Source organism: Pinus tabuliformis, chromosome 6 (genome assembly GCF_031772625.1).
Source record: "Pinus tabuliformis cultivar Carrire ecotype Pingquan chromosome 6, CPIR1, whole genome shotgun sequence".
NCBI lineage: Eukaryota > Viridiplantae > Streptophyta > Pinopsida > Pinales > Pinaceae > Pinus > Pinus tabuliformis.
In genome coordinates, this window is record NC_142292.1 from 1,839,303,783 (window position 1) to 1,839,447,961 (window position 144,179).

General features: G+C 40.0%; 1 protein-coding gene across 1 annotated transcript; it reads left to right on the forward strand.

Annotated features, from left to right (window-relative positions):
- The first annotated feature begins 10,588 nt into the window (after positions 1–10,588).
- LOC149266361 (small ribosomal subunit biogenesis GTPase RsgA 1, mitochondrial-like) lies at positions 10,589–99,557 on the forward strand. The gene is made up of 5 exons (XM_089430442.1): positions 10,589–12,155; positions 20,550–20,765; positions 96,819–97,016; positions 97,268–97,461; positions 99,300–99,557. The coding sequence occupies exons 1-5, from the start codon at positions 10,971–10,973 to the stop codon at positions 99,475–99,477; spliced, it is 1,971 nt and encodes a 656-aa protein (XP_089286568.1). The 5' UTR covers positions 10,589–10,970; the 3' UTR covers positions 99,478–99,557.
- The last annotated feature ends 44,622 nt before the right edge of the window (positions 99,558–144,179 follow it).

The window sequence follows — 144,179 nt, forward strand, 5'->3', positions numbered from 1 at the left end:
AGATTTGGAGAAATCACTAAATTAGGGGCCTTGATTTTGGGAAAGAGTAGGGCTATTCATCACACCCTAGTTCTTAGAGTTTGATGCCACAACTATGGTAGTCTCAACAATGCTAGTGTGGGTGAGACTACCAAACCTCCCCCTTCCTTTCTAGCACCACAAGCTCCTAGAGGGAATCAAAAACACCTTGGGAAAATTAAAAAAGATGGACCTCGAAAGAACGGAGCAAGGTATTTTCACCTTTCCCAGAATATGTGTTGAAATAAACCTTAGGAAAGGTATCCTAGATCACATTTAGTTGAAACACATAAATTTTCAGTGGACCCAATTGTCAGATTATGAAAATATGACATTAAGATGTTGTATATGTTACTAAACTGGATACCTGTAGAACACATGCTCACAAGCAAAAAAAATACCGAAAAGGAAAAGGACCAGACCGAAAAAAACCAAAAGGATGATAGCCTTCAAATCCCTACCTCTCAAAAGAGGAAGAAGAAGAAACTATGAAGATCCCTACAAACCAAGTAGAAGGGGGTGCTTTAGACCAGAAAGATAATGTGACCCACATGGAAAAGGGTATTGAATTAGAAGAGATCCAAGAACCAAAACAAAAAAAAAGGAGGCATGTAATGAAAACGAGACAAGAGGTACAAAGAGAGCTCAGACGCAAACAAAGAAACACCACGACAGACATGAGGAAATGAATTGGCAATGGTCCTACCAAATTTAGGGGGTTGGCGGAAGGTCAAGAAAAAGAAAGGCAAAAAAGAGAAGTTAAGTGATTATTATCACACTTAACTTCGAAAATGTTGTGTAATTTTTTACAGTTTTTCTTCCTTCTTATTTCTTATAAGTCAAAAGGCTTATCTTACTGAATTCTTTTAGTATATACATAATGCAATTTTGTTCCTTTTTACAAGTTAATAAAATTATGATTTTTTCCTTGAAAAAAAAGAGAGTTAAGGTCCATGGCGTATCCAATGTGATAGTTTGAAACTAGGATAAGGCGAAGGTGCCTTACCTCAAAAGGGAAGAAGACTAATATTGATTAACAAATGAGCTTAATCAATCAATCAAACTTTTGAGGAAAAGATATATGCTAAAAAATAATGGCAATAAATAAAATAAAACAGAAAAATCATATGTTCCCTCTAAGGCATGAAAATAGGGATAACCCTAATCCTATCACCTTGTGACTCCCTATTCTTGAAGTTTCCACACAAGAAACAATTAACTTTTTATCGATATTTAATTAAGCAATCCCAAAAATCTAATCTCTTATGTTTTGTTGTGGCATACAAGTTGGGAAGACCAAGGATCTGATCAACAAGATCCATGAGCACCCACACCACTTTATTGAATAATTCTACCTTGTGGTCAACTATGTAAAACAATAATTGAGGTAAGATTAGGATGTACACATCCATACCTTCCTCACACAAAGTATAAATCAAAGTTTTGCCAAGACAAATATAATGCAAGGCCATGCTCAATACAAAATTGATCACTTTATCTTCCTATAGACATAAGATATCCAACTCTAAAACTAATATTGAACTCTAAAAACCATAATCTTCTTGTTCAATTTTGTAAGATGCCTCACATTACATGATGTAACCTTCATTGCAAAACTTCTACAAAAATCCATCTCCTCACCATGCTTATCATTTAAAGCTTGATAAGGGTTTTATGTCATGCCATCTTTCTTCTCAATCACATGCACTACTGACCCACCAAGGGTGCAACTTTCGTTTAATCTTCTCGACACATCTTCAATCTCATCAATAGTTGTGCATCAAAATTTAGAGGAGAACACTAAGCCTTTGGATACTCACTCTAACAAAAAGAATAACCTTTAAATGACCTAGTAGTGTCCTTCTTACAAATGTATAGATTGAGCCAACCCATAAATGCTCATGCTATTAGGTAGAGCATTTGAAGCCACTTTTCTTTTATTACTCCTTCCGAATTTAAAGCATCTTGAGCATGATTAATAAGGGTAGGAGCCAAAGAGTATTGAATGAATTGAATTGTTCAATGAGGAGCAATCCTTATCCTACGATTAGGGCTCTAACATAAAACATAGGTTTTTAAAAGGTTGATATACTTAACAATTTGATGATGATTTTTTAGGTTGATTTGGATAAACAATGGTCTTGGGACTAGATCATAACAATCCTGGGATGGGTTAACTTTAATGTAAGCACACTTTCAAGGGTGAAAGCTAAAAAAGCACAAGGGTTGATGGAAAACGAACTGCCTAAGGGGAGTGAAAATGCTCTTGATGAACTCCTAGTAATGTTTGGGAGCCCTAATAATTCAACCTACACAAGATAATCAAGCTAGTAGCTTCATCAATTGAGAAGCTTTTATGCCACTTGGATAAGCCCGAAAAGGGTATTATGACAAATCCATGATGCAAGACCAACTTAGAAGCATGATGATCTTCCTTTGAAGGAAAACTAAAAGAAACATTTTATCATGCTCCTATATGTCATACAAGTCCAATGACAGAGCTTCCAAACTTCTTCAATCTAGTGCCTAATCATAAAGCTAAGAGGATCTCTACTTACAAATTAAACTAAGAAGGGTTGACACTTAAGGCTATCACAAAAAGCAACATATTGATTAACACAAATACCATTAGAAATTTCATTTGGAGGAATCTCAATACCTCATGGTAGACTTTCAAAACAAACTTGTGAGAGGCATTTGCTAACACCAAAATTTCACTAATAAAACCTTCAACAATAGTTCTCTATAGTGCATGCAAAACAATATAAAGTGGTTGGGTGGTCATTTGTCCCCATTAAGTCTTATGATAGTTAGGCTAGGCTTTGTTGGTCAAATCACAATAATAAAAGTCGTTAGATTTGGTTGCAATTGTTGGCATTATGAGATAAGTGTTGTCCTTGATGGCAAACCTCACTGATGACAAATCATAGTACAGAAGGTCAGCAGCAAGGAATTGATGATCAGACTATAAGAAGAAGAGAAAGTTCATACACGCAGGTTCGTTAAGCCCAAGTCGCGTGTACATGCAGGTTGGCTTCAGCAAAAGCGCGTGTATGTGGAAAAGTACCTTTGGTCCATGGCGGTTATTCCTTGGAAGTTGTGCCTATGGTTTTGGACCTTGGCGTCTCGGCGGACGTGTTGATCCCTAGTTTTGAAGTTGATGGTATTGGATTTCTATGGTTTTGGCTCTTGGTATTGAACAAGGCCTAAGGCTATATAAAGGGAAGGAAATCATTAGGCAAGTGCATCTGAAATGTCTTGAATATCTGATGAAGCATTAGATCCAGTATGCAGGGTTATGGGTTGATGATGCATTGCTTGATCTAAGCTAAGGAGAGATCTCACCGGTTGATGGAGAACTAGATCTAAGGAGAGATCGGGATCAAATGGTTTGAAATGATCTATCTTTATGATGCTTATTCTAGATCTACATACTGACGCATGTATTATTCTATAAGTTTTATGAGTATGACTGATGTCTGGTACAGCTGCAAGTTATGAGAAATTATTTTTAGATCTGTACGCAGGTTGTCTTTGGTAAAAGCGCGTATACACGCCGGTTTGATTCATCGAAGTAGCGTATACATTGTAAAGCTTGATATTTGAAGTTGCAGATGGATCTGATGGTTATTACAGAGTTCTGTGTCTGCTCTGTGTTCTGGTGACTGTTGTTAACAGGGTTTCAGTGATTCAGGGTTTGATGATTGTTTTGAGCTTCAATGATAGTTGTGGGTCCAGTATGAAAATTGGATGAAAAGTGGCCTTTCAGATTATGCATTGTGCTTCAGTGTATCCAGTCTGAAAATTTATGAAATGTGGTACCTGGAGGTGAGAAGATTGTAGGCAAGCACCTACGTACTAGTATCTAAGCTAGTACAAAAGCTAAAGGAGATCTTTGGAGCATTGTAGCAGGTAGCAGCCTGCGTACTAGTAAATGGATCGGCTAGTACAAGAGCAAAGGGGGTTGTAGCTCCCGTACTGGTATAAGACTGCACCAGTACAAATATTGTAAAAAGGATTTTCTTATTAAGAAGAAGATTGAGATGACTTGCAGCAGGTGGTTTTCACCCACATTGGGTTTCCACCTTATATCTTTGTGTTCATGTGTGTGGCTCTTGTGTGATGTTCTGTTCTGTTATTCTGCACCTGTTTACTGTTAATATGCTTAATAATGATCTGATGCATTTACTGAAGATTAAGCTAACTGAATTATAAGATCTTTGGATATACGCGAGTTTCATTAGACACAGTAGCGTGTACACGCGGGTTCACTTAATTGAAGTAGCGTATATGTTTCTGAGTATGAAATTGAAAAGTTTGATTGATCTGATAATACTGATTCACCCCCCCCCCCCCTCTCAGTATTATTTCCAACAATTGGTATCAGAGCAGGTCCTTTGATAGAAGCTTGATCGCTTGAAGGAGATCCGTGGAACAATGGGAAAGAAGCTTAAGAAGAAAGCTCATAAGAAGAAGAAGACATCTCAGAAGGACTATGACAGTGGGAGAATCGATTGGGGATTAGGTATAAGAAGCTCTTCAGATTCAGAATCAGATTCAGAATCATTATCAGGTATGAATGTGTTATCCTCTGATGTTCCAGCCATATTTCCTTGTGAGACAGATGGAAGTGATAGTGAAACTACTGAACTTGCTCTTATGGGTGAACAAGAAGGAAATGAGATAGAAGCAGAATTTAGAAGACTAAGAAGCAAAATTAGAACTCAAGAAGATCTTCTGAACATAAAGGATAATACTGCTAAGGATCAACGAGAGTTATTCAAGGAGAAATATCAAAAGTTGCAGGTTGAAGCAACTTCTCTAAGAAATGAAGTCAATGACAAAAACACAACCATCAAGAAACTCAAAGATAGATCCAGCTACTATGAAAATCTTGAAGCTACAATCCTCTCACTAAAAGGAGATCTTGAAGAATCAAAGAAGCAGAATACAGATCTACTCCAAGCTACTGCAAAACAAGAAAACGAAGTCACCAGCTTAAAATCTCAACTAGAATGTGCCTTCCGAGTTCGTCAAATGCAGCAGGATCTGAATGAAGAACAAGAAAAGGAGATTCTCAAACTAAGGCATCAGTTGGAAGAAGGAAGGAAAGATGGAGAAGACATGAAGAAACAATGTGTAGAAAAGGAGGAACAACTTCAAGTTGAGGTAAATATCTTGAAAGGTAAATTAGAAGAAAAGGATAAACTTTTGAGATTTCAAGATAGTACTAAAGCCTTGGATGATATTCTTAATAGTCAAAGGTCTCCTGCTATCAAGACTGGTCTTGGTTTTCATGAATCTGTTGAAGGTGAATCTAGCTCACAAGGTGAGGCAAGGAACTCTAAAGAGAAAACTAAAATGATCAACAAGGAGATGAAAGGTCAACCCCATCAACAATCAAAGAAAAGGACTCCTCAAAGAAAATCTTTTACTCCTCCTATGAATAATATTGAATGTTATGTATGTCATAATCTTGGACATGTTGCAGCTAGATGTAGAAGAAGAAGAGTTCAAGACTATTATGCGGACAGGTCATCTCAATCAAGGTACTTTAATGGATATTGCTTTGCTTGCAATATGTATGGTCACAAAGCTGTTGATTGCTACAGGAGGAATATGAAATATGTAAGATGTTATGCATGTAACACGCTTGGACATATAGCAAAGGAATGCAGGAACAAAGGATGGACATCACACCAAAAGGAGAAAACCTCATCACACTTGAAGATATGGAGAAAGAAGGAAGTACAGTCAGCACAATGTACTGAGACACAGCACAGCACAGACATATCAGACTCAGGGGGAGCTGAAGGTGTAAAACTTCAGTGTTCTGAATCTCATACGCAAGTTCCTTAAATGGAAGTCGCGTGTATACGCGAGTTAGCCACTGCAAAGCCGCGTATATGTCAGTCTGAGGAAAAGCAGTCACGGGGACAGGATCAGAAAAAGGATCTGATATGATTCAGTCTATTATTTGCTCTATTGGTTACAGTCTGCTGAGGATGTGTGGAAATGTTTTGTTACTTGTATGATGTCTAGAAGTGCTTTTGATCCTAACTTGAGGATGATGATGTTTTGATGCTTATTGCTGATATATACATGATCAGATCTAACAGATGGCACTGGTTGAGGGGGAGCATATGCCTTTAGTAATTCATTGTTGGCATTATGGCTTATAATTCTTGGTGATGATTCTTATATGGCTAAATGATATATCTTGCTATGATGTGGTTGTGAGTTGTCTATGATAAAATCTCATATGATTCTTGAGGTTACATAGTTGATGATCAGATCAGATTTATGGTTGATTCTTTGATGATGCATATATGGTGCTTACATGGTGATCTTCATAAGGACAAGGAGAAGTACAAAGCTTGAATATACATCTTCACTTGATGATGGGTCACTCATATACTGCTGTTGTCATATGCATAAAAATCATACAGTTATGATGCAGGCACTCTTGTGGATAAGGATTGTTGCTGTTGATGATATCAAGAAGTTTTGTCAAATGAGCTTGAGCTCAAGATACGTAATGCTGATACATGGTTGACTACTCAAAGTTGCTTTATTGGACACATGGTGATGAGTTCTTATCTATATGATGATAGGTTTATACTTACATATGTTAATTGATGCAGATGTTCCCAAGTAATGATACTTGGATCATGTAGAGCTTGATGAAATGGCTATGGTGGTTTCACACATGATACAATGTGAATGACTCTGAATTCTGTTCAAAGGGATGAATTGATGCAGACATACCTTGTTATAGGTTGATGACCTATTCTCTACAGGACATTTACAGGTTGCTGATATGGAAATTTGTGTACGCGTGTTGTTTAAAGGATATCCGCGTGCATACGCCGTTTTACAAGGGGATAGTCGCGTATATGGTGTACGCGTGTTGCGTAAGGGATATCTGCGTATATACGCTTGTTTATGTGTATACAGACGCGTATATGGAGATCTGAAGGAAATCAGCAGGGACAGATGTTGGTTGCAGAAAGTCTGATATAGGTCTGACAGAGATCATCTGGCACAGGTTCAGGGGGAGCAGATAATCTTCCAATGATGCATTGTTGGCATTATCTTAAAGCTTTTGGTTCTAGTTCACATTTGGTGTTGATTTCAGGAGGAACAAAGGCGAAAGGAGAACAGAAGGATCTCTTGGTTGCTGATCTGAATGGTGATTATCAGATGCTGCTAGTGACTTTCATAAGTCTTGGTCTAGTTATTTCGTCTCTATGTCATATATCTCTTTTATGGTGTCAAGGTCATGTAACGGCCTATTTTGGTTTCCCCACTATGCCTGGGATGATTGATGCAATATGATTGGTTGTCATATGTAAACTTTTGATGTATCCCCACTTGGTTGGGTGGATGAGTCAATTTTTGTATATCCTCACTTAGTTGAGAGATGGATGTATGTATGAGTATTTGGTGATAGGAAGGTCTTTTATGATGTATAGAGTCATGTTCTTCTTGAAGAACATCTTTTGCAGATCTTGCCTACAGTCAGGAAGAGCATGTACAACACACTTCAGCGGTACAGAGATTCAGCATGTACTCAGGGGGAGCATGGACAGATTGGTACACCTTGGCATATACAAAAGGGGAGACTATTCAGAGATTTCAGCAGGTACTCAGGGGGAGTATGGACAGTGGAATGATTCAGCAAAGGAAGAGAATATCTTGGTCCACCCTTTGCCCTTGATGTCAAAGGGGGAGAGTGATTTGGTGTTGTTGCCATCAAGTCCAAAGGGGGAGATTGTTGGCATTATGATGCATGTGTTGTACTTGATGGCAACCCTCTCATAGAAGAATATCTCACTTATGTATAACTGGGTGAATCTTCAGAAGAGATATCAGATGTGACTGGTGGAGGACAACTCAAAGGAATCAGATGATGAATCTTCGGAAGAGATATCAGATGTGACTGATGGAGGACAGCTCAAAGGAATCAGATGATAGTTCTAAGTGTGACAAGTTAGCTTTGCCACACTTGGTGAATCTTCAGAAGAGATATCAGATGTGACTGGTGGAGGACATCTCAAAGGAATCAGATGATGAATCTTCAGAAGAGATATCAGATGTGACTGATGGAGGACAGCTCAAAGGAATCAGATGATAGTTCTAAGTGTGACAAGTTAGCTTTGCCATCAAGTCCAAAGGGGGAGATTGTTGGCATTATGAAATAAGTGTTGTCCTTGATGGCAAACCTCACTGATGACAAATCATAGTACAGAAGGTCAGCAGCAAGGAATTGATGATCAGACTATAAGAAGAAGAGAAAGTTCATACACGCAGGTTCGTTAAGCCCAAGTCGCGTGTACACGCAGGTTGGCTTCAGCAAAAGCGCGTGTATGTGGAAAAGTACCTTTGGTCCATGGCGGTTATTCCTTGGAAGTTGTGCCTATGGTTTTGGACCTTGGCGTCTCGGCGGACGTGTTGATCCCTAGTTTTGAAGTTGATGGTATTGGATTTCTATGGTTTTGGCTCTTGGTATTGAACAAGGCCTAAGGCTATATAAAGGGAAGGAAATCATTAGGCAAGTGCATCTGAAATGTCTTGAATATCTGATGAAGCATTAGATCCAGTATGCAGGGTTATGGGTTGATGATGCATTGCTTGATCTAAGCTAAGGAGAGATCTCACCGGTTGATGGAGAACTAGATCTAAGGAGAGATCGGGATCAAATGGTTTGAAATGATCTATCTTTATGATGCTTATTCTAGATCTACATACTGACGCATGTATTATTCTATAAGTTTTATGAGTATGACTGATGTCTGGTACAGCTGCAAGTTATGAGAAATTATTTTTAGATCTGTACGCGGGTTGTCTTTGGTAAAAGCGCGTATACACGCCGGTTTGATTCATCGAAGTAGCGTATACATTGTAAAGCTTGATATTTGAAGTTGCAGATGGATCTGATGGTTATTACAGAGTTCTGTGTCTGCTCTGTGTTCTGGTGACTGTTGTTAACAGGGTTTCAGTGATTCAGGGTTTGATGATTGTTTTGAGCTTCAATGATAGTTGTGGGTCCAGTATGAAAATTGGATGAAAAGTGGCCTTTCAGATTATGCATTGTGCTTCAGTGTATCCAGTCTGAAAATTTATGAAATGTGGTACCTGGAGGTGAGAAGATTGTAGGCAAGCACCTACGTACTAGTATCTAAGCTAGTACAAAAGCTAAAGGAGATCTTTGGAGCATTGTAGCAGGTAGCAGCCTGCGTACTAGTAAATGGATCGGCTAGTACAAGAGCAAAGGGGGTTGTAGCTCCCGTACTGGTATAAGACTGCACCAGTACAAATATTGTAAAAAGGATTTTCTTATTAAGAAGAAGATTGAGATGACTTGCAGCAGGTGGTTTTCACCCACATTGGGTTTCCACCTTATATCTTTGTGTTCATGTGTGTGGCTCTTGTGTGATGTTCTGTTCTGTTATTCTGCACCTGTTTACTGTTAATATGCTTAATAATGATCTGATGCATTTACTGAAGATTAAGCTAACTGAATTATAAGATCTTTGGATATACGCGAGTTTCATTAGACACAGTAGCGTGTACACGCGGGTTCACTTAATTGAAGTAGCGTATATGTTTCTAAGTATGAAATTGAAAAGTTTGATTGATCTGATAATACTGATTCACCCCCCCCCCCCTCTCAGTATTATTTCCAACAGCAATGTTGATTAGGTGACTAGTAAAAGAGGCTAAGACACTTAAAAATTCTAAGGTTGCATGTGCAACCTCTTTCTCAACTAACTCTAGCAAAAACAGGTCTACATCTTAATTTTTACTTGCATATTTTGCGCCATTTGATACCAAAAATCTTGCTTATTTGTTGAATATGACATTAGGATGATATTAACATCTAATTAAAGTAAGTTAGTTGTGGAAGGGAGTTTTTTACTATTGGCCTTTGATTCTCAAGAGATGATGCTTCCCTAATCTAGAAGCTCAAGAGTGAATTATGAGACAAAATCTTCATTTATTTAATTATGATTTATATGTTTTTATTGATCAACTAATACAAAAGGGGATTTGAATCGACAATTTTTTTTTTGCAAGGAGTGCCTTAACAATATCCTCATTTACCATCAATTCAAAACTTCGTGGGCCATTTATATGTTTTTTTTTAATAGTGGGAAAACCTATTATAACTCAGGTATTGAGGACAACCTTCACTGACTACTATCTCGAATGCAAACAGACTCACCACCGTTATTTAAGGAAAACTACACCACTTGAAATTACTCGCTAGTGATCCGTAAGAGGCAGATTTTCACTCATGCCAGATACCTCTGAGCCTTGAGCTATTAACATGTTTCCTTATATCCAAAAAAAATAAGCTTTTAACCAAATATAAACAACTTTAAGACATTTATGAAACAAAATAAATTTCAAATGAAATTCATAATTATCATTTTATTGTTAAATCACAAAAACCAAAACACCATAAGCAAAACGGATAACACCAACGGAATTTAGTGGAAAACTCCAACCTCAACAACGTTATTCACGTGGCTTTGGTTATCGATGTGTTTTGTAATTAGTTTCTAATCAACAACAGCAAAGCTTTACCGGATGGATATTACATAAAGAATACAAATGCGAGTTCGATAATGTTCAAACAAATAAACAAATTGTATTTCTGGCGGCCTCTGATATATCAGCACGTCCAGTTGGGTTCAACCATCATGCAAACATTCTTTCAAACGACTCAAAGGAATTTGGGAGTGACACAGTTGATAGGTTCAGGGAAGTCTCCAACAGGTTTATGTGGAGGAGCCTAATGAAAGAAAAAGATGGCATGGCATGGCATGCACTTACACCCAGGCTGGAGATGAGCTTTATCTTCCAAAGCCCAAAAGGTATTATCTAAATTGCTGCAGTCCTGCAACAGTTCTTGATGTCTATGTGAAAATTTATTTCTCTGCATTATGCGGGTTGATATTTCACTATTTGCCATCCGCTCTAAAATGAGCGTTAATCAATCCTACAATGGTGTTCTTCACCGCCCAACTCCATTCTTCCAGAAATCTTCGCAACCCAATTTCAACAGAACATTTAGTCCAGAATTAGGACTACACCCATTTAGTAAACTGTTACCTTCCATGTTTGATCAGAGGCACACTGTATGTTTGTCCAGAATTTTGGCTACCAGACATGGGTCAAGCCCTAGGAGAGTTCAACCTGATAAAAATTGGTTCAAAGCCAAGGATTCTGTCAAGAAAACTGGCTTTTCATCCAATGAAATGTCAACTGTATCTGATCAAATTGTTGATGAAGAGGATGTGCTATTAACAGAGAAGCAGGCGATTGGGTTGGTTGTAGCTGCCCAGGCTAATTTTATGAGAGTCATCGTGGAGAAGGCAGGAGATGAGGAAGCTAAACAGGAGACTGATGGTAATGAAAGTCATTCAGGAGAGTTTGGATTACTAAAGGATGATTACCTGCATGGAACTCACAATCTTGGGAACTTTGAGGGAGTGGAGGCAGGGGTCGAGGTGGGTTCGGCTGAAAATTCTGAAGTGAGTAGTAGTAGCAATGGGCAAACTGTGAATGTCAGTAACGGATACAGTCGAATGCCGTTGGCAGTGTCGTCTGTAGGAGTAGAGAGGCCATCTGCGGCTTTAGGGGAGAATGGGAATTTATCTTCAGGTGCAAGCAGAGAAGGTGGGGCTACAATGGCTGCTGGCCCAGACTGTCGTAGAAGAGATGATGTCGGCAATGATATGACATCTTCTAGTCTTGTTCATCAGAATATGCAGGATGTCACATGTGAAAATTCTGAAGAGTCTTTGGACAGGAAAGCTGGAACAGAGCTTCTATGCGTGGTGAGAGCTGTGCTTAAGAAAATTAAGAGGAGAGTTCTAGTTGGGGACAACGTCTTGGTTGGTGGAGTTGATTGGGTAGACAAGAGAGGCATGATAGAAGATGTATTTGAGCGGAATTCAGAGCTTACGGATCCTCCAGTTGCTAATGTTGATCATTTGGTTGTGCTTTTCTCCATGGAGCAGCCCAAGTTAGAGCCCTCTAGTTTGACCAGATTCTTGGTGGAGGCTGAGTCTACAGAGATTCCCTTTACATTGGTTTTGAACAAGTTGGATCTTGTACAAGAAGAGGTGCGTCTGCATTTATACTTGCCATTTGAATTTGCTTGTTTTCTTGTTCATCTTTAAACTTCCTTTGGCACTCGCCTCATCTCCGGGACATATTGTAATAAAATTGAGAATGACATTAATTGGTCACATTGACGTGGGAAAATGTCTTTGAGGGTTTGAAACCAGGTATGAGTAATGAAAGTGTTTTGATTAAACCCCTTGATGACTTTAGCATTGTTGCAGGTTGTTCAATGGTTTGCTGATGCATTAAATATTTGAAAAAATTAAACAATAATTGTATCTGATGAATAGTATATCATTGTAGTCAAGAATTTAGGAAAGTTTGACTAATTCTGAAAATTTAAGTTCGCAAATCTTTATATTTATGGAGTCTTCTTTTCAACTTTTTCTTTTGACCTGAAACACAATACCATATTACGTGGTCATAGTTTATAGATTCCAATATTAAAAGGTGTTAAATGACAAAATTAATAATGGGGTGGATAAAGCGTTTTGCCTCAATAGAAGTATCTATGATGCTATTCAATTCATCTTGAACAAAATGGTTGCAAGAATCCCTGGTTATAGGGATTTTAGGATGTGATCACATTAAATCGGGTTAGATAAAATATGAAGGTGAAGTTGCCATATAAGGTGTGTTCTCACCTAAATGCATTTAAACATGCAACTAACATGAGATAAGTCAAAAGGTGCACATGATATTTGGAATACCCACATGCACAATAACCTAGGGAGTAAAATAACATAGTAAAATACTACGAACCTAAGTAAACCTAAGATAAAGATGTAAATACACCAAAATTCCTCCTATTATGCAACATATGGAAGTGTAAGAGAGAGGCCAAACCTTTGATATGGTTCTTGAAAAGGAGGCCATGTTAAGTAAAAAATCTAGCGGGCCTAGTGCAAAGCCTCACTAGGCTACCTTGGACATATGGCATAATGGAGATTAACTACCATTATCACCTCAATGGCCTTTTTCTTGCTATTTACTGGTGGATGTTATCCTCACAAGGGAGGCTTCCCTAACAAGGATATGAGGGTATTTACCTAGGGCAAATGAATCTCTAAGGGACTTGTGAATAATATCACCCAACAACATTTTCAATAAGGGCTCAAGGGCATTAATGTTTCATGGTTATGGAGGAAGGTATTGACAAGATGATTTGAAATGGATCAGTGTATTTACCTCCCCATTTTGGGATGCTTTTGGTCCCCAAAAGCTTCTACTAAATGAGTTGAGGAAATTTTTCTCCACCTTCTCTCTGGTGTACCATTTAACCTTGTTTAGAATCTATCCTTTCAACTCAATCTTCCAAAGGTCATGCTTCCCTTGTCTTGTAGTTTTGGACCTTTTTCTGCAAAACTGTATCCTTTGTCAACTCTACTTGAGAATTTGGTGTTAAATCCTCTATAGAAGGTAGGTCCTGTTCCTATTTTTTGATCTAGCATGGAAGAATCATAGAGTTTCAAATTCTCCACATTCACCACTAAGTAAATGTGCATGTATGGGGGTAGACAAAGTCTATAGGCATTATCTACCACCTTCTCTAGTATCTCAAAGGGATCATATCGTATAGCTCTTGTTATGAACTTTGCACCTTTTAGATTAGAAACCAATAATTATAGTCCTCTTAAAGGGGGAAACCTCTTTTTACAATGAATACAATGTTCAAGACAATATTTGATGATTTTAATACTAGGTCTCTTTGGTGTATATATAGGAGACGAAGGGTACAATTATAATAAAATGGGACCATGAGGGATTATGTCCAACATAACAATATAACAATAGAAATGTGATCACTCAATATGCACCATCCTCCGGTGCCATAACTTGCACGTCTCTACTGCTGGTGGTACTAGTGTGAGTGCTACCGATGTGCTACTCACCAATGCTCATGTCAACTGAAAACTGAACCTCAATAGTTTCCCAGAGCAGACTCCAATCACTTTGGCCGAAGTGATGGAAGCTCCCCTGGGATGCGTCAACGCCTGCCCTCTTGAGAAAGTAACGTCAAACCCCTTCTCCTCCATAGTAGACACTGAAATCAAGTTCTTCTTCATCCTCGGAACATACAAAACATCCATGACCTTCAAAGGAGGCAAAGACTCCCTCTCAAAGGTCACAGTTCCCACACCAACAACTCTCACAGTGCGGTCATCTCCTAGTACAATCTCAATATCAAGTGCCCTCTCTGCAAGCTCTGAAAAGAACTCTCGTGCACCTGTCATATGGCGGGAAGCCCCGCTGTCTATGTACCACACATCGGATGATGTACTCCTACTAGATGTAGAAGTAATAAATGCAAATTCTTTGTCAAACTATGAAGCAAACTGTTCCACCTTTGTTGAAGCTACAGTACCCTTCTTCCCCTTGTTCTTCCTCTTAGGACACGTAGCAGCGTAGTGTCCCATTTTCTGACATGCTCAACATTTGACTTTGGACATATCCATATATTTCTTCTTCTTCTTCTCCTTTCCCTTAGCCCCATCTGATGAGACCCCTTTCTTGGCCTTCCCTTTGTTCTTCCCCTTGGTTGTCAAGGGTACATCCTCCTCATATGCTATCTTCACCCCACAACTGCCAGTCTTCTGTATCTCATGCTGCACACAATCATCCCAGAATTTGTCCCAATTGGGAAGATTCTCCCTAGAGGTAACAACATCTCCAAAGACCTCCCAAGACTTAGAAAGTCCTGCTACAACTATCCTGACTAACTCTGTTGGTGCAACTGCCTCACCGATAGTAGTCAAGTCATCACGTGCTTGTTTGACCCTGCCAAGATAATGAACTACACTTTCAGCCTTTGTCATCCTGATGTTCTTCAATTGTTCTTTGAGTACCATCTTCCTGCTCTTATTGGTACTCTGATAGAGAGTGGCTAGAGCTGTCCACATCTGATATGCATATGTGTTTCCTATCACCCGAGGAACCACATGATCCTTCAAACTGTCCATCAAAATCCTTTTTGCTTTTGCTTTATTTTTTTGTGAATTCAACGAGTTCATCTGCAGCAGTAGGAGGTACAACCACTTGCCTCACTATGTCCTAAATTGCTCCCTCCTCAAACGCTGTCTGAATTCTGTCCTTCCAAACGACATAGTTGGATATCCCATCCAGTCTGTTCTCTATCCTTAAGAACATGGCCATGACTGCTATCCAAAATTTACAAAACCAAGAAAATGGAGAAATGAACTTTCCAACACACCTTGCTGTTCCAAAAGTTCAGTCTATGTGAAATTTCACCTTGCTGTCCCAAAAGTTCAGTTTGTGTGAAATTCACCTTGCTGTCCCAAAATATCAGTTTGCTGTCCAAAAATCCAATTTGTTGTCCAAACCACTGTTTGCTGTCCCAAACTATTGTCTGCTGTTCAAACTACAATATTAAGCTGGTAGCTCTAATACCATGTTGAAATTTGATGACTAAAAAGTTTCCTGCAATCCCAACCTGGTTTTAATTTCACTTTATCACTTCCATTCAGTTAAATGCCCTTTCCCATAAACATACATTCAACATTTAGAATTATGGAAATGAAATTTTTAGATTAAAACACATGGGACTGTCAACACATGCTGAAAATAAATATGGACATAAACAGACCAGCAACACACATAAAAATACAAACAGATTTTTGGTCAACTTAGATCTGGGCAAAACCCCTTCAATCTCCTCCTGGGAAAACCTGTTAGAGGGCTCTTCAAATTTATTTATCTTTCAAATTCAGGGAAAATACATTTGCAGACAAAAAAAAACAACGAAATACAACTTATCTCTTCAGCCCAAAACTCCTTGAAAACTGTGCCCATTTTGCCTCGATTTCCATGCCCACTTGAAGCTGAAAATATTTTATCGTACGGATACAGACTGTACTGTACAAATTCCATACGGACTGTACAAATACAGACTGTATTGTACGGATTCTGTATGGACTGTACGGATTTCCATACCGCTGTACGGACTGTACACATTTTTCAATTTTTTTTTACAAAAACTTCTCTCGAACAGCTTGCAGCTCACAACATTAAATGTTGTTCTTACTGTACCTTCTGCTGTATTCTATGCCTTGATTTCCATGCCCATCTTTGCCCATAAATCACTCCAACTTGTTGCAACAAATTTATCCTTCAAAACTTTTCTCCAGCTCTCAGCCTCCTTTCTCGAATCTTCTCATGAAGAATGAATGCAGTCTCTCTTTTCTTTTCCCCCTTTTGTTTTCCTAAATGACTTTTGGGCAACCCTAAGATCTAATGGCTCAGATTCATTTAGATCAAGGGATGAGAATAAATGTGCATTTCCCTAGGTAGAGACTAACCCATGGGAAACCACTTGTCCAAGGTACATTAAAAATCAACATTCTCTCTCTCTCTCACATGTGCGGCTAGGAGGACTGCTTTTCTGGGCTAAAATAGAACCAAAATTTCAGACTGTTGACCACTGTTGATTTGACTGCGTTTTGGAAGCCAAATTTTGCTCTCTTGAGGCCACATTGATTGGCACAAAAATCGAGGTGTTTGGGGCTATTTGGCCTCCGTTGATCGTAGGGCTGTTTGACCATAGGGTTGACAATTGTTTGACTGAGTTTGACCAGAATTGTTGGGCTGTTTTGGGTTGACTTTGGCATTTGCTGGAGGTCGAATTGGATTGCCTTTGACCGAATTTCAAAGGAGTTGTTTTGTTGCTGATTTGACCAACACTGACTTTCTGGTTAGGGTTGAAGTTTGATTGCAATTGACTACAGAATTTGATAAGGCTGATTTGACTTTGCATTGGGATAGTCTATTGACTTTTGTACTCTCTCTCTCTGCTAAACTATTGAATAATAATAAGAAGATTTGATCAAAGGGTTTTCCCCGCATTGGGGTTTTTCACTAGCATTTGCTACATCTGGTGTTCACTTGTCTTGGCTTGTCTTCTGCATTTGTTTTTATGTTCTATTTGCATTTACTGTCAATGTGATTAATAGTTGATGTGATTGCTACTGGAAATAATTGGAAATTGTTATTGGGTTGCTAAGGAACATTGAAGTAAATTGTGCTAAGCATAGAACATACCATTGTTATCTAAAATTAACAAAGATACATGCGCTAATAGATAATCCAACCATTGGCTATGGAACAATAATACTCAATAATAAATCAATTAAGTAGTAAAAATTATTCAACACATACCATGAATCATCAAGAGAGAGACACCCCGAATTGAAACCCCAAAAGTTTTTATTAAAAAAACCTCTAGTAGAGCTTAGCTCAGTGCATCGAATGATATTTTGATGAGTGCATCATACCATGAGGAGCTCAATAGCTTCCTTACAAAGAAAAAATGAGGGGATCGAACCCCTCCAAGTGGAAAATAACGGCTAGTTCTTTGATCCATGGCTTGATCCTCGTCAAAACAATTTGATCCCTTGATCTTCTTGAAAAAATTCGATCCATTTAGTTGATGGAGAAAAAATCTTTGATCCCAGTCAAAATTTGAATTTTATTCCTTGATTTTGAGGAAAAATTCGAGTTCCACCTTAAACCCCTTTTTTCTTAGTTTAAAAAATAATATTTTGAACTTTTACCCTCAAAAAATCTTCTTTGACTTAACCACCATGGTCCAAAGGGTTAATTTTTCATAAAAATTTTGATTTTTCCCTTGATGACCCCAGAAAATTAATTCTTTTTTGACCCATGAATTTTTGATAATTTTCCACTTGGAGAGAACTTAATATCTCTCAAATTAAATTTTCGACTCAATTTAATTAATTTTTTGGATATTTTTTTTTTTTTGCCAGAAAAATTAATTAAAAGACTCTAGAGGGGAATAAATATTTTTCCAACCCTCTAAGTGGGTATAAAAAAATAATTTATCCATGGTCTCTGATTATGAGTAACCATGCACTAAATTATTCCTAGACACTTACATCAAAACATTAGATTAAACACTTGTAGAAGGGGAATTTACAAATTACACAACCCCTTGGATTTAACCAAATTCTACGACACATGACACATGATCCAGTATGAAAAATACATTGAATCGATAACACTAGGACTCACCTAAGATCTTGTCAATGAGCTCCATCCTAGCTTTGGGGTATATTTGGGAGAAAAACTTTGCCAATTATTCGTGTTTACAAACACACATAATCAACACACATAATTTGGGGAGGTTAAAAAACTCCCTAGGATGAAACCTTTTTAGAAGAATCATAGGCTTACCTAAGTGTTGTTACATGGCTTAATAGTCATATTATAATCAGTTACAGTAATTTTGTAGAATTTGGTATTACAATGATAAAATTGACTTGAATTTTTTTGATCCATTGCTTTATACTCTACTTCTCAGTCTATTGACATGTACATGGTCAACAAGACTAATGTGGACCCAAATGGGGAAAGTGTGAAAAGGGCTTGTAATGGGTGGAGGGGAGTGAGATATATGGTATCAGGAAGTGGGACCATGTAGCAAAAATTAGGGTTTCCCATGTAGTGCCACTCCTAAAGTTAGTTGCCAATAGAGGAGATCCCATAGGACTAGGATACAAAATTAACCCCCAAGTTGAGGTAAGAGAACAAGAGTATAGCCAAAGGCCATGCTTTCCACCGAATCCCCTCACTAATCCTTACCCAAATGTGCCCAAGAAAAGCAAGCATAAACACCCAATTACACAATGAAAAATCATACCTTTGGGGTTGGAAGGCCCACCTTCTAACATACGATCATAACAGATGAGCGCGGGCACACAATGACTGGCTCAGGTGGCGGAGAATAGAAACACATCAAGCTATCATGTGGCTGCTGCCTGCCAGCTGAAGGCAAATTTAGAAGAAAATTTTCTCCTATAGGGGTTGCTCATTGGTGGTGGGTAGCACACCCCATAATCCATACCAAATGCACAAAGACAAACAAGCATAAGCACCTGATTGCAAAATGATTAAAGTACCTTTTGAGTGGAAGCCCACCTTTGTCCATGTGCTCATGCTGGATGGGTGAGAAGCATATGGCTGTTGCAAGTGGTGGAGATATGATGGCATATCATCAACGAGTGGTGGCTGTTAGGGGCTGCTGGTTATGTGGCCGACTGGCTGGCTGTCAAGAATAGGAGAAATGTTTTCTCCTATGGGGTTACCCATTTGGGTGGGTAACACACTTAATATGAAGCAATAAACAAATGTGCCTCATATGAGTTGGACACCAAAATCATCAAATGAATGAGATAAGGATGGTGTGGGAAGCATCTCTGTGAACTATCTGTGAAGATCTGGGGGCATCAATTGTGGAACTGCTCTCTGTGATCAAGATCACAGGAGAAAAGAATCTCCTCTAGTGGCTCCTAGATGTGAGGGAGTAACACATATCATGGTAAACACGTGATATGGTGGAGGGAATAATAAATGCTAAATATTATTAATAATGCTACAACAATTATACCACAAGTTAGCCTGAGGTAGGCTACCCATGTACAGAATACATTTACCACTCACCTATACCATTTCATGTTACATAATGGCGCTGTAATGTGATTATGGTGGTCGAACTACTTTATTACTCTTTAACATTAGTTCTTACACTTTAATGAAATGTTATTACTAACATGGTCACATTGTTATATAATATTAACATTAATATTGGATTTGGATGTTTGCTTCTCTGATATAAATAAGTGTCCAATAGAGAGAAATCATTGTGCACTGAAACATGTGCAATTATAAACCATTGTATTTGTAGAATCAACTTTCCTTACAAGTACTTGTAGTCGAGAGTTCTCTGTCTTCTAACTCTTTGACTTCTAAAACCGTTTTTGTATAAGAGATACAAATAATTCCTTTTTCAGAAATTCCTAAGTGATAAAGTATGTAGTATTGGATACCATATAGTTCATCAGCTTCAAAGACTGATTTTTTAACAAATAATGTCTTGTAACAAAAATTCTAAACCAAATTTTGTTTTCTTAACCTTTTTCTATCTTGAACTTTTTGCAATAAATCATCTCTTATTTGTCGTTTGGTACAAACACAAGTCTATCTAAAAATAATAAAATATAAAGCCATCTCAGGAACTAGTACTCACACAGTTGCCTCTCTTAATTTTCTATGGTTCTAAGCTGATGTGTAACTAAAGGTATGATGTGAGAAGCTAAGTAATAGTCACTGCATAGCCTGCAATTAAGATGTGGCCTTGTCATTATCGGGAATCCAAACAAATTATTACGTATTTGTAGCTTATTCTATAAGACTGTTTATATTTGTCATTTCTCTAAAGCTTCAATTTTATGATATTATTGTCTTATTAATATGTTATACAAGTATGCTCATCTAAAATTATTTAACTCTTTTCTCATGTATTCTAACATAGCCATTTGTTGTTGATATATGACATTTACTATTGATATTTGCATTAATAGGTTTTGCATAAATGGAGAGACAGAGTAAGGACTTGGGGTTATGAGACTCTCTTTTGCAGTGCCGATACAAACGCTGGATTGACAGCTATTGCTGAAGTTTTAGAGAACTGCACATCTGTAGTGGTCGGTCCTAGTGGAGTAGGGAAGTCTAGTTTGATCAATGCATTGCGTCGTGGTCTAGATATTCCTAGTGACATGGACATTTTCACAGGACAGGTAACTTTGTTATTATCTTTGTTATTTATCATGTATTGGGCCACTTAGTTTCCGATTTTGCCATTTTGTTCCTTTGGAATATCCATTGTTATGTGCCGGAAGGGTACCATATGACTACTCCCTTTTTCCTAAGGAAAAAACCTCATGGGATCCCCACCTCTTATCTGGAATATCCATATTAAAGGAAGCTCAACAGCTAGCCACAATAACAGCTGGTAACTCAGCGAGACTCAGCTGGACGTGAATCTCAGCAGGACTAGAATTGGTGACCTCATGGTGACCTCTGCCTTGAGACAGTTGTTAGAAACAATTGGGCTAATCCACTGGGCTAACAAGATAACTGCTTATGCTATCTCAAGATATTTTTTTCTTGGTTTTTGATAAAATCTGAATTCTTGTCAAATTTTCTTGGGTGAGTACTTAAAAGTCTCTGATATTTGTTCTGTCATCGACCCAATGCAGTGATGAACACCAATTTTCTTATTGATCTCTAGTTTAATGACTTAGAACTTTTTACTTTGTTTAGTTTTGAATTCAAAAATAATCATTTGGTATTTACATGCATCTATGCTCCAGATATGAGCAAGGTTATGTCTATATGGTATCATTGTTATGTGTTGTAAAATGTTTTTTTTCACTATATAAGCAAGGTTATATGCATCATCTTCGTGTTATGCTGTAAAATATCTGGCTATGGTTTCTTTTCAATTTTTGTTTAGTCCATCTCATAATTCTTGTAGAACATGTAGCATAATCTCTTTATATAATAAAAAATAAGTGCTTCACAAAAAGAAACCCATTGATGAATCACAATAGTTCCTTTCTTTAGTTATACCATGTATCGAGTCCCTTCTTTTAGCGTATTGTGAAAATTCTCATAGTATCTGTTAAAATTGGCAACTAGGGCCAAATTCCACCTTAGGACAGCTCATATGATGGAGATGATTATTGCATTGGATTCCTCTTTTCGAGAGGTCCAATTTGTTGATTTTGGGTAGCATAGGATGTGCACTAGCCCCAAAATTTTGTGGAGGAGCTAGAACACATGAGATCTCCAAGACCCAGAAATCGTTTGGTGAAATTCCACCTGGATTATGTTTTATTAAAATAATTAATATTTTAATGGGGTTCCTAAGTCTAAACTTAGGAAAATAAAAATATTAATGGGTATTAATGAAAATATGGGTGAGAAGATTCTAAGTGATGAAGATCAAGTCTAATTTAATCTTAGTAGTTGATTAGGGACTTAATCTTGGTCTTTATTCATCAACAGGAAAAGTATAAGAGGAGGCTTGAGGGTCAGTTGGAGACACACTTGAGAGATCAATCAGTTCGATTTTTCTGGAGCAGGGTTTGCTGAGAAAATCGAACAAGTGATCTGTTGTAATGAGAGGCGCAGTCGTAGAGAGTGGGATCGGAAGGGAGTTCCGAGCCAATGAGTACTAGGCAGAGAGGCAGCAATAGCATCAGAGAGGCAGTGCAGAGGCCTACGCAGCCCAGGAAGGGGCTCACGCAGAGCTGATGCAGGCCAAGAGGGTTCTTGTAGTGGCAGTGCGAGATAACTGAGGGAAGTTCGAGATTTTGCTGGGAGTTCGATGTTCTGAGCCGGGAGGGCTGAAGTCGAAGCTTTTGAGGGCAAAATCGATCTAGCAAAGAAGTGACGCAGTCTCCCAGAGGCAAGACGCTGGCCCACACAGAGCAGATTGTGTTGGGATTTTCGCAGTGCTTGCCAGAGTCAGCCATTCAGTGGATCAGTTGAGACTTGGAGAACGAGGTAAACCCTCGTATGTATTTCTTGCTGTCGTAATATCTCTGAAAGGTTAGCCGGTGTGAGAGGCAACCTGTTGTACTCAGATTCTGCTTGCTTAATAATACAAACCCTCTATATGCTGCACCGGTTTTCCCGAATTGGGTTTTTCCGAGGACGATTGTCCAAAAATAACGGTGTCCCTTGTGTATTTGTCTCGTTATATTTCAGTTCATGATCTGTATGTATGTGTAGTCTGCAATAGTGTTTTCATCGCTGTTTAAGTAATTAAATAAACTTGTTGAATGTAAAAACAAGTAGGAGATGATAAACCAGTGATTGCAGTAGGATTTTTGATGTGTAGATTCAGAAATTATCACACAATTTTGATATAAAGATCATCTCATTCTAACAAGCAGAAATCGAATTTTGGATTTATTCTCTCTCATGCACAAATTGTCAAGGTTGGCTTCAGTCAAATGTAGGTTCATGAAGCCCAATAGATGTGTCTTCTCACCCTCAAAGAAGTGTATAAATAGGAGTGAACTCTCTCTTCATTTGGACATCACTCATCTCATCACATATCTCTCTCTCTCCTCTTTTGATTGGTTCGTACAACTTGGAGGTAGCTTCTCTGTACTTTGCACGTGTGGCAGGAGGACGAATTTTTGGGATTGTTCGCTGGCCAAATTTCAGGAAAACAGACCAGTGTTGACCAGGGCCTATTGGACCTTCGTTGACTTTGATCTTGAGGGCAAAATGTCAATTTTTGGAGGCTGCATTCATTGGCACAAAAATCAAGGTGATTGTGACAATTTGACCAGGGTTGACTTCAACATTGACTTCATATTTGATTGCAGAAATTACAACAGTGTTTTCTCTTTCCTTTGACTGGGTTGACCGAACTATTTTGGGTCGACTTTGACCCTCTTGAAAGGCCAAATTGCACTGCTATTGACCGAGCTGCTTGGAGGACATTTTGGTGCTGCTTTGACCAGTGTTGGTTTTCTGGTTAGGGCTGCAGTTGACTATTGATTTGATGGTACTGTTTTGGGCAAGTTAATTTGATATTTGTACTCCCTCTCTCTGCTGAACTATTGAAGAATAATAAGAAGATTTGATCAAAGGGTTTCCCCACATTGGGGTTTTTCCCTGGCATCTGCCATATCTTGTGTCCTCTTGTCTTGGCTTGTCTTTTGCACATGTTTTTATGTTCTATCTGCATTTAATATCAATGTGTTTAAGTTAATGTGATTGCCACTGGATATAATTGGAAATTGTCATTGGGCTGATAAAGAACATTGAAGTAAATTGTGCTAAAGCATAGAACATACCATTGTTACCTAAAATTAACATGGTATCAGAGCTCAGGCGAAGACAAAGCCTGACCAAGACTGAGGAAAAGCAATCACTAAGGGAAGCTGTTAGACAAGGACTTGAAACTAGTCCCAATGACGACTACATCTTACTTCAAATCCGAAGACAAGATTAAGGAAAAATTCAACTATCATGCATGGAAGATGTCTCTAGATTTGACATTAGAAGAAAATGATGCCATGGACTATGTCAAAGGAAGAGTAGTGGAACCTCCTTCAAATGCATCCGCAGCTGCACAAACAAAGTACAAGAAAGGTGAGGTTAAAGCTCAGAAAATTATTGTTGATTCTATTCGGTTGCCTATATTTCTGATTTGGAAACATTTAAGGAGATGTATGACAAACTAGTTGGGATGTTCAAAGTAAATAATGCAAATCAAGTTCTCTTGCTCAAGGACAAGTTGAAAGACATCAAGAAGGATAGAGGAGAATCCATCCAATCCTACTTCATGAGGATTACCGAGATCAAGAATGATCTCCTTTCTATTGGAGAAGTCATTGGTGACAAGGAGCTCACACTTATTGCATTTGGAGGCCTTACAAGAGAATGGGATGTGTTCAACACCACCATCCTCAACAATGATAGGATTCCAGGATTTGATGAATTATTGGCTAGATGCACTCAAGAAGAAATAAGGATGATGGAAAGAGACAAGCCGTCACATGGAAACAATCCTACCGCCTTCTCTGCTTATACTAAGAGGAATAACAATGCTAGTCCAAGAAATCAAGGTCAAGGGTTCAAACCAGGATTCAAAGAAGGAAGAAAAGGAAAATGCTTCAATTGTAACAAGTTTGGCCACTTTGCTAGAGAATGTCCTCACAAGAAGGATACTCCAAGAGATGACGACAACCATAACAACAACTTCAAGGGAAATGACAATCAAAGGAACAACAGGTTCAACAACAAAGGAAAGAGAAATGCTCCTACTGCTTGAAATGGAAATGGTTGTCCTCCCAAGAAGTTGAGAAACTCCAGGTATGAAGAAGTTAATGTTGTAAAGCAAAAATAATTTTATCTTATTTCTTCCTCACCATTGTCTCTCCTTCGGATACATTGGATCACTAGTTGATTGATAGTGGTGCCTCAAGGCACTTCACTGGGTACAAAGAGGCTCTCTCTAACTTGATTGAAAAGAAGACAAATATGGAGATTATACTTGGGGATAATGCTTTAGATTTCTGGTAGCATCGAATGTGCTCTAAGTCTCAAATTTTGCAGGGAGGCTTAGACACGCGCATTCTCCAATACCCAGAAATCGTTTTGGGAAATTTCACCCGGAGACAATTTTATAAAAATAAATAATTATTTTTAATGGGACCCTAAGTCTAAACTTAGGAAATTAAAATAATTAATGGGTATTAATCTAAACTATGGGCAAATCTTCTAGAAGAAGGCAGAGATAAAGTCAATCTGATCCTAGCCATTGATTAGGATCTAATCTGGGCCGTTGATTGATCAACGAGAGGATTATAAGAGAAGGCTTGATGGGCACTTGGAGAACACACCAGAGGCAGATACTTAGTTACCCGAGTAAGATCGATTTTCTCACTGGTCGAAGTTTGGCAAGAGAAAATCGAATCAGAGGGAGAGTTGCAGGTGAGAAAAGAAGAGAGGGCGTCAACATCTTTTGAGAGTGCAAAGCAAGAAGACACAGAGCAAGGAGAGACAACGCAGAAGCAGGTTGACATAGAAAGAGGTAACATAGAGGTTGGGACTGCATGGGTAGTTTGACGTTGGGCCAGCGTGGGAAAAATTGACGTAGAGGGACGCAGAAGGACTTAGAGGGATGAGGAGTACTTCACTTGGATCAGAGATTTGTCAGGAAGCGTCTATAAATTTTCTCACTTCTGTTTTGCTGGTTGTAACTTGTACATTAGATTTTGCTAAAGAATAATAAAGAAACCGTCATCTGCTGCACCGGTTTTCCCACATTAGGTTTTTCCGGGGACTTTGTCCAAAAATAACGGTGTCATTGTGATTGTATTTGTGCCAGTATTTTTCATTGCATTTACTTTCTGCAATATTTTAATTGTGAAGGCTACGATAGAATATATTTCGATATTTGCCGTAAGAACACTGTGAATACGTTATTTCTAAGATAATAAGTAGAAGAAATAATATTAATCACTGCAGTTGGATTTTTATTTAGAAATTTTCACAAATGCCACTTATCCTGTGAAAGGAATTGGGATTGTTACTCTCCACTTAAATCAGGGTCAAACTCTTCATTTACAAGAAGTGCTATATGTACCTGATCTCAAAAAGAACTTGGTCTCTATTTATGCGATGGAAGATAAAGGTTTCAAGTTAACATTCATTGATGGGAAGGTTCGTGTTTGGCAAAGGAACCCAAGAGATGCATTCACTCCTGCATTTAGGGTTGAAGGTCTCTATCAGGTTGGAGGAAGTCTGTTGGGAGCAATGACTTGTGATACTTCTCTTCAATCCGAGTTATGGCACCGAAGATTTGCTCACTTTCATTTCCAAGCCTTACTTGATGTAAGGAAGTTGGTCACAGGTATGCCTGAATTCAACTTAGATCATGAAGGTGTTTGTCAAGGTTGTGAAAATTGAAAACATATAAGGGGACCATTCCCCTCAAGTGGAACTCAAACCACCGATATTCTTCAATTGGTCCATTCTGATCTATCAGGTGTGTTGCCCGTTGTTGAAATTTCTAAATGTTTCCCATTAGAAATACCTACTCATGTTGCATGAAGCGGGGACAAAGCGGGGATGTTTTTTGGAAGCAGGGACGTGGAAGTGTCATTTTCCAAAAATATAGGAAGCGAAGCGTCTGCTATATATATATATATATTTTTAATATTTTTTTGCATTTATACTCAAAACAAACATCCCAAATATCAAATTAGTTGTAGAAGACATGAAAACATGCATATTTTTTGCATAAATCAAGATAGATATAACATCCATTGTACATTAATGATTAATTATTCGAGCATCAACCATTTAGATGCATCAACCATCTAGAATTTAGATTCTTCTCCTCTTGTCTAACTTTTGCCTCTACCTCGATTGTCTAGGGATATTAGTCAACATTGCCCAATTTTGATCAAACTACCTAATTCAAGACTTAAAATATGGTAGAAAAAGCTTAACATGCTTGATCAATGATTTTGACTTGATTGAAAGGTAATTTTTTGCTAAGGGCGTGCCGCGTGACAAAGGAGTTCAACAATTAACACCACCAACACTAGGGTACATATAGGGCTTGGTGCTCTTGATTAAATGCTAATCACATACCTTCATACTTGATATAATCTAATGAAATGCCACAATCCCATTGATCCTGAATTCTTGAAAACTGTTAAGTCTGCTGAATTTTGAATAGGATATGAAATTCTATTTTCTCCATATGAAGTCCAATGAGGCTGGAACCACTCTCAAACATCCTGAGTCATTTCATGGTAATGTTAAAATTTAAGTAAAAGGATGAAAATGAAAAATAAAGGAGAATGCCACTTTTACTTTAAGAATTTAACATTATCATGAGGGAGCATCTGCTATATTTATATATATATATATATATTTATATTTTTTTTGCCTTCATTTATCACCCTAACCCAAGGTGGACCCATCCCCAATAAGCAAACTCACCTAAAATTAAAAAAAAAAATTGAAAAAAAAAAACGATTTTCTAAACAGCGCGGCGCTTTTCCGGAATCGTACAGGAAGCGTACGCTTCGCCCTTCGAAGCGCCATGCTTCCTACTGTCGAAGCGCCGTACGAAGCGCGCTTCCGAATTTTGGAAGCGCGCTTCCAGGGACGCTTCCTGGATGCATCCGCACGAGACGCACTTCGGGCCTTGGAACCGGGGGGACGCTTCCTGCAACATTGTACCTACTGCATTATCTGGTTTATTTAACCTACTTGTTTATTCCTTAACAAGTTATTTATTCATATAAATACTGAAAATAAACACAAATGTAGCCTTAACTCATATACAGATCAACAACTGAAATACTAAACAAACACACAAGGGACACCATTATTTTTGGACAATCGTCCCCGAAAAAACCCAATGCGGGAAAACTATTGCAGCAGTTTTGAGGGTTTTATTATTATGCAAATTTCTTGAGTTCATCTAGGGTGCCAAACTGGCTCACCCAACAGAGATTTTCACACGATAGTAATACCTCTCATTGGAGACAGATATTCAGCTTCTCGGCACTAGTCTGCCCCACGAAAATCCTTCTTGCGCTTCTCCAAGGCTCTGCGTCAGCCCTGCTAGCCTCTGCGTAGCTCTAGAACCCTTTGTGTCAGCCTTCTACCTCTCTGCGCCAGCTCTCTGGCCCTCTGCGTCACCCACGCAGGCCCCTTAGCCTCTGCGCAGTCTCTAGCTGCATCTGCATGGCTCTGGCTGCCTCTGCGTAGAGGTAGCCTCTCTGTCACTGCGCTGACCCTCAGGCACTATCTCTGCCTCTCTGCTATGTACTCACTGCCCCTTGCTGCAACTCAGATCACTTGTTTGAATTTTCTCAGCAAACCCCGCTCAAGAAAATTGAACTGATTGATCAATCTTGGTGTATCTCTAACTGACCCTCAAGCCTCCTCTTATACTTTTCCCGTTGAGTCTTCAACGACCGAGATTATGTCTCTAATCAATGGCTAAGATTAGATTTGGCTTGATCCTTGTCATTTAGAACATTCTCACCCAATTTTATATTAATACCCATTAATATTTTAATTTTCTTAAGTTAGACTTAGGAACCCCATTAAAAATATTAATTATTTTAATATCTCTCTAACCGGGTATAATTTCCCCAAACCATTTCTGGGTCTTGGAGATCTCATGTGCTTTAGCCTCTCCACCAATATTCATGGCTAGAGCACAACCGATGCTCCCACAAATCAACACTCCCTCTTAGTGAGAAATGTGCTCTAGTAATGCTCCACCACTGAACATCACACTGATCCTTCCGCATTGGTACCTATGTTGATGCTTGGCTTGTTGTCCAACATCCATTGCGCTACTGCCCATGACCCTGCCACTGCCACTGCTACATCTATACTGCAGTTCCCTCTCAACATGCTGCCCATAACACTGCCACTGCTAACTGCAACTCAGTTACCAAGAAGTAAGTAATTGATCTACCCAAACCTTGACATTCTTGTCAAGGTGGAAGCCTCCTGATGCTGAAGCTACCTCTGCTGCTATCTGGTGCTCTCTCTGCTGCCTCTGCGCTGTTGCAACCACCTCTGTGCCTCTCGCACTGCTACAACCTCCATTGTGCCTCTCGCACTGCTGCAACCACCTCTGTGCCTCTCGCATTGCTGCAACCCCCACTGCGCTGCTACAGACCTCTGCACTCTAGCACTGCCTTGTCGCTTCATCGCATCTTGCTTCTACCCGACATCCGTCATCCTACTACTGTCATTCGGGGCTCCTGTAGCCAGATATGATCCAAGAGTTTGGGCACCTCAAGGATCCTGCCCCTACATCCTCTATAGTCTTCCTGACCACAGCTCGATGTCACCCCACCTCTTCTCTAAAGGTGCATGAGCATTCATGGCACAGTCATCATTAGTCTCGACTTCTTTCTACGCCTTAGCCAGAGTTTCCTTGGAGTTAGGAGCCTCTCCCTTATTCTTCTTCCTGGGACATTGGGTTGCAAATTGACCCAACTCCCCACAATGGAAGCACTTCACCTTGGAGATGTCCTTCTTCTTCCTCTTCACCTACTGTCCTGCAGATGCCAGAGCTGCATCCTCCTCCTCCTCTTTCTTGATTCGACCCCCTTTGCTGCTACTCCCTGCCTTGGTCAATCGTCTGATCTCTTCTTGGTGAAGAGTTGCCCACATCTCTTCCCATCCTGGAAGATTAGCTCTGCCCAAAATGCTTTGGACAAATGTCTCCCACTCCTCAGAGACTGCATTCAGGGCAGTCCTCACCATGAACTCCTGATCCGGCGTGGCCCCTATGGAAGTAAGTTGGTCCCGAATCTCCTGCAATCTGAGGAGGTATAGATCTATTTGCTCCCCCTTCTACATCTGATACGATCGCAACTGATTCTCTAATAGCATCTTCCGCTGCACGAAAGTGCCCTGATACAATGTCGTCAAAGTATCCCACATCTCCTTTGCCGTGTTCTTCTCGGCAATATGTGGTACAACATGATCCTTGACCCCATCAAGGATTATGCACTTTGCCTTCGCCATTGCATCCTCATACTTCTCATTATCAACTGGGTCGACTGGGATAGCCATGGTTCTCAAGGCGAAGCCCTTGATGCGATGTCTATCCAACACTGACAGGATCCTGGCCTTCCAGATGACAAAGTTGGAAGCCCCATCCAACCTGTCTTGATCCCTTAGTCTGTTCACTGCCATCTCCACTCCTTCTAGACTCCCTCTGAGATTCGACTTCCCTCCTGGAAATCTCCCTCTAAGTCCTGATTTCCCTGTTGGAAATCTTCCTGCCAACTTTCAATCCGCTCCTCTTAGATCCTCTTTGCAACTGCAACTCGGATCTAGATTTCTTGGCTAGAAATCCGTCAAGGCAACGACTCCCTCTACCTTGGTTCTGTCCCGTTAGGTACTGTTCTGCTTCGACAACAACAACACCCCACCAGCTTCCTAATCCACAATCTGCCCACAGCTCCCTATGCCCCAACAACTGAAGAAACTGAGCCTTCCAGCTCTGCGCAATCCCGACAAAGGCTGAATCACTCCTCTGGCCAACTGCGTCAAGCCTACCTGACTGAGTAGGATGATGTGGCTCTTTGTGAGCCTCTTTTGCCTCTCTCTGCCTCTGCGCTAGCCCTCTCTTTGGCTCGAAATGATGATGCATGCCCTCTGCATCACTCCTTCTCTGCTGTTTTCTGCTTAGGAGCAACTCTGTCTCTCAGTACAGCTGCCACTGCTACAAATACTTCTGATTATGTTGGTGCCTTCAATCCTCCTGTGATCTACAACACTTTGATACCATGTTGAAATTTCTAGATGTTACACATTAGAAATCCTTACTGCATTATCTGGTTTATTTCACCTACTTGTTTATTCCTTAACAAGTTATTTATTAATGTAAATACTGAAAATAAACACAAATGCAACGTTAACTCATATACAGATCAACAACTGAAATACTAGACAAACACACAAGGGACACCGTTATTTTTGGACAATCGTCCCTGGAAAAACCCAATGCGGGAAAACCGATGTAGCAGTTCTGAGGGTTTTATTATTATGCAAATTTCTTGAGTACAACTAGGGTGCCAAACTGGCTCACCCAACAAAGATTTTTACACGACAGTAATACCTCTTCTCGGAGATAGATATTCAACTTCTCAACACTAGTCCGCCCCACGAAAATCCTTCTTGTGCTTCTCCAAGGCTCTGCATTAGCCCTGCTAGCCTTTGCGTAGCTCTAGAACCCTCTACGTTAGCCTTCTGCCTCTCTACGTCAGCTCTCGGCCCTCTGCGTCACCCATGCAGGCCCCTTAGCGTCTGCGCAGTCTCTAGCTGCCTCTGCGTGGCTCCTGCTGCCTCTGCGTAGCCCTGGTTGCCTTTGCGTAGCCTCTCTGTCACTGCGCTGACCCTTAGGCACTATCTCTGCCTCTCTGCTATGTACTCACTGCCCCTCGCTGCAACTCAGATCACTTGTTCGAATTTTCTCGACAAACCCCACTCCAAAAAATCGAACTCACTGATCAATCTTGGTGTATCTCCAACTGACCCTCAAGCCTCCTCTTATACTTTTCTTGTTGAGTCTTCAACGACCGAGATTAAATCTCTAATCAGACTAAGATTAGATTTGACTTGATCCATGTCATTTAGAACATTCTCACCCAGTTTTATATTAATACCCATTAATATTTTAATTTTCTTAAGTTTAGACTTAGGAATCCCATTAAAAATATTAATTATTTTAATATCTCTCTAATCGAGTGGAATTTCCCCAAACCATTTCTGGGTCTTGGAGATCTCATGTGCTTTAGTCTATCCACCAATTTTCATGGCTAGAGCACATGGGATGCTACCACAAATCAACACCTGTGACATCTTTAGGTGGATATTTGTACTATGCTATTTTTGTGGATGACTTGTCTCGCAAAACATGGATATATTTCTTAAAGAAGAAGGATGAAGTGTTCAAATGGTTTTTCTCTTTCAAAGCCTTGGTCAAGAATCAAACAGGGAAGAAGATCAAAATATTGAGGAGCGATAATTGGACTAAATATGAGTCAAATGCATTCAAAGACTATTGTAGAGAAGTTGGCATTAAGAGGGAGACCACTATTGCATATACTCTTGAACAAAATGGTGTTGTCAAAAGGAGGAATCAAACTATCATAGAAGCCACCCGTGCCATGTTTCATGACCAAGGCCTACCGAAGTTGTTATGGGGAGAAGTTGCCAACACTGCTGTGTATGTTCAAAATAGATGCCCACATCAAGCTTTGGACTTCAAGACACTCGAAGAAGTTTTCACTGGTAAGAAATCTGATGTTTCTCATTTTAGAATATTTGGTTGTCCCGTATATTTTCATGTGCCGAAAGAGAAAAGAAACAAACTAGATGCATTTGGGAAGAAATGAACGTTTGTGGGCTATAGTGAAACTTCAAAGGTATATAGAATCTATGTACCTGGTCAAAGGGAAGTTGAATTAAGTCATGTTGTCACTTTTGATGAAGATTCTACTCTTAGAAAAGTCCAAGGTCTTCCTATCCCTAGGAAGGACAATGATGATGTTGATGAAGAAAAGTAGGATGAACCTCCGTCTGTTGAACCGATGCCCGATGTGGAAGGTTTGATGGATCCCATTGATCCACCTCCTAGTGAACCCACTACTTGAAGAAAAAGACCTTTGTGGCTCAAAGATACTCTTGAAGATGCTGAGAAACATATTGCACCGAGGGGGACATTTTGTGAAAGCAAGAAGCCGAATAGGTACCAAGGGTACTTAGTTGCCATGAGTACCATTGTACAATTCGAACCTTGCACATTCGAAGAAGCCGTGAATCACCAAGTTTGGAAGGCTGTGATGAACGAGGAGTATGAGTCGATCATGAAGAATGATGTCTGGGATGTGGTTCCTAGACCCAAGGACAAGTCAATGGTTACTTCAAAATGGCTCTACAAGATCAAACATGGAGCTGATGGGTGCTGAAAAGTTCAAGGCCAGATTCGTTGCTCGAGGATTCTCTCAAAAGGAAGGAGTAGACTATGATGAGATATTTGCACCAGTTGCTTGATATACCACCATCCGTTCGATCATAGCCCTTGTTGTTTCGCAAGGATGGATCCTACACCAAATGGATGTCAAAATTGCCTTCTTGCATGGCTCACTTAAAGAGGAAGTCTATGTGGAACAACTTGAGGGGTTCGAAGTCCAAGATCGTGAGACACATGTATGTAGGTAAAGAAAGCCCTCTATGAGTTGAAGCAAGCCCTTAGGGATTGGTATGAGAGGTTGATAGCTATCTTATGACGCTAGGATTTACAAGGAGCGATGCTAACTCGAACCTATACTTCAAGGTTGAAAAGGACAAGCCCTCATTCTAGTCCTTTATGTGGATGATCTCTTTTTGACAGGTGACGACCCTCTCATTCATCAATGCAAGAGGGAGTTGGCTTTCGAATTTGAGATGAAGGACCTAGGATTGATGCATTACTTCCTAAGATTGGAGGTCTGGCCAAAGCCAGGTGAGATTTTCCTTTCTCAAGGAAAATACATTGTGAAGCTACTTGAGAGATCTGGGATGGTGGATTGCAAGGACATGACCGTTCATGAAGGGTCACTTGCCTAGGTATATAAGTGAGCCCTCATTTGTAACCAAATCTCATATCTCATATCTCTTGTTACTCAACATTCTTATATATTGGCTCATTATTGCCGAGACAACGGTGTTAGGATATTCCGACACATAGGAAATAGTTAAGTTCAACTTGGTCTAGTATAGAGTTAGGTAAAGTGTGTTTCTTTACCGTTGTACATTTTGTAACTTACAATCCGACGGTCACGATATGTAGTGATCCGACGGTTCACTCTCTCCTCGGTATTACCGACACTTGATCCGTGGCTTGACATCCGATTGGTCCATGAGTTCTATTTAAAGCGCATGGAGGGTCATTGTTCGGGTAATCCGTGCATGAGAGAAGCTTATGTAAATTTTCATTCTTTGATTAATAAATTGCCTGTAGTAGCCACGTTGGCGCAGGCCGTGGACTGTTTCCCTCTTTGAGGGTTTTAACCACGTCAAAAATACTGGTGTATTGATTTGTGATCTGGTTGTGAGCGGTGTCCTTTTGGTGTTCTTTCTGAGGAACTTACCCTGTAAATTCCTACATGGTATCAGAGCTATTTGAGGGCCGCGTCCGTTGGTGATCCAAATCCGAAGCCGGTAGCACTGCATGCGGCTGCCGTTTCCTAGATCTGTTGTTTCTGACTGCTTTCGGGCCGAGATGACTGCTCTGTTGTGTTCGGAGCATCTGTTCCAGTGAGGAACCCCTTTCGTTTCACGCGAAAAGGTTTCCGGTAGCCCTATCTGCGTCATTTTTAAGATCTGGAGGTATACAGTCTTTATTTGCAGTTTGCTGTTATTTTCTCTCTGCTTATTTCGGTTTCGGTTTATTTTTTTTTTAACCGGATCTATACCTTTCATTTCTGCGTATGCTCTTTGCCCTGCGACTCTGTGCGATCTGGGCAAATCAGAAACAGAAAGGAAGGATTTTTCTCATGCGTATGCTCTTTTCCCTGCACCTTAGTGTGATCTCGGAAAATCAAAAACATTGAGAAAAATATTTAGTTTTTCGGCTAAAGCTAACTTTGAGCCGCAAGGTTCATTTTTTTAAAATATCTAGTTTTTTGGCTAAAGCTAACTTCGAGCCATAAGGTTCGTTTTCTTTGCATGTCCGTGTTGGGTTTTGTGTTTTGTGTTTCGTAGGGAAAAAAAGAGATTTCTCAAGGCAAGCACGCAAACCAAGGCCCCCCCCCTCTCTCTCTCTCTCAAATTTTTTGTATAGATCAATTGGTTCAAAGCTATTTTAAGAGAGTAGAGGTCTTGGGTTCAAGTCTCCATTTTGTGGGGGCGGATTATTTTATTCCCGCACATTCGCGCACTTTTCCGGCAACTTCAACAATTTTTTTTCAAAAAGCCATAACTTCTTCATCCGGAAGCCTTTTTCAGAGCCGTTTTTTTTTAAACCGCCTAATTTTTCGAGATCTATCCATTGGAACACTTACTTTCAGCATCTTCAGCTTCAGTTTTTTAAAAAATGTAAAGTCCATGCCAAGTCATTCTTGACAGCACTAACTACTTCCAATGGATATCCTACATCGAAGATTTACTTAGAAGTAAAGGTCTCTACAGAATAGCCACAGACCAAGAGAAGAAACCAAAAGATGAAGACAAGGCTGCAAAATGGGAAAATAGACAAGATCAAGCACGTGGTTTGATAGGGATGTCTATTTCTCCTGATCTTAGATTCCATATTGCAGAACTTGAGACTCCTCATGAAGCATTGGAACAACTCACTAAAGTTTTTGGGATTAAAAATGAAATTAGAGCCCATCAACTTGAAAATGAGTTGCTTACATTGGATCCTAATAATTTTTCTTGCATTGAAGATTTCTTGTCCAAATTCAAGACCCTTAGATATCTCTTGGAAGGTGTTAAGGTTAAGAAAGAAGATAGTAACCTTATTTATTCCATCCTTACTAAGTTGGGACCAGCCTAATCTGTATTTGTTTCCACCTTCCATTCTACAAGGGAAGCTTTCATTTGTCAGGGAAAATACTACAAGGCCCCTTCCTTTGACTCTTTTTGTGATTCTTTAATAAGAGAACAAGAAAAACTCTTACACCTTGGTCTTCTTAATCTTGGAAACTCTTCCAAGAAAGCGTTAGCCGCCCAGCAGCAACCAAATTCAAAGAATCCTAAGAAGTCATTTCCTAAAAAGAATGGTCCTAAACCAAACAAGGGTCCTAAGCAAACTCAGCCTCAAAATGAAAGATCATTTCAGCAAAATGATAGGACCAATAAAAACAAATGGAAGAAGACTGATAGACATTGTAACTTTTGTAATCGAGATGGCCACTTAGAATCTAAATGCTTTAAGAAGATGGAAGCCTTGGAAGCCGCAATGAAGAAACATAACATCCATGTGGAGCATTCTTCAACTTCAACTTCATCTTCAGGAATGACACTTTCTGCATGTCGTTGTCAATCATCTCAGTCTGGTTATGCATTAAATGTATCTTCTTCTTCTCATTCTCATGAGTGGCTCATTGATTCTGGAGCCTCTTATCACATGGCCAAAAACCAAGCCATGTTTTCTTCTTTAAATGATTGTAACACCAAAAATATATATGTTGGTGATGATAGATCTCTTAATGTTGTAGGCACTGGAACTGTTCATCTAGACAATGGTCAGTTTAATGATGTATTATGTGTTCCAACCTTATCCTGCAACCTTCTATCTGTATATCAGATAACTCATTCAGGTGAAGGTAAAATTGTTGAATTTTCACCTCATGATGTTGTAATCAAGGATCTGAGAGATCCTAAACAGATTCTAGCTACTGGTATTGCTGATGATTCCACAAGGTTGTATAAGTTTCACAACTTTGGGTCATCAAATCTTCCCTCAGTATTTGTTGCTCATAATGATGAAGTGAGCAAACTTTGGCATGAGCGATTTGGTCACTTAAACTATCGCTCCCTTCAGCATCTATGTAAAGAAAATATGGTGACAGGTCTTCCTATGGTATCTTGCAGAGATGGTGTTTGTTCCGGATGTGTACTCGGAAAACATCATCGGGACAGTTTTGAAAAACGTGCCTCTTGGCACGCCTCAGCTCCTTTACAGCTTGTGCACAGTGATTTATGTGGTCCCCTTCCTGTCGCTTCATTCTCTGGCTGCAAGTATTTCTTAACTTTTATTGATGATTTCTCCAGACGCACTTGGGTATACTTCTTAAAACTCAAGAGCTAAGTATTTAACACATTTTTGGCCTTCAAAGCCTTTGTTGAAAAACAATCTGGACATCAAATTCTTAAGCTAAGAACTGATAATGGTGGAGAATATGTTAAAAACACATTCATCAACTTTTGCACCGAAAATGGAATTCAAATGCAACATACTGTTCCATACACTCCACAACAAAATGGTGTAGCTGAAAGGAAAAATCGCACCTTAAAGGAAATGGCTAATTGTATGCTGCAATCTAAAGGACTCAGTCTTAGTTTTTGGGCCGAAGCAATTAATTGTGCAAATTATATAATCAATCGCACTCCTACTAAGGTTCTAAAGAATATCACTCCAGAAGAAGCTTGGAGTTCCATTAAACCAGATGTAAGTCACTTTCGTGTTTTTGGAAGTGAAGCATGGGCCCATATTGCAGATGAAAAACATAAAGCTTTAGAACCTAAGAGTGAGAAATGTACTTTTGTTGGATATTCTGAAGATGTAAAAGGTTATAGACTTATTCCATTTAAGTCCAAAAATGTTATCATTAGAAGAGATGTAAAATTTGATGAAAATAAATCGGCCTGCGAGCCTAGTCCGGCGGATGTGCCACCTCTTCCTATCTCTTCTACTTTTGAAAACATTTCTTCTTCAGATGATGAAAGTGAGGATGACAATCCTCCCCCACCTTCTCAGGATCCTCAACTTCCAAGATGGGTCCGTGCTACTCGGGATGCAGCAGGTGATCTTGCCGGTGATCCTACAGATCAACGACGTACACGTTCTCAGTTTGAAAGAGCCTCTTCTTTACTGGCTCAAGCTCCAGTAAATCATGATCCTGACACTTTTGCAGAAGCTTCAGGCCATCCACATTGGGAAGCAGCTATGAATGAAGAATATCATTCATTGTTGGCAAATGATACATGGGATCTTGTTCCTCTACCAAAGGGACGCAAACTTGTTAGATGTAAATGGGTTTACAGAACCAAGTATGGACCAGATGGGAAAGTTGATAAACATAAAGCTCGTCTTGTTGCTAAGGGCTTTTCACAGGTTGAAGGCATTGACTACACTGAAACCTTCTCCCCTGTTGCCAAAATGAACTCTATCCGCCTTGCTCTTTCCCTTGCTGCCTCTTTAAAATGGGAAGTCCATCAGTTGGATGTTAAATCTGCCTTCTTGCATGGGGACTTGCATGAAGAAATCTATATGGAACAACCCATTGGCTTCATCCAAACAGACTCCAGCCTTGTATGTCGACTCAAGAAATCTCTTTATGGTCTCAAGCAAGCTCCTCGGGCTTGGTATGCCAAAATGGATAGCTTTCTTTTAGAATTTGGCTTTTCTAGGTGTCATTCTGACAATACTGTCTACACCAAGAAAGTGGGCAACTCCCTTATCATCCTTGTTCTTTATGTTGATGATCTTATTCTTACTGGTAGTGATCCCAACCTTATAAACCATGTGAAGTCCAGCCTTAAAAAGAAATTTGAAATGATAGACTTAGGACACTTACACTATTTTCTCGGTCTTCAAGTCTTGCAATCCAAGGAGGGTATTTCCCTTTCCCAGTCCAAGTATGCTTGTGATATTCTTCGTCATTTTCACATGGAAGACTGTAAGCCAGCCCCTTCTCCCTTTTAGTCTGGAGTCAAACTTTCAGTCTCTTGTACTTCTCCTGAAGTTGATGCTACCTTATACCGTCAACTTGTAGGAAAACTCTTGTATTTAACCCATACTCGTCCTGACCTTTCCTTTGCTGTTGGCCTTGTTGCTCGTTTTATGCAAAACCCCCGTGAAAGTCATTGGAAAGCAGCTAAAAGAATACTTCGTTATGTTCGAGGTACAGTACAGTTTGGGATTCATTACAGTGCCAAAGCAGCTCCTCTATTAGTTGGTTTCACTAATTCTGATTGGGCTGGTGACCCTGATGATCGGAAGTCTACTGCCGGTTATGTCTTCACTCTTGGTTCAGGACTTATTACATGGGCTTGTAAGAAACAGGCTGCCATTTCTCTTTCGTCAGCAGAAGCAGAGTATCGTGGTGCCGTGGAAGCTAGTAAGGAAGCCTTGTGGCTTCGTCAGATCCTATCAGAGTTTGGCTTTGAGCAGCAGCATCCAACCACACTTTGGTGTGATAATCAAAGTGCCATTCAGCTATGCAAAGATCCAGTCCAGCATCAGCGCAGCAAACACATTGAACTACACATGCACTTCATCAGAAAGCTCATTCATGACCATGTTCTTGAAGTGCAATATTGTTCAACAGATGATCAGGTTGCAGACATCTTCACAAAGGCTCTCATAGAGGCGAAGTTCACTAAACTTCGATATATGCTTGGAGTTCAGGAAGTTGTCACTAAGGGGGGATAGGCTCTAGTGCCTCCTTCCTTCTCCTATTGTGTCATATTTGTAAATCCTTCAATCCTATCCCAAGTTGTTCTTAAGGGGGGATGTTAGGATATTCCGACACATAGGAAATAGTTAAGTTCAACTTGGTCTAGTATAGAGTTAGGTATAGAGTTAGGTAAAGTGTGTTTCTTTACCGTTGTACATTTTGTAACTTACAATCCGACGGTCACGATATGTAGTGATCCGACGGTTCACTCTCTCCTCGGTATTACCGACACTTGATCCGTGGCTTGACACCCGATTGGTCCATGAGTTCTATTTAAAGCGCATGGAGGGTCATTGTTCGGGTAATCCGTGCATGAGAGAAGCTTATGTAAATTTTCATTCTTTGATTAATAAATTGCCTGTAGTAGCCACGTTGGCGCAGGCCGTGGACTGTTTCCCTCTTTGAGGGTTTTAACCACGTCAAAAATACTGGTGTATTGATCTGTGATCTGGTTGTGAGCGGTGTCCTTTTGGTGTTCTTTCTGAGGAACTTACCCTGTAAATTCCTACAAACGGCCTACTTCTTCACATTCACCGCGCGATGCATGCAGTTATTGACAGACAAAGAAATCATGGTATGCATTTCCGGGTACTGGCTAAAGCATTGCGTATGTCCGATGGAGATCATATTCACGCCGGTACTGTTTATATCTAAGAGATATGAGATATGAAATGTGGTCACAAATGAGGGCCCGCTTATATACCTAGGTAGGTGACCCATCATGAACGATCATGTCCTTTAAGAGATGCCTCTTTAGTAACTAATTATTATTTATATTATTTTTATATATTATATTCATAACATTGCCTTCCTCTTCAGGACAAACTTTGTCCTCAAAACTTATTGCTGACAAGGCGTGTCACTTGTTTCCTTGTCTTGTAATCTATTCATATCTTTCAGAGTTCTTTGAGCTATCATCTTTGATGATACAAGATGATAGGATCCTCTGAGCGTTAAACAAAATTGTTAAACTGAGAAGGGATCTAGACCATCCTAAATCAATCTTCTGTGGGACTTTGCAATTATTTGATCGTTGGGATAAATTATTATTGTAAGATTGAATTATGCAGACATTAGTATTCTTTGGAACATAAGTATGTTGTTCTGAGTGATACAAACACACAAACTGATTGAGATGTCTGCTCTTGTGATTTGGATGTCGATAAGGAGTTCTTGTGATTTGGATGTCGATAAGGAGTTCTTGTGATTTGATTTTCCCCTATCATACTTGTGGCAATTTCTTGATTTTTTCTAGGTACTGATGTTGTTGAGTTGGCTACAGAATCATCACGTGGAGTTTTCATCGTCTGAATTGTGATGTCTGAATATGTTTTTACGTCAACTAGCTTGTCATTTTCTTGAGTTGTGTTATTGACTGGAAAGATAATCGTTCCTTTTTTACAACTTGGACTATTACGTTTGAAGACTTCAATATTTCTTTTGTGATAGTTCTTCTAATTCTTTTTCCAATGATTTCTTATCATCTTTAAGTTTCTTAATTTGAGTAAGCAAATTTTGATTATGATTTTTTAAACTTGAAAGTTCTTTAGCTTCTGATTCAACTTCATTTTGATGCTCAAGCTTCTCATTTTTTAAATCTCTGATTTGTTCTAATAATTTTGATTAAGGTTTTTTAAGTGCAAATTTTCTTTTTCCTTCTTCGATAGATTCTAGTTGAATTTCTTCTCAAGACATTCCTTTTCTTCTAATTTTTTCTTTGTAGCTTTGGACTTTTTGACCTTCACAAGTAATTTTTTACTATGGTCTCTTAAATGAGAAATTTCTTCGTTTTTATTGGAGATGACTTCTTCAAGGTCTCTCTGCTTCTTTGATTTTGTTTTTTGATTCTTTTGAAGCAACAATTTCGAAATATCATTAAAGTCTTTTGATGAAGGCATTATTGATTCTAACTTCATTGTCATGTCTTAGAATATGATCATCTTCTTCTTATAAGGAAACATTATTTTTTTTTCTCTATGTTTAACATGAACATACCCAATTCATTAAACCAAGGTAGACCAAAGAATTATGCCAATCTCTTTGTTAAACATATTTACGATCCTAAATTGAGATATACATTTATAATGACTAGTTGTCACTTGTAAAACATTAATTTCAAATTTTTCTTGCCAAAAATATTTTCTCTTTCATCTGTATTTGGCTCTAGAATTGATAGTTGATTTGCCAAATTAGTATTGATTTAATTTTCCTTGTCGTTTGCATAAATAACAATATTAATCTGTTTTCGTTGGATACTCCTTTTTAATGTAAATAATCTACAATCTGCGATTGAAAAACTATTACGAAAAATTTCCTTCATTTTTGGATTATAATCCATTTTTTTCTTTAGTGATTGACTTTATTTTTCGTTCGTTAACACTTGTAATTTTTTTACTTAAACTTGGTATGTTTTGACTCGTAATTTGGAGTTGCGCTCTCTTTTTTTTAATTATTTTATTTTAATATTTTGATTTTTTAAATAATTTTTTAATTTTTAATTTAATTTTTATACTATATAATAGTTTATATATCTCTTATTTTTACCCCTTTTTTAAAATATGCCACTTATCTATGGATACCTTTTCCATTAACCTTGTTAACTCTTAATAATCCTTTGCAAAAATTAAAGTGAAAATATATGTTTTGTGAATATGGACGCGATTGTACGGAAAAGTACAACCTGATAGTTCACTATAGGTAAATAAGTTGTACGATTCAATGGGACCTTAAAATAATTAATTATTTTAAATGGGACCTTAAGTCTAAAGTTAGGAAATTAAAATAATTAATGGGTATTAATCTAAACTGTGGGTGTAACTTCTAGAAGAAGACGAAGATCGAGTCCAAATGATCTGAGCCATTGATTAGAATCTAATTTGGGCTGTTGGTTCTCAACTGGAAGATTATAAGGACATTGAGGGGCATTTGGAAGATACACCAAAGGCAGATACTCAGTTGCCCGAGTAAGATTGATTTTCTCACTGGTTGAAGTTTGGCAAGAGAAAATCGAATCAGAGAGAGTTGCAGGTGAGAAGGAAAGAGTGGGCATCATCATCAGTCTGAAGGTCAGGAGCAGAAGACGCAGAGCAGAGAGAGGATAACGCAAAAGCTGTGACGCAGAGGAAGGACAGTGCAAAGACAATGTGACGCTGGGATTGCACAGTTCTCACACAGGGGCTGACGTAGTGAGACGCAGAGGGGGCAGCAGGTCCTTTCCTGGATCACAAACTTGTCAAGAAGTGTCTGTAAAATTTCTCACAGAGAATCCTCTTCTATTCTATTGGTTGTATCTTGTACATGAGATTTTTGCTGAAGAATCATAAAGAAACCCTCTCTGCTGCACCGGTTTTCCCACATTGGGTTTTTTCCGGGGATAATTGTCCAAAAATAACTATATTATCGTGGTTATAATTGTGCTAGTATTTTTCTTTGCATTCCTTTTCGCAGTGTTTTAATTGTGATGACTGCAGTAGAACTTATTTCAATATTTGTTGTAGAAACAATGTGAATAACAGTAGTTGGATTTCTATTTAGAAATTTTCACACGGCATCAGAGCGAGGTTAAGCAGGAGTGCACACTGAAAGAGCCAACGTTAAAGAGGAGGAGGGAGTTCGAAATTACTGCATGGCTAGAAAATCGAACCCCTAGAAGAATTGCGCAGTCCAGCCTAGGAGGGCAAAATTCTCATGAGAAAATATCTCTCTGAGAGAGTCGACAAAGAGGAAGATTTCCAAATTGAAGTTTGCCAGTGACAAAGGTAGTAGCGCAAAAACTTCAGCGTAGAGAAGTCTTCAGGAGAAGACGCAGTTTTTCTTGCAGTATTTGTTGGGACAGGGTAGCGTCAGAGATTGTTAGAAAAATAGCACAAAGATGGAAACTCAAGATGTCTCCAAATTATCTTCCAGATTAGAAGAAGAATTTGCATGCTTAGCAAGTTCAACGTCAACAAATGTTTGGTACATTGATAGCGGGGCTTTAGCCCATAGGAAGCAGAAGTCAGTGGCTCTGAGCACCGCCAAAGCAGAATATACTACTGCTAGCATGGCCTCTTGTGAGGCAGTCTGGTTGCGAAAGCTCTTCAGTGAGTTGTTTGGATTTACATTGGATACCATTGTGATTCTCTGTAACGACTAGAGGTGGGATTCGATTATTGAGGAATCCCGTATTTGTAGATTGCGCTAGCAGATAGACATTATTTGGGATATGGTAAGTCGATGAGCAAGGAGGCTCCATCGCATTAAGATGATGTACAGGTTGATATACCTTGTCAAAGCCCTGAGGAAAGATCTAATCTGTGATTTTCCCAAATGACTTGGAGTCGTCAAGAAACCCTTGTACAAGGGTCCTGCATGTTGCATACATTGAGCTCTGGGAGCTCTGAGGGCTTGCGGTTCTTACTGGAGCAACATACGACCACAGGGTGACTCACCCTCCCTTGGTGGTGCGCATTGAAACAAGATGATTCGCTCTCTTGTGGGACAAGATGATTCGCTATCTTGTGGAACAGGATGATTCGCTCTCCTGTGTAGCAGGATGATTAGTTCTCCTATGAGGCCTGGATTGATGTGTTCTCCATGGCAATTGTAGCAGGATTGATGTGTTCTCTTGTGAGGCCTGGATTGATGTGTTCTCCATGGCGATTGTAGCAGGATTCATGTGTTCTCCTGTGAGGCCTGGATTGATGTGTTCTCCATGGCGGCCTGGATTGATGTGTTCTCCATGGCGATTGTAGCAGGATTGATGTGTTTCCCTGTGAGGACAGGATTGGTTAGTTCTCCTGTCGAGGCATCTTACCCATGCAGTCTGGGACTCATGGGAAGTACCTCTCATCTGATCAATGAGCAGGGAAATGAAGTTAAGGACCATAGTAGTACCGATGGACGCATCGTTGTATCTACCATACTCCCTACGCTAGGATGACCTCCATTGATCTGGGATCAATGATACTGGTTTGGGACCAGTGGTACATACTCTGAGACTGACTTCGTGTCAGTGCAATACTGGTCTGGGACTAGTGAGAGTGATACATACTATGACGTTGACTTCGGGTCGGTTGAGACTGGTCTGGGACGAGTGGTACACTCTTTGAGACTGCGATATTGGTTTGGGACCAGTGGTAGGAATGGTACTTACTATGAAGCTGACTTTGGGTGGGTTGAGACTGGTCTGGGACCAGTGGTACGCACTCTGAGACTGACTTTGAGTTAGTGGAGGATGATACTGGTCTGGAACCAGTGGAGTTGTACTCACTATGACATTGACTTAGGGTTGGTTGAGACTGGTTTGGGACCAGTGGTACATACTCTGAGACTGACTTTGAGTCAGTATGATACATCCTCGATCATTTCTTCTTCTTCATAATTCGGACAAAAGCAGAGTAGAACAGAACAAAGCAGAGCAACGCATAACAGAGCAGAGCCGTACATATCAGTATAGGGCTGAACAAGACAAAGCAGAACAGGCAAAATAGAGCAGAGCAGGACAAGGGTCAGGCTGTACAGGGCAGTGCATTTGACGGATGAATAGTAATGACCGATAGACAGATTGCAAATGAAGTTCTCCCTAGTTGAGAGGGAGTGTTAAAATTGGCAACTAGGGCAAAAATTCATGTGGGTCATCTTATTCATGGCTGATAATATTTTTATTAGATTCCTCTCGTCGAGAGGTGTAGGATTGATATAAAGATCATTCGATTCTGATAAGTATTCATGGAGATATGAATTTATTTTGATTATGGAATTATTATCAAGCAGACCTACAACTCATGTAGGCTCAGAAGCCCAACAGTCGCATCTAGTCAAACACCAACATTGTGTATAAATACAGGAGGACTTTTCTTCATTTGGACTCACTCATCTCATCACATCTCTCTCTCTCTATTGCGTAGAAAAGAGTCTCTTCTCTACTGCGTAGAAAAGGGTCTCTCCCTCAAACATGTGAAGTCGGACGCTGCTGACACTGAAGCTGCAACTGCAGAAGTAAATATTGACCTACGTGGACTGGAAGATCTCCTCATCTGAACTGCGTTGTAGGTTCATCCGAACCTCCTCTGAAATCTGCAACTTTTGGTGGTGGAATCAAGTCAATCCGACGGACGGTTTGCAAGATATTGACTGCCCTAGTTTGAAGCCGGAAGCTGCTGAAACTGAAGCTGCAACTGCAGAAGTAAAGTTTGACCTGCGTGGACTAGAAGATCTCCTCATCTAAACTGCGCTGTAGGTTCATCTGAACCTCCTCTGGAAGCCACAACTTTTGGTGGTGGAATCAAGCCGATCCGACGGTCGGTTTGTGAGATATCGTCTGCCCTAGTTTGATGATGAAGCCGCTAATGCTGATGCTGCTGATCTAGGGTTTGCTACTGCTGATATGAATCAAATTTATTGTACGATTTCTCTTTGCTAAATTATTGAAGATAAAAGAAGATTTGATCAAAGGGTTTCCCCACACATTATGGGGTTTGTCCCTGGTTAGCCGCCACATCTTGTGTCTCTTGTCTTGGCTTGTTTTCTGTTTAATCGTTTAATATTCTATCTGCACTTTACTTTACGTACATGTGATTGCTAATCTGTGGAATATAATAAGGAAAAGAAGTAAATTGTTATAAGCATAGAACATACTATAACTTAACAATCAAGCTCTCTGAGAATCCAGTATTTCATGATTGGTCGAAGCACATTGATATCAGGTGTCACTTTGTCAGAGACTGTGTATAATAAGGAGCAGTACAGTTGAGGTACAGTCCTACAAGAGAACAGGTGGCAGACATCCTCACCAAGGCTCTAGGAAGAACAAAGTTTGTTTATTTCAGGGAGAAGAGGGGTATGGTAAAGAATCCATTTCAGTAGCAGAAATGGATAAGTGTCGGAAGTTGTAGTGCAACAGTTAGCAGTGGCAGTGCTATGGGCAGCATGATGCAACATTTTGAGAGGGACCTGCAGTATAGATGCAGCAGTGGCAGTGTCATGGGCAGCAACAGTGCAGGGGATGTGAGGCAACAGGCCAAGCATCAACACAGGTACCGATGCGGAAGATCAATGTGATGTTTCTATAGTGAAGCATTACTAGAGCACATTCCTCTCTAAGAGGGAGTGTTGATTTTTGGTAGCATTAGATGTGCTCTAGCCTTGAAATTTGGAGGAGAGGCTAAGGCACATGAGATCTCCAAGACCTAGAAATCATTTTGAGAAATTCCACTTGGATGAGGAGTTATTAAAATAATTAATATTTTTAATGGGTTCTTAAGTCTAACCTTAGGAAAATAAAAATATTAATGGGTATTAATAAAGATAAGGGTGAGAATCTTCTAAGAGACGAGGATCAAGTCTGTTTTAATCTTAGCCATTGATTAGAGACTTAATCTCGGCCGTTGATTCATCAACAACAAAACTATAAGAGAAGACTTGAGGATCATTTGGAGACACATCAGCAGATACTCAGTTTCTCTAGGAAAATCGATTCTCAAGTAAAGGAGATCGACTTCAGAGGGAGGAAGAGGAGGGAATTAGCAACAAGAAGTGACTGAGGAGGAGATGACGCAAAGACAGTGGGAGACAGCACAAAGAGAGACGCAGTCCAGAGGAGAGACGTGGCCCCCAAACAGGCTGACGCAGAGCCACGCAGAGTGACGCAGAGGTGACGCAAGAGTGGGGGCAGTGTCTCCAAAGTGTCAGAAAGTCTCAAAGGGAAAGTCTCAGGTGTTTTCTTTCAGTTTCTCTGTAAAATAATTCCTTGTAAAAACAATTGTTGCTAAATATTAATAAAGCCCTCATTTGTTGCACCGGTTTTCCCGCATTGGGTTTTTCTGGGGACAATTGTCCAAAAACAACTATGTTGATGTGATTGGTTCTTGTGCATGTATTTTTCTCTGGGTAATTATGTGATAACTGCAATAGAATTTATTTTAATATTTGCTGAAGGGATTTCGCAAATAACTTATTGTGAATAATAAGTAGGTGAAATAAATCAGTTGCTGCAGTAGAATTTCAGTTTAGAAATTTTCACAGACATCTGGGTAATTGATAGTGGTGCATCAAGGCACATGACTGGCCACTCCAACTGATTGAAGACCTTATCAAAAGGAAAATCCGCTTACTCTGTTGAACTTGGAGACAACAAAAGCTATCCTGTGAAGGGCATGGATCAACTTCCATAAAACGCGAAGATGGAAGCAAGATCCACCTCAACAACATTCTATTTGTTCCAGGTTTGTACAAAAATTTACTCTCTATTTCAAGTTTAGAAGACAAAGGAGATAGAGTAGCCTTCATTGACGGAAAAGTAGTTGTTTGGGGAAAAGACTCGAGCATAGATCAAGCTAAAGTTATTGGTATCTGAGAAAGAAGGCTTTACAGATTAATATCGTTAGTAAACCAAGCCCTAGTTCACATTAAGATTAGTCCATGTGAACTTTGGCATCAAAGGTTTGGTCATCTACATTTCAAAATACTTCCAACTTTAAGTTCCATAGTAGATGGAATCCCGAATCAAAAGGGAGATCATGAAGGTGTCTGCAAGGGATGTGCATTGGGCAAGAATACCAAGAGACCATTTGGAAGTAGTGCTTCGTGGTTGAAAGAAATCTTGAATCTCATTCACTCTAACGTGTGTGGCCTTATGACTCCAAAATCACTTGGGGGCCATCTATACTATGTCACATTCATAGATGGTCATTCAAGAAAGACTTGGGTTTACTTAATGAAAACCAAGGATGAATTATTTACAAAATTTCAAGAATTCAAGGCTGAAGTGGAGAACCTTACAGAAAGAAGAATCAAGGTACTAAGATCTGATAATGGAGGAGAATATACATCCAAAGAGATTATAGCATTCTGTAAGGAGTCTGGGATCAAGAGGGAGCTGATAGTCCCATACAATCCTAAACAAAATGGAGTCGCAGAAAGAAAGAATAGATTTATTGAAGAAAGTCTAAAAGCAATGTTACACTATCAAGATCTACTTAAGTTTCTGTGGGGAGAGGCAACAAACACAGTGGTCTAGACTCTACATTCATAATCGATGTCCTCACAAATATCTAGATAACAAGACTCCGGAAGAAGTGTTCACTGGAAAGAAGTCATCTGTAGATCATCTCCGGATCTTTGGGTGTCCTGTGTATATTCATATACCAAAGGACAAAAGAAAGGAACTGGATCCTTCCAGAATGAAGGGTATATTTGTTGGGTATAGTGTTGATTTCTGGTATCATCGGATGTGCTCTTAGCCTCAAAATTTGCAGGGAGGCTAGGACACATGTATTCTACAATACCCATAAATCGTTTTGGGGAATTCCACACAGAGACAATTTTATTAAAATAATTAATTATTTTTAATGGGTGCCTAAGTCTAAACTTAGGAAATTAAAATAATTAAAGGGTATTAAATTTTAATCTAACTGTGGGTGAAGCTTCTAGAAGAAGACGAGGGTCAAGCCAAAATGATCCGAGCCATTGATTAGGATCTAATCTGGGTTGTTGGTTCTCAACAAAAGGATTATAAGAGGAGGCTTGATGGGCATTTGGAAGACACATCGAGTGGAGATCAGAAGATTGAATTTCAGAAGCACAACAGTTGTCGGAAGAGGAATTCAAATTGATCTTTTGTAGTGAGGGGTAGGGATAGTATCCATAGGGAAGTTTTTCCTGGGCCGAAGAGTACAAGGCAAAGAGGGAAGAAGTTCCGAAGAACGACGTCTAGAGAGGCTGACGCTGGGCCACACAGAGTTGTGTTGTGGCAGTGCAGAACCTGAGAGGGAGATCGAATTCCTGTTGAGGAAATCGAGTTTTAGAAGCCGGGAGCTGGGGTGTGAGATCGGGAGGCTGAGAGTTGAAGTTTCGAACCAGCAGAGGATCAGAAGGAGGGGCAGCACAGTCCCAACAGAAGTGACGTAGAGACTGCGTGGGGTTGACGCAGTTTTGCACAGAGGCCGATGCAGAAGGGATGTAGAGGTGTGAAAATTCTATCACTGCAACAACTGATTTATTTTACCTACTTAATTCCCAATAAGTTATTTATGAAAATCCTTTGGTAAATGTTAAAATAAATTCTACTGTAGTTATCACACCATAATACAGAAACAAACACATGCACATGAATCAACACATCGACACAACTATTTTGGACAACAGTCCTCGGATAAACCCAATGTGGGAAAACTGGTGCAGCATGGGAGGATTTTATTATTCAACAATTCTTTAGTACAACTGGGTGCCAAACTGGCTTACCCAACAGAGACAAAATTCTCCAGCACTTCTTGCAGTCTCAGCGCCAGGCTAGCTCACCTCTGCGTAGCTCCCAGACCCTCTGTGTCAGCGCTTGCCTCTCTGCATCAACACTGGGCCTCTCTGTGTCACCCACGCATGCCCTCCAGTGACTGCGCAGTCTGCCGCCTCTACGTCTGCCTGAGAAGCTCTGCGTCTGCCTCTCCAACCTTTGCACTAATCTTTTGGTGCTGTTCCCGACTCTCTGTTCTGTACTTGCTGCCTCCTGCTGTGCTCCAGACCACTGGTTCGAATTTCTTAGCTAACCCTGCTCCAGAAATCAAACTGACTGGTCTCCCTCAGTATGTTCTCCAACTGACCCTCAAGCCTCTTCTTATACTTTTCCTGTTGGTCCTTCAACGACCGAGATTAAATCTCTAATCAACGACTAAGATTAGATTTGGCTTGATCCATGACTTTTGGAACCTTCTAACCCAATTTTATATTAATACCTATTAATATTTTAATTTTCCTAAGTTTAGACTTAGGAACCCCATTAAAAATATTAATTATTTTAATATCTCTCCAACCAGGTGGAATCTGCCCAAAGCATTTCTAGGTCTTGGATATCTCATGTGCTTTAGCCTCTCCACCAATTTTCATGGCTAGAGCACATTTGATGCTACCCCAAATCAACACTCCCTCTTAGCGAGCACTGTGCTCTAATAATACTCCACACTGAGCATTACTCTAATCATATGGCATCGATACCTGTGCTGAAGCTAAGCCTCCGTGCCCAACATCCTCTGCACTGCTGCATCCTGTACTGCTGCCCATGGGTTTGCGTCTGCCATTGTTGCATCTGTATGGCAGCTCCCTCTGCATCCGTGCTGCTGGTCTATCCTCCCAACACTGCATCAGCAATGCAACTCCTTCTGCATCCATGCTGATGTTGGTCCTTCTTCCCAACACTACATCTGCACTGCATTCTCTTCTCATCGTGCTATTGCACTGCAACATCACCCCAATTTCTGCTATTGAAATGGATTCTTTATCATCCCCATCTTTTCCCTGAAGTAATCGAACTTTGTTCTTCCAAGGGCCTTGGTGAGCATATCTGCCACCTGTTCTCCTGTAAGAGTGTAGCTCAATTGTACAATTCCTCGTTGGACACAGTGTCTTACAAAGTGACACCGGATATCAATATGCTTTGACCGATCATGAAACACTGGATTCTTAGAGAGCTTGATGCAACTCTGATTACTACACATGATCCTGGTCACCTCCATCTTTCTTCTAAATAGGTTCACAAGCAATTTTCTAAGCCATATGGCCTCACACGAAGTTGTGCTCGCAGCCATATATTCTGCCTTAGCTGAGCTCAGAGCCACGGATTTCTGTTTCCTACTGCACCAGGAGGTCATTCCTGATCCAATGTTGAAACAATACCCAGAGGTACTTTTCCGATCCACTAAACTTCCTGCCCAATCTGCATCAGTAAATCCACTCAATCTGATATCCTTACTCTTGGTGTACAAGAGTCCATAATCGACTGTTCCCTGTAAATACTTGAGAACATGTTTGGCTGCTGCCCAGTGCGCCCTCTTCGGCTCCACCATGAATTGACTGAGGGTGTTGACAGCGTAGCAAATGTTTGGCTTGGTATTGACCAAATACATCAGGGACCCTATGAGCTGCCTGTATAAGGTGGGATCAACATCCTTGTCTTATGATGCATCAATCTTCTTCCAGTTGGTGATCATTGGAGTAGCCATGGGTCTACAGTCCTCCATCTTGAATCTCTTCAGGATTTCTGTAGCATAACTCCCTTGCCCTAGGAAGATCTCTCGCTTTTGTTGCCAAACTTCCAACCGTAGGAAATAATGCATTCGTCCCAAAACCTTCATGTCGAATTTCGTGGCTAGATTCTTCTTGCAGTCCCCGATGAGCCTAGATGATCCTGTTAGGAAGAGATCATCCACATATAATACTAAGATTAGAGGCTCATTCTCTACAACCTGATAGTAGATATTTGGATCTGCGTTACTCTTGACAAAGCCCATTTTCTGCAAGTAGCCATCAATTCGACCATACCATGCTCTAGGTGCTTGTTTCAACCCATAGAAGGCTTTCTTCAGTCTGCATACATGAGACTTCTTCTCATGTGTCTCAAAGCCCTTTGGTTGTTCAATGTATACCTCTTCTTCTATCACTCTGTTTAGAAATGCCATTTTGACATCCATTTGATGAATCTCCCACCCCATTTGTGCTGCAAGAGATATCGCGGTTCTAATAGATGTATACTTGGCTACCTGGGCGAAGGTCTCTTGTAGTCAATTCCTTTCTTCTGAGCATACCCCTTAGCCACAAACCTGGATTTGTATTTCTCAACACTGCCGTCTGCAGCGTATTTGATTTTTAAATCCATCTCGAACCTACCACTGATCTGTCTCGAGGCGTTGGCACTGCATCCCAGACATCGTTCACCATTATGGAGTTGTATTCCTCTACCATCACATCCAACCAAACCTAATGTTGAGCTGCCTCCTGAAAACTGGCAGGCTCCCCATCCTGAGTTGCTAATGACTGATATCTATCTGGCTGTTTTCGCTCCCTCTTATTGTTCCTTGGCGCACCGATGAAGTCTTCTACATTTCGCAGAATCTAACGAAGTTCCCTGCTCGTTCTTCCTCTTCCAGCAGGTGCTTCTGTTAGCTCCTCCTCATCCTGTGATTCTTCCTCACTTGAGGAAGAATTCTTTTCTTCCGTTGGTTGAAGAGGTTTGACCAATGGTTCCTAGTTTCACTGCTCCTCAGAAGGCATTTCTTGAGATTTTCTGAAAGCACTGTCCTCCATGAACTTCACATCTCGTCAAACTACTACCTTCCTACTCCCTGGAAGATATATTATGTATGCCTTAGCATTCTCGCTATATCCCGCTGGATATCCTTTCTCTGTAGTTTGATCCAGCGTCTTCCTCTTTTTCTCGGGTATGCAGCAATATGCCAAGCTCCCAAATATCTTGAAATGACTGACTTCAGGTGTCTTCCCTGTGAAGACTTTCTCTGTAGTAATTTTGCCCAATGCCCGATGAGGAGTTCTATTCTGAACAGAGACTGCTGTGTTGCATGCTTCTGCCCACATGAATTTTGGCATGTCCTGATCATACATCATGGCCCTAGCTGCTTCTACAATAGTCCTGTTCTTTCTTTCTGCTACTCCATTCTGCTCCAGATTGTAAGGGGTTGTCCACTGTTATGCTCTTAACCTGCAAAAAGATACCCAAATACAGAATATGCGAAGAAAGATACCCAGAACATAGAATAGTGATAGACAACAACAAATATTTTATTATTCAGAAAGCAATGTTCACTGGCCTCTTCGAGGGGCCAACCTCCAATAGAGCAGAGCTCGATTCAAAAATAAGACACGATGCTCCTCGTAGGGAGTCTCTATCCTTTATATATTACTCATACATGCAATACCATGGGTCAGTACAATGGGTTTTATTAATACCATCTATCTAATACCATGGCCCATTTGCAACTAACTGTGGTCCCGTCATTAATTGCGGGTTAACCACTTACAATTATTAATATGGGCTTTATTGACTCTTTACTATGACTCGATCCCACTACATAAATAAGGGGGTTAGCGTGGGACCCTAACATGCCCTCCCCCTTAAGAATAGCCTTGTCCTCAAGGCTGAAGTTGCGGAAACTGCTGAAGAATAGTGGCTGGTTCCCAAGTTGCATCTTCTGGAGAGGTGTCTTTCCACTTGACAAGAACTTCCCTAATCATGTGGCCACGCAGGTGCCTTTCTCGTGTGTCTAAGACCTGTTCAAGTTGGAGCCAGATTGACCCTTCCTCGTCCAATTCAGGTAGACTGGTTTGAGTTCTGCAATTGTTCCCAATCACTTTCTTGAGGCATGAGACATGGAAAACTGGATGGATTTTTTGCAGTAGGCGGCAAAGCCAGCTTGTAGGCTACTTCTCCAATGCACTGAAGTACTTGATATGGTCCGTAGAATTTTGGAGATAGTTTCTGACAACCCTTGTCTTTGAGTGATATTTGCTTATATGGTTGCAACCTCAAAAAGACCTGATCCCGTTCTTGAAATTGACGCTCTGAGCGATGATGCTCTACCTGTTGCTTCATGCGGTTTTGAGCTTGATGAAGATTCTCTCTAAGATGGGCGAGCATGGTTGCGCGGTTTTGTAGGTATTGATCCACTGCTTGTACCTTTGAGCACCCCTTGATATAAGAAGTAGGGGAAGGAGGGAGTTGACCATATACTGCTTCATAGGGAGTCATTTTGGTGGTGGCATGATAGTTGGTGTTATACCACCATTCAGCCAGAGGTAACCACTATACCCAAAGATGTTGCTTTTCGGAAGTGAAACACCTAAGGTAGGTTTCCAGACATTTGTTGACGGCTTCAGTTTGACCATCTGTTTGTGGATGATAAGCAGTACTGAGTTTTAGTTGGGTGCCTTGTAGCCTGAAGAGTTCCTGCCAAAAATTACTGGTGAAGATCGGGTCGCGATTGGACACAATAGAAGTGGGCATGCCATGCAATTTGAAGATCTGATCCATGAAAGATTGAGCAACCAAAGTCGGTGTAAACGGGTGGGGTAGGGCGCAGAAATGAGCATACTTCGAAAGTCTGTCCACAACCACCATGATGACTGATTTGTTTCCTGACTTTGGAAGACCTGTAATGAAATCCATAGAAACCTCCGTCCATATTGCTGCCGGGATGGGCAACGGTTGTAATGTGCCTGGTGCTTTGACGGTCTCCCCTTTGTGGCGTTGACAGACATTGCATTCTGCTACAAAAGTAAGGATGTCCTTTTTCATCCCTGTCCAAAAAAATGATCTTCTGGTGCGAGCATACGTCTTCTGAAAGCCTGAATGTCCTGCAATGGGGGATGAGTGCAATTCGGCCAAAATGCGACTTTTGAGGGTGGATGTTGGTGATATTATGACTCTGTCCTTGTAGCGAAGAATCTCATCCTGCCACGAGTAGCCCTTGGTGGAATTTGGATTCGCCTGCAATTGAGAAATGAGTTGGGAGAGCCTGGGATGTGAAAACCATTCCCTGCAAGCCTCTTCAATCCATTCTGGAATGGGAAGGGAAATTGCTAGCAGGGTACTTCCCTCCTCAAATTGGCGAGATAATGCATCCGCTACACTATTTTCTTGCTTGTAAATGATCTCATAATCATATCCCAGCATTTTGGCGAGCCATTTATTTTGTTGTGGGGAGGATAGGCGTTGCTCCAAAAAATATTTAAGACTGTGATGGTCTGTGCGGATTTGGAAACGTCACCCCAATAAGTAAGGTCGCCAGGTCTCTACTGCATGTAAAATGGCCATCATTTCCTTCTCATAGGTAGATTGGCCCAGATTCTTCCCACTTAGTTGTTGGCTTGTGAAGGCCAAAGGTCGCCCTTCCTGCATTAAGACCGCCCCAATACCCGTACCCGAAGCATCACATTCAATGACAAAAGATTTGGTGAAGTCAGGTAGTGCTAAGACTGGAGTGGAACACATGGCATTTTTGAGAGCTGTAAATGCTTGTTGTGCGTCCTCATTCCAGAAGAATGAATTTTTCTTCAGGAGTTGAGTGAGGGGCTTCGCTATGCGACCATAATTGTGGACAAATTTGCGATAATAGCCTGTGAGACCCAAAAATCCTCTCAGGCTCTTCAAGGACTTAGCTTGAGGCCAATCTTGCATTGCTTGGATCTTTTTGGGGTCCACCTTGACACCTTCACACCCCACAATGTGGCCCAAATACTCAACTTCTTCCATGCCAAATGAACACTTGGACATCTTAACAAATAATTTATGCTTGCGGAGCAGTTGCAAGAGTAGATCTACATGCTGAAGATGTGCGGCCCAAGTGCAACTATAGATGAGGATGTCATCAAAGAAGACAAGGACAAATTTCCTGAGATATGGTTTGAGAAGGTGGTTCATAAGGCTCTGAAAAGTAGACGGGGCATTACAAAGACCGAATGGCATGACCAGGAACTCATAATGGCCTTCATGAGTTCGGAAAGCAGTCTTTGGAATGTCGACTTCCTTCATGCGAATTTGGTGGTAGCCTGAGCGAAGATCCAGCTTAGTGAAGAATTGAGCCCCATTGAGTTCATCCAGCAAATCATCAACCACTGGGATGGAAAATTTATCTTTGATTGTCAACTTATTGAGGGCCTTGAAGTCTGGACACATCCGCCACTCCCCATCTTTCTTGAGCACCATGACCACCGGTGATGAATAAGGACTAATGCTGGGACGAATGACACCTGCTTCCAAAAGTTCCTTGATTATTTTTTCTATTTCATTCTTTTGGGTGAACGGATATCGGTATGGGCGCACATTTGGGGGTTGGGCCCCTGGAACCAAGGTGATGCTATGATCATGTTCCCCTCTCGAGGGTGGAAGCTCATGAGGCTTGTCAAAGACCAGCAGATGGTTATTCAAAATTTGTTGCATCTCAAGATGAATCAACAGAGACTGGGTTTCGACTGCCTGGATGGCATTAAATTGAGCTATAACTCCATGATGTCCCTTTTTAAGCAATTTTTCCATCCTATGCGAGCTGATGATAGAGGGAACTCCCACCTGGAGTCCACGGAGGGTATGTGTGGAGTTGTTCTGCTTAAAACTCATATATAACTCCTGGAAATCCATTGTGATTGGCCCAAGAGTGCGAAGCCATTCAGCACCGAGGACAATGTTGCACCCTCCCATGTGTATGGCAAACATGTGGGTCTTCAACTAATAATCCCCCATTTGAAGTTTGACATTTTCACAGCGGCCTTCACATTTCATTGTGCCCCCATCCGCAATTTGGACTTGGAAGTTAGAAACTGCTCGTACAAAACAATGCACTGCTTCCGCGACTTTTTGATGGATGAAATTATGTGTACTTCCACTATCAATCAAGACTACTACTGGGTGATGTTTAATAAAACCTCTGATTCCTCCAGTGGTGGATCTTCCTCCGATGAGCTGTAATTAGTGGCATCAATTTGAAAAAATTTGGGCTCCTTGCATTTATGACCTGGGGAGTATTTTTCATCACAATAGTAACATAATCCTTGCTTTCTTCTTTCGGCCATTTCTGCAGGTGACACCTTTTGAACCTTAAGTGTTTGAGTTGTGCTGTGAGCCTGTGGGGGGCAACCCTTAGCGGTGAAATTTGGGCGACTGTATTGGGCTGCTAACGCATGTTCCACGTTACGAGCTACCTTGCAAGCCTCCGTCCATGTGGGAGGGTGGTGCAGTAGGACGTGGGCTTTTATGGCTTCTTTAAGACCGTTGATAAAACATTCCATGTAGAACACATCTGAGAGACCCCTAGTGCGGAAGGCTAAGGCTTCAAAGGCTGTAACATATTCATCCACTGTGCCAGTCTGTCGGAGCTTAGTAAGACGACCCAAAAAAGAAGATTCCTGGTCAAAGCGTTCTGTAAGAGCTTTTTTGAAGGTGGTCCAAGTCACAAAAGTTCCATTGCAACGTTGATGCCATTCCCACCATTGCCACCTTTCATTGTCCAAGTACATGCTCCCCACCATAAGCTGAGTCTCATTATCTAAGATGTTATTCAGATTGAAATACTGCTCCATTTGTGCTATCCATGCTGCCGGGTGAGAACCATCAAATTTATGCATATCCAACTTGGGAGGTCGCGGGCGGGATTGTTGGTGGGGGCCCCAGAGGTGAAGAGAGTGGCTAGACTCACCCTCACTATGTCCATTGCCAATATACGCCTCCTCGTGGGCTTCCTCCTTGCCCTTCGGGATTATGCTAGTTAGTCTGTCAAGCTGAATTTGGAGGGATTGCAAGGATTGTTCAAGTTTGTCCATTCTCTCATTGGCCATAGCTTGAGCTCTAGTTTCTACCATGCACCGACCTGATGTTCTTGAAATTTGGGACCGCCCAAATTTTTTTTTTCACTAAGAATTGAATGGTACCACCGTGCTCAGCTCGTCATCCTGATTCTGATGGGCTAGATCACCAATAAGCGCCCCGGGAGATCTCAGACCTTTATTTATTTATTTATTTATTTTATTCTGAAAACTCCTAACGGAGTTTTACTCCTTCCTTAGGAATATTGCAGTAGTCGAATCCTCAAAATGTCAATGCTGCCAAAAGTCCTGTGAAAATTATGCCCCGGTATAGGAACCCCACACAACTACTCAGATCCGATGGATCTGAGAGATCTGAATGGCGGATCGGATAGCTCTGAGCGGCGGAACAGATTGCTGCTGCGGATCTGATGGATCTAATAGATCGGAATGGCTGGTCTGTTAACTCGGAACTGCGGGACTGATGTCTGCTGCTGCTGCACCCTTTTGCGCGAGCGGATCTGGCAGAGATGATGTGTGAGCCCAAGATAGAAAAGGGAACTATGGTCTCGAGGAGTGTCAGGTGCTACAGATCGCAATATACATAAGGGTCTGGTAGTAGTACTCGGCCCAATGTTTCAGGGCTCTAACTAAGGAGGATCAACCATACCCTTAGCCGTACAACCCGACTACCCTATCGTACGGGCGAGTAATCTCTCCGAGTGCTGTTCTCGGTGTACTGTAGCAGCAAGATGGCCGACGGTTTATCTATGGCGAGGTTGCAGAGGAGCTAAGGGGCTTCTGATATACCCAGAAGGTACTTGGAAGACAGTCCGTACGCGGTTCTGTCTAATGCGCTACTACTCGAAGGGGTACCCACAGGGGTTACAAGGGAGTCCAACAAGCGTGACCACCTCTTGTATTTCCTGCGTGCATGCCTCCCCAAATCCGCAGGTTTATGCGCTCAACGACAGATCCCGTGGTTTAAAGACGCCGGAACACGTCTCTAGCCAAAAAAAAAAATTTTTTTTGCTAAGAAATTGAGATCTCACCGGCCCTGGAAAGTGCTCTGATACCACTTGTTATGCTCTTAACCTGCAAAAAGATACCCAAATACAGAATATGCGAAGAAAGATACCCAGAACATAGAATAGTGAGAGACAACAACAAATATTTTATTATTCAGAAAGCAATGTTCACTGGCCTCTTCGAGGGGCAACCTCCAATAGAGCAGAGCTCGATTCAAAAATAAGACACGATGCTCCTCGTAGGGAGTCTCTATCCTTTATATATGACTCATACATGCAATACCATGGGTCAATACCATGGGTTTTATTAATACCATCTATCTAATACCATGGCCCATTTGCAACTAACTGTGGTCCCGTCATTAATTGCGGGTTAACCACTTACAATTATTAATATGGGCTTTATTGACTCTTTACTATGACTCGATCCCACTACATAAATAAGGGGGTTAGGGTGGGACCCTAACATCCACTCTCTTCTAATGCGTTCCTTAGTGCAAAAATCAGTGAAGTCCTTATCGACATACTCTCCACCATTATCTAAGCGCAAAACTTTTATTTTCTTCCCAGTTAGATTCTCCACCAGAGCCTTGAACTCTTCGAGTCGACAAAAAATCTCATCCTTGGTTTTCAGAAAATAAATCCAAGTATTCCTTGAGTGGTCATCAATGAAGGTGAGGAAGTACTCGGCACCACTAAGAGCTTTAGTGGACATGGGTTTGCAGATATCTGAGTGTATCAATCTTAGTACACTCTTGGCCCTGTTTTTACTTCTAGGAAACGCTGCTTTGGCATACTTTCCTAGAGCACATCCTCTGCATACATCATTTCGTTCCATACTAAGATCCGGAACTCCTGTTACAGTGCTCTTGAGAATTATCAGAGCCCCATGGTGCAAATGTCCCATTCTTCTGTGCCATAGTTCTGTCAAATCCTTGTCCCGATGATTGCCTATTAGTGCCATTGATGATTCTAGTTGTAGTCTGTATAGCCTGTTATTTTTGATCCTGATTTGCACCTTCTTTTACGAGCTCGGGTGTTTAATGTATACTTTCTCCTTGATGAAGAAAATGTCATAGCCTTTGCCTTGAAGTTGCGACACGGAAAGTAAGTTCATCCCCAATCCTGGTATATGCAGCACATTGGTAGCATAGAACCGCTCTCTCGTTTCTGTTTGAAAAACCATGGTACCCCTCCTTATTGGAGTACACTTTGCCTTGTTCCCCATGGTGATCTGAAAGTTCATCTTCTCCTTCTGATAATCTGAGAAACATTCCCGAATTCCCGTCATATGCCAAGAGGCTCCACTATCTATATACCATAACTCTGATGATGCAGAGTTAGTCACACAAGCCACTTCTTCTTCCAGCCTGGAAGCCAACATAGAGAAATCGAAATCACTTTCTCTTATGCAATTTTTTGAAAATCTGTGTGAGTCTCCTGAAGTAGATGCCTCTGCATCATGGTCTCGACCCATAATTGATTTTCCCTTCCTATCTCTGATTACTTCCTCTGATACCATGTGAAAATTCTATCACTGCAACAACTGATTTATTTTACCTACTTATTTCCCAATAAGTTATTATGAAAATCCTTCAGTAAACATTAAAATAAACTCTGTTGCAGTTATCACACCATAATACAGAAACAAACACATGCACAAGATCAACACATTGACATAGATATTTTGGACAACAGTCCCCGGAAAAACCCAATGTGGGAAAGCCAGTACAACAAGGGAGGATTTTATTATTCAGCAATTCTTTAGTACAATTGGGTGCCAAACTAGCTTACCCAACAGAGAGAAAATTCTCCATCACTTCTTCTAGTCTTACGTCAGGCTAGCTGACCTCTATGTAGCTCCCAGACCCTCTGCGTCAACTCCTGCCTCTCTGCGTCAACACTGGGCCTCTCTGCGTCACCCACGCAGGCCCTCCAGTGATTGCGCAGTCTGCTGCCTCTGCGTTTGCCTCTCCAACCTTTGCACTGATCTTCTGGTGCTGTTCCCGACTCTGTTCCGTAATTGCTACCTCCTGTTGCGCTCCAGACCACTGGTTCGAATTTCTTAGCTAACCCCGCTCCAGAAATCGAACTGACTGGTCTCCCTTAGTATATTCTCCAACTGACCCTCAACCCTCTTCCTATACTGTTACTGTTGGTCCTTCAACGACTGAGATTAAATCTCTAATCAACGACTAAGATTATATTTGGCTTGATCCATGACTTTTGGAACCTTCTAACATAGTTTTATGTTAATACCTATTGATATTTTAATTTTCTTAAGTTTAGACTTAGGAACCCCATTAAAAATATTAATTATTTTAATATCTTTCCAACCGGGTGGAATCTGCCCAAACCATTTCTGGGTCTTGGAGATCTCATATGCTTTAACCTCTCTACCAATTTTCATTGCTAGAGCAAATCCGATGCTACCCCAAATCAACATGAGGCTCAATTCCAACGAGATGAGAGCTAGTTCCTCTAGTGACAAGGTGAGATCATATCACTATTTATTTTGCCTAGTTTCTCTTTGTATCGGATAGCGAGTTGAGCATCCAATGAATTGTACTCAGAATTACTATTGCTTAATAATAAAATCCTCAACTATTGCACCGATTTTCCCGCATTGGATTTTTCCTGGGACATTGGTTCAAAGACAACGATGTCACTTGTGTGTGTTATTTCTTTCTTGCTCAGATTCTTGTTTCTGCATATTATTTAAAGTTGTGAAGGCCGTAGTTGTATTTTCTTGGACATTTACAGTAGAACACAACAAATAACTTGCATGGATTAACAAGTAGGAGAAGTAATATTAGTTTGCTACAGTAGTGATTCGGGGATTCTTGAATTTTCAAATATAGTAACTCATCAAAAGCTCGTAGAATCTACATGAAAGATGGCCATCACGTTGAAGTTAGTTGTGATGTCATATTTGATGAGAGTATAGCATTCAAGAAGTCAAAAGAACTTTCTATAGATTTTGATGATGAAGAACTTTCGATATTTGAGGAGGAAGTTGACAAGGAAGGAGTAGAATTACACCATGAAGAAGAAGGGCCTAGTGAACCTGTTCAACCCGTGGTCTTTCGAGAAACAAGGAAAAGACTTAATTGGTTGAAATCCACACTACTTGATGCAAAAGGTCATGGGGCAGCACAAGGTTTATTTAGAGAAAGTAAGAGATCCAAGAAATATTCTGGGTATGTTGCATACATGACAAAATTAATAGAAGCAGAACCATCCACATTTGAAGAGGCTGTATAACATTAAGAATGGAAGGATGCCATGAATAAAGAGTATCAATTTATAATGAAGGATGGAGTCTGAGAGATCGTACCTAGGCCCGAAGACAAATCTGTGGTTACTTCCAAGTGGATCTATAAGATCAAGCATGCAACTGATGGAAGTATAGATAAGTATAAAGGTATATTTGTGGCTAGAGTCTCTCAACTTGAAGGCATCGACTATGAAGAGACATTTGCTTCAACAACAAGATATACAACGATTCAATCTTTAGTCTCTCTGGCAACATCGATGGGATGGAACATCCACCAAATGGATGTCAAGGCTGTGTTTCTGAATGACACTATAGATGAAGAACTCTATATAGAACAACCCTTGGGATTTGAAGTCAAAGATAGGAAGGCATATGTTTGCAGTTTGAAGAAAGCATTATATGGCCTCAAGTAAGCACCAAGGGCATGGTATGCTAGAATGGATGCATACCTACAGAGAATAGGCTTCACAAAAAGTTCTACTGACTCAAACCTTTATATTAAGGTTGTAAATAATGAACCTGTAATTATTCTTCTGTATGTAGATGATCTTCTCTTGACAGGTGTAGAAGGTCGAATTGAAGAATGTAAGAAGCTGGCAGCATAATTTGACATGAAGGATCTTAGGCTGATGCATTACTATTTGGGACTAGAAGTCTAGCAAGGATTGAATGAAGTCTATTTGGGTCAAGGAAAGTATGTGATCGAGATGCTAAAGAAGTTTGACTTGATGGACTGTAAACCTATGATCACTCCGATGATCACAAACTTGAAGAGACCGAGTTCTTAGTCAAGTCCTGTGGATCCTTCTAGGTATAGGAACCTTGTTGGCTCATTGATGTACTGGGTGAATACTCAACCAGCCATATGTTCTGCAGTAAATGTACTCAGTCAATTCCAAGCAGAGCAGAAGCATGATCATTGGATAGCAACAAAGCATATTCTGAGATATCTGCAAGGAACCATCAACTACTGTCTGAAATATGATAGAAGGAATGATGTCCAATTGATTGGATATACAGATTCCGACTGGGGAGGCAGTGAACAGGATGTAGAAGCACTACGGGAGGATGTTTCAGTTTAGGATCCTCCATGGTCTCATGGATGAGCAGAAAGCAAGACACCGTTGCTTTGAGTAGTGCTGAGGCTAAATATGTTGCAGCATGTGAAGTAGAGAAGCCGTACGGTTAAGGAAGTTGCTATCTGACTTGTTTGAAGGACCGATGAACCCTACAATGATACTTTGTGATAACACCAATTGTATTTGTTTGTCTGAGGATCCAATGTTTCATGGAAAGACAAAGCACATCAACAACAAGTATCACTATATTCGAGAGCTAGTACAAAATTGTGTGTTGCAACTATGGTATATTTCCACCGATGATCAAGTAGCTGACATATTAACAAAATCACTTCCGAACAAGAAGCTTGTATACTTAAGGGACAAGCTTGGTTTGGTTGATTTTTCCTCCCTAATTGAGAGGGAGAGATAGACATTACATTCTTGTCTTCACATGGGATGAAAGAATGGAGAATTGGGTAACCATTTGGCATTCGATAGTCTTTGAGAATGTGGTGGGGCATTCAAGATAAGAGTAGTCGTGGACCAATATTCTTTGAGGATTAGCTACCCAAGATAAAAATAGTCCAATGGAAGGTCATACTCTGTGAACACCCAGGTGGAGTATGTACCTTGGGAGACAATGATGATGGTTTCTATACATTGTTGGTCTCGCCAGCATTGTGCTTTGATCTTGTGGAGAGATAGAGTTGTTAGTCAAGGCTTTGCTATGTGACAATTCTTGTTAATATGATGCTAGATAGATGGGTTACCAATTCGACTCTTCTTATGAGATCTCTTCAGATTGAGAATGACCATGTACCTCTTATGAATACCTCCCTAGTTAAGAGGGAGTGTTGAAAAATGTGTAACTAGGTTCGGTCTTCGTAAGTATGAAATGTATTCTTGTAAATATAAAATGAAAAGAAGTTATTATTATTATTGGAGCTTGGATTTCATGCACCCATTGAGTGCTTCTAGGGTTTGTCCTAGGTATAAGAGTCATTGTCATATATTGAAGACTGTATGGGCACATTGTAAATTGTAAAGAAACATTTATTTTGTATTTAAAGTGTCAAAATACCTCCAAGCTCAAGTCGGCCTAAAGCACTGTCAAGTCGACCTACATGAAGAGCCACATCCACCCTTGAAGAAGCCTATATATAGAGAGGAACTCGTCCTCCATTTGGATCACTCACTCATCTCTTGATATGCAAAGAAGCAGAAGAAGAAGAAGTCGAAGAAGGAAGTGCAAAGAAGAGGAAGTCGAAGAAGTCGAAGTGTTTCTGGGCCTTATCTATCTCTCTTGGGAAGATCAAAGTTAGGGTTTTTGCGCTGGGATCTTCTGTGGTTCGATCTTGGAAGCAAAAGAGAAGGGAAGGCAAGTGAAGGTCTCTTAGGGCATCTTATTAGCCCTAAGACTCAAGACAAGGCAAGCGAAGTCAAGAGGAAGGCTATTAGAGGGAGATCGAAGTCTCCAAGAGAAGCAACAACAGTTGCAGCAGTTGTTGGGGAGCAGAATTTCAGATCTACTGGGAGGTCGAAGATATTGCAGCAGGAGGTCGTGGTAGACTTGATCTTGGAGGGTATTTGTCTGAGTCTCTAGGTCATGGTATTTGTAAATGTACTATCTCTCTCTCTCTCTCTCTGTTGAACTATTGAAGAACATATAAGAAGAATTGATCAAGGGTTTCCCCACATTGGGGTTTGTCCCTGGCTGGTGCCACATCTCGTGTCCTCTTGTCTTGGCTTGTCTTCTAATGTTTATGTTTATGTTCTATCTGCACTTTACTATCATGCTGATGTGATTGCTAATCTGGAATTGATATTGAGATAAAAAGGAAAAATTGAAGTAAATTGCTCTCAACATAGAACATACCTAAAATTAACATGGTATCAGAGCTGAGGTGAAGACAAAGCCCAGGCAAGAGTGAAAGAGCAATCACCGAAGACAGTTGGAAAGGACAAAAGGCTCAATGGGTTCTTCATCCCTCTTCAAATTCACCAAAGAAGGTTATTAGAGTGCTGCAGCGGAAGCATCTGATGGCCTACCTAAAGATCACTTCAATGGGAAATGGCCGACTCTTCAAGAAAGTAAGGATCTGCAGGTATGAAGAATCAAATGTTGTTTCTAATAAGATAAAGGAGTATTATCTTATATTGGCCCTCTCCACTACTTCTCCTCCAAACTCTTTGAGAATCTGGCTTATTGATAATAGTGCTTCAAGGCACTTCATTGGATAGAAGGAAGCTCTCTCTAATTTGATAGAGAAGGAAACAATCGTGGAGATTATACTTGGAGTCAATGCCACCTATCCCGGAAAGGGTGTAGGAAATCTTACCCCTCAATTGAATGAGGGTAACACGATTCATTTACAAGAAGTTCTTTATGTACCTGATCTCAAGAAGACCAGGGGTCCATTTCGGCAATGGAAGACAAAGGTGGCATTCATCAATGGAAAGGTACGTGTGTGGATAAGGAATTTTTAAAGATGCTTTTGAGTTCAGGGTTGGCAATTTGTATCAAGTTGCAGGAAGTCCATTGGGGACCATGTCAGTTGACACATCTCTTCTATAGCACCAGAGGTCTGCTCATTATGGGGCCCTACCCGATGTGAGACTGATGGTGACAGGGATGCCTGAATTTAAGACGAGCATGGAGGTACATGTCCGATATGTACCAAAGGAAAACTTACAAGGGAACCATTCCCCTCATGTAGCAAGTCCACAGATTTGGAACAACCCGAGGGGTATGAGATTCATGATCGGGAATCTCATGTATACAGGTTGAAGAAAGCTCTCTATGTTTTAGAGCAAACACCCCGGGCTTGATATGAGAGGATTGATAGGTAGCTGATGAAGCTGAGATTCACCAGGAGTGAAGCAGATCCAAACCATTGCTTGAAGGTTGTGGATGATATACCTCTCATACTGGCACCTTATGAGGATGACCTCTTTCTAACAGGTGCAGATCCTTTCATTTGCAAAAGTAAGAGGGAGTTGGATTCCAGATTTGGAATAGTGAACTGCAAGCCCGTGACTACCTCGTTGAAGTGTAACTTTAAGAAGTTATGTGGTACAATGGTAGTGATGCCGGACTTGATTTTGGAAATGCCTCTGAGTTTCATAAACTCATACTAGCATTGATGTTCTTGGTCAACTCTCGACTAGATATATGTTTTGTAGTTAGCATGCTGAGCTCATAAATGGATGAGCCTCATTGGATTGGTGCCACGAATCTTTTAAGATATCGCCAGGGCACAATATCTCATAGATTGAGATGCACTGCCGAAAAAGTGAAGTTGGATGATTATTCTGATGCTGACTGGGCAGGGAATGTGGAGGATCGCAAGAGCACTTCTGGGTGATGGTTCTCTTTGGGTTCTGCTTCGATATCCTGGATGAGTAGAAAGCAGAAGACGTTTGTTTTGAACACTGTTGAGGTTGAGGCCGAATACATAGCTGCGAGTATGGTCTCGTGTGAAGCTGTCTAGTTGTGGAAGCTCTTCAGTGAGCTGTTTGTACATGTGCTGGATACCATCATGATCTTCTGTGACAACTAGAGGGGGATTCAATTGTTGAGGAATCCTGTGTTCTATGATCTCTCCAAGCATATAGACATTAGGTACCACTTTATCTGGGATATGGTACATCGAGGAGCAAGAAGGCTCCATCGCATTAGCACTGATGTGCAGGTCGCCGATATTGTGTCGAAGCCCCTAGGAAAGGTCAAATTCTTGACTTTCCAAGAACGACTAGGAGTCATTGAGAGACTCTCTCCTAAGGGTCCTGTATGATATGGACATTGAGCTCTGGGAGCTCCGGGGGGCTTGGGGGTACATCTTGGAGTGATGAGCAACCATAGGGTGAGTGGTTCAACCTTCACCTACTGGTCTGCTATGTAGGCAGGATGAGTTGTTCAACCTTCCCCTACTGGTCTGCTATGTAGGCAGGATGAGTGGTTCATCCTTCTCCTGCCGAAGCACAGTCATAGGGTGAGTGGTTCAACCTTCCCCTAGTGATTTGTTGTGTACAGGGTGAGTCGTTCAGCCTTCCCCTGGGATACCCCTGGCGACATGTAGGTAGGATGAGTGGTTCATCCTTCTCCTGTTGAGACATCCTACCCATGCAGTCTGGGACTCATGGGAAATACCTCTCATCTGGCCAATGAGTAGGGAAATGAGGATAGGGACCATAGTAGTACCGATGGACGCATCGTGTAACTACTGTACTCCCTATGCTAGGATGATATTGATCTGGGATCAATGAAACTGACTTCGGGTCAGTAAGAGTGATTTGAGACACTCTTTATTTGGAATTGACTTCGGGTTAGTAAGAGTGGTTTGACACTCTCACTTTATTGGAACTGATTTCAAATCAGTAAGAGTGGTTTGGTACCCTCTCTTTATTGGAATTGATTTCGGATCAGTAACAATGGTTTAACACACTCTTTATTGGAACTGATTTTAGATCAGTAAGAGTGGTATGAGACACTCTCCTTTTGAGAATGACTTTGGGTCAGTAGAGAATGGTATGATACATTCTCGATCACTTCTTCTTCTTCATAGTTCAGCAGAGCAGTGCAGTGCAGGGCACTGATGGCAGAGATAGTACGGACTGGTAGATGAATTAGCAGATGGAGTTCTCCCTAGTTGAGAGGGAGTGTTAAAATTGGCAACTAGGGCCAAACTCCATGTGGGTCTTCTTATTTATGGCAGTTGATATTTTTCTTGGATTCCTCTCGTCGAGAGGTGTAGGATTGATCTAAAGATCATCCGATTCCGACATGTATTCATGGAGATATGAATTTATTTGTGTTATGGGACAATTCGTCAAGGTCAGCCAGCAACCAAATTGCCCCCACTTGTGCTCAACGTTTTAGTATAAATAGAGGTGGCCTCCTAGTCATTTAGACACTCATCTCTTGTGATCTTCTTCTCCACTTGTTTGGGTTTTGGTGGAAGGAGAAGACCCTAAGAGAATACGTTGGCCTAATGATGCCCTAATGCTGCCATGGAAAGCCCTAATTACAATCAGGGAGAAGCCCTAGACGAGGAAGAGAAAAGGTCTTCTAGGAGTGCCTACGCTGCCCTATATTACAGTCAATGAAGCCAACCCTATGGACGTTGTCTTAGAGAAGGTACAACCATGCCCTAGCCACAGAGAAAAGAAGGATCTGGCCGCAGTCTTAGAAGGGAGCTCAAGCCCTAAACGCAATTTATGTTCCATTGATTGGTTTGCATATCTACTAGTTTGTGGAATATAGAAGTTCGCAGGTGGCTTCATAACTCTGTATCGAATGCTCTCGCATCTCTGTTATAGGACTATCTCACATATGGTATGACCACAATCCCTTTTCGCATATGGTATGATCGAGTTCATTATAATCTCTGGCTCGCATAAGGTATATCTGTGTATGTCATAATCTCTGGCCCGCATATGGAATAATCGGTGACTCGCTGAAAAGCACAGTCACGCTAGCATCAAATTTCCGTAGAACGTATGTAATTACAACACACTGTAATACATGGTATGGCGGACATGATTTTGGTATGGCAGGGATTGTTTCTTTGACATGGCAGACAATGTCATGGTATGGCAAACAACATGTATATACATGATATGGCAGACAGTGCTTTGACATGGCAGACAGTGAACAACATGTATATACATGGTATGGCTGACAGGATTTTGGTATGGCAGACAATATATATATTATATGACATGGCAAACATAGTATCCATGACAGGGTAGTCTCCCCAGTGACATGATATAGTAGACGTGGCAGACAACTTGATGTATCACGATCCACAATATGTATTCTTTGTTTCTCTTGATCGATACACTTTGTTTCTCTATAATATGGTTGGCATCAAGATGCTTTGGTTTTCTTTAGGATATGACATCAACTCACATTGCTCCTCTGTATGGGAAGCATCATTGTATGGAGAGACCTAGTTGCAGTTCACTGCTGGGCTAGGCCACAGGCCATAGCCAACAGTGGAGACCTTTTTAGGAGTTGTGTTCATAAGCAGTCCTATAGTGCAACATGGTGATAAGTGCAACATGGTGATGAGTACAACATGGTGATGGGTGCAACATGATGATGGATGCAACATGGTTGGATGCAGCATCGTATTGGATGCAACATGGTGATCACGTTGGTGAATTAGTTGAAGTAGCGTGCCTTCACCTGAGATCAGATCTGTAGTCCCAGTGATCAGAACTATTGTGTCATCTTCATAGTGAAGATCTCAGATGTCTGATCTTCTATCTTGTCAAGTCAAAGTGCTGACTTCTGATATATATGTACTATCTCTCTCTCTCTGCTGGACTATCGAAGAATATAAGAAGAATTGATCAAGGGTTTCCCCACATTAGGGTTTGTCCATGGCTGGTACCACATCTTGTGTCCTCTTGTCTTGGCTTGTCTTCTGATGTTTATGGTTATGTTCTATCTTCACTTTACTATCATGCTGATGTGATTGCTAATCTGGAATTGATATTGAGTTAAAAATGAAAAATTGTAGTAAATTGCTATCAGCATAGAACATACTTAAAATTAACAAACCCTCAGGGTTAGGGTTTCACAAGAATGTTTAAATGATAAGAAAGTATAACAAGGGTAGATTCAATCTAATGATTAATCACCCCAACAAGAATCTCTATGATTCAAGACCCTAGACATAAATATGTTAGTAATGTAACGTAAATTTTAGAAGAAGAGTGATCGTACCTTTTGTATCAAGAAAACATTGCAACAAATATTATGGTATATGACATACCTTGAGTTGTTCTTGAACAAACCTTGTAGGACATCAATTCGAAGAGATTCCTTTGCAACAGAACTTCTTTCATGATTCAAGTCTTTCCTTTGAAGTCTGCTCCATAACCTTTGTGTATTTTGCAAGCTTTCCTAACCAAGGAAAAATACAAAGAAAAGGTTATGAGTATATAATAAAAACAAATCTCGATGTGAGGAGGAAACTAAACATGAAAGATGAAACAAAGAACAATATGCTTATCTTTTGGTGGAGTGGTGAAGGCTCCCTCTTAATCTAGTCCTTTGAGGGATACCTATACTTTACACAACCCAAAACTCTAACAAGATATATTAGACCTACAAACTCTAGAAATCAAAACATAAAAGAAAACATTACAAAACTTAAAATAGTAGACTAAGAAGGATATGTAAGAGGAGACTCAATAGTATAAGTCTTTGACTTCAGATTCTTTAGTCTTGTGCTTTTTAAGTGGAGCTTCATCGACAACATTTGCATATTCTCTCTCTCTTCTTATGCTTTGGATTTTCAAGACATTGAATTTTGTAGTGTCTCATCTTATGACAATTGTAGCACTCAATCTTTGATAGATCAACCTTCTTCTTTGGTCCTTTGAACTTCTTATATGTTCCCTTCTTCTTGTGATGAGCAGAGTAGGCATTAGAAGTGTTGTTTTCTTCATCCTCCTTTTTGTCACTTACTAATGAGATGCGGGCTTCTTCTTGATTGCATGCATTCCACATTTGTTCAAAGGTTGGAGTATCTTTCCAATTGCTAATTCCTGATGCAAAAGAGCTCCAAGATTTTGGTAGACCTAGTAGTGCAACAATTACAAGTTCTTTCTCTGGTAAAACTTCATCTATAGCTTGGAGTTCATCTCTTATTCTAGAGCTCCTTACAAAGTATGATGAAACAATATCATCTTTAATCATGTTTATTGTTATTAATTCATTTTTGAGACTAGCTATCTGACCGATGTTCTTGATGATAAACAACTTGGAGAGGGCTTCATACATTTCTGGTGCAGAGTCTATATTGGATATGTATGGGATTAGATTGTCCTTCACTCCATCTACTATTAGATTCATGGTCAAGATGTCAGTTTCCCTGTACTTTTCCTTTCCTGCATCATCTATAGGTTTCCTAACTTTCCCTTGAGCAAAATCCAAAACTTTATGCTTAGCAAGAATAAGATCTATCCTCCTCTTCCATGCCCTGTAGTTGGAGGCTCCTTCTAGCTTGTTTTTTGTCTTCATTGAGGTTTTCATAGTCTCTATAGATAATAGGCTTCTCTTCTTATATGATCATTTCCTTAATAACCTTCTTTTGTTCCTTTCTCCTTGACCCTTCTTTCAGTAGACCTTGAAATTGCCTTTTTCCTTCTTTCTTTTCTTTAGCTCTGATACCATGTTAGAAAATCAGAAAGGTAGAGAGATTTTCTTATATTGATAATTACTTGTGATATTCTTGTAGTATTATTATCTTCTTTTTATGTTTTTCTTTTATCTTTGTTTCATCAATCAATCATCAAATCAAAAGATTAAGATCAATGACACTAGATGTAGGTACTCAGCTAGGGCTAAAACCCCTCTCTAGGGGAAATCCTAGTCAAACTCTTCCACTAATCAAATTGAGATAGACGAAGACCTTAGACCTGACCAAAAGACCTTCCTCCTCCACCAAGTTAGTCTTCCAATATGATTCAACAAACTTCAGTAGTCTATTCTTGTTCAGTAGTTACAACCCAACAACAATCCAGAATTTCGGCCCTACTGCAGATCCAAAATTTCGGCCTCCCCAACAACTTCAGAATTTCGCCCGTGTGAGAGTAGAGAGAGAAAATTCGACTTCTATTTGCTTGACTTCCTTCTCCTTCGCTAGGGTTTTCTTCCTCTTTCTTGAACTTCACACCCTTTTTCTGCTTCCAGCTACTGCAGAATGAACTTCTTGGTTAATGCTCCAAATGAGGTCAAATCGCTGCCTCTACATAGTGAATTTTTGAGGTCGAATTCCCTTGATGAGGTTGACTTGTCCTTCTTTGAGGTCGACGTGGTGGAGGAGGCCTATATGATCTATTTGACACTAAAATAAATTTCTTTCTTGACTCAAGAAGCCCAAGAAGGGTTTATTACATTATGACAAGGACAAGGACTCTTGACAAAAACCCTAGAAGCCTACAGTGGAGGCTTTGACCTATTAACCATTGACCCAAGCATGAAACCCATGCTTTATTAAGTCAATTTATTTTACAATAAAGTTATTTTTCTTTTTTTTGACAAATACATTACATCATGGCTCAAGTACAATTGTGAGGACCGACACTAGTTACATTTTTCAACACAACATATGTTGAGTTTGTTTGGCAAGTTGTGAAGCAAGGTAGCTTCAGGATTGTTTTATCAAGTACGGGAAACGACTGTGATGTCAGGTCATTACACATGGTACAAAAGACTCAGTGAAGCTCCTATGTATTTCTATGGTCGAGTTAGTTGCTGACATTCTCATAAGGCCTTTGTCCCTAGATGAAGTTGGTGTACTTATGGGACAATCTTGGAGTGATTGAGAATGTTTCCCTTGGTTAAAGGGAGTTGATGTTGTAGCAGCTATAGGCCTGGACTGCTCTCTTAATTCATGGGGTTTGATCAAGAACCATTGTTTATGGTTGAAGAGATTGGCCCTATAAGCATCAAAGCCTAGATTGTTCCCTTGGTCATGGGGTTTGACTTGGAAGGCAGAGATTGGCTCTATAAGCATCATTACTCCTTTGGTCATGGGGTTTGACTTGGAAGCCATAGAGTTTGACTGGGGAGATTGGCTCTATAAGCATCAAAGTCTCGATTGCTCCCTTGGTCATGGGGTTTGACCTAGAAGCCACGAAGTTTGGTTGGGGAGATTAGCTTTGTAAGCATCAAGGCTGGATTGTGTTCCCCCGGTCATGGATTTTTTTTACCATATTGCCATGGGGTTTGGCTAGTGGGTTGAGCTTCTGCCTCATAGCATCGGGCAAGTATTTACCATTCAATGGCATGTGATGACATGTGGGAATGGTAAATGGGCCCCAGATTTCAGCATGGGTTAGGTGGGGTTCTTAACATGTCTCCAAGTGATGACTTGATGAGTTGGTGATCCTAGGACTAGTGGGTGACTAGTACCTCCTTTGATATTGATGTGGGGATGCTTTCCTCTATTGATTTGTGTAGCTTGGGAGGCACTCCAAGCCCTAGTGTTCGAGGGTTGGAGGTCAAAGCGCCACAAGTAGGGTTGTGGGCTTAGAACCCAAACCTGGGTTTTGCACCCATAGATTTTTGGGCCAAAACCATAACGAGTTTTCGACATATGATGGATGAGGATGATAGCTCTCGGCAAGACGATTCTAACGCAATGAGAATCATCCGATTCCAAGTTGTCGTTGAGGAGTTATGAATTTTTGAAGTCATATGTTAGGGTTGTGACTTACATTTAAGGTCGGCCTAAGGATATTTTAGGCATGTGATAGTTGGACAGCTCCTAGAACAAGACGTTTTGGAGCCCTTTCTATGTGTATAAATAGAGAGGTGAGATGAGTCATTGTACTCATCCATTTGTGCATCACAAGAGCTCGTTGGAGAAGGAGAGACACCTCTATTCTTGGTTGCAGAAAAGGACAAAACAACGAATATTTAAGGGCTGTTGGAGCTTCTTGGTGACTGCGTGGAGGGCTGTTCTATGCTACAACCAGGCCGAAGATGAAGAGGGGTTAACGCAGGTCTGTTTGAGGTAGAAAAGAGGTAAGGGAACTCATGTTTATGCAGGCCGAAAGCTACATGATTGTTGTGTTAGGCCGCAGGCCATAACACCACAAGGGTGTGTGTAGGACTGTTTGGGGTTGACTTGTGCCCTAATCTCTTGCGTAGAGGCAGAGGCTTCACTTAAGGAGAGGCCACAGTAAAAGGGAAATGTTTTGGTGGGTGGTTAAGGGCTGGTGCAGCATGCCTTGATGCCCTAACCAGTCACAGTTACAACTACAAGAAAACAACAGACCCTGGAGCAGTATTGTCTTGTGTTGGGTCATAGTCTTGACCAGTGCTTGGATCAGTTTGATGGGAAATTATAGGAGACCTTAGGAGTTGTTTGGAGGAGCCCACGTGGACTATTGGGAAGCCTACCAAGCAGCCAAGGTGACAGCAGGCACATCGGATGAGAGGCAAGAGGAAAGAAGCAAGGAGAGCTGCAAATGTTCCCTTGGATGATGGCTTGATGATGTCCTAGGTGAGGACATATTGATCTGCCCAAATTTTTGCAATAGCTCCTCTCTTGTAGAGCAAAAGGAAAATTGGTGGAGTATGTGGGCAGCCATGTGTAAGGGTCTCCTAGGTGTGGGGATGCCCTAACTAGGTGCAGATGCTACAATGTGGACTTGGTCACTCGTGGACTGTTGGAGGGCAGCATGAGAGAAGACCAAGTGTGGACGAGATTGGGCACTTATGGTTTGTTGGAGGACAATGTGATAGTGTCCAAGTTGGAGCCTGGTGAGCAACACCTTGATGGGCAAAGGTGGTTGCGAGAGAGGCAGTTGATGAGCTCAAGGGTTTGAAAAACCAGGAGCAAGTTTGTGGAGCCCGAGACTTGAGTGTGGAGAAGGACATCTACAACAGAAGATGGTCAGTGCTCCTAGCCGGTGTTCATTGTAGGAGATGGACGTCTTGCAGTGATAGGTGGCAGCCTTCCGTGCCTTATGTTGGTCTTCATCGTAGCAACACAGGAAGACCATGGTGGGCTGAAGTCCCTGAGTAGCTAAGGAGCAACAGTGGGCAGATTGAGAGTTGTTCATAAGTGGAGCTGTGAACAACTCGACAGGAGTCTCGATGAGTTGATGCATTGGTGGACGAACGATCAACTAGAGAGCAAATTGGATAACCGAGATTCAATGGCTAGATGGACTTGGAGCATTGATAGAGGCAAGAGCTGCAGATCGGGAGTTGAAGGAACAGGTAGGTATAGGGTATGACCAAGGGGAGCTGAGGGAGTCGACTTCATTAGCTAGATGGTGAGAGTATTTTGTTGAGGGTAGATTGGTTGTCGATGGACTAACACCAAGCCCCAGTTTGTATTCTTGTACTAGTGGATGATTGAGGGCCATTATCCCTAGTACGGGAGCCCTAGACTGTTGTATTATATGTTGTTTAATATAACTAAGCTAGGTTGAAAACTGTAAAAAGTTGTCTATATTCTGAGCATGTGTGATTTACTGTTGTTTATATTCTGCCGTGCAAAGTAATATTGTTGAGATTTTTGGTTTGGTAGCGTCGATATTTTAAGATTCTATCCTAGACCCAAGATCGTGGAAATTCAACATGGTATTAGAGCGTATCTGAGCTACTTTGAGGGACAGTGAACCAGAGTGTGCACAATGAAGCAACTGAGAGGGAGTTGTGGGTGTCTGGATCATGGAGCAGAGGGTTCAGCTGAAGACATTGAGATGTGGTCTCGATAGACTACATGATGAGATGGGCTGGAGTTATGGTGGATCGGTGGTGACCTTGGTGCACTTTAGTATGTTGTGTGGCAATTTGTAGATCATAGACTTCCTATGTCTTGTCATGAATGGTTGGGACAACTCGAGTGTTTCTTTGGCATGGACAAGATCAGGTTGATCGAGATGGCTTCATGTGATGGACTATAGATTAGCAGGCTGGAGCCTTCATCGGATCGTGATGTTGGATATCCGAGATTGGTGGGATTTGCACAAGTTGTATTTGATCCAAGAGGATGAGTGCTTGCAGGACTTAGCCAGTGGAGACCGTGTAGGCTCAGAGTGAGCAACCCTATGTGTGAAAATTTCTGAATCTAGAAATAGAAATCCTATTGCAGTAACTGGTTTAACATCTCCTACTTGTTATTTCATTCAACAAGTTATTTAATTACATAAACATTGATGTAAACACCATTGCAATCTACACTGATATACAGATCATAAACTGAAGCAATAATTGAGACACACACAAGGGACACCGTTATTTTTGGACAACACGTCCTCGAAAAAACCCAATACGGGGAAACCGTGTAGCAGCTCTGAGGGTTTTCTATTATTAAGTAGTAGTTTTGAATACAACTCTGGATGCCCTCTTGGCTATCTAGTTACAAAGATAAAATATACTAGTAGAAACATAAGTGAGATTACCTCACTTCACTCGACAAAATCCTTGCGATCCAGCAACTGAACTAACTATCCTCGACTACAACTACTGCCCCTTTGCAATAGCTGCGTGGAGCACTCTGAGACACTGCGTCAGCTCTACGCTGCCTCCTCTGCCTCCTAGAGCTCTGACGTCAGCCTTCTCGGTTGATCTTGCTGTTCCATGGTTGAATTCAGACTTCTGCAGGAGGGCAGCGCTTCCCCTGCGCCAGCACTGCATGGGCCCCCCTGGCCTAGCGTCAACCTCCCTTGGTCTGCGCTACCTCCTCTGGTGTATCTTTGACTCTCTCTGCTGAGTATTCGGGTCCCAGAGAAGATCCTCCAACCCCAACTATCCCTGCCCCTCTGCTGCAACTCAGATCACCTGTTCGACTTTCTCAGCAAACCTTGCCCCAGAAAAATCGAATTGATTGATCACTCGGTGTATCTCCAACTGACCCTCAAGTCTCCTCTTATACTTTTCCTCTTGATGAATCAACGACCAAGATTAAATCTCTAATCAATGGCTAAGATTAAATTAGACTTGATCCTCGTCTCTCAGAAGCTTCTCACCCATATTTTCATTAATACCCATTAATATTTTTATTTTCCTAAGTTTAGACTTAGGAACCCCATTAAAAATATTAATCATTTTAATAAAATATAATATGGGTGGAATCTCACCAAACGATTTCTGGGTCTTGGAGATCTCATGTGTTCTAGCCCCTCTACAAAATCTCGGAGCTAGAGCACATCCGATGCTACCCAAATATCAACGCTATGGAGGTTTGGGATCTTAAGGTTTAGATGTGATGAGGCAGAGGCACTAACGAGATTTTCGGATTCATCTATAGGGTATGCTGTAGTGATGGGTGCCAGATGGGCTAGTGTCATTGCCGAATGATGATGGTTACTTCCTAGTCTTGGAAGTACCTCCCTCGCTAAGAGGGAGTGTTGATTTGTGTAGCTTGGGAGGTACTCCAAGCCCTAGTGTTCGAGGGTTGGAGGTCAAAGCGCCACAAGTAGGCTTGTGGGCTTAGAACCCAAGCCTGGGGTTTTGCACCCATAGATGTTTGGGCCAAAACCATGACGAGTTTTCGACATGTGATGGATGAGGATGATAGCTCTCGGCGAGACGATTCTAACGCAACGAGAATCATCCGATTCCGAGTTGTCGTTGAGGAGTTATGAATTTTTGAAGTCATATGTTGGGGTTGTGACTTATGTTTAAGGTCGACCTAAGGATATTTTAGGCATGTGATAGTTGGGCAATCCCTAAAACATGATGTTTTGGAGCCCTTTCTATGTGTATAAATAGAGAGGTGAGATGAGTCATTTTACTTATCCATTTGTGCATCACAAGAGTTTGTTGGAGAAGGAGAAACAACTCTATTCTTGGCCGCAGAAAAGAACGACAGAACAACGAAGATTTAAGGGCTATTGGAGCTTCTTGGTGACTGCGTGGAGGAATGTTCTATGTTACAGCCAAACTGAAGATGAAGAGGGGTTAACACAGGTCTGTTTGGGGCAGAAAAGAGGTAAGGGAACTCGTGTTTATGTAGGCCGAAAGCTACAAGATTGTTGTGTTAGGCCACAGGCCATAACACCACAAGGGTTTGCGTAGGATTGTTTAGGGCTGACTTGTGACCTAATCTCTTGCATAGAGGTAGAGGGTTCACTTAAGGAGAGGCCGCAGTAAAAGGGAGTTGTTTTGGTGGGTGGTTAAGGGTTGGTGCAGCATGCCTTGATGCCCTAACCAATCACAGTTACAACAGCAAGAAAACAACAGACCTGGAGAAACATGATCTTGTGTTGGGTCATAGTCTTGACCGGTGCGTGGATTAGTTTGATGGGCAGTTGTTGTAGGAATTTACAGGGTAAGTTCCTCAGAAAGAATACCAAAAGGACACCGCTCACAACCAGATCTCAAATCAATACACCAGTATTTTTGACGTGGTTAAAACCCTCAAAGTGCAAGGAGGGAAACAGTCCACGGCCTGTCCCAACGTGGGTACTACAGGCAATTTATTAATCAAAGAATGAAAATTTACATAAGCTTCTCTCATGCACGGATTACCCGAACAATGACCCTCCATGCGCTTTAAATAGAACTCATGGACCAATCGGGTGTCAAGCCACGGATCAAGTGTCGGTAATACCGAGGTGAGAGTGAACCGTCGGATCACTACATATCGTGACCGTCGGATTGTAAGTTACAAAATGTACAACGGTAAAGAAACACACTTTACCTAACTCTAACCTAACTCTATACTAGACCAAGTTGAACTTAACTATATCCTATGTGTCGGAATATCCTAACATCCCCCCTTAAGAACAACTTGGGATAGGATTGAAGGATTTACAAATATGATACAATAGGAGAAGGAAGGAGGCACTAGAGCCTATCCCCCCTTAGTGACAACTTCCTGAACTCCAAGCATATATCGAAGTTTAGTGAACTTCGCCTCTGTGAGAGCCTTTGTGAAGATGTCTGCAACCTGATCATCTGTTGGACAATATTGCACTTCAAGAACATGGTCATGAATGAGCTTTCTGATGAAGTGCATGTGTAGTTCAATGTGTTTGCTGCGCTGATGCTGGACTGGATCTTTGCATAGCTGAATGGCACTTTGATTATCACACCAAAGTGTGGTTGGATGCTGCTGCTCAAAGCCAAACTCTGATAGGATCTGACAAAGCCACAAGGCTTCCTTACTAGCTTCCACGGCACCACGATACTCTGCTTCTGCTGACGAAAGAGAAATGGCAGCCTGTTTCTTACAAGCCCATGTAATAGGTCCTGAACCAAGAGTGAAGACATAACCGGCAGTAGACTTCCGATCATCAGGGTCACCAGCCCAATCAGAATCAGTGAAACCAACTAACAGAGGAGCTGCTTTGGCACTGTAATGAATCCCAAACTGTACTGTACCTCGAACATAACGAAGTATTCTTTTAGCTGCTTTCCAATGACTTTCACGGGGGTTTTGCATAAAACGAGCAACAAGGCCAACAGCAAAGGAAAGATCAGGACGAGTATGGGTTAAATACAAGAGTTTTCCGACAAGTTGACGGTATAAGGTAGCATCAACTTCAGGAGAAGTACAAGAGACTGAAAGTTTGACTCCAGACTGAAAGGGAGAAGGGGCTGGCTTACAGTCTTCCATGTGAAAATGACGAAGAATATCACAAGCATACTTGGACTGGGAAAGGAAAATACCCTCTTGGGATTGCAAGACTTGAAGACCAAGAAAATAGTGTAAGTGTCCTAAGTCTGTCATTTCAAATTTCTTTTTAAGGCTGGACTTCACATGGTTTATAAGGTTGGGATCACTACCAGTAAGAATAAGATCATCAACATAAAGAACAAGGATGATAAGAGAGTTGCCCACTTTCTTGGTGTAGACAGTATTGTCAGAATGACACCTAGAAAAGCCAGATTCTAAAAGAAAGCTATCCATTTTGGCATACCAAGCCCGAGGAGCTTGCTTGAGGCCATAAAGGGATTTCTTAAGTCGACAAACAAGGCTGGAGTCTGTTTGTATGAAGCCAATGGGTTGTTCCATATAGATTTCTTCCTGCAAGTCCCCATGCAAGAAGGCAGATTTAACATCCATCTGATGGACTTCCCATTTTAAAGAGGCAGCAAGGGAAAGAACAAGGCGGATAGAGTTCATTTTGGCAACAGGGGAGAAGGTTTCAGTGTAGTCAATGCCTTCAACCTGTGAAAAGCCCTTAGCAACGAGACGAGCTTTATGTTTATCAACTTTCCCATCTGGTCCATACTTGGTTCTGTAAACCCATTTACATCTAACAAGTTTGCGTCCCTTTGGTAGAGGAACAAGATCCCATGTATCATTTGTCATCAATGAATGATATTCTTCATTCATAGCTGCTTCCCAATGTGGATGGCCTGAAGCTTCTGCAAAAGTGTCAGGATCATGATTTACTGGAGCTTGAGCCAGTAAAGAAGAGGCTCTTTCAAACTGAGAACGTGTACGTCGCTGATCTGTAGGATCACCGGCAAGATCACCTGCTGCATCCCGAGTAGCACGGACCCATCTTGGAAGTTGAGGATCCTGAGAAGGTGGGGGAGGATTATCATCCTCGCTTTCATCATCTGAAGAAGAAATGTTTTCAAAAGTAGAAGAGATAGGAAGAGGTGGCACATCCGCCGGACTAGGCTCGCAGGCCGATTTATTTTCATCAAATTTTACATCTCTTCTAATGATAACATTTTTGGACTTAAATGGAATAAGTCTATAACCTTTTACATCTTCAGAATATCCAACAAAAGTACATTTCTCACTCTTAGGTTCTAAAGCTTTATGCTTTTCATCTGGAATATGGGCCCATGCTTCACTTCCAAACACACGAAAGTGACTTACATCTGGTTTAATGGAACTCCAAGCTTCTTCTGGAGTGATATTCTCTAGAACCTTAGTAGGAGTGCGATTGATTATATAATTTGCACAATTAATTGCTTCGGCCCAAAAACTAAGACTGAGTCCTTTAGATTGCAGCATACAATTAGCCATTTCCTTTAAGGTGCGATTTTTCCTTTCAGCTACACCATTTTGTTGTGGAGTGTATGGAACAGTATGTTGCATTTGAATTCCATTTTCGGTGCAAAAGTTGATGAATGTGTTTTTAACATATTCTCCACCATTATCAGTTCTTAGCTTAAGAATTTGATGTCCAGATTGTTTTTCAACAAAGGCTTTGAAGGCCAAAAAAGTGTTAAATACTTCACTCTTGAGTTTTAAGAAGTATACCCAAGTGCGTCTGGAGAAATCATCAATGAAAGTTAAGAAGTACTTGCAGCCAGAGAATGAAGCAACAGGAAGAGGACCACATAAATCACTGTGCACAAGCTGTAAAGGGGCTGAGGCGTGCCAAGAGGCACGTTTGTCAAAACTGTCCCGATGATGTTTTCCGAGTACACATCCGGAACAAACACCATCTCTGCAAGATACCATAGGAAGACCTGTCACCATATTTTCTTTACATAGATGCTGAAGGGAGCGATAGTTTAAGTGACCAAATCGCTCATGCCAAAGTTTGCTCACTTCATCATTATGAGCAACAAATACTGAGGGAAGATTTGATGACCCAAAGTTGTGAAACTTATACAACCTTTTGGAATCATCAGCAAGACCAGTAGCTAGAATCTGTTTAGGATCTTTTAGATCCTTGATTACAACATCATGAGGTGAAAATTCAACAATTTTACCTTCCCTGAATGAGTTATCTGATAGACAGATAGAAGGTTGCAGGATAAGGTTGGAACACATAATACATCATTAAACTGACCATTGTCTAGATGAACAGTTCCAGTCCCTACAACATTAAGAGATCTATCATCACCAATATATATATTTTTGGTGTTACAATCATTTAAAGAAGAAAACATGGCTTGATTTTTGGCCATGTGACAAGAGGCTCCAGAATCAATGAGCCACTCATGAGAATGAGAAGAAGAAGAAGATACATTTAATGCATAACCAGACTGAGATGATTGATAATGACATGCAGAAAGTGCCATTCCGGAAGTTGAAGTTGAAGTAGGCTCCACATGGATGTTATGTTTCTTCATTGCGGCTTCCAAGGCTTCCATCTTCTTAAAGCATTTAGATTCTAAGTGGCCATCTCGATTACAAAAGTTACAATGTCTATCAGACTTCTTCCATTTGTTTTTATTGGTCTTATCATTTTGCTGAAATGATCTTTCATTTTGAGGCTGAGATGGTTTAGGACCATTCTTTTGAGGATATGACTTCTTAGGATTCTTTGAATTTGGTTGCTGCTGGGCGGCTAACGCTTTCGTGGAAGAGTTTCCAAGATTAAGAAGACCAAGGTGTAAGAGTTTTTCTTGTTCTCTTATTAAGGAATCACAAAAGGAGTCAAAGGAAGGGGCCTTGTATTCTTGTCCTTGACAAATGAAAGCTTCCCTTGTAGAATGGAAAGTGGAAACAAATACAGAGTAGGCTGGTCCCAACTTAGTAAGGATGGAATAAATAAGGTTACCATCTTCTTTCGTAACTTTAACACCTTCCAAGAGATATCTAAGGGTCTTGAATTTGGACAAGAAATCTTCAATGCAAGAAAAATTATTAGGATCCAAAGTAAGCAGCTCATTTTCAAGTTGATGGGCTCTAATTTCATTTTTAATTCCAAAAACTTTAGCAAGTTTTTCTAATGCTTCATGAGGAGTCTCAAGTTCTGCAATGTGGAATCTAAGATCAGGAGAAACAGACATCCCTATCAAACCACGTGCTTGATCTTGTCTATTTTCCCATTTTGCCGCCTTGTCTTCATCTTTTGGTTTCTTCTCTTGGTCTGTGGCTATTCTGTAGAGACCTTTACTTCTAAGTAAATCTCCCATGTAGGCTACCCATTGGAAGTAGTTAGTGCTGTCAAGAATGACTTGGCATGGACTTTCCATTTTTAAAAAAAAAAACTGAAGCTGAAGATGCTGAAAGTAAGTGTTCCAATGGATAGATCTCGAAAAAATAGGCGGTTTTAAAAAAAACGGCTCTGAAAAAGGTTTCCGGATGAAGAAGTTATGGCTTTTTGAAAAAAAATTGTTGACGTTGCCGGCAAAGTGCGCGAATGTGCGGGAATGAAAAAAATCCGCCCCCACAAAATGGAGACTTGAACCCAAGACCTCTACTCTCTTAAAATAGCTTTGAACCAATTGATCTATACAAAAAATTTGAGAGAGAGAGAGAGAGAGAGAGAGAGGGGGGGGGGCCTTGGTTTGCGTGCTTGCCTTGAGAAAGCTCTTTTTCCCTACAAAACACAAAACACAAAACCCAACACGAATATGCAAAGAAAAACGAACCTTACGGCTCGAAGTTAGCTTTAGCCAAAAAACTAGAAATTTAAAAAAAAAATCTCAAAGTTAGCTTTAGCCGAAAAACTAAATATTTTTCTCAATGTTTCTGATTTTCCGAGATCACACTAAGGTGCAGGGAAAAGAGCATACGCATGAGAAAAATCCTTCCTTTCTGTTTCTGATTTGCCCAGATCGCACAGAGTCGCAGGGCAAAGAGCATACGCAGAAATGAAAGGTATAGATCCGGTTAAAAAAAAAGGCTAAATAAACTGAGACCGAAATAAGCAGAGAGAAAATAACAGTAAACTGCAAAAAAAACACTGTATACCTCCCGATCTGAAAAATGACGCAGCTAGGGCTACTGGAAACCTTTTCGCGTGAAACGAAAGGGGTTCCTCACTGGAACAGATGCTCCGAACGCAACAGAGTAGTCCTCTCGGCCCGAAAGCAGTCAGAAACAGCAGATCTAGGAAACGACAGCCGCATGCAGTTCTACCGGCTTCAGATTTGGATCACCAACGGACGCGGCCCTCAAATAGCTCTGATACCATGTAGGAATTTACAGGGTAAGTTCCTCAGAAAGAATACCAAAAGGACACCGCTCACAACCAGATCTCAAATCAATACACCAGTATTTTTGACGTGGTTAAAACCCTCAAAGTGCAAGGAGGGAAACAGTCCACGGCCTGTCCCAACGTGGGTACTACAGGCAATTTATTAATCAAAGAATGAAAATTTACATAAGCTTCTCTCATGCACGGATTACCCGAACAATGACCCTCCATGCGCTTTAAATAGAACTCATGGACCAATCGGGTGTCAAGCCACGGATCAAGTGTCGGTAATACCGAGGTGAGAGTGCACCGTCGGATCACTACATATCGTGACCGTCGGATTGTAAGTTACAAAATGTACAACGGTAAAGAAACACACTTTACCTAACTCTAACCTAACTCTATACTAGACCAAGTTGAACTTAACTATATCCAATGTGTCGGAATATCCTAACAGTTGTAGGAGACCTTAGGAGCTGTTTGGAGGAGCCCACGTGGACTGTTGGGAAGCCTACCAAGCAACCAAGGTGACAGCATTGGATGAGAAGCAAGAGGACAACAACAAGGAGAGTTGCAGATGTTCCCTTGGATGATGGCTTGATGATGTCCTAGGTGAGGACATATTGATGTGCCCAGATTTGTGCAATAGCTCCTCTATTGTAGAGCAAAGGGTAGATTGGTGGAGTTTGTGGGCAGCCATGTGTAAGGATCTCCTAGGTGTGGGGATGCCCTAACTAGGTGCAGATGCTATAATGTGGATTTGGTCACTTGTGGACTCTTGGAGGGCAGCGTGAGAGAAGACCAAGTGTGGACGAGATTGGGCACTTATGGTTTGCTGGAGGACAGTGTGATAGTGTCCAAGTTGGAGCCCGGAGAGCAACACCTTGATGGACAAAGGTGGTTGCGATAGAGGCAGTTGATGAGTTCAAGGGTTTGATAAACCAGGAGCAAGTTTGTGGAGCCCAAGACTTGAGTGTGGAGAAGGACATCTACAACAGAAGATGGGTAGTCCTCCTAGTCCGTGTTCATTGTAGGAGATGGACGTCTTGCAGTGATAGGTGGCAGCCCTACATGCCTTATGTTGGTCTTCATTGGAGCAGTGCAGGAAGACCATAGTGGGTTGAAGTCCCTGAGTAGCTAAGGAGCAACAGTGGGCAGATTGAGAGTTGTTCACAAGTGGAGCTGTGAACAACTCGACAAGAGTCTCAATGAGTTGATGCGTTGGTGGACAAATGATCAACTAGAGAGCAGATTGGATAGCCGTTATTCAGTGGCCATATGGACTTGGAACATTGATAAAGGCAGGAGCTACAAATTGGGAGCCGAAGGACTGGGCAGGTATAGGGTACTACTGAGGGGTGCTAAGAGAGTTGACTTCATCAGCCAGATGGTCAGAGTATCTTGTTGAGGGTAGATTGGTTGTCGATGGACTGACACCAAACTAGTTTGTATTCTTGTACTAGTGCATGATTGAGGGTCGTTATCCCTAGTACAGGAGCCCTAGACTGACTATATGTTGTTTAGCATAACGAAGTTGGGTTGAAAACTGTAAAAAGTTGTCTATATTCTGTGCATGTATGATTTACTGTTTTTTATATTTTGCTGTGCAAAGTAGTATCGTTGAGATTGTTGGTTTGGTAGTCTTAGAGATTTTAAGATTCTATTATAGACCCAAGATCGTGGAAATTCAACATCCTCGTGGTTCTGGTGTTGAACATTAGGGATGGATTCATTAACACAATTGAGCTCATTCAACCTTTTCTTGGAATAGATAAAATTTCAACAAGAGAACATTTGTGGAAGTCATTATGAATACCTCCCTAGCTAAGAGGGAGTGTTGAAGTTTTGTAGCTAAGGCTGGTCTTCATAATTTGTTTTAGCCCTTTAAAATAATTTAATAATAAATACAATACATGTTCTTCATGACGACTTTAAAAAGAAGGAATCTTAAATTTTTAAATTTGAATTTTTGGCTCCAAAAATATCAAGTCGGCCCTCCAAGTGTTCAACTCAGCGTAGGTTATAAAGGCACACATTTGACCGCCTAGAAGCAGTGTTGTGAAAAGCGCGATTAAATCGCGCTTTTTACACGAAAAAATCGGCTATTTTTTGCCGATTTTTTCCGAAAAAACGCGATTTTTTAAAAAAAGCGCACTTTTTTGGAAAAAAACGCGGGGTTGCCGGGACAGCACGATTTTATAATTTTTTTTTTGGTTTTTCATTTGGTCATTTGGGTTTTTTCACACAATTTTTTTTGAAAGAAACAAATAATTTTTGAGTGGGGCAGCTTAATGATCAAGTCTAGGCCCTAGTATGGATATGCTATTCATGGTAATGTTAAATTCTTAAAGTAAAAGTGACATTCTCCTTAATCTTCATTTTCATCCTTTTACTTAAATTTTTAACATTACCATGAAATGACTCAGGATGTTTGAGAGTGGTTCCAGCCTCATTGGATTTCATATGGAGAAAGTAGAATTTTAGATTTCATTTAAAATCCAGCAGACTTATCAGTTTTTCAGGATTTCAGGATTGGGAGATTGTAATGTTTCCAGGTGACACCACCTGCTCAGGCTACCCCTGCCACCAGTAGAGGACGTGGTCTACCTCCTATAGCTTCTACTTCTAGTTCTTCAGCTTCTAGAGCACATCAGACTCCACTGCCATCTCCACCAGCACAGGCACCAGCATCTACATCTAGAGGGAAAGGGAAAGCTGTGGCATTTTCTCGCAAGAGGGGTAGAGGAAATCAATAGGATTAGACCTCATTTTATTGTATATGACATTATGACATGATGAGATACATTATCATATATTTTGTTGATATTTTGAGGCTGAGTTGGGACTCAGGAGTCAGGACTTACTATTCAGGACATGATTCAATGTTATGTGTGATTTTAGCGCTAGAAATGATATTAAACATCTTATATATTAGTTTTTCTATCATATTTATGTGTCAATGTATTTATTTTATGTTGTAGATGGTTTAGATATTAAAAAAATTGAAAAAAAATGAAAAAAATGAATATTTTTGTACCAAATGTTTTTTTTCCCGCTTTTTTCCGATTTTTTCCCGATTTTTCCGATTTTTCCCAATTCGTTCCCCGCGCCGATTTAATCCCACTCGCGCTTTTCACAACATTGCCTAGAAGTCTATATAAAGGCTTCAACCTCCTCCTCAAAAAGGCAATTCAGATCACTTTTGTTCAATTAAAGGAGTAGATAGACAAGGGTAGGTCAAGGTTAAAAGGGCAAGTCAAGAATCTAGATAGACTGAATTTTTTTGAGACATAGCAAACTGAGTTTATGGAAGGCCAAAATTTCTAAGGGACAACAGACTGAATTTCAGAGGCTAATTGAGGGCAGTTTGACCAAGTTTGATTTGGTTTTGGTTACTGGTCAGTTTGTCTTTGTTTTGATAGGAAAGTTCAAATTGTGTCTCTTGTTGAATTGACAAATTTCTCTAAGGGTTCTGGGTTTTTCCCCTTGTTTAGGGTTTCCCCACAATAAATTTTGTGTCTCTTATGTTTAGCTGTCTCTACTTTCATTATTGTTTATTGTTGATGATTTTCTTGTATAATTACTTAATGATGAATGTGGTATAAGATGAATTGGTTTAAGAATAATTGGAAGTAATTATCAGTTAGGGAAATCATTTAAAAATCAACGTTAATGATGCTCCCAAATTGCTGATTGCTTTCATCACCCATTTCTGCTCCTCCTGATTTAGAGTGTGGGAGATCTTTTCCTTTTCTTGGTCTCCTGTAAGTAATGTATGCCTTGTCCTTTGGAGTCATCAAAGTGTTGTGCACTCACAGGCTGGTAGGAAAATGTAATATAAAATTAGTTAGTTAAGTAGTTATTAGGCAAAGGGCATGATCAAAACCAAGAGGCACCCAGGGCGGTATAAAGCCAGGGCCTCTCTCAAATTGTGATCATCTTCTATCTCTTAATAATAATAAATATGAATTCGCTGAATAATCTGAGTTAATTGTGCCATTTGGTATCAGAGCGGGTCGATCCCTCTGCTCGCTTTCTAGCATCTCCTGCGCTTGCCCATCATCTTCATGGTTCTGCTGTAATCTGTCTGCATATCTATACATCCGCTGTTATTTGGCATCAACCCCATCATACAAGTATCCACGACCACTCTTTGTCCCCTGCAACCCTGTCGACACTCAGGCGCACCGCATCAGACGTTCTTGCACAGGCTCTTGTCGGGTTCCGCCTCATCCACCGACCCTAACCACCCTGTCGAAAAAACCTGCAATCGCATTCGCTGTGCCCACACCGCTTACCTCATAGCGTGTTGTCTGCCTCCGCGTGCCATCACAACCGCCGTCTCATTTCCCCGACAACCATTCGCCTAGTCTTCGTCCAAACCGAAATCCACGTAGGTGTTCGAATTAGATTTTTGATATAATTATGAAAGTTATAATTGTTATAATACGGTTATATATTATAACTATATAACTATATTAGTATATTATAACTATATTATATATAATATAATATAATTTAATTTAGTTTAAAAAAAGAGAAAAAGAAAAAACACTATATGTTATATAATTAAATTAATTAATTTAATTTAATTTAATTATTTAAAGAAAAATGAAAAAAGAAAAAAAGAAAAGAAAAAAATTCAAATTAAAAGCTGGCGGACAAATATACAGCGCCACAAACCCGTTCAATGGCGTCGATGACAATGACCGATTTTAGCAAAAAATTGATTGATCTGGAGAATATGATTACTAGCCACTTCGATGATTTCAACCAAAAATTAGTCGATCTTGAGAGTAAGTTTATCGGACATTTCGACGATATCAAGAAGCTACAGGATACGACAAGTCGAATAGAACAACAAGTCGGGCAAAACTATACCAAATCCGAAATAAGTCATAATCAGACAATGACGTCGTTGAACACTTTGTGTGGAAGGATGAAGGTTACACCTGAACAACTACAAAATGATGGAGGTAATCAACAACCCAATTCATCAGATTCAACAAATCAACAGATTCTCATGAAAAAGCGGAGTCTCCAAAAAAATCATCCATGCACCATCAAGGAAATAGTAACACGACTTTTTCAAATAAGCAGCTCTGGGATACATTCACCAATCAATACCCTCTTTTCGCTCCACCATTAGCAACGTATCAACGAAGAGCAAAAATCGAGCTACCCAAATTCGATGGTAACGAAAAATGCAGCGTTGCATGGTTGAAAAAAGCAGAAGAATATTTCGAGATTTACGATATTGACAATGATGACGAAAAGATTAGACACACTTCCATGAAAATGGAAGGCGAAGAAGCATATAATTGGTATATGTGTTGGGAAAAGATGACAATCGCCATCAGTTGGAGAAAATTTAAGGATGCATTCTTTAAAAGATTCCAAGGTGTAAAGGAAGAAGAGTTCTTTTCAACACTCGTTAGATTGTGACAAAAAGGAAATGTGGATGAGTACACTCGAGAATGGGAGACCTTAGCAACACGAGTACTTGGGTTATCAGAATTTTGTCTAATTCTATCATACATCTCCGGACTTAAAACTCATCTATGAGTAGAACTTGAGCTTCATGACATTACATCAATAGAATTAGCAAGACAAAAAGCAAAAGCTGTTGAAAAGAAATTTGAATAGATTCTGTGGTCAAAATCGGAAAAAGTATATTCGAGATGAAGAATGCCCCAGTCTGCGAATACGGATAATACAAGATATGTTCCACCACATCTTCGTGAAGGGGAAAAATATAGCGTGGAAATGCAAAGAATAAAAGAAGGCAAATGCCAAATGCTGTGGCGAGAAGTGGGACCCTAAACATAGGTGTGCTAAAGGAAAAGAATCAAAGAACCTATATAACGGTGAAGCAACCAATGATTCAAACAGTGGTGAATCAGACATAGGAATAGAAGATGCCCTAGAATTCTCTCCAGAATTAGATGACGAGAGTAGTCCGCAAGTGTCACTATTAGCTATGATAGGTATATCACAACCCATGACTCTAAAATTAAAAGGACATATAAAGAAGAACAACATAGTGGTTAGATATCATTTTTGGGATTCAACTGCGTTAAGTCATTCACGTATGACCATTTTCATGAGAGTTAGTCGTAATTGACTAATTTCTCATGATTTTTGAGTAGTTCACTTAGCACTCATTGCATCAGGTGATGCTCACAAGGGTGAAGAAGTGGGATTGAAACTAGTGAAATGAATCACATAGCGTCAATCATCACTTTCGGGGCTTGCACCCGGTAGCACCCACAATTTTTTAGATGCAACCGTGGCAAAGAGACTCAACATTTTCTCATTTCCCTTACCAAACACGAAGGTGATGGTAGCTGACGGTAAGAAGATTGAAAAGGTAGGGAAATGCCATAAGGTCAAATTGCAAATTCAAGACTTTAATTTAGAATCCCCGTTCTTCACTGTACCATTAGGAGGAGTAGATGTGGTCTTAGGTATCCAGTGGCTATGAACCCTAGGCACTTACTCTGCCAACCATCAAGAGCAGTTCATAAGCTTTAACCAGGAAGGGCAGAGGTACAAGTTATACAGACTCCAAGCACCAAAGAATCAAATCATGTTGTCATCTCAGATGATGAAGATGATTCGAAAGGGAGCACCAACTTATGTAGTACAATGTCACCAGTTAGAAAAGTTATCTGGAAACATGATCAACGAAGAGTCACCAGAAGTACACGAGCTAATTCAGAAGCATGAAAAGGTATTCCAAGACCTACCCATGAAAATGCCTCCTAACAGGGAAATCAAACGTACAATAGAAGTCAAAGCAAGATCAGACCTTGTCAACCTCAAGCCTTATCGATACCCACATCACCAAAAGACTGAAAATGTGAGATTAATCCAAGACCTTTTAAAATGTGGGATCATCTCAAAAATTAAGAGTCCGTATGCTGCTTCAGTGGTATTGGTAAGGAAGAAGGACAGATAATTCAGGGTATGCATTGATTATAGAGGATTAAACAAAATAATGATTAAAAACAAATTGCCAATTCCCTTTATTGACAAAATGTTGAATGAACTACATGGCGCAAAATACTTCTCAAAATTGGACTCAAGGTTAGGCTATTAGCAAATCAAAATCAGGTTGGAAGACACACCAAAAACGACATTCCGAACACACGAAGGTCACTATGAATTTAAAGTAATGCCCTTTGGGTTAACCAATGCACCAACAACATTCCAAGCCACTATGAACGAGTTATTCCGTCCATATCTTAGGAAGTTTGTATTAGTATTCTTTGATGATATTTTAATTTATAGTAAAACTTGGAAGGAGCACCTACAACATTTGGATAAAGTTCTTACACTACTGAAAGAGCATCAGTTCTATGCCAAGAAATCCAAATGCACCTTTGGGAAGGAAGAAGTAGAATATCTCGGACACATAATATCCCATGAAGGAGTAAAAGTGGACCCTAATAAAATCAAAGCTATAAAGGAATGGACCAAACCAGTTAATATATCCAAGCTAAGAGGGTTCTTAGGATTGACTGGATATTACCGAAGATTTATTAAAAACTATGCACATATAACTGCACCTCTAACAAACCTTTTAAAGAAGAATTCATTTCAATGGAATGAGGAAGCAGGAAGGTGTTTTGAAGAACTGAAGGAAGTTATGTCTAATGCCCCGGTATTGGCAACTCCAGATTTCTCTAAACCATTTATCATCGAGTGTGATGCTTCCAAATTTGGTATAGGTGTAGTGTTTTTTTTTTTGCTGTGGTTCATGAACACCTTGGTCAATGGGTGGCGCTACGTCCACGGAAAAATCTGGGCTAATTGACCCCGAAGGGAATCTAGCCCCGCGGCCCACTAGCTAGGCTTGACCCCAAGGGCTTCTGGGAGAATGGACCCTGTGACCTCCTGATGGTGAGGCACTGATTTTGACCAATTGAGCTAACCCTTGGGGCTGTATCGGTGTAGTGTTAATGCAAGAAGGGCATCCAATAGATTTTGAAAGTAGGAAGCTCAATAAAAGAGAACGTCTTAAGTCCACATACAACAAGGAAATGCTCGCTATTATGCACGCACTGGCTAAGTGGAGACAATATCTTTTGGAAGTAAGTTCTCCATTCGAACAGACCATAATACTCTCCAACACCTCCTTCAATAAAATACACTTTCCGAAGAACAAAAATGGATTGAAAAAATTGTCGCCTTTGACATGGAGATACTACATAAAAGGGGAAAAGACAATGTAGTAGCAGATGCCCTGTCTAGGAAAGACGAAGAACCAACACTACTTGCAGTCTCGGTTGTTGTTCCTGAATGGCTTAATGAGATTCGAAGTGAGTATGCTAAGGATCTAGAAATAACTACCATAATCAATAACCTTCCAGACAACTCAAAATTTGAATGGAAGAACGACATTTTATGGTACAAAGGAAGAATCTATCTGAATTCAAACTCCAAATTTAAATCCAAGATACTCAAGGAGTCACATGACTCACTGTCAGCCGGACATGTAGGATTCTTTAAAACTTACTAAAATGCACGTCAATCATTATTTTGGAAGGGGATGAGTTGCGATATTCAGAAGTATGTAGTGGAATGTGACACATTTCAAAGAAATAAACGTGAAAATATTATGACACTTGGATTACTTCACCCTTAAACTTTTTGAATCAGAAATGGGAAGAAATATCAATGGACTTTATTGAGGGATTTACTTGTATTTGAATGCAAGGATAAGATTTTCGTAGTAGTCGACAGACTCACCAAATATGCTCACTTTATTGCAATGAAGAAATCAGACTCAACTAAACAAGTTGCTGAGATATTCTGCAAAAATATTTATAAATTAAGGGTAATTTTTGGAAAGAGTTGTTCAACCATATAGGAACCTACCTAAATATGAGTCCTGCTTACCACCCTCAAATAGATGGACAAACAGAGGTTGTCAATAAATGTTTGGAAGCTTACCTACGTTGTTACACTACAGAAAAAACAAAATGAGTGAGCTTAGTGGTTGCATCTCGTTGAATGGTGGTATAACTCTACTTATCATACGTTAGCAAAAATGACTCCATTCCAAGCTTTGTATGGGTACGAACCTCCAAAATGGAAGGATATAGCTACCGTCCAGACAAATCTACTAGCTATTAAAAACCAACTAGGAGAAACCCCAAAAATTGTCCAAACCCTAAAAGAAAATTCAAATAATGCAAGAAACTGTATGAAGCAACAAGCTGATCGAAACAGAACCAAAAGAGAATTTGAAGTTGGAGAATGGGTATTTGTCAAGCTCCAGCCATACAAGCAGTTGTTCTTGAAACAAAAAGGAAAAAATACATTGGCACCGAAGTTCTATGGACCATACCAGATCAACAAAAAGATCAACCAAGTTGCATATAGTTTAAGCCTTCTGGATAAAAGCTGTGTTCACAACGTCTTCCATGTATCTTGCCTAAAAAGGGCACTGGGTGACCATAATCAGCACAAACAACGCTTCCATCCTTAGATGATGAAGGAAAGGTCATCATAGAACCAAGAGGTATCATATCCACCAGAGGAAAGAAACTTCGATCTCGTGTAATCAGGGAATACTTGATCAAGTGGAAGGACTTACCAGAAGAAGAAGCTTCTTGGGAGACTGAAGCATTTCGTCAACAACATCCGTCGTTACGTATGTTTAGGACAACGCATTTTCTAGGAGGAAGGCAATGTTATATAAAAATTAGTTAGTTAAGTAGTTATTAGGCAAACTAAGGGGCACCAACGACGGTATAAAGCCAGGGGCCTCCCTCAAATTGTAATCATCTTCTATCTTTTAATAATAATAAATATGAATTCGCTGAATAATCTGAGTTAATTGTGCCAGAAAACTAGCTCTGATACCACTGTAATGTCCCTCTCAATATTGGAGCTGTTTTACTTGCAAAATTTTCTTTAAATTTTCCTTTTATGACTTTTGACAAACACTTGGCTAGCAACTTAGTTTCTTCAGTTGATTTGTATGAAAATCAAGAGAACACTGCTAGCTAATCTTGCTTAAATAATACACCAAAATGGAAACCAAAACTCTAGTTTACTACATCAATGGCTTTTCAATAACTTGTTCCCTTCAACATTTTCCTTCCAGGAAATGATTGGATATTCCCAACATTAACTCAAACCCCTTAACAACTCGATCTTGCCAAGATCAACTCAGCCTACACATTGAGTCTAGCTTCCTTGATAATTATCTTGACCTTCTGGGAAATGCCAGTTCTTCATAATGAATATGATTTCCAGGCTGAGGGATCAGTCTCCTTATTTTGTTGGCCCCGTTTGTAGTAGATTCACCTCCAAGTCGGCTTCACAAGATCCTTGGCCTCCTTCTAAACAATTTGAACTGCAAATAAGACGGGCCTCTTGCAACACAAATTCAGCATCCAAGTCAATTCAGCCCAAGTGTTGCCATGCTAATTTCTTGCCCAAGGAATACACCTTTAGCACTTGACCTCTGTAGTAAAAATTTCGCCTCCAAATCAGCTTATAAAAATGCCCAAGTAATTCCCGAGCTTCCTGGGTCAATTAGGGTCCTCTTCTGCTAAGAAATCTTGTCACCACAGCCTCAAATATTGCCCCTCAAGTAATTGATTCCGCAACTGCTAACCAATGTGGTCTAGTTATTTAACTCTGCCCTTACTAAAGACTTGAGCCCTTGCACGAACTCAACTCCACACATAAACAATTCGGCCTTTAAACAAGTAAAATCAATAATGAAACCCTCGACTGCTACAATAAGGGAGATATTCGCTGCTGCCATAAATTATAAATTGCTGTTGCTGCTATAGGGTTATAACATGTTGCCACAGAGTGGGAAGATCCATTCAAGCAATTCAGCCCTCTTGTCTTGATTATGCAAAAGCGGCCTCACAAGAGAATTAGTCTTGGCCTCACACAATGTTTTGGCCCTTCTCTAGAAGCCTCGTCCTCCCGCTCAAGGGAATTTGGTCCACCAAGGAATCGAGCCCTGCAATAAAACTCCTCCTGTTGAGCTCATATGAGAAGTTTGGATGATTCCTTGTCGACTGGCTAGGGTGGATAGTTTCACCACTGAAGCTAGCCTTGATCAACTAGGGTGGATGGTTTCACCACCGAAGCTAATTGCCACTAGGGTTTCAATCTGTCACACATAGCTCAAAGATCCCACTAAATTCAAACTGTCCTAATATCCAATCACCTCCAAGGATGAGCTCTTGTAATATACTAGGGAAATTTTGCCCTAGGTTTCTTTAGGCAACTAGGGTTTTCAATAAAATTTTCCTTTACTGTTCAAAGAACTAATCATCCCAGCATAAATGTAGCCTTTCAGTAAACAATACGTCAACCATACATAACAAGGCTACAAATTGATTAACCAATAATGCAACAGTAGTGATATGGTCCAAATTCAACAGTCTGGTAAAATCCAACCAGTTCCAAGGCAATTACAAAGAATTCTAAATTAATTCTAGATTAAAAAAGCTAGATGACTATTTACCGACTTCTATCCACTGTCTCGAGCTATATTGTCTGATTCTAACAGGAGAAGATAAATCCTTGTCCAGCTTTAGTGGCTATCCACAAGGTGACTGTAATTCAGACTTGGGGTGCAAGTGATCTCGGAAGGTGGTGTATAATTTGAAGAGTTATGCGAAATTCAGGTCTGTTCAAAGTCTTGTTCTGTGTTGGTTTCAGGACCTTTGGCCTACTCTAGGTATCCGTCTGGACTTGGTGAGAGATCGGACCTGTTCCTTTTACTCCTATACAACCTCGGTGGCCACAGAATGCTAATAGACGAACCCTGTCTTACAGTTCAGCCTCAGAAAGGTGACATCTTAGCTTCAGGAGGGCTTTGGCCTGCTTCCAATAATTGTTTTTCTTCCACAGGGTGATTTGCAAGGGATTAGACCTCAGGATAGTTCGAGCCTGTTCCAAGAATGTTTCGCTATCTCAGGAACATGATGTGCTCATAAATTTACCATCAGAAATTTCCTCTAGCTTCAGGTTTATCTTGCTTTCTCACGAACTTCAAACTGACCATGAATTAACCTCAGAGATTTCGTCCAGCTTCAGGTACTTAATTTGACTCGCTGATCCTTAGTTAGAGAATTCCTTGTGCTAGAATAAAGTAACAAATAGAAAAGATAAAGAAGAGTGACTAGGTAGGGTGGGATCACCTCCACTGAAACTAGTCCAAAGAGGGAAAGGGGTCTTAAAAATCCTCAGAGCCTTAGGCTCAAAGAGAAACAAAGATAAATGATCCAATCCAATGATGATCCAAATGAATCCAACCCTCTTGTATTTATAGATTTCCTTGAGGGGATTTTTCTCCTTAATTAGTTGAGTGAGATTCACATCAAACCCCAACTTTGGGCTTTTTTGCCCCAGCTGCCCCAGACTTTGCCCAAACATTGGGTGTTTTGGGGTTTTCCCTTTTATTTAGGACTATAGCCTATGGGGATCGATAGGATACTTCGTCCCTATTATCCCATCAATTTTTAGGGAACATTACATCTCTTATCTTTCTTTTATTGCGATGGCCATCAGAATACCATGGGTCATCCGAATACCATGGGTTCTTTCTCTTCTTTTAATAATGTGACTTTATAAAATTATTTTTCTATTGTCACTTTTAATTAAGTAATTCCCTGCTATTCATTAACCAATTTTTAATCTGTAGCCTATGGGAATTGGCTGGGCTACTGACAAATTCTCCGTCACTAGCATTTGGAAAAAGGGACATTACATATCTAGAACTTGGTACTTTGTTTTTATTATGGCTTATTTTGTAAACATTATATGACAGCCTCAATTTGATCTTTGAAGTTTGAACCTACTTTTGAATTGATGCTGAATTTGAATAGTCTTTGGTAATGAATATGATGCTTTATTTCACTTCGCGGTTGATGTTATGTATGTTACAATTTGTTGATGACAAAATTTATATTTTGAAACTTGATGGTTGATGTTGTGGTTGATGATTGACCATTTAATGAGAATGTTATGTTATATTTACTAGATGATTGCTGTTATATGTGTACTAAGTGGTTGATACTTAATAATCATCCTCAATCCAGTAGTTAAATCCATGTTTTCAGCAGTTGATTCAACATTCTGCATTTTTTTCAAATATATATATATATATGCATCAAAATATATTAAAATAGTATCATATAAAAATACTCCTGAAATAGTTTGCTCCCACATGCTTTTTGAACTTTGTGGTTCCCACTCCTGCTCCTGCTCCTGCTCCCACTTCTTACTCTCAACAGCCTTCATTACATGTGCTGAAAGTCTAGCAACTTCTCTCCCATATGCGGGTCTCCTTTTAAGCATTTGGTATACAGTATTATCTATAAATTTTCTGGGCATACAAGAAGTTTACTGCCTCTACACTTAAACCATAATTATAAGGCTTGTACAGGTTAACAAAGATTTTCCTTCAAATTTTCAGAGTTAAAGTAAACTAAGTAAACTTCCACTGAGCTGTTGTAGGTTTTTCTTGATTAATTAGATTAATAACCTGTGTATTTGAAGGCTAGACTGCATAAAAGGAGAGTTTGTTTAGTAAGAACATACTCTAGCATCCATGGTTCTTGTTGGGTCTCTTGTCATAATATTTTCTCATAAGTCATAGGATTGTGCTATTTTCTTCTAACTGGCATGCATTCATTCATCTAGTATTGAAAAGTGAATATCAGCATTGCAAACAATTCTTAGTGGATGAGAAATTGAGAAGTACGTTGTTTTTATTTTTTATTTTTAAACCATGTTGCTACAACGTTGCTACTGGTAGTTTTTCAATTTTGAATCTCCATGATTGAATAAATGATATATTCAGGCAGGGGATGGGAGCAAGTGGTTTGAAGAACAACGTGTTGGAGAAATTTCTGTGAGAAGTGGTCGTGGAAAGCACACCACCCGGAATGTATCATTACTTCCACTACCAACTGGTGGTTATCTTACGGACACACCTGGTTTCAACCAACCCAGTCTCATAAAAGTCACAAAGAGTTCTCTAGCGTGGATGTTCCCCGAGGTGTGCCCTCAAATTTATTATACTTACACATTATGACTTGTTCTCGGAGACATTCTACTTATGATTCTCTTTACCTGACTGGAAGAATATTTGTCAGTTATTTTCAACTCAAATTCTCCAACTATTGTTTTCTAAATCTGCCAGAAGTATTTTTCTTTGTTTCTACATGTTTTTTTTATAATGTGTTATAGGCAAATTTCTTAATATATTGGCAGTAATATGTTTTACTCTTGAATTGTGATATATTCCAGATCAGGCAAATGGTAAATGCGAGTGAGTCTGGTGGATGTGCCTTCAAAGATTGTCTGCATGTTGGTGAGCCAGGCTGTGCAGTCAAAGGTGATTGGGAAAGGTATCCTTATTATCTTCAGTTGCTTGACGAGATCAAAATACGGGAAGAGATACAATTAAGGTTGATTGGTACCAAACGAGAAAGTGATGTCAGGTATGGATGCAGTGCTATTATAAGCTCATTGTTACCACAAGTACTGCATTGACATAGTGTAGTTTATGCATTTTAGAATTGAACATCTAATTCTATGTTGAACCAGCTCCACCTGTTTTACAATTTCTCACCTATATTATGCATTTTCATTTCTCAAGTATGGGGGACACTTTGTATCACTGGTAACAAGACACTTATAATACTCAAAATCAACCAGGCCTTGGTGGTAAAAGTGTTTGGGTTTTTTTTTTTTTTTTTAAACATTGATAAGCCTTGTTGGATCACATGAAAGCTGGATATTATCATGGGTGGCTAACACAGTTAAGTGTGGGTGTGCTGACTGTCTGTGACATTGCTTTCATGGATTGTATTTTTGAATTATGACTTCTTTAATGACTAAATGATAAACCTGGAAAATATTTTGATCTCCAATAAGAGATTTGGAGTGATCCTGATTGGTACTGAGTTCTAATAAATAGTAGGTATTGATTTTATTGTGCAAAATATCTTAGACAAATGGTTAACCGCCTTGCATTTTGAGATAATTTCCAAATTTCAGTTGTCCCTTTAATTTTTGGGGTAATGCATAGTCATAGTTGTATCTAGCGTATATGGTGGAAAACAATAATGGTCTCATACCCAGGCATCGAAATTATCATAAAGTGTATATAAATGGCATTGGAGTGGGATCCTTGAAATGTCAAGAAAGATAGATTCTGGAAGACTTGGAATCATAACGCAGAAGGATCCTTATTTGTTGGTGTTTCTCCTTTAAACAGATCATATATACTGTTGGAGGCCCAGTTGTCTGCTTTCCACATTGTCTTGACACACTCAATATTCGAAGTACAAACGATAGTTCCAGCAGTCCTGATACCGTGAATTTGATTTACATTGAAAGTATGTTGTCATAAGAAATCACAAGAGGTTTTTTCTAATGATGATGACTGAAGAGCCAGCCTTGCCTTTTCATCTAATATTCTCCTCAGAAATAAACGTTTACTTGGTGCACACAAACCACTTATTACAAAATCTAATTACAGTAACCAAATCCCATGGAAACATAAATATTCCAGACAACCCTCTTCAACTGTGTTTTTTTTCTTAGTTCATGTTTCTATATATGTATCTCTTGCAATCCTCGAGGCTTGAATTCAACTATGCAGAGCATTTTTCTCCCATTTTATATCTGTTGCTAGGTAAACGGAGTTTCCAAAAATGGGCAACTCAATTAATTGTTGCCACTGACTTCTTAAAATACCGGTATACCATCCATTCTCCTTTATTTTTTTGAAGTTTTTCATCTTTCTAAGATGCTTCAGCAAAGTGATAAATTAGGTGACGAAATGGGCTTCATACTTCTAAGATGCCCCAGCAAAGTGATAAATTGGGTGACAAAACAGGTTTCATCAAGTCTGCTGAGCTCCCAGGGGCTTGATGATTAAAGAATTGAACACATCCGTCCAGACAATATATCCTAAAGATTCAAGCAAAATGTCCAACCTGAGTGCAACTTAGTATCCAGAGAGATATTGCAAATCTCTCTTCACAACTGATTGCAAGGACAAATTGCCTTCCTAAACATATCTGATCTGATGCTCAACAGTTTCCACTTCAATCTACTATACAACATACAAAGACATCGTATATATTTTTGGTTATATTACAAATATGTCAAAAAACTCAAGAAATGTGAATTCTTTTCTCTGCGCTGACTTGGGAATTGTTTCTGGCATCATGAGCTCTTTATCTGTGATATTTCTTTTCCCTTTCTTTGTTCAGTATCTTGTTTAGCTGTTTTCGATTAATATGCTTCTGACAGTTCAAGAATTTTGCAGATACAAGGTCCGTAAAATGGGTGTTAAACAAGCAGAACCAAGACTAGAGCCTAAGAAACATCGCAGACTCTCCCGGAAGAGGGCCAATCAATCAATTATGGATGAACTAACACAGGAGTTAGAAGACAGTCAGGACTGGGAAGACGAAATTGTAAAGGGAGGAGACGTGGACAAATAGAACAGATAAATTTGTATGGCACAGACTGTTTAGGTGGAGAAATGTAATACAAAGGGATGAATAGATTGAAATTTGTATAATGGAATATGTCTTCTCATAAATGCTTACAGAATGTATTCAAAATCAGTGCGGCTTTGAGTTTGACTAGACGAATCATGCAGGTCATTTGTAAATATTGAATGATTGAACAACCCTCTATCCTTGAAGTTGTAAAGTGTCGACTTATATGGACAATGTATTTTGTTTCTCCATAAATACCATTACGGTGTTATTAATGATCAGAAAATCAAGCTAGCATGGGGAAATTTCATGATAAGGAACTTTTGCACATGACTCATGGATTGTTTTAGATCTTATTTGTGAATCTTTAGAACTTATTTGTGAATCTTTAACATGCAAGACAAAAGGAAATAACTAACATTGCTTCCTGGGACAGATCCCCTGGGTTTTTCCTGGGATAGGGATCGGTGCATCCCTCCGAAATTCCCTTTTCCATTCCCTTTTTGCAGTGGACAGCTAGGGAACCTACTTAAGGCATTCCCTACAACTTGGCCACCAATGCAGTTTGCCAAATTGTTTATTCTTCCTGAAGTAGATTGTTCTGCTGCTTTTAAATTTCTTTGAATTTATATGCTTTTGCATTTTTATAATAATTTCATAAACATAACCTTATGCATTCCTCATTTAGAAAAACACATTCAAGATTGTTTCAAGACAAATGTATCAAAGATTCAATGGGCAAAATAATTAATTTCATGGAGGAGCACTCACAACTTTCAGAGTTGAATTCATTGCATACAGAAAATACCTTTGTTTGTCACAAAATGAGATCAACCCTAGTAATAAAGGCATTCCCCTAAAACTATTAACCTCACTTCGATATGACTTGAAGAGTTTAATAGACCTTTGTAAGATAGGCAATACTAATATAATCTTAAAAAACATAAGAATACCAATAGTAGATCTACATAATACACAAGGATCTACCTTAGAAGCCCTTAAACAAGAAACCTAGCTAACTTGGGAACCACACCTCTCTTTCTCCTATTTTTAACTTCACCATTTACAATACATTATATAGGTATCCCACAGCATCCAAAACCCCAATATGTTAACCTAGATTAGATTACAATCCTAATTCCTTAAACATAATTAATTTACAATGGGCCAAAACACTATTGGCTTAAAAAACATAAAACATGCTAAAAACATACCTAAAAAATTCTTTTAACATTACTACCCTTGAACCCCCAATGGGCGACCCATTAGCCCATGGTATGGTGGCACTCAATGTTGATTTGTGTAGCTTGGGAGGTACTCCAAGCCCTAGGGTTCAGGGTTTGGCGAGAAAAGTGCCATAAGGCTCACTTGTGGGCTTGGAACCCAAGGACAGGGTTTTGCACCCAATCATGTTTGGGGCAATTCCAGAAGCACATTTCTACATGTGATGGCATGAGACGATAGAGGGAGGAAAAACGAATCTAACACTTCAAGAATCGTCGAATTCCGAGTTGTAGAAGTGGAGAAATAAATTTGTGAAGTTGACAAGTAATTATTGGTTTTCAAGTCATGTAGGCTTAAAGTAAAATTTAGCCAATAGATGTGTCTCTTCACTAATTCGTTGGAGCCCCTATATTGGCTATAAATAAAGTGTGATTTGATGTGTTATAGGCATCCAAAAGTGCAACACATACATTGGTGAGCAGCGCGTTGGAGGAGGATATCTTTGTTTTGGACGAAGTAAGGAGGGACAGATCAACGTGGGAGTTAGGGCACTGTTTGAAGGCTTTTTCAGGGGTCCAAGTTGCTAGAGAGAGGGCCAAAGTGCCTTGCTGGAGGGCCGAGGCAGAGATAAGTTGTTTGAGTGCTGTTTTGAGGTAATTAAGGGTGGATAGACCCTTGGAAGGGTCAGCCACAGTCCTAGAAGGCTATTGTGGGAAGGCCGTAGGCCTAACCAACCTAAACATAGCTGCATAGGGCAGTGTTGGGGCTGGTTCATGCCCAAGACAACAACGTTGAGGAGGAGGATATTTCCAAGGGTAGGCCGCAACATTTTAGGGTTGTTTTGGTGATTGTTTAGGGGTTGTTGTAGCAATCCAGGATGCCCTAACTAGTCACAATTACAACAACAATGCAACAAACCCAAAACATCAGTGTTGAAGTGTGTTGGGTCACAATTCGGTGACTAGATTTGGATCGGATTCGGTGCAACTTGTGGGAGCCAATTTGAGGGCTTGTTTGAGTGACCATAAGCCTTCATCGATGCAGATTTCGCAATGTAGTATTGGGCATATTTGGACTAGTGGAGGGAAGCGTGTTGATAGCCCAAGGTAGCCCTAGACTAGCAGCGTTGAAGTGATGAAGATAATTGAATATTGGGTGAAGTTTGCAGCCTTATGAGTAGCTCTTTGATGGACAAAAGAGGCTACTAGAAGGCAGATTGAAGCTCGGGAATTGGCCAACCTAGAGAGCAGATTGATGAGCCCATGTATATGCAGCAGAAGTGACCTGCAATAGTGTTAGGTGGCAGATCTCTTGGAGTGTTGATATGTTGTCCTTTGAAGGAGTAAGGGGTAGCTAGTGAGCAGTACGGAAGCGAAGGACCGGTAGAACAAGATACGATATAGAAGCTACAGGGAAGTTTGTCATTATATCTTGTATACCATAGATTGTTGTATTATTCGGATTTTGTTTAATATAATGGAGATTTGTGATTGTGCAATTTTGTTAAAAAGTGTGTATATTTGTGCAAAGTAGTTTATGGTTGAGATTCTTGGTTTGGTAGCGTTAGTGATTTTAAGACTCTAACCTAGACCCAAGGTCGTGGAAATTCAACATGGTATTAGAGTGTATCTGAGCTACTTTGGAAGTAAGTAAATCAGAGTTGTGCATAGCGAAGTACAACGTGAGAGGGAGTTGGTCACATTGTAAGTGAAGGGCTCACTACAATGTCGAAGTTGCAGGAAGGTCTTCAGTATGAGGACAGGTTGGAGGGGTTGTCCAACTATAGTCCTTGGAAGGAAAGGATCAAGATGGTCTTGCAGGTCAACGAACTCTGGGAATTTGTCGAGAAAGAGATCAAGCAGCCAACAAACCCTAAGGAGCTGGAAATATATGAAGATTTAGATGCGAGGGCGAGATTGATCATCTTAGATGGTGTGAAGGATACCCTAATACCTCATTTGTCCGAGGAGAACAATGCACATGAGATGTGGATGGATCTTCAGAGTTTGTTCCAGAATAAGAACGAGAACCGGGTACTGGTATTGGAGGATAAGTTGAAGTCCACCAAGATGAAAAAGGGTGAAAGCGTGACCTCGTATTTGACGAGATTGTCTCAGGTCAAAGATGAGCTTGCTGCCATAAGTTTGTCTACCTTAGATGGATATATGGTAAGGATTGAAAGGGTTCACCGAGGATTGGAAGCCCTTCATCAAAGGGATCGTTGTTAGGGAGAAGTTGCCACACTGGGATAGGTTGTGGGATGACTTCATTCAGGAAGAGTTGCGAGACAAGGATCTTCATCCAAAGAAGAAGTCTTCAGATGATGACATGGCACTTGCAACGCTAATGAAGGGTAAGAAAAATAAGGACTTAAGTAAAGTCAAGTATTTCAACTGTGGTGAGATGGATCATTAGTCGTCGAGATGTCCGATGAAGAAGAAGGGAGATGATGAGAAGAGGAAAGGAAAGCAAGCCGTCGGTGTTGCCACTTCAGCTGAGATAGATGATCTCACCAAGAGATTGGAAGAGGAGGACGTTGCTATGATTTCTCATTTCTTGCAGGGTATTATCAATGAGGATGTATGGTACATGGACAGCGGTGCAATGAAGCAGATGATAGGGTCACAAGGTTTTTGAGACTCTCGCTGAATGGGACTCGAAGTTGCACATGGTGTTGGGCGGCAAGAGTCAGTTGGAGATCTGAGGATCGGGTGTTGTCCCATTCAGGATGGAGACATGATGTGTGATGCGGGTCCAGGATGTACTGTTTGTACCAGGACTCAGATAGAGTGTGATTTCCGTCTCGATGATCGAGAGGAAAGGGTTTGAGGTCTTGTTCCAGGATAGGAAGGCAAGACTCAGGCCTAGAGGCTGTAAGTTCGATGGGACTGTACTCTAAGTTAGAGGGCATGGTCTCTACAGGCTGATGGGCAAGCCCGTGGATCATGGAAAGAAGCAGTGGAGCAGGTGCAAGTTGCAGAAAAGCAGAAGCAGGTGCAGGCTTCAGAGGAGTAGGTATAGGTTCCCAAGAAGAAGATACACCTTCCCGAGAAGGTCCAAGTTCCAGAGACTCAGAGGGAGTCAAGTTCGAGAGGGAGCTTGTAGATTCAAATGGAGTTAAGTTTGAGAGGGAGCTTGCAAATTCAGAGGGAGACTTTGCAATCCAAGAAGAGCGCATGGTCAGTGGGGAGCAAGGGTGCTCCTACAACTGCCAAGAAGGAATCATGGAGAGAGTGGAAGATGTTACAGGATAAGAAGAAGAAGCAGGGTGCTTCCAGCAGTGACAATGACACTTCTGAGGAGGGCGTAGTTCACCGTACATGGATTGCTACAATTGTGAATGCCAAGAGTTGGGCAAGTGTTGTAATGATGATGATGACAAAGTACTTCCTAGTCTTGGAAGTACCTCCCTTGTTAAGAAGGAGTGTTGATTTGTGTAGCTTAGGAGGTACTCCAAGCCCTAGGGTTCAGGGTTTGGAGAGCAAAGCGCTACAAGGGTCACTTGTGGGCTTGTAACCCAAGGATGGGGTTTTGCAACCAATCGTGTTTGGGGCAATTCTGAAAGCACATTTCTACATGTGATGGCATGAGATGATAGAGAGTGGAAAGACGAATCTAACGCTTCGAGAATTTTCGAATTCTGAGTTGTAGAAGTGGAGAAATGAATTTTTGAAGTTGACAAGTAATTATTGGTTTTCAAGTCTTGTAGGTTTGAAGTAAAATTTAGCCAATAGATGTGTCTCTTCACTAATTTGTTGGAGCCCCTTTATTGGCTATAAATAAAGGGTGATTTGATGTGTTATAGGCATCCAAAAGTGCAACACATACATTGGTGAGCAGCTCGTTGGAGGAGGAGATCTTTGTTTTGGACAAAGCAAGGAGGGACATACTAGTGTGAGAGTTAAGGGATTGTTTGAAGGCTCTTTCAGGGGTCCGAGTTGCTGGAGAGAGGGTCGAAGTGCCTTGCTGGAGGGTCGAGGCAGAGGTAAGTTGTTTGAGGGTTGTTTTGAGGTAATTAAGGGTAAATAGACCCTTGGAAGGGGCAACCGTAGTCCTAGAAGGCTGTTGTGGGAAGGCCGTAGGCCTAACCAACATAGATAGAGTTGCGTAGGGCAGTGTTGGGGCTAGTTCATTCCCAAGACAACAAAGTTGAGGAGGAGGATACTTCCAAGGGTATGCCGCAACATTTTAGGGTTGTTTTGGTCACTGTTTAGGGGCTGTTGTAGCAGTCCGAGATGCCCTAACCAGTCACAGTTACAACAACAATGCATCAAACCCAAAACAATAGTGTTGAAGTGTGTTGGGTCACAGTGTGGTGACTAGATTTGGATAAGATTCAGTGCAACCTGTGGGAGCCAATTTGAAGGCTTGTTTGAGTGACCATAAGAATTCATCAATGCAGATTCTGTAGTGTAGTATTAGGCATCTTTGGACTAGTGGAGGGCAGCATGTTGATAGCCCAAAGTAGCCCTAAACTAGCAGTCTTGAAGTGACGGAGATAGTTGAACATTGGGTGAAGTTTGTAGCTTTATGAATAGCTCTTTGATGGACGAAAGAGGCTACTAGAAGTAGATTGAAGCTCGGGAATTGGCCAACCTAGAGAGAAGATTGATGAACCCGTGTACATGCAGCAAAATGACATGCAGTAGTGTTAGGTGGCATCCCTCTTGGAGTCTTGATGTGTTGCCTTTTGAAGAACCATGGGGAAACTAGTGAGTAGTACAGAAGCAAAGGACAGGGAGGACAATATACGACAGAGAAGCTGCAACGAAGTTTGTCATTGTATCTTGTATAACATAAACTGTTTATTATTCAAATTTTGTTTAATATAACGAAGATTGGTGATTTTATTTGTGCATATGTGATTTACTGCTTTATATTTCCGCTGTGCAAAATAGTTTATGGTTGAGATTCTTAGTTTGGTAGTGTCAGTGATTTTAAGACTAACCTAAACCCAAGGTCGTGGAAATTCAACACTCATAGCCTACCCTTGGAGGCCCTTTGCTCTAGGAACCTACAAATCATACAATACAACACATTGAACAACTCTGTCGCTTAATGGGGTGGAGAAAGGGTCATGAACATAAAATTTATTTAGGCCTTGTTGACCATTGGAGTGGCACCTGATGATTATATGAAGTCTCTATGCCCAAGGATGATCAAGAGGACACTTGTACCATCAAATATCATTAGTTAACAAAGTTTTTTAACTCTACTTCTATTTTCTCATCATCTTTCTTATACCCAGATTCCACACCCTATGGGGAATTGTAATAAGTGATACTAGTAATGATGAGTTTTTAGTCTATAATAGGCTTAGGATGTTGGGACTCGATTAGAAAACGAGTATATCTTGGAGTTTTTTTATCTGGTTAATTATCTCTTCTTTTTCAGAGGCAGATAATTTTTAATTTTCTAGATTTTTTTCACTCACTTTTTACTCCAAAGCCGGGGTGCCGGTTTGAAGGGTGAGCCCCTAACACATATTAATGTCTAGAGTCAATGTATATTACCATACTAGATCACCCAAAAAATTTCATGGAATTTGGTTAGGTCTAGGTAGTAATTTCTTAATTTTTTAGATTTTAAGCATCGCGGAAATTGCTAATAAAATTGTATTTGTAATGTAATAAATGATTTCTAGAGAAATTGTATGGGGTATGAATAATGAAATTTGCACCTCTCACCCTCAACTTTCTACTATGACACACTTTGAGGGGTTAAAAATGTGTTTTGAGCCTTCAAAACCCACTTTTCATAAGTTTAGTGAAAACTCTGGCAATTAATTAAGCCAAAAATTAAATAAATGGAGAAAAATAAATATCCACACGCTAAATGTTGTGGAAACGAGGTGGAAAATTATGGAGGAGCTAAAGTGAAGTCCCAAGGTGATGTAGACTCTTAAAATCAAGGAAATGACATGTGCTCAAATAAAATCAAATTTTTGGCATTAAATGAGAAAACTACTTACTTGGAAATTCGAATTTGTGAAGTTTATGCACATTTGGGAGAATATTTGGTGGAGATTTTGTGGGAACTTGTCCCCACATGGGTTACCACCCCATATACACTTGTCATTCCATCATAAAATTCGAATTTGTCACATAAGGGAAGAAGAAAATGATATTCACTTGCCAAAATTTGATTTTTACACTTGGTAATGGAGCTCCATTCAACAAATTCGAATTTTTCTTTGGGATTGTTACCTCATACCACTTGTTTAATCACTTCTACATTGGGATTCTCCTATAGTTCTATATAATAGAGCCTTGAACTTTCATTTGTATCAATTGAAAACGAGATATTGCAATGAAAGACTTTGGGGTTTCACATATGAGGTGTTTTTCTTGAGCAAGGTAATACTTTGATCATTGTGTTTCATTTTCTACTTATACTATTGTGTTCATTAGTTTCCATTATGCTTTAGAGATTTGTTAAAGTGCAAATATCTCACATTAGCATTTGGTTTTAAGAGTTTTCTCTAGATAATGTTTTAGCTGATTTTCCAATAAATCTCTAAGATCTCTTTATCATTGTATTTCTTTTAACCCATGTGGATTTAATGTTTATTTGAAGTTGTGTAGAAACATCTCTTGGATCAAGCCTCAAGCATGAGGGGAAATTTTTGGAGGAATCATCCCTCTTGAGAAAGTTCATTGAAGAACCCGCATTTGTCATTTCCCAAGACCTCAATTCACGATTTTGTGTTGTAGGGATCCTTGGGTTTTAGCTTGTGTTTCAAAATCCAATTTCAATTAAAATCATTTGTCTCAATTTCTTGTGCTAATAACGATTTTATTTCGCTATTGAAGAACATGTTGAAAATTAGGCAAGAATTGAACTTTTGCTCCAATTTCTTAGTTTAAATTTTGTAGAATATTTGTAGATTATATTTGCTAACTTTTCTTTTTGTTTTACATTAAGTTTGAGTGTGAGTTTTTGTTAAGTTATGGTATGTTCTATGCTTATAACAATTTGCTTCTTTTTCTTATTATATTCCACAGATTAGCAATCACATGTACATAAAGTAAAGTGCAGATAAAACATTAAACGATTGACAGAAAACAAGCCAAGACAAGAGACGCAAGATGTGGTGGCTAGCCAGGGACAAACCCCACAATGTGTGGGGAAACTCTTTGATCAAATCTTCTTTTATCTTCAATAATTCAACAGAGAGAAATAATACAATAAATATGATTTATATCAGCAGTAGCAAACCCTAGATCAGCAGCATCAACATTAGTGGCTTCATCATCAAAACTAGGGCTGTCGATATCTCACAAACCGACCGTCGGATCGGCTTGATTCCCCCACCAAAAGTTGCGGCTTTTAGAGGAGGTTCAGATAAACCTACAACGCAGTTCAGATGAGGAGATCTTCTGGTCCATACAGGTCAAACTTCACTTCTGCAGTTGTAGCTCCAGTTTCAGCAGCTTCCTTCAAACTAGGGCAGTCGATATCTCGCAAACCGACTGTTGGATTGACTTGATTCCACCACCAAAAGTTGTGGCTTTCAAAGGAGGTTCAGATGAAACTACAACGCAGATCAGAAGAGGAGGCTTGATGGTCCACACTGGTCAAAGTTTGGATCTGCAGTTGTAGCGTCAGTTTCAGTAGCTTTCGGCTTCACATGTGTGAGAGAGCGACCCTTTTCTGCGCAGTAGAGAAGAGACTCTTTTCTGCGCAGTAGAGAGAGAGAGATGTGATGAGATGAGTGAGTGAAAATGAGGAAAAGTCCTCCTGTATTTATACACAACTGTAGATGTTTGAATAGATGCGACTGTTGAGCTTTTGAGCCTACATGAGTTGTAGGTCGGCTTGATAATAATTCCATAATCAAAATAAATTCATATCTCCATGAATACTTATCGGAATCGGATGATCTTTAGATCAATTCAACACCTCTCGACGAGAGGAATCTAATGAACATATTATCAGCCATGAATAAGATGACCTACATGAAGTTTGGCCCTAGTTGCCAATTTTAACACTCTCTCTCAACTAGGGAGAACTTCATCTGCAATCTGTTTGTCGGTCGCTACTATTCATCCATCAAATGCACTGTTGTGTACAGCTTGACTCTTGCCCTGCTCTGCTCTATTCTGCTTTGTCTTGTTCTGCCCTGTACTGATTGGTACTGCTCTGATCTGTTCTGCTTTTGTCCGAATTATGAAGAAGAAGAAATGATCGAGGATGTATCATACTGACTTAAAGTCAACCTCAGAGTATGTATCATTGGTCCCAGACCAGTCTCAACCGACCCAAAGTCAGTGTCATAGTATGTACAACTCCTACTACTGGTCCTAGACCAATAACATCCTCCACTGACTCAAAGTCAATCTCAGAGTGCGTACCACTGGTCCCAGACCAATAACAACTGACCCGAAGTCAGTGTCATAGAATGTACCACTCCTACCATTGGTCCCAGACCAGTATCATTGATCTCAGATCAATGGAGGTCATCCTAGCGTAAGGAGTACGGTAGATACAACGATGTGTCCATCGGTACTACTATGGTCCCTAACTTCATTTCCCTGCTCGTTGATCAGATGAGAGGTACTTCCCATGAATCCTAGACTACATGGGTAGGATGCCTCGATAGGAGAACTAATCAATCCTGTCCTCACAGGAGAACACATCAATCCTGCTACAATTGCCATGGAGAACACATCAATCCTGCTACAATCGCCATGGAGAACACATCAATCCAGGCCTCACAGGAAAACTAATCATCCTACTACACGAGAGTGAATCATCCTGTTCCACAAGAGAGCGAATCATCTTGTCCCACAAGAGAGCGAAACATCTTGTTCTAGTGCGCACCACCAGGGGAGGGTGAGTCACCCTGTGGTCATATGTTGCTCCAGTAAGATTCACAAGCCCTCAAAGCTCCCAAAGCTCAATGTATGCATCATGCAGGACTCTTGTACAAGGGTTTCTTGACGACTCCAAGTCATTTGGGAAAATCACAGATTAGATCTTTCATCGGGGCTTTGACAAGGTGCATTGACTTGTACATCATCTTAATGTGATGGAGCCTCCTTGCTCATCGACTTCCCATATCCCAGATGATGTCTATCTGCTGGAGCAATCGACGTATACGGGATTCCTTAATAATCAAATCCCACCTCTAGTTGTTACAGAGAATCACAGTGGTATGTGTTCAAACAACTCACTAAAGAGCTTCCCCAACCAGGTAGCTTCATACGAGATCATACTCATAGATATGTATCTAGTCTCAGTGTTGCTTATGGCAACCGACTTCTGCTTCCTGCTCATCCATGATATCGAAGCAGAATCCAAAGAGAAACATCACCAAAAGTGCTCCAGTGATTCTCCACACTACCTGCCTAACCAGTGTTCGAATAATCATGCAGTTTCATATTTCCGGCAGTGTATCTCAATCCATGAGAGATTGTGTCCTGAAGACATCTCAGAAAATTCTTGGCACCAATCTAGTGAGGCTCAACCAAATATGAGCTCACAATGCTAACTGCAAAACATATGTTCAAACGAAGGTTCACCAAGGACATCAACGTGAATGAGTTTTTGAAACTCAGAGGCATTTCCCAAATCTGGTCCGACATCACTACCATATAACTTCTGAAAGTTAAGATCCTCGAGGTAGTCATAGGCTTGTAGTCCATCATAACAAATCTTTTCAAAATATTCACCACATATTTTCCTTGAGATAAGAAAATTTCCCTTGGCTTCTGCCACACTTAAAGTCCTTGGTTCTTCATTTCAAATTCGGAAGCCAACTCCCTCTTACATTTGTGAATGAGAGGGTATGCACCTGTTAGAAAGAGGTCATCCACATACAACACTAGTATGAGAGGCTTGTCATCTTCAACCTTAAGGTAAAGGTTAGGATCGGCTTCACTCCTAGTGAATCCCAACTTCATCAAGTAGCTCTCAATCCTCTCATACCATGCTTGGGGTGCTTGCTTTAGCCCATAGAGAGCCTTCTTCAACTTGCATACATGAGATTTTCAATCATAAATCTCAAATCCTTTGGGTTGCTCCACATAGACCTCTTCTTTGATCGAACCGTGCAAGAATGCCGTCTTGTCATCCATCTGATGTAGGTTCCATCCTTGTGAAGCCACAAGGGCTATGATCAAGTGGATGGTCGTATATCTAGCAACAGGTGCAAATATCACATCATAGTCTACACCTTCCTTCTGGGAGAAACCACGAGCAACAAAACGAGCCTTATACTATTCCGTACTTCCATCTGCTGCAACGTTATCTTGTAAAGCCATTTTGAAGTAACAATTGTCTTGTCCTGGGGTCTGGGAACTACTTCCCAGACATCATTCTCCATAATAGATTCATATTCTTTGGTCATAGCATCCTTCCATACTTTATGCTTGACAACATCTGAGAATGATGAAGGCTCATTTTATATGATCATGCTCATGATGGTTAGGTATCCCTAACACCTGTTAGGTTTCTTACTTTCACGGAAGGTTCCTTAGGGTGCAACATGCCCTTCAGCATCATCAAGTATCCTCCTAAGCCATGAAGGCCTCTTCCTAGAAGAGGAAGGCTCAGGTGGATAAATAGGATCCATGGGTTCCTCCACATCAGGCATTGTTACATCATCTACCCATAGAGATAGTTTCCACAATCGTAAGGTTCTTCCTTTTCGCCACACCATTTTGCTCAGAAGTATGTGGTGTAGTAGTCTCCCTCTTAATGCTAGCCTCAGATATGCCTGAGTGAACCGACTGTAATATATCGAAGATCTTGCTTTGGCTTGAGGGGAATGGTTCCCTTTTGAGCTTTCCTTCGGCACATCCTGGACATACACCTTCTTTCTCTACTCAGAATTCGGGCATCCCTGTCACCATTTGTCTTATAAGAAAAGGATGATGTATTTTGTTATATGGGGCATTCTCTTCTAAAGTAATATTTCCTTTATAGTTGCAATTGGTGTTCATATGCTTATTCGGGTCTAACATTTGAATTGTCTATCATTGTATCTTGATTTCATTTTTTTAGCAAGCTATTGTTATTTATTGGAAGGCACTGGTCTGTAATTTGAATATATCATTGAAATTTGCACATTTATTCATATGTTGGCTTAATTCTTGGAAGCAAGTTATTTTGACAAGTAATCCAAATTAACTTTCTTCCTAGAACCTCATATCATTTTAAACTTAACTTTTCATTAGGGACTACCACCTTTAGCTAAGCTAGGAGATAACTTAAACAAAGAGAGGGGATTTAGTGCGACAACCCCTTCTCTTAGTTCCCTGCCACCAACCACACCTTGTGGGGTTGAAGGCTTTTCTCAGTAATTTGTAGGTAGGTGTAGGGCAAGGTCAACAAGCCTCAAAATCCTATGCAGATTCTAATGCCTCCTCTCACCTTCTTGTGTTATATTATTGTCAGATATATCCAATATAACTCCTCCATGGGGCATATTACCATAGCCACAATCACTTTGTAAATATCTTATTTTATGCTTTCTTTGATCTTCAATTTCAATAAGTAGGGCCTTTTTGAATGGGCTTGACATTTAGCTTAAATTCTACTCACATTTCTTCATTCTCCCTTTTCATTCATTTCATTTCTGTGAATATTTGTAGAAATAAGTTTGCATGCTGCCTAAGCAATGTTGAAACCTCACTTGTCATCTCATCATCCTAATAGTCTCTGATAGATGGCAACCAAGGGTGGTCCTTTGTACCAATGTTCAATCATCTAACCTTTGAAGGCTCCTTGTATATTTTCCCTTTAAGGCCTTCCACTATCTCCTTCATTAATTTTTCTCCTTTGATTTCCAGAATGATAGATATCACAACTTTTATGAGATTTCATCCTCATCTACTTCTATTGCCTTAATACAATTCTTAAAATCTCAATGACCATCTCCCCACTATGGATACACTGATGATGCAGTTGTTGTGTTGCAGTGATTGATGGTTGGCATTGATGTCAACCTGGGCATGTATGGAAGATGTTTGTGTTGTTATGGAAGATGCTTGGCTTGTTAGTTGATGGTGCTTTGACAGTTCTGCGGATGTTTAAAATAGTTGTGGAGCAAGTTAACAGAGTTTTTGTGTTAAAGTTTTTGTTTTTCTCCATACTTTGCCACAACCACACGTAGCTAGTCTTATGTGTGCGGTTGTAGGCCTTTAACCGCACGAATGTTGTCTTATGGGTGCAGTTGCAGCCAAATTTTTGATGTTTTGTGCGTGCGGTTGTAGGTTTAAGTATGTGTCAGACATTACCTTGGTATTGAACATGAGTACAACAATACCTTTGTATTTTCCCTTGGTGTTTGATTTGAGAGTGTGTATAATACCATGGTACAATTATCCTTGGCATTGACATTACCATGGTATTGGTATGTGTGTGGAGCAGGTTGGCACGTGTTATTGACATTACCTTGGCACAAGTGCCCTAGGTATTGACATAACCATGGTATTTGTCCGTGGTATTGTTTTGGAGATTGTTGAGGATATTTTGGCATATACTTGTGAGTATTGAATTAGTGTGTGGATTGATGGAGTGTGTGTATGGGTGAAGTGAGTGAGTGCTACAATACCTTGCATAGATAATTGTACATCTATAACTAGGTTTTGGGGTTGCATATCAAATTTTAGTATTCAGATCAGAGAGGCTGTTGGGTTGCTCATGTTGAGCATATTTTAGAACCCAGTCTGAAACATTTTGAAATGTGGTTCGCGTGGAGGAGTTGGAGGCGTAAAGACTTCATTCTTGCAGAGACTAGGAGACAGTGATTAGAGGAGGTGAATCTCAATCCAATGGTTGTTAGGCGAGGCTCGTTGGTTGTGGAGGCTTTAGTAGATGTTTATCTGCAGAGTTGTGTGAGTAGGAACTTCTCAGTGGGTGGATGTCAGCACACTGGTGTAGGAGTTGAGTCTTTCAGCTAGTGGGTGTTAGTTACTTCATGTAATTTTTTTTTTTCAACACTTAATAGAAGACTTGGGCAGTGGCAACAACAAGTGGTTTTTTTCTCTATAGAGGGTTTTCCACAAGAAACATTGTGTCCTCTTATGTGCATGATTTATTGTTGATTCTTCATTGTGTTTTTAATTTGTTGCTGTAATGATTCTGCATGCTATTAATCTGTTTTGATGTTTTATCACTAAATATTCGATGTTTGAGTAAAAATAATTAAAAGTTATAGAATCACAGTTATCACTGGTTCACCCCCTCTCACTCAGTGGTAAGCTCATTTCCAACAATTGGTATCAGAGCGAGGTTCTCTCGGTGAAGCTTGATCGCTTGAGAGAAGATCGTGGGCCATGGCCAAGAATAAGAGGAAAAGGTCCCAAAAGAGGAAGAGCCGCAACCAAGCTAAGAATGGTGCAAAATCAGAAGAACCTCTCCTCTTAGTGAAAGGTATGATGGTGATATTTCCAGTCACGAACATTTTATTTCTTGTTTCCAATCTAGTGATGATGATCTTGGAGTCATTGAAGAAGATAATAATCAGATTTTTGAAGTTGATTCCTCGAGAGATGAGGAAGGTGTATTTCTAGTGCGGGAGTATGAAGATGAAGAGCTTAAGAGGTTAGTAACTCTTGAGGCCGAAAACAAAGCTCAAGTGTTAAAATTGGCAACTAGGGCCAAACTCCAGATGGGTCATCTTATTTATGACAACTGGTGTTTTTCTTGGATTCCTCTCTTCGAGAGGTGTAGGATTGATCTAAAGATCATCTGATTCTGACATGTACAAATGAAGATATGAATTTATTTATATTATGGACAAATTGTCAAGGTCGACCAGTGAGCAAAACAAGCATTCAAACCCCCAACTCATCCTCAACGTTGCATATAAAAGGAGACCTCAAGTCATTTTCATCATCATCTCATCTCACATCTCTCTCTCCTCTTGTGATTGGGTATGCATATCTGGGCAGCTTTCTCTCACACGTGTGAAGGAAGAAGGATGAATTTCTGTTTGACTGTGTTGACCAGTGTTGACCGAGCTATAGGGAGGTTGTTTGACTACGTTGACCTCAAGCGTTGACCTGTTTTGACTTTGGTTTGGGTGAAGTGTCTCTATCCTAGCAGGCCATAGATCTGGGCTCTAAAATCGAGGCAATGAAACCTCTCCTTTGACCAGCATTGACTGTCTTAGGGCTGGCCGCAAAGTTGACTTTTGTTGACCAATTTTGACTGGACTATTTCAGACTATTTTGGGCTGATTAGACTTGCTGTTGGAGGCTGAAGTTCACTGGGTTTGACCAAGCTAAATAGAGCAAGAATTCTGCCTTGTTTGACCAACGTTGAGTTTTCTAGTTAGGGCTTTTGTTGAGGTCATAAATTATCAGATTTGTAAATTGTACTATCTCTCTCTTTGTTGAACTAATGAAGAATATAGGAAGAATTGATTAAGGGTTTTCCCACATTGGGGTTTGTCCCTGGTTGGTGCCACATCTTGTGTCCTCTTGTCTTGGCTTGTCTTCCACTGTTTATGTTTATGTTATATCTGCATTTTAGTATCATGTTGATGTGATTTCTAAACTGGATATTGATATTGGGCTAATAAAGAAATTGAAGTAAAATTGCTCTTAAGCATAGAACATACCATTTTTACCTAAAATTAACATGGTATCAGAGCTTAGGTGAAGACAAAGCCCAAGAAAGAGTGAAAGAGTAATCACTAAAGATAGTTGGACAAGGACAAAAGGCTCAATGGGTTCCTCATCCCACTTCCCGACTGAAGACAAGCTCAATGAAAAATCTGATTATCATGGATGGAAAATGTCTCTTGACTTGACCTTGGAAGAACAAGAAGTGTTGGATTATGTAAAGGGTAAAATCCCTGAGCCTCCTTCAAATGTACTGGATGCTGCAAAGACCAAGTATATTAGGGTTGAAGTCAAAGCTAAGAAGATTATTAGAGATTCCATTGACAAGCGTCTAGTGGCCTACATCTCTGAATTGAAGACCTCCAAGGAGATCTACGACAGGTTGATCAACATGTTCAAGGTTAGTGATGCTAATCAAATTTTATTTCTCAAAAATAAGTTGATGGATATTAAGAAGGGCAAGGGCGAGGATATTCAATCCTACTTCTTAAGGATCACTGAGATCAAGAATGATCTACTTTCGATTAGAGAGGTCATTCCTGACAGGGAACTTACTATTACTACCCTTAGAGGACTCCCACACGAGTGGTATATATTTAGAACCACTATACCCAACAATGATCAAATTCCAAGGTTTGAAGAATTGATGTCGAGATGCATTCAAGAAGAAACTAGAATGGTGGAGCAAGAAATGCCTTCTAATAGAAGCAACCCCACTGCATTCTTCGCTCAGGCCAAAAGCAGGAACAATGCAGGTTCAAAGAAGCAAAGTCAAGGAAGACCAGGATTCAAAAATGGAAGGAAGGGAAGATGCTTTGTTTACAATAAGTTTGGCCACTATGCAAGGGAGTGTCCAAATAGAAGGGACACATTGCATGATGATGATCACAGTCATTCCAGGGGCAACTTCAACAACAATGATCAAAGGAATGACAGGTACAATGGCAAAGGAAAAAGGAATGCGGGACATCAAGGAAATGGTCAACCCTCCAAGAAAGCAAGGAACTCCGGGTATGAAGAATCAAATGTTGTTAACAATAAGCAAAAGGAGTACTATCTTATATCGGCCCTCTCCACTACCTCTCCACTGGATACTTTGGGGAATTGGCTAATTGATAGTTGTGCCTCAAGGCACTTCACTGGACACGAGGAAGCTCTCTTTAATCTAATAAAGAAGGAGACAAACTTGGAGATTATCCTTAGAGACGATGCCACCTATCCTGTAAAGGGAGTAGGGAATGTTACCCTTCAATTGAATTGAGGTACCACTATTCATTTACAAGAAGTAGTATATGTACCTGATCTCAAGAAGAACCTGGTGTCCATTTGGCAATGGAAGACAAAGGATTCAAGGTGGCTTTTATCGATGGGAAGGTACATGTTTGGAAAAGGAATTTTAAAGATGCTTTTACTCTTGGGTTCAGGGTTGACACTTTGTATCAAGTTGGAGGAAGTCCATTGGGAGCTATGTCTTGTGACACATCTCTACAATCTGAACTATGGCACCGAAGGTTTGCCCATCTTCATTATAAGGCTCTACTCGATGTCAGACCGATGGTGACATGTATACCCGAGTTCAAAGTCGAGCATGAAGGTGTATGTTCGGGATGTGCCGAAGGAAAAATTACAAGGTGACCATTCCCCTCAAGTAATAGCAAGACCATAGATATATTGCAATTGGTCTATTCCAACATATCTGGTATGATGATCGTAAACTCTTTGGGAGGATACTTATATTATCTTACCTTTACGAATGATTATTCTCGCAAGACCTGGATCTACTTCTTGAAAAAGAAGGATGAAGTGTTCACTTGGTTCCGTCACTTCAAAGCCATGATCAAAAACCAATACGAGAAGAAGATCATGATATTGAGGATTGATAATGAGATTGAGTATGAATCAAATGAATTCCATGATTATTGCAGAGAAGCTGGCATTAAGAGGGAGACTACAACGCCATACACTCTCGAGCAGAATGGTGTCGTTGAAAGGGAGACTCGTACTATTGTAGAAGTTGTTCGTGCCATGCTTCATGATCAAGGGATTCTGAAGTTCCTATGGGCTGAAGCTGCAAATACCACCGTGTATGTTCAAAATTGATTCCCTCATCAAGCATACGACTCCAAAACCCCTGAAGAAATGTTCACTAGTAAGAAACCCGATGTCTCTCATTTTAGAATTTTTTGGAAGTCCCATATATTTTCATGTGTTGAAAGAGAAAAGAAGCAAATTGCGTGCATCTGGGAAGAAAGGAATCTTTGTGGGATATAGTGAAAATTCTAAGGGATATAGAGTTTATGTAGCTAGTCAAAAGGAAGTTGAGATAAGTCATGATGTAACCTTCGACGAAGATATGGCCCTCAGGAAGATCAACAACCTTCCTATCCTAAGGAAGGACAAAGAAGATGACACTGGAAATCAGGGTGCAAAAGAAGACGAAACGATGCTTGATGTTGATGAACCTATGGATCTTATTGATCCTACTCCTCATGAGCCCTCCTCCTCCAAAAGGAGACCATCATGGCTTAGGGAGACTCTCGAAGATGCCGAGAGACACATTGCACCAAGGGGAACTTTCCGTGAATGCAAGAAGCCGGACAAGTATCAAGGATATTTGACCGCCATGAGCACTATCATTCAAAATGAGCCTTCATCATTCGAAGAAGCCGTGAAGAATCAAGTATGGAAGGATGTTATGAATGAAGAATACGAGTCAATTATGAAGAATGATGTCTAGGATGTGGTCTCTATACCCCAGGACAAATCGGTTGTCACCTCTAAGTGGCTCTACAAAATCAAGCATGGAGCTGATTGAAGTGCAAACCCTCTCATTCACAAATGTAAGAGGGAGTTAACTTTTGAATTTCAGATGAAGGACCTAGGACCGATGCACTATTTCCTAGGGTTGGAGTTCTGGCAAAAGCCAGGTGAAATTTTCCTCTCTCAAGGAAAATATGTTGTGAAGATATTGGAAAGATTTGGGATGGTGGACTGCAAGCCTGTGACTACTCTAATGGAACTTAACTTTAAGAAGTTATGTGGTAGTGTTGTTGGACCTGAATTGGGAAATGCTTCTAAGTATCGTCAACTCATAGGAGCACTGATGTTCCTGGTGAACTCCCATTCAGACATATGTTTTGCAGTTAACACGTTGAGCTAATATATGGTTGAGCCTCATCTTATACATTGGATTGGTGCCAAGAATCTTCTAAGATATCTTCGGGGTACAATCACTCATGGATTGAGATACACTATCGGAGATGTGAGGCTGCATGGTTATTCTGATGCTGATTGGGTTGGCAATGTGGTGGATTGGAAGAACACTTATGGATGTTGTTTTTTTTGGGTTCTGCTTCGATATCCTGGATGAACAGGAAGCAGAAATCGGTTGCCTTGAGCACTACTGAGGCCGAATACATAGCTGCTAGTATGGCCTTCTGTGAAGTTGTTTGGTTGAGGAAGCTCTTCAATGAGCTGTTTCGACATGTGCTGGATACCACTGTGATCCTCTGTGACAACCAGAGTGGGATCTGATTATCATAGAATCCCGTGTTTCATGATCGCTCCAAGCATATAGATATCAGGTACCTCTTTATCTGAGATGTGGTACAACGGGGAGCAATAAGGCTCCATCACATTGGGACTGATGAGAAGGTCGCCAATATTCTGACAAAGCCCTTGGGGAAGGTAAAGTTCTTGGCCTTTCGAGACCACTTGGATTCGTGGAGAGACCATCTTGTGAGGGTCCTGTAGGATATGGACATTGAGCTTTGGGAGCTCCAGGGGGCTTGGTGTACTTCTTGGAGCGATGAGAAACCATAGGGTGAGTGGTTCAACCTTCCCCTCATGGTTTGTTGTGTATAGGGTGAGTGGTTTAGCCTTACCTTGTGATACCCTATGGTGACATGTAGGCAGGATGAGTGGTTCATCCTTCTCCTGCTGAGACATCCTACCCATGCAGTTTGGGACTCATGGGAAGTACCTCTCATCTGGCCAATGAGTAGGGAAATGAGGATAGGGACCATGGTACTACCGATGGATGAATCGTGTACTATTGTACTTCCCATGCTACGATGACCGATATTGATCTGGGATCAATTGGAACTGACTTCGGGTCAGTAAAAGTGGTATGAGACACTCTCTTTTGATTGGAACTATCTTCGGGTCAGTAAGAGTGGTATGAGACACTCTCTTTTATTTGGGACTGACTTCGGGTCAGTAGAGAATGGTATGATACATTCTTGATCACTTCTTCTTCTTCATAGTTTAGTAGAGCAATGCATTGATGGCAGAAATAGTACAGATTGACAGATGGATTAGCAGATGGAGTTTTCCCTAGTTGAGAGGGAGTGTTAAAATTGACAACTAGGGCCAAAATCCACATGGGTCATCTTATTTATGACAACTGATATTTTTCTTGGATTCCTCTCTCTGAGAGGTCTAGGATTGATCTAAAGATCATCCGATTTTGACATGTACAAATGAAGATATGAATTTATTTATATTATGGACAAATTGTCAAGGTCAACCAGCAAGAAAAACATGTATTCAAATCCCCAACTCATCCTCAACGTTGCATATAAAAGAGGGAGACCTCAAGTCATTTTCATCATCATCTCATGTCACATCTCTCTCTCCTCTTGTGATTGGGTACGCATATTATTGATCTAAAGATGATCTAAAGTTGTCATTGATGTCAACCCAAGCAACACCAGGGGCTACCCTAATCTTGCAAGGGAATTTTGACTTGACAACTTACTATATTTTGAGTCAAGTATCTTCTAGATAGATTCTATTCGTCGAGATGTTTCCGTTGATATATGGCACACCAAGTAATTCTTCACGGTTTGATAGATATTCATGTTTGAATTTAGTAACCCAGTTAGTGGGCTAAAACCCTATGGGGTTGTGGCATGGCACTCATAATTGGTTTTGGTCATTGAATAGTCAATAATTAATATTTTTTTAAGCTCCTAAAATCCCTCCAACATTTTGTATAGAATCCCCTCTCAACTCTATAAAAAGAAATCTCATATATCCTCCAAATGTAGCGATCGTGGCATTTTCGCTATAACTTCATTTCTGCAAAGTCTTAGATTCTAAAATTAAAACCCCTTTGATTCGAAATCCTGATGAATGTCGTGACTAGATTTCAGATCTTGGTTCGCTATATTTTCGTAGATATGATTTGTGGAAGTTAGGGTTTTTTCAGGTTGTCAAATTGCATCTCAAAAAAGTGACGTTGGGAAAATCGTCATAACTCTCTCGCAGAGAAGAGGATTGGAATTCTGTAAGAAGTGGCAGACAGTGCATGAACTTTAGTTTCCTGTGTATCAATTTCAGAGCTGAAGGAGGAAACAATGACACGTGGTACGTCGCACAAGTTCGCTCTACTGAACTAGTCCATAATTAGGTCATTGTGAGAAATTGGGCATAACTTTGTCATGAAGAGTCCAATTCGGGTCAGACTTGTGGCATTGGAAAGAAGAATCAGAGGGCTTTTATAGGACCGAAGATCACATGTTGGGGATCTGAAATCGCAGAGATACATCAGATTAAATATCGTGCTCTTAGAAGGCAAGAAAAACTAGATCAAGTGTTGTCAAGGGGTGCAAAGGACCAGACTTTCTAGGGTAGCAAAGAGCAAGGTGCAACGAAAAAATGCAATAGAGGTAAGCTACATGTAAGTATCTTCTGTATATGCATGTTCATCTCTTAATTGCATTAGTTTCTTTGTATTCTAATTTGTTATTTTTGTTTAGCACTGGCATATGTTCTGCAGGATGAGGTAATTTTTTATTATCATGTCATGGGTATTTCTTTGAAGACTTTTTGCAGGTATTATATATTCATTAAGAGAAGACTTAATGCATAATCTAATGTTCTGAAGGGTGAGAAAGGATAGCATGACAAGAAAAGCAATCAAGATGCAGAACAACAAGAAGAAATTCACCACATGAAGTCTTCAAGTGGGAAGTATTGCATACAATCATTGTACAAAGTCATTGTAAAAGCATCATTGTAAAAGTTGTACAAGAGTCTATTTGCCAAGAGTTGAAGAGGCAATGTCGGGAGGTCTAGGATCATCATTAGGTGGTTGTGTCATAGTTGGGGTTATGGTCTAGTGTGTCTTTTTCTTCTACATCATTATATATCATTGTAAAGTGGATCATTTTCTGATTTGAAATGATAATCTATTAAAACTGATGTAGAATTTATTAGCCATTAATGAATTGAATGTTAGCTGAAAGTGCAGAAATCGAAGAAAACTGCTTGAGAAGAAGACTTTACGACAACTAATTAAACATAAGAAAGATGCATAACAGAAGTGAAAATAGTAAAAACATAGCGATACCAGACAACAAAGTTGATTACGGAGTTCGTCCCTGATGGACTACGTCTCCGGGTCCGCTTTCAAGATGGGCAACTGCTTTATTAGGATTGAAACCAAGGAGTTCGATTACACAGAAAATAGACCAGACTGAATGTGCACGCAGGCACTTCTGATCACTATCAAAAGGAAGCTCTCTGAACCAGCTTTCCAATGCCTATCACGGTTCCCAATTTCTACTTCGGATGCTCCTGTTACACTGAAAACAAAACTGCCTATGACCTCCAGAATCTGCATACAAAAACCAAAACCACTAATCACCACTTCAATGAAGAAAAACCGCCTCTTATAGGCTTGCAAATACATTGAAACTCCTTTGGCTGAATTCGAGATGAATTGGTTTCCTTCTGGATGAGTTTGAGCCTTGGTCTAGTCATAAAGTGACACTTAGGATTATGTTTAATAGTCATTGAATTAATTTGCTAACAATAATCATAGTAAAACCCAAAAATAACATTGGATAAGGTCCTAGCCGCTGACGGCTTACTGACCGGGCGGAGGAGGTTGACCGCCCATGTGAATAGGCCACGGTCTAACCTCCAATTGCCACCTCCGCAGTCTTCCCTGGCGGTTCCGACGATCAATACTCCGATGGTTTTAAAAATTTTGTTCACATGTCAATTGACTGTCTGATGGTTCCGATGCGGTTTGATGTTGCGGTGAACTCTCCGCTTGCTAACTCTGCTAACACTGCCTCTGTTCACATGTTAGAAACCCGTGGTTTAGAAGGGGGTTAGGGATTGCGGTCTATGCTAACCCGGGTGGCTTACACTTTCCGCTCACATGCTGACTGCCACAGTGATCTCCCCATGCGGTTAAAGGCCCGATGTTAATTAACATCTGATCACATGTAATCGGGGTTTCGACGCGGTTACGGTCAGTGGCTTAGGACTGTCAAATGTATTTGTATTGTTTTTTATGTGTTTTGATATGAATAACATATGCCAAGAGTGGGTTTTATGTATTGTTAGTTTTCAATACATTGTTGCATAGATTTAGGTTTAGGTTTTGTAATGGTGTTTAGGACTTAGGTAATAGGTTTTTGTGTATGGATTAGGGTTTAATACAATGAGTTAGGTTTAGGTGTATTTTTAGGGTTTTAATACATAGTTTAGGTTTTTACAACATATTTGTCACAATGTGACATAAAACCACATGCATATTGTCGACACAAGCGACTTTTGTGACGACAACCCTTTGTCGACATCCAAAACCTGCGAGTGGACGACAACACATGTCGATGACCAATCCTGTAAAGTGGATGACAACCCAAATCCTGCGAGGCGAACGACAAACATATGTCGACGACCAAATCCTGGCGGAACTGACGACAACCACATGTTGACAACCAGGTACAACACCACATCAACTGAACATCATGAAAAACCATAAACATTACCTCAACAACCTGAACCTTAACAACACTGTCGAAACTGAACGACACCGAAACTGAGTGTTGACGACGGGACACTGAACAATGATAACGCTGCTGAACACTGACGGTGAACCTGTGCAATTGCTCTGACGAGATCCTCCTGGATCAATCCTCTCCACTTGAAAGCTTCTGGACCACAAAATTTTGACTAAAAAAATAGTCGATGAGGGCAGAGTTCCCTCACTTTCCACCTTGACCTGATGATGTACCAATACATTCGATCAATCACCTACAAGTGATGACCCTGATGATGTTGACCATGGCACTTTTTGAGTCGGTGACCTGTTCCATCCATCTGCAGTATGAACAACTTGCGACGGTGGGCAAACAACCTGTTATGAACATGGAAATTGATTTCTTTCCATGAAGAACCATGAGTTAGTGATTCATAATCATCTTTAAAAACAGTCTCTACAGGAGATTGTTCAATACCATCAACATGTATTAACAATCTATTTTGCAGAATGACAGAGACAATAAAAGATATTCTTGACATCAAACCCGCTATACTTTCCAGATTCCTGTTTACTAAGTGAACTTGCTGCGATCCCTGTATACTAAGTGAACTTGTTGCAATAAACTCATCAAACTGTAATATGGAAACTACTGCAACTTAGTTTTTCTTTGAAAGTATTGAATTAGTCGTTAATTTGTTTGAACCACTTTTCCTTTATTCATTAAATGTTGTTTCCATTGATTAGCACTTTCCCCTGATGCATAAGTTTCTCTTGGACACTTTGACATTGCTTTAGAAATGGCTTTGATATGAAAACAAATAGGTTTCCTCTCCACTTGAAAAGAGGTTTACAAACTGTTTGAAACATGAAATGGCGACACAATACAAGAGAATTTGACACTGACTTTCCCCAATACTAACCTGTATCCCTGTAACTGTTAATTTCCAAACTTGGACTGAATTGATTCATTTTGACATTAGGAAGAGGAGCTTTAGGCACAAACTATAATTCATGTTGTATTCCCTACTTATGAGTAAGATGTTTGGTTTTACATAGATCTGGAATAGTTTCTATCTCTTTAATCAAACAATCTTTAAGCTGAGTCTCATAACCTGAATAAACATCATGTTGATTTTTATGTTGTTCCTTTACGTACATGATTACAAATATTTTATTTGAACTTATTAATTGCTTCATCAGATTAACATTAACTAAATTCAAGTGATTTTTGTTTTGATGTGCCTTGACAATAAATTCAACCCCATCTTTCTTAAGGTGATATTTATGCTCTCTCCTGTAAAATACTGCATCACGATCATAAAGATAAGGACTTCCTAAGACAACTCCACATATGTCTACTGGAACCACATCTAATTCCACTTCATCAATGTAATTTGCTGTAATGAAAAATCTTAATCGACATTGTTTGGTGACTTTTATCTGAGTTGATTTATTTAGCCATCCTAATGGGTAAGGTCTTGGATGATTCCGTGTTTCCAAACCCAAACTTTTAACTAAATATTCAGAGATTAAATTTGCCTGTGATCCACTATCAAACATTGTATCTATCTTTGTATGCTTAGAAGTTATCCTTATGTTAAACAACTCAAATTTTTTATCCTCATTTGAAGGATTTATGTTTGATGAAGATGCAATAGTTTTCAAACTTGAACCAGTGTCAGAAGTTTTACCTGTCGTAACCATGGAGATTATCCTCCTTTCATCCCCTGAATCTGAACCTAGATCTTGCTGGACTGATGCGATGGCCTTCTTTTCATCCTTCTCCTTAAGGAACCTTTTGGGCTTAAGTTCTGGATGAAGTTTCCAACACTTCGATTCATCATGACCGATTCTATGGAAATGAGAACACGTAGGTCTTTCCTTCTGAGCTATCACTAATTTCTTTCTCTTCGAATTGTTCTTCCCTTTACTATCATTGGAATATTTGATTTCCAATTCTTTGGATGATTGCAATGAAAACTTGAATAGTCTGCTACCTGATTCAATATGTATGGCCTGAACACACACTTCATCAAAATCATCAGGATTAAACATCAATAATGTATGCTGCAAATATGAATGTAAACTGTCGATGTATTTTAATAAAGTTTCACGTGTATCCAATGAAATACCAAGCGCCAATGCTTTCTTTCTGAACTCCTGAGTAAATCCCTGAACACTTTGCCCTTTACCTTGCCTCAGATGCTGCCAATCAATAACAACTTGCTGCATGTATCCTAAAGGATAGAATTGTTTCCTGAGAGTTTTTAAAAACTTAGACCATGAAGAGATGACTTTTCCTTTACACTTTACATCTATCTGAGTTTTATTTTCCCACTAGATTAAAGCTGTTCCCCCCATTCTAAGGTAGCTAACTGAATTTTCGTTTTATCATTAGAAATGTTTTGAATGCGGCAATACACTTCTAACTGCTTAATCCAGTTATCTAGCTTTTCAGGATTCATTTGGCCATCATAAATAGGTAACTCAAATTTTACATCAAGTTTCAAAAGAGATGTTTTCTTAGGTTTCTTTTCTGTTTTAGATTCTGCATTGGAAGAAGAAGAAGAAGATGATGATGGAGATGATGGAGGTGAAGGTGGTTTATCAATCTTGCCTTTATCTTTGTCCTTCTTTGATGTCTTTGAAGAAGAAGCTGCATCTCTCGCCTTTTTGTCTTCGTACAGTTTTCTCAACATCTACTGCATAGTCAAGAATGCTTGCTGAAACTATTCACCACTCATCTTAGTTTCAGTGTTTTCTCTTGCATCAGATCCTGTCATGGTCGACTTATGAACGACTCGTCGCTTTCCAATTTCTGGATCACTCTGCTCAAGGATTCCTTCTCCTCATTGCGACTTCGACTTGGTTAACATTCAATGGAAAATTCTACAAACCCAACCTGCTTTGATACCAAATTATATGATTTGAAATGATCATTTATTAAAACTGATGTAGAATTGATTAGCCATTAATGAATTGAATGTTAGCTGAAAGTGCGGAAATTGAAGAATACTGCTTGAGAAGAAGACTTTACGACATCTGATTAAACATAAGAAAGATGCATAACAAAAGTGAAAACAGTAAAAACACAGTGATACCAGACAACAAAGTTGATTACGGAGTTCGTCCCTAATGGACTACGTCTCTGGGTCCGCTTTCAAGATGGGTGACCACTTTATTAGAATTGAAACCAAGGAGTTTGATTACACAGAAAATAGACTAGATTGAATGTGCATGCAGGCACTTCTGATCACTGTCAAAAGGAAGCTCTTTGAACCATCTTTCCAACGCCTGTAACGATTCCCGATTCCGACTTTGGATGGTCCTGTTACACTGAAAACAAAACTGCCTATGACCTCCAGAATTTGCATACAAAAACCAAAACCACTAATCTCCACTTCAATGAAGCAAAGCTGCCTCTTATAGGCCTGCAAATACATTCAAACTCCTTTGGCTGAATTCGAGATGAATTGGTTGCCTTCTGGATGAGTTTGAGCCTCGGTCTAGTCTTAAAGCGACACTTAGGATTAGGTTTAATGGTCATTGAATTAATTTGTTAACAAAAACCATAATAAAACCCAAAAATAATATTGGATAAGGTCCTAGCCACTCGAGGCTTACTGACCGGGCAGAGGAGGTTGACCGCCCATGTGAATAGGTTGCGGTCTAACCTCCAATTGCCACCTCCACGGTCTTCCCCAGTGGTTCCGGCGATCAATACTCCGACGGTTTAAACAATGTTGTTCACATATCAACTGACTGTCCGACGGTCCTGCAGTTTGATGCTGCGGTGAACTCTCCGCTTACTGACCCGGTTAACACTGCCTTTGTTCACGTGTTACATACCCGCGGTTTAGAAGGCTGTTAGGGACTGCGGTCTATGCTAACCCCGACGGCTTACACTTTCCGCTCACATGCTGACTGCCACAGTCATCTCCCCGTGCTGTTAAAGGCCCGCGGTTAACTGACATCTGATCACATGTAATGGGGGTTCCGACGCAGTTATGGTCAGCGGCTTAGGACTGTCAAATGTATTTGTATTGTTTTTTATGTGTTTTGATATGAATAACATATGCCGAGAGTGGGTTTTATGTATTGTGAGTTTTCAATACATTGTTGCATAGATTTAGCTTTAGGTTTTGTAATGGTGATTAGGACTTAGGTAATAAGTTTTAGTGTATGGATTAGGGTTTAATACAATGAGTTAGGTTTAGGTGTATTTTTAGGGTTTTAATACATAGTTTAGGTTTTTACAACATATTTGTCACAATGTGACATAAAACCACATGCATATCGTCGACACAAGTGACATTTGGGATGACAACCCTTTGTTGACACCCAAAACCTGCGCGTGGATGACAACACATGTTGATGACCAATCTTGTAAAGTGGATGACAACCCAAATCCTGCGAGGCGAATGGAAAACATATTTCAACGACGCAAATACTGGCGGAACTAATGACAACCACATGTCGACAGCCAGGTACAACACCACATCAACTGAACACCATGAAAAACCATAAACATTACCTGAACAACCTGAACCTTAACAACACTGTCGAAACTAAACAACGCCGAAACTGAATGTTGACGATGACATTGAACACTGACGACGACACTGAACACGAACGATGAACCTGTCTAACTACTCTGACGAGATCCTCCTGGATCATTTTCCCTGGTACAGGAGTCCATTCTTCTTTTATTCTTCTATAGGGTGGTAGGGTAGTGCTAGGCTGGTGCATGAAGTCACCAACAGGTTCAAGCCTGTGAAAACTTCAGGGTGGTAGTGTGGTGCTAGGGTGAGTTGTAGCTCATTGGGTGTTGGGGCATCCGTTCAGTTGACTACTGAAGAATCTCGGGCATTGGAGTGTCCATCCAGTGGGAGCTGGAGAAGAATGATTTTATAGATTCTAGGAAGTTGGAGCTTTCTTTTCAATTGGAGTTGATGATTAAATAATTATTAGAAAAGCATTCGGTGGTTTTTGACTCGGAGGGGGTTTTCCACCTAAATTTTTGTGCCTCCTATGTTCTTTTATTCACTGTTGTTACTGCATAAACATTAATGATAATTGAAGATTAACTAATGCTTTGAAAATATTTAAAAGTGTGTTGTGCCCTACAACAACCCCCCATTTCATAACATTTTTATCACAAACAATTAATATATGAAATGGGTCCCTTTTAAAAATTTTAATTGGCATTAATGAATTTGTTCGAAAAAGGTATGATAATCAAATGAATTTGTTAACAAAAGCCTTTTTGAACAAATAATAAGCAATTTTTGGTTAAGTCCGAAAAAGCAATCGCAAGACCGTTTGCTACCTTGGTTCTTTCCGATGCGATATCGCTATCGGCCATCGGCGATAGCCAATGCACACACAGAAAAAGCACACATCTTTTCCCCGATGCGACACGATATCGGTGATCAAATGTCGGCGCTGCCTCTTATGAAAAGTCTTTTAAGCCTCGACCCAATGCGATATCGCTATCGGTAGTCGGCAGAATTCCATACATCTTCATAAGACGTTCAGATCTTTTTCCCGATGCGATGTGATATCGCTATCGGTAGTCGGTAAATCAATTGATATGCATTTAGGGATTATGTTCGCGCGCTAATATGATACAATGTCGCAATCGGCATTCGCCAAGATCTCTCCCAAATGATAATGTCACTCACACTCCCGATGCGATGCGATGACGCTTAATGATGACCAGAACTCCTAAAAAAAAGGTGATTATTTCAAAGCATTAAAGTTATATTTAAATCCGATTTGACAAAAGCACAAATTTCAAAATGCCGTTAAGTAAAGGGATAAGGTAATGCATGCGTATTTAAAGCTTTGCCCCTTCGAATTAACGAGCAATTACGATTAGACCTTTGAAGAAATCTATTGCACGCTTTAAGGGGTCATTCGGTTTAATAACTTAAGTAATGGTCATTTATGGAGCTGCAGGCTGTAAAATCACCATCATTGCATCTGCGGTGCCCTCTCAAATCATTATATCCGCAGCCACTTTTAGAATTAATCTCACCACGCTTCAAGTTATATATCTATCCCGTTATGGATCGTCATTGTTATTTCTTTGTTACGATTTCTCTTGCATTTGTGTAGAATTCAACCGAGAGAAGTCTGAATATGATGGGAAAGAAGTTCAAAAAGGTGGCAGGTTCTACTCCGACACCTGTCTCAGGCCAAGCTGCTATGGTTTCAAAGAAAGGCTTAATCTCAGATACTACATGCACTGGTCTTCCTGGTACTACATGGCAAGGTACATACAATTTGCTAGAAGCAGAACAACCAGAAAAGACAGTAACGGAGGCTAGTGTGGATGAACTAAGAAAGTCTGAGGCAACTCTTAAAGATTTGGCTGACTCCTTTCTGCACAGAATAGCAGCCAGAGAACAAGTCTTGCCTTATACTGATGTGGTACGTTGGGCAATTGAAGAAATTACTCTCACTGATAGAACCTTCCATACTAAGGAGGGAAGGATTTTCGGTTCCTTCAAGCCTGATGACTTGAGACGGATGTATCATTTGCCTCAACCCGAGCTAGTCTATAATAGAGCCTTTTTGGAAAAATTCGCGAAGGAGAATGAATCACCATCCGAACCTCTCCGAGATTGGAGGCAGAATCCAGCTAAACACAAGCATGATATGTCGGGTAAGCACTCCAATGCTTCTTTGGCTTCACCTTATTGCTACGCCGGGATTATGATGTGTAGATTGTGGGGATTTCATGACTCTGCAAATATTCATATTGATATGGTTCCTTTAATGGAAGCGGCCGTCAATAGTATAATCATGGATTGGGCCACTATTTTGTCTGATAAATTGGTCATAGCTATTCGTGAGTTTAGGGCCAAAACCAGAGTCACTGAGAGAAAAATCCCACCCTTCTATTACTCTGCTTACATTATGGATACCCTTTGTTTTAATTCTGAGTTTCCTGTCCTTGGTTGGAGATGGACAACCCATGACCCAACACCCATTCACTTGTACCATCGGAAATTGTGGAAACCCTCCCACAAAGACCATCTGTATCAAATTTGCAATGGTTTTATGGTTCCCGTTCACTATTCTATTTTTGACAGACCTATCCCTAGAATTTCCTATGAAGCTTCTTTTGATCTCCCAGCCGTAGCCCATTGGTTCGGCGAAGAGCATTTTACCTATATTAGAGTTTTTGGAAGCAAGGCTAGGCCACATGTCCTCCCCCTGTACGTCCCAGATAAACTGTTAGCCCGGGAAATCTCCTACCAGATTATGTCTGAGAGTGTCACACAAACTCTCAAGGAGGAGAAGAAGAGAGGATGGCCCTCTTTTCCTTTAAGAATTGGAGTTTATATGCTGCTGAATTACAAACATGCAGAAAAGGAAGCAGCAAAACTCCAATTGATATCCCTGGCTTCTATTCCAAACAGACTTTATGATCCAAAAAAGACTGCTTTCATTGCCTTGGAACAGGCCAAGCTGTCAAAGGTTGTTCATTAAGAAGACCAGTTTGACGACCTGTTCATGAGTGCCGATTCAATAAGCCAAGTCAGACAACTCGCTTCACTGAGATATGAAGATGTGGAGTTAACTGAATTTAATAAACTTAGAAAGCAAAGGTTGCAAACTTTGCCTCTAGATTTATTATCCACAAACCCAACATCTTCCTCAAGCGAGTCTGGTCAGCAGCAAATACACCTATCTCCTGTTACAACTAAAGAATATGATAGACAACAGGAGGAAAGGCAAAACAAGCTGCAAGCAGAGAAGCAAAGAAGAGAGCAGATAGAAAGGCAGCAAAAAGCACAAATTGAACAAGAGCAAAGAAAGCAAAAGGAGTTAGAAGAACAGAGGAAAAGAGAAGAAGAAGAGAAAGCAAAGAAAGAACTGGAAGATAGGCAGAAAAGGGAATTGGAGGAACAACAGCAAAGAGCACAAGAGGAGCAACAGCGGAAGGCATTGGAGGAACAGCAGAGGATTGAACGGGAGAAAGAACAAAGTAAAGCTCACACAGAACAAAGTGAGCAAATCTCTACTGATCCTGAATTAATTAAAGAATGGAACCAATTCGATTCCATTATAAGTGGTAAGGAAGCCTCCAAAGACTCAGACGCCTCTAAGACTCCCAATACTACTTCTTCTCCGGTTCTAGAAGGAACCAGCGGCTCACCCATGGTACAGAATGTAGAGGTAATCACTCAAGACCCATCCGATCAAATTGATCTTCAGGTGGAGGAAATTCCTCCTCTAGACATTTTCTACAGCCCAAAACATAGAGCCGTTGTAAGGCGCTCGAGGAAAAGGCGAAGGCTTGATCAACCTTCTATTTTGCCTGAGCAAACAATCACGGGCAATGTGGTCTGGAAGGGAGAATTGGATCCCTCTGAAGATCTGACAAAGCTATCGCAATTTGCGGGAGCTTATTCAGCGGCAACTATTGACAAAGCATCCGAAGTAAGTCTTCTTTTGAAGACTAAAGAGCATGAGATATACGCATTACAAGCAGAAGTGATAGAGGCAAGGAATAAGGCAGCGCAGACAGAGGAACAATTGCTGGCCCAACAACAAGAGAATCATTTGTTAACCCAGCAAATTGAACAACTGAGGATAGACCAAAGTGACATTCAGAAAGCAAAAGAATTGTCAGAGGCATTATCCCAGTTGAAGGCATCGAATGAGCTGATGATACAAGCTAAAGACGAGCAAATAATTCAGCTATCAGCTCAGCTTGAAGGTATTAAGAGCGCCCAGAGTATCAATGATTTCAGAGCAGAGGCAACTCGAATAAACAGCGCACTGATATCTCAAATCAGGATCTTATGCCAACAACTTGTTGAAGCTGAATCACTGTGTGAAACATCTACAGCAGTGTGTGAACAAATCGAGAAAGCCAGAAGTAAGTTGGATCAGGCTGAAGACGATATAACAGAGTATATTGAATGGCAAGACACTCCAGAAGGGCAAGCCGCAAATTTCTCCCGAATCTGTGTAACATACAAGGACATACTCTTCATGGAATGGAACACACAGATGATGAAAGCAGAAAGAGCAGCCTCCAGATGCAAAATGATTGCCAGTAACATGATCAATCTAGTCAATGATACATTGTATCTGGCAAACATGATTTCACAATGCACACCTGGAAACATAACAACGGCAAACATGCTGGAGCACAGGAATTACCCTGATCTGGAGAAACAAGGGCGGTTAATTGCTGGAGTAAATACCTTGACCGCCGATGCATACTGGCTTTTCCTGATTAAACCACATTCTCAAAGGTCGGCTCTTAATTGTCTAACAGATGCTCTCCGATACCTGATTGCCGATATTCAAGATGCCACATATGATGCACAGCTGACTTCACGCCTCAATACTCCACCAGAAGTAGAGCCAATGCTGGCGATATGTCAGCGAAGGAGTAAAGGCAAAGAGACCTCTGACTGAAGCATCGCCGCCGACTGCCGAATCACCAAAATGCAAAATGATATTTGTTAATGCCGATTTAGTTGTTTTTCAGTTTTAGATATTTAGATATTTTAGATTAGCATAGTATTTATAGACCCTTTCATTGTTTTGGAAAGGGTCGTAAAATTTTGTAAAAGACTTAAAGGCTGAAGTTTGCACTATTGTGCTTCAGTCTATATTCTTTTTGAAACTCGACCACTGGTTCTTAATTTTACTTGGAAGGCTGTTTTAAGTAAATTGTGCACTATTGTCGTTTGCTTGGAATGCTTTCTGGTCTGAAGGAAGAACCGCGACATAGCGATTAATATATTGGATTGATCAAACAGCTTGCATGGTACTATTATCTGTATCTGTTCTCTTTTCTATTATATGAATTGCTGTGTTATTACTTTTGCTATTGTTGATTACATGTATGCAATATAACAGCAAGTCTGCATTTCATATCACTATTGAATGTTTTGTGATTTGTTATCTCTTTTAATCATGCGCGTAACAATGATATAAATGACTGAGTGCAGTAATTCGCTATTATCGCTCTGCATAACTACTTATGCAGAGCAATCTTAAATGATTTAAACATTTATGCTTATTGTTAGTGTCATCTATATGCCTGCCAGTAAGCCTAAATTATCAAACGCTGTATTCAAATGAATCGATGAGTCCTGGGATTAGCTTATAGTTATTATATTTCTTTTGTAGTTTAGTTATTTATTTATTATCACCTTATATCGTAAATCATTCATCCATCCCGTTTACTTATAATCTTTGGGAAACTGGTCCCATTATCCCCAGTTGGAGCCACTATTCCAAACGGAAAAGGAGCTGCACTAAGTTCCGGACCGGGTGGTTTCCCCGATGTTGTTGCAACGAATTTCGGGGCATCAACAAAGTGTTAATTGCTAAGGAATATTGATTCACCCCCCACCCCCCGACCCCATCCCCCCATAGTATTTTCCACACATATCTGGGCAACTTTCTCTCACACGTGCGAAGAAGGACGAATTTCTGTTTGACCTCATTGACCAACATTAACCGAGCTGCTTGGAGGTTGTTTCATTGTGTTGACCTGTTTTGACTTCGTTTTGGGGAAAGTATCTCTGTCCTAGCAGGCCGCAGATCTGGGCTCTAAAATTGAGGCAATCTGACCTCTCCTTTGACCAACATTGACTGTCCTAGGGCTAGCCGCAGAGTTGACTTTCATTGACCAATTTTGACTGGACTATTTCAGACTGTTTTGGGCTGATTAGACTTGTTGTTGGATGCCGAAGTTGACTGGGTTTGACCAAGTTGAGTAGAGGAAGAATTTTGCCCTGTTTGACTAACGTTGACTTTTCTGGTTAGAGCTTTTGTTGCTGTCATAAATTATTAGATTTGTAAATTGTACTATCTTTCTCTTTGTTGAACTATTGAAGAATATAAGAAGAATTGATCAAGGGTTTCCCCACATTGGGTTTTGTCCCTGGCATCTTGTGACCTCTTGTCTTGGCTTGTTTTCTACTGTTTATGTTTATGTTCTATCTACATTTTACTATCATGTTGATGTTATTGCTAAACTGGATATTGGTATTGGGCTGATAAAGAAATTGAAGTAAAATTTCTCTTAAGCATAGAACATACCATTGTTACCTAAAATTAACATCAAGCAAGGCTAATTGAGAAGCTCACTTTAGAGAATAGAGATATGAAGAAATTATTGCAGATTCTTGAGGAGAAAGAATATGTTTTCAAGAAGGAAATTTCTGATTTAAAAAGTCAGTTGGAGAAGATGAGACAAAAAATTTGCTTAAGGATCAAATCAACCAATGTAAAAAGCTAGAAGCAGACTTAGAAGAGAGAAAATCGAAACTAAAAAGAGAAAATGAGGTAACAGTTGAAGAGCCCAAAGCAGAGATTTGCAGTAGCACTGAAGGAAGCCATCATCAAGAACAAAAGACAAAGAATGTGAGAAAGAAAGGTACGAGAAATATTAGATGTTTTAACTGTCAGGAATTTGGTCACATTTCAGCTAATTGTAGAAGCAAAATGACAATATTTTCCTAGCAAAAGAAGCAGTTAGATGAGATGAATTCTCAAGCACACAATCAAGGAAAAACAACCCCATCAGTATCTAGGTAAAAAAATTTGGTTTATGGGCACTATTATTTATGTAATGGTTTTAGACATAAATCTGTTGATTGTAGGTTTCATGGAACAAGTAGCAAAAGGCAGACCAACAAAAAGATTTGAGTTGATTCCTCCTTTTCTTGGGCATATAAGGTGTTTTATTTGTGATAATGTCGGCCCTATGGCCAAAGACTATAAGTTGCCTGTGGCCATCATGGAATCTAGATGGAAGAAGAAGAATTTTGGTGTGAACATTTGTCGAAATAACCTGCAAGTAAAATCTAAAAGTCTGGAAAAGAAAGGAGCAAAAGAAAATTTGAGACCAGCTCAACTTCAGGGGGAGCTTGAAGCAAAAGAACATAGATTCAAAGGGAGCTCCTCCAAGAAAAGAAAGCTTCATCAGATTCGATAATGTTTGTTTGGATGCAAAGGTTTGATTTTATCTTCCAATCAATTTTTTTTAATGATCTGACTTAATTTATACCTTCTGTATTAATTTGCACATGGAATGATGAAGAAGTGACTGCACAAAACAAAAAAATTGATGGTTAGCTTTTGAGAATAAAAAAAAAATGAAAAAGGGACCTGTTGTCGCGCAGATTGACACGACAACGCTCAGACCGGGGGCTGTCACTCTGATCCCCGATCCCTCCGTTTAAGCCTGTCTCCCGCAGCTAAGGGGGGTAGACCCTATGAGATAATGAAGACCAACCGCCAAACAGTTGGTTGGGAGACACGAGACACGATTAAGATAAGCACTAAAATGATTTGATTAGTTAGCAGACCAGTGCCTTGAGAGATTGTTATTAAAATGATTACTTGTTAAATGATATAGAAAAATAAACCATGAACAGTAATCATCTATCATCAGCTAAATCACAATGCTCAAAAACGATATCCAGCAACTGAAAGTTTTAAAAGATGAATGCTTTAAACCACCACGAATCATAACCATTAACCAGATATCAATTTCGCATCTCGGCTTGAAAATTTAATAATCCTGCAAACCATGAAAGGAAAAGATCACCCAAAGAAAAAATATGCCTAAAACCAAGAAACTGAAAACCCTAATGAAAACTGAATAAAACAAAAATTTGGAACCCTAGGTCAGCCTAATAATTTACAGATTTAGCCCCTTAGCAGCCAGATTTAGCAGTAAGCACATAAATATTTTAAAGAAAAGAAATTTCAGATTGTCACTGTGAAAAAAAAACTTCAGAAATTCTCTCATGCAAACTAAAAAATAAAACCGAATGATAGACCCAGGATCAAATCCAACTGGGCTCAACAAAAAATGCTTGCGGGAGTTGGCTGGTTCAGCCGAGAACTTCCCCGAACGCCCACAAAATTCCTTCAGAAAATGTTTTCTGCACAGCTCAAAACAACCGTCAACAAAGAGGACAAAAATGCTGCTAGATCTCAAACAGTAATGGAGATACCTGCCATTACTTCAGAAACCCTAACAACACTCAAACCCCAGCAAGTGAACAAGATACCTGTACTCACAATACTCTACAAAAAGCTATTATTAATGGCTGAAAATAACATATGCAGAAAATGAAATGATCTCACAGCATTCCAAGAGAGTAACACCAGCAAGATATGGACCCCAAAGTCTTCCTTTATTAACCAGAAACAGATTTACAAAAGAGCTTCTTCAGTCTTCGACTCACAGATCCGAATGAATCGACAATGACTCCTAGCACCCTATTTAAAGGAAATGACTCCAACGGCTAGTTCGATTGATCCATGTAGAAATGATCTCGACCGTTGATGAGGATCAAGACATCTCTTGATCTCATCCGTCGATTTATTCCCTTAAATTTTTTTTAATTTTTTATTATTTATTATTTTATTTTTTAAATTTTTTATTATTATTTTTTAAATTTTTAAATTTTTTATTATTATTTTTTAAATTTTTAAATTTTTTATTATTTATTATTTTATTTTTATATTTTTTTTAAAATTTTTAAAATTTCTTAATTTTTATTTATTTTATTATTATTTTTTAAATTTTTAAAATTTTAAAATTTTTTATTATTATTTTTAAAATTTTTAAATTTTTTATTATTATTATTTTTTTAAATTTTTTAAATTTTTAAATTTTTAAATTTTTTATTATTATTTTTTAAATTTTTATTTATTTTATTATTTTATTTCATTTTTTTAAATGGATCATCGAACTAAGCCTTTGGAAACATCACCTAGGACCTAGGACTTAGGACTCACGAGGGGATTTAAAACATTTTCAACCCTCAAGACACATTTCATGATGACTTTTTACAATTTACATCTCAAGGGGACAAACCCACTTAATACAGACCCTCACAAAACACCCAGTTCTGCGACACAACTATAATCTAGCAAATCAACACACTAGGATTCTCCTAAAGTTCTAATGACAAAATCCATCCCGGCTTTGGGGTCAGGTTTGAAGGAAAACTCTGCCGATCCGTGGATCGGTGAGACGAAAAACCTTCCGGGACGTAGATTACCACTAGAAAGTTAGGTCCACCTAGACAAATTTACATACATGACTCATGTCTGCTAAGATTATTTACAATTAATACATGCAGACTGGGTTTACAATCAGATGATCAAGCTGCTGATGACTGCTGGATGGCACGGACACGCTGATCAGGTGCTGCCCCTTTTTGCAAAGAAAAGGGGGGTGTACTGCATGGGTAGTTGACCAGTAGAGGTCAACATCTGGCTCTACTTGGGGACACGTTGCTGCTTGCAGGAATGTGAGAATCCAGAATCTGCATCCATGCAACACACAACAAAATATAAGTAGCGTCCGCCCAAAATCATCATATACATTAAGCACAGGAAAGATAAAAGCTCTTCATTTATTAACTAACTAATAACATGAAAAGTAAATCTAATCCTAAAAACAGAAATGAAATGCTGAAAAGACAAGGAGTAGGGTTAGAAATACGATACAAAGGATGCCCTACGGCATCAGATGTGTTCAATATAGTGCATACTGAGCATTTGCCTGCTTTCAGGCAAATCTGTCGGCTGCTTGTCGGATGTGCCATGTCCAATTCTGCATATGGTAGGACTCTTTCCTATCCGAAAATCAAGCTGCTCACGGCCGTCTGATGCGTCAAATCTTCTTCTCATTTTCCTTCTCTTGCGCTTTTTCTTTCTGGCTGGTTTAATTACTGATGACCTGGAACTTTCTGTTTCAAAACTATCAGATGAAGTATGCATGATATGTCTTTCTTTAGCCAGCATCTGATCTTTATCATTCTTAAGTCTGTCCGGATCACCTTCAATTAACCATCTTTCAATCGAATCAATAACCTCCTCATAATAAGATGGAGCTTGTTGCAACAAATGAGAAGGCTCCTGGTCTGTTGATGTTCCCTGGTTTCTCTCATTTTCCAATTGCTGAAACCTTTGAACCTGTATTCTAATGGCATCCATCCGACTAGAGTGTTCAACTTTCAAAGCATTGATTTGTCTGGCATGGTGTTCTTCCATGTCTTTTATCACTTTATTGTTCCCTCCCTTTATGTCCATCAAGCAATGCTGCATAAAATTTATTTCTTCTCTGTGATTCGCTTGCATGTCAGCCAACTGATTATTATGATTGAATGTCATGATAGTCATTTCCTCATCCATAGTGAATAACTTATTTTGCATAGAGTCAATTTCCCTATCATGATCAGCTTTCATGGTCACCATATTTTCCTCTAAGACTGACATCTTGCTTTGCATGCTTCTAATTTCTATTTCATATTTAGTTTTCATGGCCTCAATTTCCTTAGCATGCTGATTTTGAGTGACCTCCAACTCCCTATTACGTTTTTCCAGATGGGTGCATAAAGTTTTCACATCATTGACATAATTAGTTTGATTGATTTCCATATTTCTCACCAGCATCATTAGATCTCGTAAAATTTGCTTTTGCTCTTCCCTTTCATTGTCATTTGTCCCTGATTTTTCACTATCATGAACTGCAATATTTCCGGTGGATGACACATTCTGACATGATGAATCGTCTTTCTGTCGCACAATTTTAGAGGCAGAAGGCAAGCTGTTTGGATAACCATATCTATCTTCAAAAGCATTTATAATGTCGTTTAAAGAAGTAAAAGAATCCTTAGGAAAATTGTTAAACCAATTCAAAGCATCATCTTCTAAAGAAAGGACAAATAGACGCATTTTGATATCACCATGACTAAACTGAGGGGGTCTGCAATATATGATCATGAAGCGAATAAACAAGTCTAGATGCCTTTTAGCAGCGATTGGATCACCATCTGAAAAAATAGGTAATTCAGGAATGGCCTCCTCCGGAAGATCATGGAGACGGTGAGTAAAACGACATGGTTTAAATGAATAATCCATGATGAACAATAAGGGATCAGATGGATGATAGAACTAGCTCTTTGCTCAAGAAAATCAAAAGATGAAAGAAGTGGAGTCGCCACTTGAACAATAAAACTGATTCTAAGATCCAAGAAGTAATCAACAAACAGATATGCGGGAGGCTTCTTGTCTGGGAAAAAATAAGAAAATGGAGTCGCCACCCAAACAAGAAACACACCGAAGATATGCTGATGATATGGCGAAAAATAAGGCAATAAAAGATCCAAATGATAACCTTAAAGGTCGAATCTGCCAGCTCAAATGAGAGATGAGAAGATGAATGAAAAGTCGTTGAAAACACCAAGAAAAAGTATCCCCGGCAACGGCGCTAAAAAATGTTGGCGTTGCCGGGCCAGATAAAAAGATAAGAAATGAGAAGGATGATTGTCGTTGAAACGCCGAAAAAAAGTATCCCCGGCAACGGCGCCAAAAAATGTTGTCGCACAGATTGACACGACAATGCTCAGACCGGGGGCTGTCACTCTGATCCCCGATCCCTCCGTTTAAGCCTGTCTCCCGCAGCTAAGGGGGGTAGACCCTATGAGATAATGAAGACCAACTGCCAAACAGTTGGTTGGGAGACACGAGACACGATTAAGATAAGCACTAAAATGATTTGATTAGTTAGCAGACCAGTGCCTTGAGAGATTGTTATTAAAATGATTACTTGTTAAATGATATAGAAAAATAAACCATGAACAGTAATCATCTATCATCAGCTAAATCACAATGCTCAAAAACGATATCCAGCAACTGAAAGTTTTAAAAGATGAATGCTTTAAACCACCACGAATCATAACCATTAACCAGATATCAATTTCGCATCTCGGCTTGAAAATTTAATAATCCTGCAAACCATGAAAGGAAAAGATCACCCAAAGAAAAAATATGCCTAAAACCAAGAAACTGAAAACCCTAATGAAAACTGAATAAAACAAAAATTTGGAACCCTAGGTCAGCCTAATAATTTACAGATTTAGCCCCTTAGCAGTAAGCACATAAATATTTTAAAGAAAAGAAATTTCAGATTGTCACTGTGAAAAAAAAACTTCAGAAATTCTCTCATGCAAACTAAAAAATAAAACCGAATGATAGACCCAGGATCAAATCCAACTGGGCTCAACAAAAAATGCTTGCGGGAGTTGGCTGGTTCAGCCGAGAACTTCCCCGAACGCCCACAAAATTCCTTCAGAAAATGTTTTCTGCACAGCTCAAAACAACCGTCAACAAAGAGGACAAAAATGCTGCTAGATCTCAAACAGTAATGGAGATACCTGCCATTACTTCAGAAACCCTAACAACACTCAAACCCCAGCAAGTGAACAAGATACCTGTGCTCACAATACTCTACAAAAAGCTATTATTAATGGCTGAAAATAACATATGCAGAAAATGAAATGATCTCACAGCATTCCAAGAGAGTAACACCAGCAAGATATGGACCCCAAAGTCTTCCTTTATTAACCAGAAACAGATTTACAAAAGAGCTTCTTCAGTCTTCGACTCACAGATCCGAATGAATCGACAATGACTCCTAGCACCCTATTTAAAGGAAATGACTCCAACGGCTAGTTCGATTGATCCATGTAGAAATGATCTCGACCGTTGATGAGGATCAAGACATCTCTTGATCTCATCCGTCGATTTATTCCCTTAATTTTTTTTTAATTTTTTATTATTTATTATTTTATTTTTTAAATTTTTTATTATTATTTTTTAAATTTTTAAATTTTTTATTATTATTTTTTAAATTTTTAAATTTTTTATTATTTATTATTTTATTTTTATTTTTTTTTAAAATTTCTTAATTTTTATTTATTTTATTATTTTATTATTATTTTTAAATTTTTTATTATTATTATTTTTTTAAATTTTTAAATTTTTTATTATTATTTTTTAAATTTTTAAATTTTTAAATTTTTTATTATTATTTTTTAAATTTTTATTTATTTTATTATTTATTTCATTTTTTAAAATGGATCATCGAACTAAGCCTTTGGAAACATCACCTAGGACCTAGGACTTAGGACTCACGAGGGGATTTAAAACATTTTCAACCCTCAAGACACATTTCATGATGACTTTTTACAATTTACATCTCAAGGGGACAAACCCACTTAATACATACCCTCACAAAACACCTAGTTCTGCGACACAACTATAATCTAGCAGATCAACACACTAGGATTCTCCTAAAGTTCTAATGACAAAATCCATCCCGGCTTTGGGGTCAGGTTTGAAGGAAAACTCTGCCGATCCGTGGATTGGTGAGACGAAAAACCTTCCGGGACGTAGATTACCACTAGAAAGTTAGGTCCACCTAGGCAAATTTACATACATGACTCATGTCTGCTAAGATTATTTACAATTAATACATGCAGACTGGGTTTACAATCAGATGATCAAGCTGCTGATGACTGCTGGATGGCACGGACACGCTGATCAGGTGCTGCCCCTTTTTGCAAAGAAAAGGGGGGTGTACTGCATGGGTAGTTGACCAGTAGAGGTCAACAGGACCCATAAAGCAATGGAGATTAACCAAGTCATAGAGTAAGACTCATGGGAACAAAGATAAATTTTTTTGTTGTTTTTTTTTTTTTCAAGACACCCACGTTGTGAGAATATTAAATTGATTTGATTCGACCTGGCATTGTGAACACATTAATTATCTGTTTGGAGGTGGTAGTTTTTGAGAATCACTGCTTGACGAGTTGACTTAATCAATGGAATGGATTTGATCATTGGAAATGACCATGGTGTGATTTGGTCAAGTGCATCGATTGCAACACATGTTATTTTGTTCATTTTTGAAATGGTCAAATGGCACATTTTAAACACTCTGGGCATGATGAAATTAAAATCGAATTAATTGATCCTCTTGATCGGATTAGTGGAGCAATAATTTCAGCAAATACTGTTTTGTGTACACATGAAGAACTAGTGTTGGAACATGAAGTTGACCTGGTCATACACAAAGGATTTGGAACAATGCAATGTTTGATCCAACCGTGGTGTTAGTGGCTTGATCTCTTCCAGATTAGTGAATGGATGAAAGAGCGCTGAAGGAAACCAAATTATAGGCAATAGAGAGAGATGGAAAATGTGACAACAACCTTACATGTTTTGAAGAGAGGTCTCCATCAAATATCTCTCTTCGCTAGAATGTAAGAAAATGACAGAGCGTGGGATGAAGATGAAGAGAAAGAAACTAGTGATCGTGCAGATAAGGGTAGTGATGGTAATGCATAACCGATGAAAATCTTATTTGGCAGAGGACGTGGCAATAATAGTGGAATTTCTTGAGGTCCAAGAGTCTATTACATTGCATGTGCCACAACTCTGAATATTGTTTATCGAGGTTATTACAGACAAACAATCACGACGCAAAATAAAGTCAGATAGGATTTTGGGTTTCCTTTTCATTTTAGATAACTCCTGTGACATAAATGAGATTATAATTAACACAATTTGATATTACCTCACAGTGCTCATTCGGTCCGTCACAATGTAGATGTTACAATATCAACCTGATCGATCCTCGTTTTTGACATAACCATGGAAGGCTGAATGTCGATCCCTCTGTCCTCTTTTATTTGTGGGTTATAATTAACAACTATTTAATATCTCACTATATTGTCAGGGGTGCAACCAGGATTTGCATCGCATTTTAAAATGGAACAAATGCATGGATGTTAGCATTGGTGTTGGGGATGTATTTTGCAAATTCAAGCTCTCAGAGATTCGAAACCCCCACACTTGATCACTACCTCTATCACAATCTTTTTGTCGTTGAATGATTAGAAAATCTTGGTGAAAGAAGAGTGGATGAAATCACTCAAAGCATTGTAGAGCTGAAGCACAGAAAAACCGAGGATGGCTTGATGAACCTCTCAGGCTGGTGGTGGAAAATTGCACTCCATTTTTTTTTTTTATCTGAACACAAGAGATACAAGTTAGCGCTGAAGCATAGAAAAACTGAGTGTGGCTTGATGAACCTCTCACACTGGTGGTGGAAAATTGCACTCCATTTATTTTTTTGAATGCAAGAGCTACAAGTCTCCATGGCCGTGGCAAGCAATGAAGTCATGACCATGTTCTCACACAACTTAAAGAAAAGGGGAAAATTCTCCCAAATGTGTAATCAGGGCACCTATGGTTTCACTACAAAGTCATTGACGATGGATATAAATGCTCCAATGTGTGGCATCATGGTCAAATGTTGCCACCAAATTGAAATGCCACCAAAATTGAAATGAACGATTGCTATAACAAATGGGAAGGTTGGCCAAATGGCCTTCTTCTGCTCCTTAAGGGTTTTGGTTATCCCATCACCCACTGTCTGATAAGTAATCTCTCGTGCCAGTTGTTTATCCAAAACATAGTATGGGAGAACATGGGGAGCTGTAGTACTCCCAAAAACTCTAGTATAAGTGAACCATTCCTCATCAAACCATCTTGCCACCGGCAAGATGTCTATCTTTGCTTCCTTTGAAAGCCTGGGGGATTTCTTATTAAAAATGATCCAATGAATAGGAAACATGATGCCATGACAAATCTTATAGAAATGGGAGCCAAACTGTGATTCCCACAGTATTTTATGATAAACATGGATGGGTGTAGGATCCTTTGAAGTCCATTTCCAGCCCATGTTTGGAAAATGTGAGCAAAAACATATAGCATCCATGACATAAGCACTCATGTAAAAGGGAGGGATAACCTGAGTGGAGACAATTCTATTACGCCTGTATTCTCTAATGGCCATGGCTAAATTATTTGACAAAATAGTACTCCAATTCAAAATGGTAGCATTTACAATTGCATCAATCAAGGGAACCCATTCAATGGAAAATTTGGTGGTATCAACTTTTCTGAATAGCCTACACAACATTGTAATTGCAAAATTGTATGGGGCTGACAAAGGTGCGATGGGGTACATACCAGTTTTCTCCCGTCTAAAATTTTTGAAACCAGACCTCCAATTTTGCCATACATCCATTGGATCTTCATTCTCTTTGGAAAAATGCTCGATAAAAGCTTTGTCATAGATCTTCTGTGGCTGTGGTAGGTGGTACATTTGGCTCAAATTGTTTGACTTGAATGATCCCATAACGTCTTTCCTAGAGTTTTTGGACATTCTATATGAAACATATACTTCATCAATAATCCAT

What these genes read in the sequence shown, in the direction of transcription:
- LOC149266361 (XM_089430442.1), top strand. Translation starts at nt 10,971, where the DNA reads ATGCGGGTTGATATTTCACTATTTGCCATCCGCTCTAAAATGAGCGTT. An exon ending in TGGATCTTGTACAAGAAGAG is followed by an intron (nt 12,156 to 20,549) that starts GTGCGTCTGCAT and finishes TTGCATTAATAG; the next exon opens with GTTTTGCATAAATGGAGAGA. An exon ending in TAGCGTGGATGTTCCCCGAG is followed by an intron (nt 97,017 to 97,267) that starts GTGTGCCCTCAA and finishes GATATATTCCAG; the next exon opens with ATCAGGCAAATGGTAAATGC.